The 124,946-nt window shown below is 36.0% G+C and overlaps 1 protein-coding gene across 2 annotated transcripts; it reads left to right on the top strand.

Moving 5' to 3' along the window:
• The first annotated feature begins 15,714 nt into the window (after positions 1–15,714).
• LOC106643289 (growth arrest-specific protein 2) lies at positions 15,715–106,928 on the top strand. Of its 2 annotated transcripts, XM_014358375.2 has the most exons (9): positions 15,715–16,240; positions 56,600–56,882; positions 90,869–90,993; positions 93,931–94,072; positions 96,272–96,515; positions 100,548–100,821; positions 101,879–102,004; positions 102,911–102,997; positions 105,780–106,928. In XM_014358375.2, exons 2-9 carry the CDS (start codon positions 56,666–56,668, stop codon positions 105,849–105,851), a joined length of 1,287 nt encoding a protein of 428 aa, XP_014213861.2. In that variant the 5' UTR covers positions 15,715–16,240; positions 56,600–56,665; the 3' UTR covers positions 105,852–106,928. The 2 variants fall into 2 exon arrangements, with proteins under 2 accessions (XP_014213861.2, XP_014213860.2); XM_014358374.2 differs by lacking the exon at positions 105,780–106,928 and having other exon boundaries at positions 102,911–105,011.
• Positions 106,929–124,946: the final 18,018 nt, after the last annotated feature.

The raw sequence follows: 124,946 nt of genomic DNA, 5'->3' as shown, positions 1-124,946 counted from the left end.
AGGATGCAAACAATCAAGATGAATACTTACAAAAAAAATATTCAATTAAATCAAGTAATAAGTTTTTTATTGTTTAGTCAAAGTAAATAAATATTTATTTTGACCAACTAAATATGCGGATCTTTTCAAAACCAGTACTTATTTGATCGAACTAAAAAATTTCTTTGTTTGTATTCTTTCAAACGATGTGTTTGAATCAAATAATTATTTATTTGGATCCATACAAATAAATATTTCATCAGTTCGAATACACCCTTAGTTGACTAAATAAATTATTTATTAAGGATGCAAACAATCAAGATGAATACTTACAAAAAAAATATTCAATCAAATCAAGTAATAAGTTTTTTAGTGTTTAGTCAAAGTAAATAAATATTTATTTTGACCAACTAAATATGCGGATCTTTTCAATACCAGTACTTATTTGATCGAACTAAAAAATTTCTTTGTTTGTATTCTTCAAAATGATGTGTTTGAATTAAATAATTATTTATTTGGATCCATACAAATAAATATTTCATCAGTTCGAATACACCCTTAGCGAATACACCCTTAGTTGACTAAATAAATTGTTTATTAAGGATGCAAACAATCAAGATGAATACTTACAAAAAAAATATTCAATCAAATCAAGTAATAAGTTTTTTAGTGTTTAGTCAAAGTAAATAAATATTTATTTTGACCAACTAAATATGCGGATCTTTTCAATACCAGTACTTATTTGATTGAACTAAAAAATTTCTTTGTTTGTATTCTTTAAAATGATGTGTTTGAATCAAATAATTATTTATTTGGATCCATACAAATAAATATTTCATCAGTTCGAATACACCCTTAGTTGACTAAATAAATTGTTTATTAAGGATGCAAACAATCAAGATGAATACTTACAAAAAAAATATTCAATCAAATCAAGTAATAAGTTTTTTAGTGTTTAGTCAAAGTAAATAAATATTTATTTTGACCAACTAAATATGCGGATCTTTTCAATACCAGTACTTATTTGATCGAACTAAAAAATTTCTTTGTTTGTATTCTTCAAAATGATGTGTTTGAATCAAATAATTATTTATTCGGATCCACACAAATAAATATTTCATCAGTTCGAATACACCCTTAGTTAACTAAATAAATTGTTTATTAAGGATGCAAACAATCAAGATGAATACTTACAAAAAAAATATTTAATCAAATCAAGTAATAAGTTTTTTAGTGTTTAGTCAAAGTAAATAAATATTTATTTTGACCAACTAAATATGCGGATCTTTTCAATACCAGTACTTATTTGATCGAACTAAAAAATTTCTTTGTTTGTATTCTTCAAAATGATGTGTTTGAATCAAATAATTATTTATTTGGATCTATACAAATAAATATTTCATCAGTTCGAATACACCCTTAGTTGACTAAATAAATTGTTTATTAAGGATGCAAACAATCAAGATGAATACTTACAAAAAAAATATTTAATCAAATCAAGTAATAAGTTTTTTAGTGTTTAGTCAAAGTAAATAAATGTTTTCTTATTTTAAATATGAAATTATTTCACTTAAATATTTGACTATGTAATAAATCGTATTGTCTCACCAATTATTTATTTAATTAATGCTAATAAATAAAATGTAATTCAAATAAACATTTATTCGATTCAAATAATTTGAATTCGAATAAATACATTTATTTCAATTGACGAAATTTTTTTTTCAGTGTAGCAATATGGAGAGAGTTTGAGTTCTATTCAAAAATCATAGCATTAGCTCCAAGGATTTCAGAGAACCTTAGATACCTCTAATATTACACAGTTCTACATTAAAATGTAAATCTATTTTTAGGGTTTAAAACACTTTTAAGCAAAAACCTCGAACAAATCTGATATTTCAGTGTGCTCTTCGGTTCTTCCTTATTCTCACATTTACTCAGCACACCAAAAATGTCTTGAAAAAATTCAAACACTGTTTAATGTATACTATAGATACTATGAAGAAATACATTCCTAATAAATCATTAAAAATATAATTCAAGTTAGAAGAATCATGTGATATATGAAATATGTTTTTGCATATATTTCTGGTTTTTGCTAGTACTGTCATTTTCAGGTTTCTCTGACCTTCATTTTTCCATCTTGTTCTGCTTTCTCTTTGTTCCACTAACACTATTGTGCCACGTAAGTGTATAACATAGTCCTTACAAAAAATCACATCTGAATCCATGACTGTTCTTAAATAAATTTTCGTCCTTTTACAAAGTCATTTAAAAAGAAATAATGGAAAAATGGTGGAGACAAACCTTTGTTAGTTACACATTAGTTTATATAAGTTAATAGTAGACTTGTCTAACAAACACGTGTCTGATGATTTTTCTGCCTTATGAGTAATGCCGGAATTATTGAAGTTAGGTGATCCAAATAAAATTATTATAAGCAAACAAATATAGACTAAGTTATGATAAATAACAATTTCATGCCCACTTTTGTAAAATTGTATTATCAAAAAAATAATTACAAAGTAGCCTGATATCTTAAATCTACATTTCTAGTTAAAAGTGAAAACAATCTTTTTATAATTTGCACTAGGTATAACAATGTTTTCACACTTGTCACCGAAATTAAAACATATTTTATACAAACATTTTTATTAGATAAAGTAATTTTCGAAGTGCAATCGTCTCACTTTTTAAGTTTTATTACATTAAAAAATATCATAATAATACGCATCCTACATAAAGATTAAGATAACGATCCAGAATTTCAAAAATAGATTGTTAGAAGTTACCACAGTGCATCAATTTTTTGTTTGTATCACTTTTCTGTTAATTTTAATGTGTATGCGGCTGATATAAGTCTTATTTATCTATTTTGTGCAAGAACGCTTCTTATGAAGTATAATACTACAATGGGCGTGGCTGCGGCTCCCTGTATTGAGAATAAACTGAAAACTTCGTTCCATTGTTGTATAATTTATTAGTTTTCTTAGTTTTTCTAATTTTTTTTATTTTCTTCCATGGTCTCCTTACTAAATATAATTTTTAGCACCTGTAATACTTTTTGAATAAAAATATAATCAAGCTAATGAAAAATACATTAATTAAAAATATGAGCAGTAGAGTGACCTCAGCAACACTCAATTGTGTAACTAAAATTCCTTTCATAGTATTTTTTAGAACATAAATGCTATGATTCATTTGATTTCCCTCACTAAAAAAAATAAACTTACAGAAAAACGATAGTAGCGAGGAAATTGTATTCTGCAAACGCATGTTTAAATCAATGTATATTCAATTGGATGACGACCAGAAAGATATTTTCAAAACTATTTGTGAAAAGAAAAAAAAATTATTTTATGGAGGATCAGGGAAGACCTTTTCATATAAAACAATTATACATTATTTTATTTCTCAGAATGAAAAAATTTTATCAACGGCTTAGACTGGTATTGCCTCTATTTTACGTTCAAAAAAAAATGACTAGTCATAAAACTTTTCATTCACCATTAGAATTGAACAATGTTGGAAGTATTTTCTTGGAATCAAAATCAGAAAATAGAAAATTAAGAGAAGTTGATTTAACTGTTTAGGATGAGGCTTTTGGAACAAAATAATAATTTGAGGAGGAGATTTTCATCAAATTTGGCAGCCATAAAAAATGGTTTAGAAGTACGGTTTTTTATGTAAACTATTAAATCATCGATTCCTTAGTCTTATTTTCGTGTACTAAAATTAAGTGATTTTCAGAAGATTAAGAATTTTCAAAATTATTATTGAAAATTAGAGAAGAAACAATCTAGAAATTTAACGTCCTTTTAAAATAAATAACAAAAAAGGTTTTTAAAAACATTTTTATTGAAAATAATTATTGTTTAATAAACAGTGTAACACTGGCGTATCATAAAGAACATGCTTATTTTTTAAACAATAAAATACTAAATCAAATAAAGGGATACACAAACATGTATTTCAACATAGATTACGTAACGCATAAAGGTGTTGATTAATCTGATGGTAATATTTATAATTCAATACGTCCAATAGGTATACAAGCGAACGTCGATACACTTTAATCATTGCATCAATAGGCGCATATGTATAGATGGCGGTACTCTTCATACAAGCACTCTCTATTAATTGAAAACGAGAACTTATCTAAACTTACGGTGCGAGTGAATGCACAGCTCCTCGGTAGCTCAAGTGGTTGAGCAACTGTCTAGTAAACAGGAGGTTGTGTGTTCGATCCGCACCCGGGGAGGATTTTTTCTCGTTCTGAATTATTTTCTCCAAAGGAAAATTTCTTGAAAAAGAAATTATGTGGATTTGTATTGTCAAGTTATTTCTATATCTTATATATTGAGAAAGGGCATGTATGGATGCCCGAATAGAAATGTGCCGTAGCTTGCCTGACTGCCTGTGCAGGTCCTGCGCAGGCAAGATAGTCATTTTATGCATAAGTGAGGTCAGGCTGTGCACAGTTCCTGAACAGGTCCGGTGCTCTTGCCTGAACTGACATCAACTGTCTGCTACTACAGTATAGTTTTAACCCTTTTCTCAATTAATCTAAATTGGAGCAAAATCATTATTCTCGACGAAAGACGCGAAATAAATATAGAATGTGAATTATTCGTAAAAGAAAAATTTCGGAAAAAAGAAAACCATACAGATTTAATGGAAATAATGAAAAAAAAGCTAAACTTACAGATAATATTAGTGAAAACTCAGCTCTACAGTTTGATAAGCAAGAAATTTAGAGCGATATTCAGCAAGAAATTTTAGAAGAATTAAACACAACTAATGACAGTGTAAGAAAAAAAAAAAAATCAACTGTCTGCTACTACAGTATATGTATATATAGTCTTAACCTTTTTTTCAATAATGTAAAATGGAGCAAAACCATTGCTCTCGACAAAAGACGCGAAATAAATATAGAATGTAAATTATTCGTAAAAGAATAATTTCGAAAAAAAGAAAACCATACAGATTTAATGAAAATAATGAAAAAAAAGCTAAACTTACAGATAATATTAGTGAAAACTCAGCTCTACAGTTTGATAAGCAAGAAATTTAGAGCGATATTCAGCTAGAAATTTTTGAAGAATTAAAGACAACTAATGACAGTGTAAGAAAAAAAAACAAACAAGTGTCAATATTGATGAAGTTCGTGATTTGAATGTACAACTTCGGAAATGGAAAAGAGAGTGTTCCATTGCAAATAGCCACATGGATAAACTTTTAAAAATATTGAAATATCACATTTCTAGCTTACCTGTATCCCATAAAACTTTACTAAAATCAACTTCTCTGTTTAATAACATTTTTTTACGTAACATAACCTTACTATTTAATTGTGTAAAAGTCAGTTCAGGACTAGATTATATTTGTCCAGGTTGCCTGAGCTAAGGCTCCCTGTGCAGGGGCCTGAGCAGGTCCTGTGTACATCGTTGGATAAAATTCCATTAATGCCTGAGCAGGTCCTGCGCAGGCAGCTCAGGCACCTGTCTAGGACCTGTTCAGTGCCTGAACTCAATTTCTGTTCGGGTGGTAATAGAGAGTGCTTGTATGAAGAGTACCGCCATCTATACATATGCGCCTATTGATGCAATGATTAAAGTGTATCGACGTTCGCTTGTATACCTATTGGACGTATTGAATTCTAATTTACCAACAAGCATTAGAGTCACATGCCTACGGTAATATTTATATTAACTTTACAATTGAGGTATTGTATAGTTTTCGTAAAAGCCTAGCACTCTATGAACTTCGTTTAAAAATTGGAGCAATGGTTATGTTGATCAGAAATTTAAGCATAGGTGACGGATTATGCAATGGTGCAAGATTAAAAACCATTCAATTAGTAAAGCATAATATTGAAGCAGAAATAATAATTGGAAATTAAATAGGTAACAGAGTTTTTAAAACCAAAAATAACATTCAATTCTAGAAATACGTCTTTATTAGAATTTATTTTGTTCAGAAAGTAATTTTCTTTAACTTTAGCATTTGCTATCACAATCAATAAGTCTCGAAGTCAAAGTTTTAACAGCATAGGTTTATACTTGAAAAATCTTTATTTTTGAATGGACATTATATGTTGCAATGTCAAGATGCAACAATAAAAAGTTAATTTTAATGCAAATTAAATGTGAAAACGACACGAACAAAGAAAATATAGTTTTTTTTAAAAAAAATTTCGATGACAAAAAAATTACAAATAAAAATGCAGGGTTACGAATGAAATTTTTAAATATGTTCAAAGTAGACATTATTATCTATAGAAAATAAATATATGCTTTTTAAAGTAAATTTTGATTTGGGATAAATTATAAATGAGGCTTAATTTTTAGTGCACTTACATCTTTTGAATCAAAATGACGATTCACTGCATATAAGTCTTAAAATAGTTAAATAATGGACATAATTAAATTTTTTTAATTTCTTGGCAATACCAACATCAGAAGTAGATTTCAGCCAAGAGATAGTTGAATATTACTGCATAACACGATGTATCAATACTGTGTAATGATGTAGTTTTGTTAAGAAATACTTGTATTATGAATATTGTTCGATTAATATTTTGAAAGAGTTTTTCAGTTGTATTTTCTCAAAAGTACTGATTCCTATTAGATGTTTTTTTTTCATACGTATTAAAAAACTGTTACAAAAATGTGTATGTTTATTACGCATTTTTCAAGTACACCCCAGCTATTATCAAGTTTAATGGAAAGATATTTTTCCAATTACAATCTAACTCGCTATACCGACCTTTTTATAACCAATTTCGCAAAGGAAGCCCCTGAAGGTCCAGACATCACCAGAAAAAATCCACTATTCGTTTTAAAATTCGGATAAGTGGTGTTTTGGCATCCAGGATACTCATCCCATTGGAAAAGCCCAAGGAAAATATCTCAACAATTTTCGATAGGACTCAATCCCATGACCCCTCGATTATCTCCGGCTAACCACTAAGCCATCGAAGCTCTAATTGTCTTCATATAATAATACTTACAATTATTTTTTTTAAATTGGGAATAAGAATAATTGTCACTTCGTAAATGCGTTGGGCTACTGGCGATGACTAGCATGGTTCTTATTATTTTCTTGTAATGTTAAGTAGTAATTTTGAAGTGTTCTCTGTCACATGACATGTAATTACATTTATTTGTTTAATAATTTAACATCGAAATAAATTCAATAATAACAAAAAAATGTCATCGTGTTTAAACCTTATACTCATAAAAATTATATAAAAAAGTCCTTAAATTACTGATTAAAACAGTAATAAAAAGAATAATGTATCAATTTATTCTAAATTCATGAGTATAAATTAAATATAATTTTCTCCAGGTCGGTGTAAAAGAATATATGAAATTTAAATTGTTATACAACTAAAAGGGATTATTCTAGAAATGAAAAAAAACCTAGACCTATATTTACTTAAGTCAATTAAATAAAAAATTTTAAATACTGAGCATGAGGCGTAAGAGGTAAAGAAGTAGAAGAAAATTGCAGATTCGTAATAACAGAAGGTGTGGAGGATAGAGGAGTTGCAGCTGGCTCCTAAAAATTGGCAGGGGGATGGGGGTTTTAAAAACAAGGTTAATAAAGTCTGTACAAGTAAGGAAGAAAACAAAAGAATTTGGCATTATTTTAACATATATAAATCAACCGCACAGTTTTAGGCAAAAAATTATTAGTTTATTTATTTACCAAACAAATTGAAGGATTCCAGATTAAAATATAATTTGATATATCCACCGTACATAACTGTGGAATATAAATTAGAGCAAATTGTAAAAAAACATTGTAACTAATGAAAACGTGTTTTTTGTCTTTAGAAGAATTATGAAAGAGCTTCGCAAAAAAAGAGACCTGACATATTATTTTTTAAAGTTATTGGAAAAAAAGTGATTATGAATTTTACCAACAATATTTATAAATACATTGTATCTAACAATAGACAGTTTTTGAATTTATAAGTAAACTATCGGCCATCCTGTCTCGGCTTCGCCCGACAGAATAGAATACCGCAGTGTGTTAAAATCTAAAGTAAGTTGTTCAACCATGAGAGAACAGTGTCGTCGGTAGCCAGGATACCAAAGTGCACGACTCCTAACTCTATGCTTCATGCACTGCTGGGGTACGACTGCAATTTTTGGAAATCTTCTTGGGCGTATTATAACTAGACTTACTCACTTCAATTGCAGGTAGCTTTCAATTTACTTCTACGCTACCTAGCGGATGTTACTAAACTAAAGTAACAAGCAAGCTTATTTTTGCGAATCTTTAAGCTTCTTTATTGCTATTGTTGCTAATTTTTTCAACATAAGAACTATACTTAAACCATCTAGGAAGTATCATGAATCGGTATGCAAAATTTCAGCATAATCAGTTCAGTGGTTTTCGTGGTTAGCGATTACAACGGTTTTAGCGACTTTGCTCTATGTATGAGTAAGATAAGATAAGATTTTAGGTATCTTATTATTATCTCTCTATTTACACATTAGTTTTACCACAGCAAATAGCTTCTTATTTCAACGAAAGTATTATCATGATGTTTTTCTCTATTCTTAAAGCGCTCTGAAACCGAACAACTAACTTTTAAATTTGAAGACGTTTTTCTCAACTAATTTGAATTCAAAGATGGATCCAACAAAGAATTCTACATGTAAACCTCAAAAATATTCTAAATCAGATTATGGTAGCAAACAGAACTGCTATTATAATAAAGGGCATCAAGCAGTAGGAGAAAACTTCAGCGAATGGAATCGAGAATAGTAATGTTCATCGGATAAGTGCCGTCGTCTCCGAGGCTATTTTGCGACCCGAGGGATGCAAGGTAGCCGTGGTGCGATGGCACATACTCACTGTGCCCAGTAATCTAAAACAGCGCCACCTGCATGGCAAGAAGGAGGCGATACTGGATAACGCAATTACATAGCCTGTTATGGACTGTAAACTTTGTTAATGGTTTTTTGTAGTTTCAATACGCTATGCTACTTAAAGTGTGAATTTTCAGTGTTTAGAATTGATATTAAACAAAAGAAACAATTTTTTGGTTCATTATTTTATTTTTATTTTTTTTCACTATAAAATAATAGTTATAATCTGTTTAAAACAAATTCTTGACAATAAAAACCGTTACTTCAAGTATCAAAAATGCATTAGAACTACAAAAAATAATTGACAAAGTTTACAGCCCATTACAAACTACGTAATCGTGTTATTTAGCATCGCATCCTTCTTGCCATGCAGGTGGCACTTTATCAGATTACTGCACGTAGCGAATGTGGCGAATCCTATTTTTCTTACCAAGGGCACACTAGCCTCTCAAAAACGCTCGAGGTAGGAAAACATATTTCTGTGTTATGTGAAGAGTAACTATTATGTTTGTTGTTATTCTGAATCGAGTGGTTTTATGAATGCTATCGTAATAAGTTTGAAAAATTCATTTATTTGTTATCTGCAGGGCATAGAGTCCTCAAAAGTCCCGCACTTCGCAGCTTCCCACTGCTGTGCTAATAGATTGCAATAATGTACTTGTATAAAACAACTTGTACACTTTGAACAATCAGTTTTACATACGTAACTAACACAACTTTTAAAATAATGTACTGATCTGGGGGTAAAATCACAGATTTACAATTTGTAAGATTATAATATTTAAATAACACAGAGTATTCAATAAAAGTAAAGATAGGAGTAAGAGACGATTACAGTTTTAGTGACAACTTGTGCCAATTAAAGAACTTAAAACAGAGAAAAACGACGGGCTATCTCCGTTCCTAGTTGAAGTATTATTGCTGAAATTATCATCCCCATAAATATACCTTTTAACAAAAAAAAAAAAAACATTAAGTAAGTTTGATTTGATGTGTTTAGTTAATATTTTGTAAGAAATTTCTGAAGACTTTATACACTAGCAATGATTAGTATTTTTTCTAATAAATATGTAGCCTTGAAAAGTTCTAAGACCCAAACCTAAAAACGGTAGAGTTTTTTTATGCAACATACATTTTGTATGATACTCATATTACAATACTGTTTAGTACTCGTACTTTAACAAAATCAAACTAAATAATATTGACTTTTGACTGGTACTTCATGCAAATTATGACGGAGTCATTTTTCTCTGACCTTATGGCATTAAGCGCCGAAACGCGTCATCAAGGTGGAATCTATTTTGATTTACAAGAAGCTAATAAAGGTCCGGGTCTGTGAGTTTCATGTTCTACGTAAGAGTAATCGGATACAAGGAGTAGCGCCAAGGAGAGAAAAGAAGACATAGCGCCGAAGAAAAGCCCAAGAATGTGTAGTTCTAGTATATAAGGGTCTACCTGTGTAAGGGCGTATTATAAAATATTTGTAATTACCGCGCCATTGTGCTAATCCAGTATTGCGTCATCGACGAAGATTGTATGTATACCTATGTATCTGTATTAAGCGTATGTACTATAAATTGCGTCGCGTTCGAGTGTGTGTGAATGATGTCCTGGCGGTAAGATTCAGAAGTGTGTATGTAAATATAGTGTGATAATGCGCGAGGCTGCACTAATTGGTGGACCTAACGCGACACTCTTGTAGTAGCATCCGAGCGAACCAGAGCTTCCAGGTTTTTCACGTTTTTCGGGAGGAATCGAGAGAATCGAGAGAGAGAGAGAGAAAGAGACGAGCGGAATCAGCTTTCCCATCCAGCCGGGAACGACCTTGCGACCGACGACCGAGGAGACGAGAACCATCGTCACCCCCAGCTGTCATCTGCGAGACCAGGTCATCGGCAGGCCAATAGTTGATTTGACACGGAACATGGTGAACCCGGAGGTAAGGGTAAAGTAGAGTGTGCGAGCGCGTGTGTATTTACGTGTGTGTCAGGGGATCGGGTAGTGCGGGACGCTCCCAGGAAGCGTGGAGTGCGAGAACGGGAGAGTCCGGGGGAAAGCGTGATTGTCACGGATTGTTGCGATAGCGCCGGATTGCGCCAAGATTCGGGCCTAAAAGCCTACGTGTGAAAGTTCGCCAAAAATAAAGTGAAGTGTTCTTAAAAATCATTTAACTCGTCTATTGTCGTGCGTGTGTTTTTCCTTCCTTCCGAATTTACAGGTCGCGCCTCGTTTCTCCTTGGGAGAGTAGTCCGATCCCAACGGACTAACGCCAGCAGAACCTCCTCAGAGACGAGTCTCCTGGGCCAAGCAGCGGACATCGTGAGCGTGGGGACAGGGGTTTTTCGCGTTTCAGGGTACGGCGGACTTTGGCGAGAGGATCTGTGTAAGTGTCTTTGGACGTTGTCTCGGGACCGCCCTGGCTGCGACACCCTATAGTGTCTTAGGGCGCGAAAGTGCAACGTCACAAAATCTCACATTATATACAATAATGCCTTGCTAAGTCGCAAGTATATGGAAATATTAGGGCATAATTTTAATCCATTAAAAAAAAAGTTTACATACAGTACCAGTCAAAAGTCAATATTATTTAGTTTGATTTTGTTAAAGTACGAGTACTAAACAGTATTATAATACGAGTGTCATACAAAATGTATGTTGTGCAAAAAAAAGACTACTGTTTTTATGTTAGGATTTTAGAACTTTTCAAGGTTACAGATTCATTAGAATGAATACGATTTATTGCTAGTGTATAAAGTTTTCAGAAATTCCTTATAAAATATTAACGAAATACATCAAACTTACCTAACCTTTTTGTTTTGTTAAAAGGTATTTTTATGGTAATTGAATAAACTTTACTTTTAATCTTTGGATAATAATGTGTGTATATATCATGATAGTGTTTCTGACGTTTAACTTAAATGTACACATAATGTAGATGTGTTGTGTTTTGATGTTTCGATTTTTGAGCACTTTTTGGCTCAGAGAACGTTTGGGTAACACCCTAGACGAAAATTTTAAGTACAAAAAAAGTTGTATTTCAAGTATATCTACAACTTTGTCTTTCACAGCAAACCTTAAAAATATCACGTTGTAAAGTTATAATCAAAAAAAACTATTTATTTTCACTGAAAGTACCATCTTAAAACGACTGCCATTTTTTTCTAAAAGAGGAAACCTTACAGATTTTAAACCATCACGTAAGACATAAAAAACGAAGCTATTTGTCAAATTTCAGCCCAATCCGACAAAAACTGCATGAGTTAATCAAAAAACTTGCATACACACACCCCTGACGCTGAGGTCTACGATCGCTATTTTTTTTGTACCAAAACTTTTTTTACACAAAAACAATTAGTTTTAAAGGTACTTACACTTTTTGCTCTGGCAAAAATATAAGGCACTCCTGAGTATCAGTCGTGCCTATAAAGGAATAAAAATAAAAATAATAAATTTCATTCTTTAGTCGGTCTTATTCGGTTTTCAACGTATTTCGTGTATATTTCAGATAAAGAATTTCCTTAACTGCTTTTAATCAAATATACAAACAATTTTCAAGCCTACAACATAAGAAAACAATAGAATTTTTGTTGTCAACCCCTTAGTTTTTCAGACGTAGAGACATATTTTCCATAGCCTTATAACTTTTATGCTTAAAAACTAATAGCATATGAATAAAATGTTTTAATATAAATAAGAGAATAACTGAAAGGAGGCATTTACGTGAAATGAGACAAAAAAGTTTTAAAGAATTCGTATTCTATAGAAGTTGAAAAAAAGGCAAAAAAACGTCATCCTTCCTTTTAATGTTATGTTTATAAACTTTTCCATATTCTATAAGTGGAGTAAGTTAAATAAACTTACCTATTTTTTATCACTTGAGTACCTATTTCCGATAAGACTTCAAATAGTTTGTTGCTCAAGACCATCATATGTTAATCAATATTGAAATGTGCTGGAAACTAAAAATATTTTTATAGTAGAAAACATAGTACATTTGAATTGAAAAAATTCATTTATTGTTGTGTAAATTAAAAGAATGAGCAGAAATAGAGATTAGATCAAAAATTGATCTAATACTGTACATTTCAGTCAATTTCTTTACTTTTGGAAGATTTAATATACAAAACTCAATTAAAAAATTTTTTTTTAATTTTACGTAACTATATTTTTTTGCTAAAAATTTCATGATCTTTAAGGGTATCTAACATAGAATATCCTAAAACGCAAAAAATCGATTTTTCAAAGCTGATATCGTCGAAATCAAAAAGCAATGGTGAATTTAACCAAAATTTCGTTTCTTAGCGGTGGTAGGTATCCAATAATAAAAGATCAATACATAGCTTCATCATAATCTATCAATGCAATTCTGAAGTATAACTGAATGTCTTTATATATTTCTTATTGCATTCTCGCTCACTCACATATTTAAATTCTTCATATCTATGTTACGAAGTATGTTGTCTTGTAGAAAATTTCTCAATATTTTAGATTTTTATCGTAAAATATCCCTAAACAACAATTAAAAACTGAAATATCGATTTTTTATGTACTAGTTATTACTTTTATACTTAATTTTATGTTATTTGAAGAATATTCCTCACTACAAGAGAGGAACGCCATTTTAGTTATTTTTTACTCTAAATCTTATCTTTGCAACATTTATTTTGCCACTGATTACACAAATCTGGTTTTAAAGATTAGTTTCAGTTCAAATACAATATTGTTACATAAATCATAAAGTACTAATTAAAAAAAAAATTTTTTTATCTATGCAACATGGTATAATTAATATTAGAAATATTGGAAAATTACGTGTAATATTATCTTGTCCTAACTTTGATCAAATAACGTTGTTTGTCTAAACATTTTTTTTAAAGATTAAATAAATCGAGTAGAATTACTCTTGATTATATATACGTAATAAGTTTATTTCATTTTAATTTTTCCCGCAATTTAATGAAATTGGTCTTTGAAAAATCCCGCCAAACAATACACTTGGCCTGTTTCAACAAATCACATAACGAATAAAAAGGCTTCAGTCACATGACAATCAATCTTTTAGTATGGGATAAGAGAAAAATACCTTTTTTCTAATCTTTAACGAATTAATTTAAATAACAGTTACTCCATCGTAGCTCAAATGAAAACTCGTATCTTATCTGAAATATATTGGTTTCAATTCGATCTGTTCTCCCCGTTCATTTTAACAATAAAATAACATACGTACACAACTACATTCGATGAAAGATTGTTTCTTGTGCTGCACTGCTTATAATGTTGAGTATTTATAATAATAGAAATATTTAAAAAAATTAAATACTTATCCACAAAATGAGTTTACAGTTTCGGAGTATCTCTCGGCCTATACCAACGTCAATAGCTTGAATTTTTATAACCTCTGGGTAATGAAGAATAAATAGTAAGCGGTAAATCCTATATATCTCCAAGAATACGCTGGCTTTGGGCCAGTTGGCGTGCGCCCCATGCTGGACATCAAAATATGTCTCCCATGGGTGAGGATAAAAGGGGTCCATTCGTATATACTGCTTTATCCTTATCCTAATCCTCATCGACTTTTCTCGTTTCTAACAAGTATTCTAGCTGCTACTGTAGGGCGTCAGCAAGACCCCCATGTGGTCGATGAGGTGCCAGAGTTGAACCAAAGCATTTTCTTTCATCGTTTATAAATAGTTTTTTTATACAGTTAAAATTAAAACCACGGGGAGATAAAATTTAACATTTCAATTACAATATTTTGAAACAATTGTTTCAACTCATTGCCAAACAATAATCAAAATTTTTTTAAATTGTGTAACGCGAATATTCTAGGCCAAACAAGTTTATGCGTAAAAAAATGTGTTCCTCATAATTTTTTATGGTATACTAAACAACTGCTATGAAATATAAATTGTGTTTGAAAATTATTTTTCTCTCAATCGTAACAATCAAAACGACTTACTTGGATAACCTTTTCAATTTTCACGCTACAAACTTCAATCATTGTTCGGTATAATTTTATGAGTATGCAATAAAAAGTATAAAAACGATTCGCAGATGTCAGAGATTACTCTGTAAAAAAAAAAAAAAAAAAAAATGTACCGTACCCAAAATATTTCTCCACCCCTTCGGGTAGAAATACTGGTTTGTCCATATTGAATTTGTTGTATTATTTTCGATTTTTCAACGTCAAAGTGTGCTTAAAATTTGACAGGAGATCGATCGATGTTCATGAGAAATAACATAGGTGTTGTCAGTGCACACGTGTTGCTTTTTTATTTAGATCTGAAACCGGCTGGCCATGTGTCAGTAATCCATCTGATGATTACTTCTGCAGACCTTATTATGTCCCTGTGGCATGTACTTATTATGTATCCATACTGCTCGGTAAACACTCGACGCAACCAACGCATCAGACAATTATAAATGTTTAGCATTCATTTTAGATGGCAGTGTAAAAATCTTGCCAACTTAGCCTTGGCAAAGAAAGCGTCAGGAAAGCAACCGCATATATTTATATATCTTACGGAAGCATCAGATCACAGTGTACAGAGAGAAAGGGGAGAAAAATTTTGCAGGAGGGGCGAATCGCTCGCCGGGACCAGAAGAGGGGGTAGCTCACAAGCACGATCATAGTCGGCTCGCGCTCGTGTGCGTGCTCCTCTGTCTGTTGTATATGTATACATGTATACGTGTAGCGGGTGATGCGATATATACTTACCCTCCCTACCATGCAGTGTATATGCCAACTGGACTGCGGAACGGAACGTGTGTGAGAGAAAGAGAGCCGGAGAAGCCGGCGGCTGGAGAGTTTGGAACTTGGAAGCGGCAGTAAGTACACTGGCGTCGGGTCGGGAGACTCGGGAGCTCGGTAGTGGGAAGCGTTATTAAAGAGCGAGTAGTGCTCGTAGACCCGTCACCGCGCGCTCGCGTGATGCAGGCTTGGATGTACAATTTCACCGGCTTTTCTGTGTTTTTGTTGTTGTTAATCGTGGAGCATTTCAGTTGATTATTGTTAATATTCGCCAGTGCCGTGTACTACAAACATTTGTGTGATTAGTAACATTTCCTCTTTTCCACCGCATACGCTGCGGGCCGGGATTGACTCTGTACATTTTTCGTTCAAGTATACTTACCTATAGCTGTTTAGTTTGGGAAGCCGGTTCTTCCCTTCGATTGCAGTCGCGCCGGCTAGTAATATAGGCGTGTGGCGTGTATGGGAGCATACAGCAGACACACACCTGTCGCCAGAGAGAATTCGAGGGAGGGAGCCCTGTACCTTTACCCGTGTATTATTGTAATATATTGTTTTGAGAGAGGAGGCAGTAGTGGACCATCCTAGCCGAGGGGACGAGATACTATAGACGTGCACGCAGTCGGTGAGTATATCCAACACATTTATTTACATTTATGACAGTAATACCGTTTGATCCCTATGTACCTTATACTTACCGTCCACTTCAACCGTGACAATTAAGTATTGTATAGGCGTAAAGGGCAAATATATGCTCCATTTCCGTGTATTTCGAATGCTTGTGTGCCTCTACATTTACACATCTGCCACCACATTTCAGCACATTTTTAATTTTTTTTTTTTTTTGTTCAACGCTGATCTGCTCGTTTTGGTGTCCGTATGATATTTAACTCAATCAAGAACACGTATCGCCATGTGACGGTTAATTTGTTGTATTAATGTTGCAACTAAATTTCCTACCTGTAAATAGCTTTTGTTTTCATTGGTCAACGATACTTGGTGGTGTTGATGGATTTTGAGTTGTGTGTATCCGTGTCTTGTGTTTATGTTGGGTAGGCCTTTTGTCTAATCGTGTTGAAATTTATTTATATATAGAAGAAAGCATTTCGGCAAACAAAGCAATTTAATAAGCGGCTCTATCGAACATCCGAAAGAATTTGTGTACAATTGTTCAAAGGCGACTTACATTAGTTTAATAGCCTCTAACGGTCTCGTTTGGTTTGAAAATACAGCCGTTTGTTGAAACGATTTAAATTTAAAATGCCGTAAATAACGGCTTATTCGAGGGTTCATTCTCTTTTTAAATAATTTTCCCTTTTTTAAACGCATTACTGATATGCATTACATGAATATTTTTGTAAGTACATGTAATTAATTAAAAAGTTTTTACATTCGATGCACAAAATCGTCGATTTTCACGTCCTATCGTAATAAGTCTCGCAGCTAAGACGCAGAATCTCTTTTTTTATTAACTTTATTCATTAATTATTTTCTATGTTAATTAATTCTTAACAAAAAAAATCCTTACAAAGACAATATTTAATGGTATAAATTCTATTTAACGTTTTGGTGGTGCGTTTGAATATTAAAACAAAATCTAGCGTTGTGATGTAGTTTCTTAACAGTATTATTTAATTTTCGAATGAAAAAAAAAATAATAATTACTTACTACTGTAGTACAAAAACTGAGAACGAAAAAATTCATGAACTACAAAAAAAGTTAGTGATTGAATTTATGAAAACCACTGTACGTAAAACGTAAAAGTATAAGGCACGACATTTTTACACTGCTTTTATCAGTTTTTATCTTAAAAACATTTTTTCAATGCTTTGCCCGAACTGTTCTCTATCTATAATGTTATCTGAGAGTTTTTAATTTGACTATTTCTTAAAAAGGTAAAAATGCAAAAGCAAATCATAAAACATAAGTTTATGTGCTGTCAAATGATTCTTCAAATGATTCAGTTAGTTTTATCGTCTAGAATGTTTGGATGGTATTACAAAGGAAAATGTCGAATTTACATGAATTTTACTTTTTTTCTGCTGTAAAATTTTTGCGTTAACTTATTTTTTTGTGCTAAAATATGCAAATTTTCTTACTTTAGGTGTTCGAATATACGATAGAAAAAAACGTTCGGAAGAAAAAGGTTGCACTTTTATGATGTTCAATTTTAGTATTTAATCATTTGTTGTAAGCTGTCGATTTATTTTTAAAATGGGCTAAGATTTGGGCATTGGATAGCCTGCGTATAACATCCTTCAGTAAAAACTACAATAAAATTTTTTTTTCTAAATTTGACCCTATCACTAGTATAACAAACAATTTCTGGTGTACTATATGTTTTTATAAAATTAGGCTCATATTTAAATAGATGGAGGTACAGTCTCAACCCATGTATGTCTTTTTTCAATAAGAAATAAGTTTTTTAAGATTCAATTAAAAAAAAACGAAAATTATACGTTTGAAGAAATTTCAAACTATTTACATGAATGAAAAAAATCTTCCTACGGTGTGAATAGGGAGGATCTTCAATTTTTTAATTTTTTACGTTGTAAAACATCGATGATATCTCAGTGTTAAAGGCAGAAAATCGATTTTTTAACGTTTTGATTTTTTCAAGTAATTTTTTCAATTTGAATCGATCAATTGACATCTGAAATATACGTTATGTATTAAAAAAATTGTACTTCGTCAAAATCTTATACTTTTTCTTCGGATATACTTGTGTAAAATGTAGATTAGCAAAGTAGCAAAAAAACCCATAACTCTGATTAAAAATCATTACAATGAGAGGCAAAAAAGTTGTTTACCGAGTTCAAGCCTCATCAGATGAGAACTTGAGTTAGTCTGAAAACTTGACTATTGGTGCATACTCGCAGAAAAAGAACTGTCATAATGAAATTATACAAATACGAGAATCTAATGTATCCTGAAGGAAATTACTACGAAATATCACTAGTAAATAAGTTCTGGAAAAAAAATTGAATGAGTAGTTTTTAGTATTTATACTACAAAAGTATTGAAATTTTAGAAGGACTAGTGGTACAGTTTTTGAGAAGTAAAATTTTTTTCGACAATTTTATTAGTAATTATTTTACAAAATGTTGTACTATCCTTGATCATAATTTATTATAATATTATTTTAATATTTAACATAGTCTTACAGTGACTTCTCAACGTATAATAATTCAAAGTTTGAACGTAGTAGAATATATAGGTTGAATACTATCAGAATATCCATGTTTTGAATATTTTAAAAACTGTTAGAGTATCTGTATTTAGAAAAAAACAGGTAACACTTATTTCATTTTAGAGCATTATTCCTTGATTTTCTAAGAAGTTTGCAATATCTTACAATATGAAATACTTGACGTGATTTTCTAAAAATAGTCACATTAGAAAAATTTGTTCACAAATCTCAATTTTTTTTACAACGATACAGAAATGGACTGTACAATAATAACCCTCTTAAATTACAATTACTTAAAAAAAAAAAAAAAAAAAAAAAAGCATAGTAACGACTGATGTATAAACTACAGTATATTTTCTCGGTAAACATAACTGCAGTGCTTTTTTTAGTAATTTTCATAATTTCTTCGTTTTAATCTACTCTACATTAGTATTTGCCTAGACGATTAGAGTATCTTTCTAGGCCTACAATTAAAAAAAAAAAAAAAAAAACAGAAATGACATTTTTTCAAATATATTTTCATAAGCACCTAACGCAAAAATGTTTAAATTATAAGCCAGCATTCAAACAAAAATTCTCATGACATTAAAAAACAGATATAAACCCAGAAAGCTATACGTTTGATATCACCAAATGCCCACTGAATACAAACAGCGATCATGTCATCAAGAACGAGTGAAATGTCATCCTCTCGTGGAGCTTTTGTAAAAACAAACACGCGCGCAACAAAATAACTCAAATTTCATCTCCCTTTGTCCTACCCCTACTTTTTTTCTTTCTCTACACCGCCAAACAACCATCGCCAATAACACGCTCGACCGCCGAGGCACTCGAGTAAAAAAAATTTTTTTTTTTTCACCGCGAAAAATGGAGCGCGGTATTATGATTTACGATGCTAGGTCTACTTTTAGTTTCACTTTTAGATCAGAAGCCATTTGAAATATTGCACTTATCTAGGGCGTATACATCACTCGCCTATCCATACGCATCTTATTTAAATCAGTAGAAAGCGCGCTCACTACAGGTATACAGGTATACGTCTTGTGCAGACTACCGCCACACATGTAATACACAGACTCGTTTTAATCATCGATGACACTAATGACACGACGAGGAGTAGGTGTGCGACTCGATAAGCGGTCCTGCACTCGCGGAAACGCAGAGTTCCCGAGTAAGTACACGTTGATGTGTGTATACTTTAAAAAAACGAGGCTCGCACCCTCCCGAGTACCGCTACCATACTTATTCGTGTTTCGCCACGCGTTCCGTGCGAGGAGGCAATTGCACGCGGGACGACGTTGTTTTTCCGCGATTTCACGCGTGCCGTCCTTTTTATCGTGCGCCGCCTACTTGCATGCATGATTTCAAAAACGCCAACAGGCCTCGTAACCCGTTTGGGCACATCACTTATTTTTTTCGTGGTGCTTTGGCTCAACTGTATGGTCTGGTGAAAGCCCCAAGTTGGCGTGAGTATAAATTATCCTATTGATGAGTTGGAATAAGTCAGGTTTTTTTTTTCCTTTTTTTTTCGTCAGTCAAAATACGCCGTGTGAGCATAAACATTTCCAAATGCATTAGAGATTACTTTCTACTTGAATTGCACGTACCTGCGCCAGCACACATTTCAGACCGGAATTCTGGATTTATTTACTTTCTGACACACGATACGACCAGTAAGTTTGTATATTTTTTTTGTGTGCATCACAAATTTAATTATAAATTCAGCATCGAAACGGAAAGCACAGCCACTTCAAATTTCGACTGAAAAGAGCGTGCTAGCTAAGTGTCAGCACACTTTTATCGGCGTTGAAAGATATAAGGAGATTGTTCTCTCCGGCTAACTGATGGAGCAGTCAAGAAGTAGGTTGTTGGTATTCCACGCGATTAATTTACGACAAGTTGTAATATCCACCGATTGGTATAGCTGCCGCGGTCGCTTATAAGTACAATCCCACCTTGAAAGATACGTGAAAACAAATTATAAAAATTACGATGCATGCACCGGAAATTCATTACATTACAGTGTTGTCCAGAAATTTTTTACATTTGACAAACTAATTTGTATAAAAAGTAAAAATAACTGGAACTCCAATAAAAATTAGCTTATGTACGACAAGTCCTTACACTGTGGAATTTCACTAGTTTACAGTGGCTACGAGTATTTTTTATTATTAATTAATTTATATTTGTAAAAAAGCACGTATCTGCGCATTGAGTTGGAATCTTGTGTGAAAAAATGTATTAGATCGATTAAAATAGTATACTTTTTTTACGTAAAAAAAAACAGAGATATATTACTATATAATTAGAGACGTGTGACATTTCACTTGAAGAGTACAAATTGTATTTTTTATGTCATACCCGGACTGTAAAATCCATCAAAACATATATTAAGAGCCAATCGTGCGTTACGGGTACCAAGAACACCATAAATCTCGGAAGTGCGCATTTAAGGATGGTTTAGAGTCTCACGAATCTAATCACACGTGACAAAGTGAAAAAAGGATAACCTTATCGCTTTATCGCAGCCTATGTACTCGATGTTTTGTTTACGTTTTACATTGATTTTCTTAGAAATGAACTAAAAATTCCCACAAAATTTCAGTCACATAATCTACGCCAATCCAGTGATGAAAGTGATGAAACTTTGTCTCTACTGTCGATTTCCTTACTTCGACAACTTGTATTCGCTGTGTGAGTTTGTTTACAGGGGATAAGAAAATCGATCGAAGCGCCCATGATGGCGAAAATATTGTTAGCTCTCGTTACACTGAAGCCTAAATTCTATGTACGATTAACTTTTTTCTTCTGGATCTTAAAACGTGACACTATTTTGACCTGTTACATACGTCAAAGTTGAATCGATATAACTGTATTTGATGAAAATATTTGCAATAATACATCCTTGTCAAATATAACTGTATAAATTCTTTTTTTATCTTATCTTCAACTATTACCAGTACTCTTTTAGTCAAAATTATGCTTTGACTTTAAGATTTTAGCGAAATGAGTTGTACGGTTTTTGGCTACTTTACATCCAAAGCTACATGATTTTTCCGAGAGCTCCATCCTGTTTGGAACCTCCAGAGGTGGCTAGCAACAATTTACACAGCGATTATGAATAAGTGTCTCCGCTTGTTTCATACTTGAAGCCAGAAGCTGCACACCCAAAGGTTATGAATTCTTTCCGTAAGTGTGTCAGCATAACATGAATATAATGATATAGATTTTTGAACTCAACTATCTTTCAGCGTCGGTTATGTTACCTTATTGATTATTCATTACATTCATGAAAGAATTTTCGTCCCTTGGATGTACGGGTTGCTTGACTTTTTGTGTATTTACGCCACGATACTCATGTACAGGCACAAATGTTTTTTCAATTTTTTTTTTAAAGATAATGCTTTAGTTTTTTTTAATATATTTTTTTTGTGTAACCACTAATTCACGGGGTGCTTAACAAATTTTTTTCCAACACAAATAATGCATAACAACTTTAATCAATTTTATTTTAAAGCTGAATGTATTTAATGTATTGCACTTATTTAGCACAAATTTTTCTTTAACATTGTATTGTCATTAGTTATAAAAAAAATTTTTATAGCAAAACAAATGCACTTTAATGACAAAAAAAACTTGTTCTTGTGTGTCCGACTACTAATACTTTTGTTGCAGGATCTTTAACAATCGAATGTGAGTTTCTCGTACATTTTATGGTATTTCACATGAAGACGACCAATTTTTACGTAGTTCAGGTTAAAGCTTGTACGTGCATTAAAAAAAAAACACGCTGATCGAGTCTGTCGTAGTTTAATTATTTAGTTTGTGAACAAAATCCATTCAAACTCTTTTCGTCATATCGAATCGTAAGAAAAGTATTCTCACGAGTCTCATGCCAAATCCACTTAATTTTTATACCGATTTGCACACGCATTCGTATACACTTACAGTTGAGATATCTCGATTGATGGCTTTTCTTCAATGTTTTACTTTTTCTCTCGACTTTATAGTTTGTACGCGTGGAGTAACTCAGCTGGAACAAGTTCCAGACGCCGATCTCAAAATAACGACAGCATATCATTTACTTTACTACTCGATCAGATTCTTAGATGGCATATTAAATCATCCATAAAGATCATATTCGAGCTCTGTCGTCGTCATCGCAACTATTTGTACAGTTTACATATTGAGATCCAAGTACACGGATAAATTGAGTAAAAACTGTAAGATCATTTTTATCAGAAAATCACAATCGTCCTAGACGTGCAAAATCGAAATTCCCTCTCTTTGCGACAAGGGGCAAAAAACTCGAGTGAGTCCACACACGCCACTTGGCTCGTGAACTTTTCTTCTTTATCAAGGGACGCAACAGCAGACTCGTCCTCCTTCCTCTCCCTCTGCGCGCGCGTGCCCTTCGAAAAACCTCAGAAGGCGCCGGTCACGATGTAAAAGAAAAATATCCGCAGAGTCACTCGAGCATTAATTAAAGGAAACCCAAAGCTCCCTCTCCCCCTGCCGTTATCATCGTTATGATTCCCACGCAACGCTGGAGATTGCGGCAGCTGAAAATAACGAGGAGAAAAGAGAGAACGGATCGCTACGATGTCTCTGTATGGGTGTACTTGTAAACGTGTACGCCCTTTACGGTGAGCCTAGATGGTATATAAAAAGAGGAGGTACTTGCGAAAGAATAAAGGGGATTCGGCAGTATTTGCCGAGGGAAAAACTATCCGAGTATATACGTACACGTATACTTTTGGTCTGGCGGTTCGATCCGCTTTCCGTCTGCCTCTCGGTCACTTGTATTCGCTCGAGCGTATACGCGTGGAAAGGGAGATTCTTACGGGATTCGAATTTCGCTGGCGAGACTTTGCTCTGTTTGCTTTTACAACTTACTGTGAGAATGAAACTCTTTTTTTTTTTTTTTTTTTTTTTTTTTCTTTGGACCGTTTTTTTTTCTTTACTGTCATGGGTGAGAATATCGCGGGAGGATTGTTGAGTGCTAGCGTTTTTAATTTCTCTCAAAAGTCATGTTCGAATAAGTGGTAAAATGTTTTTCGGATGATTTCCAAGTTTTCCCCTCAGAATTCGACATGTAAGGGTTACAAACAAAAGTTCTCATGCTACATTTTAGATTCTAGATACCTTTATACTATCTTTTTCTCAACTTGGATAGCTTTTCAAAGTATACAAAAATTTTTAGAGGTGTTTTTTTTGTGTGAAACACGCTCAAACTTTTTCTGTAACGTATGTTTAGTTAAACAATTCTTTTTGTAAGGTAAAATATTTTTAGAGAAGAATCATAATAGATATACCTGTCTGCTTTAGCAAGAAATTATAAAAAAAAAAAAAATCATAAATATAAAAATGTAAATTTCATTTTTTGTTTGATGTCAATTAAAAGTTGCTCATCTATTTTTAATACAGATGAGAATAAAAACTTTGTTTATTGAGGACGCAAACATTATCATACATCAAACATTCCTGTGTCTTATTTTATGAAACTGGCCATTCTAAGTTAAGTGTACAAAATCTTTCAGTTGCTCTTGGTTTAAATGTGCTAAACTAAAAGTTATACAATCAAACAACCTGATACCTCGACAGATACTTTAAGTCACAATTTAGACATTGAGTAAAATAATTAATTTGATTAATTAAAATAAGTAAGCTTACAGTCCATTTTTAACCAGATCTATATAAATATTTCCTATAAAAAACATGATGTTGATGAATGTCCAGGTACATAATTGAATCTTATTTCATCTGCCAACTTACGTATATTATTGTAACTTTTTTGAATTATTAGCATTAATAATAATTACATGCAAGGAGTATTACTTTTCATTTATTTTGAAAAATGAAATATCTTACTTTTATAATATAGATATGTCAGTAAAGGAAATGCTAAAATCTGCCACCCGCCACAACATACCCCTCAATATCCCCAGCATGTGCTCCATAGCCCTTAACAAAATAAGACACTATTTGTTTCATTATTCTGTTGTTTGAACCCAATAAAATTGTGGTCGAGCTCTCCCCACAGTACCCCCAATTTCCCTCACAGCCCCACTACCCAACTTTGAGAGGCCCCCCAAAGCCCCTCACAATTTGTTTGCCTCTTTTACTATTCAATACGTCGCATTAGTGATGAAAATGACTCCTATTTTTCTATGCTTTCTATTAGACAAATGAAATCACTTTAAACTCATGAATAATAAGAATGAATGATTTGTGATTTAATTTATTAGTTTTGTATTTAATTAAATTTGTTTTTTAGCGTGTTAGCATTTCAGGAAAACCAAAATTTTGATTTTCACACAAGCCGAAAAAATTTTCCAAGTTGAAGTTAAGTGTTCCGGAAGCGAAGAAGTCTTGGCAGGAGGACAAATCAGGAAATTACATGGCATAAAAGCACCTTTTTATCGTACAAACGAGAGCCGAAAATCGAGATTTTTTAATTTTTACAAACAAAGTCGAATCTCAACACATCTAAAGCCTTTTATTTCCTGTGCTTGTTCAAAATAACGTTACACCTCTTACTTTAACCGTTCACAACTTTCACTGAAAAATGCAACAGAGCAAAAAACAAAGCCACTTTGCGAAAAATATCTCCCGTTATGATGCAAAAAGCAAGTCTTTCATCTCCAACCCTCTAACGGAGAGAGACAGCTATAATTACGGAACCAAGACAAATGTCAACTTGTTATTTTATTACGTCCAATTTCTTTTCTCTAAACAGTTCAATTACCGTGGTCTCCCTTGGCACCCGACGGCTCGTTGAAAAAAAGCAATTCATTTAATTAGGTATCGTCCTCCTACCACCTCGTAAATTACTTTTACGTAAGAGCAATCCCTTTGACACGTCCAGCCATCCTACATCGATATACGCACATATGAACGTAAAACTATACGTATACATCCATTCGTTTATAGGATAGTAGAAAGTACACACATGGGAGGAAAGGGGGTCCTATACGCAAGACGTTCATTGCACGCAATCGAGGCATATACTATACAAAATACCGCGGGGGTCGTATGTGCTAAAAAACTACTCCACATGCATACGTGCTCTAGAATCGACAACTCACGTTTTCCCTTTTCTATCGCGAATGTGAGTGTTTCCAAGTAACGATACGAAGTATGGAAATACAACAATGAGCTTTCACCCGTATACGCGGCTGATGTAGTACACACAGTGGTTCGTTGTAGATAACTAGCAGGCAGAACTATACTCTCCTCCCCTCTCTTACCTTCGTGTGTGTCACTTGGCTGCAGCTTCACACAAAAATTCGCCGCCTAAAAGTAAAGAAAATCGCCACATTAGGTACAACATATGATAATTTTGACAAACCAAGAGTCACATCGTCCACGGGAGCAATAGGGTCATCGTGCATGAAATGCCCTTTTTCTTGTGTAGTTGCTCGTTTACCTACATTGATTATTACACGTAACATTCGCAAAAGAGATCGCTTCATTGAGACCAGCCTTTCAACAAAGTGCATGCATAGAAAGCTTGAACCGAATGATTCTAATGCTACGCGTTTGTGTTGTACAGGGACGAGGGGGTGGGGGGGGGCTAGAATTGGGGCTGTGAGGGAGGGGCGAATCCCCCTCGTATGGTAAAGTATTTGTCTGCTGCCTCTTGTGCTCCGCTTATACTTCTTCCTTCTCAACTCTCCGCGTCCTCCCGCATAATGGATCGTCTCTCTGTCTCTCTCTCTCTTTTGTTTTTGTCTTGTCGATCGGTAACCGCGAAGTGCCACTGCTGCTGGCCCCCTTTGTTTGCTCGTTGTCTTGTTTTGACGTGTTTCTTTGCTCGTATGGGCTACTTGCTGCGGTTATGTGTTGTTCTATCGATGTTAGCTCGATGGGTGTAGGGGTTTTTTTTTCTCAAATTGCCGTACCAATCAAGATTGATTAAACGACCAGTGTGTGTTTCAATGGATCTTACGAGTTTTAAGTTCACGGGTGATATGATGGCTTATTTTGTTTTTATTGGAATTCGTTCTGTGCGTCACCGTATTAATTATAACATTAACTTTCATACGATCAACAATGCGTAATGTATTGATTAAGAAAAAAAAAGTATCGGTTTGATCTAGTTGTTGTCGAGGTTGTTATATAATTTATTCGAGTGTAACATCAATGGGCATAAATTTCGTTGATCCGAGACGAGGAAGTTACGCAGTTTTATTTCCTCGAGGAAGATTATAGATTGATGATATGATTTATTTCGATGTTTGCATGAAATTCAGCTGACGTTGGTGGTCCTACCTGTTTCCCTTGACACGCGTGTGTAGATACTGCTATCGGTAACAAGATGTATTTGTCGATTTTCAACTTTGTGCAAATGGCAAATGGACGATAATATATGACCCGGAAAATACATCTCTAAGGGTATAGCTTTGTCGAGCATTTTGTTTACCAATTCGATGGTCAAGGTATCGGTTTCGAACGAGAATACCCTTCATTCCAACGAAAACATTATTTTTCGTTTCCGCTTGATTTCTTCATCAATTTCTTAAGCTTAATGTTGAATATCAAAATTTATACCTCGTTATCTAAATTACATGGAATATTTATTATTTACGAGTGTAAGATCGAACGATAAGATTGGAAAAAAACAAGTATTACATAAATTCTTACCGGGAATATTTACTGAAAAGTAGTTATCATTTTTAAGTACACTAATTAGTTTTTTTTTTTAATGATTTTGTTGTCACAATCGCTTCTTTTTTTTTTGTACAATAATTTGGTTTGTGCAACTATTTTTAGCTCAATCAATCTTGCATTAGTACCACAGTAAAATATAGTCAATGAAAATGGCACATTACGCAAAATGCTCTTTGACCAGTTACCATGAATCTAAAACTTAAATGACTTCTTCCTATTACGATAGTTTTTTTTTTTATTTACGAAAACGTATACACAAGTAGTGAAGCTTTGATATGATCATCAAGCCAAATTCCAACACGTATTTTAAAAAAAATATGCCAAGAAATCAGTACACTCACAGTTGTTATCAAACCTCTTCAATTTAACATTGGATTGTTGATGTCTCGAATAAGCATCGTTAATTATCATTGGTCGATACACCAATATATTTTGAAAGACATTATTTACGTAACAGAATTTACAAAAACATTCGAAAATTGTAATACACGTAATACCGGAAATTGAAAACTACTTCATCATTAAACGATGTACCAAAAACTTGACATAAATATTATTTCAATCAGAATATCCTCTAAGCCGGCACGTGATATGTTTCTTATCTTTGATACATGAAATAATGTAATGATTTTAACGGTTTCTAATATAATGTTTGCGTAAAAAAAAAATTTTTTGTATAGTAACTAACAAAAAAAAAGTATTTTTAAGTTAAATACGTTGACAATGGCTCGCGATTAGTTTTCATAAAGCTTTAGCCAGTTGTATACTTAAAGTACTTTTTTTACATGTTCTGGTGCAAGTTTTGGATTTTTCTTCCACAATCTAAAGTAAACACTTAATAAATGTCGTGCTACTTTTGTAAACTTTACTTTTTTCGTGATGCTGTATAACTAATGGCTGAAACAAAATTTATGGACGAGAGAAAGTGTTGATTGCTCTCCGTCTCTTATTACATTGGAGTTATGTATAGATTTTGCTGTCGTCAGCCTTATATCCTATAATCTCTTTAGAAATTGATGGATATCCGCATTTGAAAAATATAAAGACAAAAAGAACGCTATCATATCATGCGTAGATTATTCAAACATCACGTTTTTTTTTTTTTTTTAATGAAAGTTCGAAAATAAAACTGTCTGCTCAGCAATTCCTTTAATCAATCCAAGGCTTCCACCCATGTTTTCTTCTTCACTTGCTGTCTTTACTTGTGCTTTCATCTTTCTGAGTCCCTTCATTTTTTTTTGTTTTTTTTTTTTCCGGCCAATGGTCACTAATTAACTCTGACGCGACGTTCATTGCCGCTTTTTCTTTGAAGTTCTTTCGTTTCACCGAGGCGCGCTGTGATCATCATTTTCGAATGAATGCTTTTGTTGTTTTCCACTCGGATGAGTCTGCGATTTTCGGACAAGCTCTCGTGGAGTCTCCTGAAGTCCTGGGACGCATTGATTATCCTTATGCCGATGACACTCGTGTGATCATTTCAGGTGGACCATATCTCATCTGTAACAAAAATTGTTTAAAGACAAATATAGAGCTGAACTTTTAACAATGTATAAATATTATAATTTATAAAACATCCTGCATTTGCCTTTTTCGTGCTCATATTTTAATACATTTTTTGAATAACAACTAGTGTTACGTTCTATCGGTAAAATTGGTTTATGCACTGAGAGAAAAAAATAAAATAAAATTCATAAAGAAATTCGAGCAAATATTACCATTCCGCTCAGTAAATCAAACGCAAGCTGGCGAAAAAAGAAAACAATTATTATTTTTAACAGTAACAGTTATTGTTTAAGCAGTTAAAATTGTGATTCAAAAAGTAAAAAATATGGTTAGAACAGTAAAAATTTCTAAGTGGGAAAGTAAAATTTTAATAACCGGTCCTTTTAAGGGTTACTGTTCCGGTATGGTAATTTTTACTGTTCTAACCATAATTTTAACTATTAAACGTGTAATTGTAACTATTACAAAAATAATCTTTACTGTTAAAAATGATAATTTTTTTCCTTTTTGCCATTTTTCATCCGATTTATTGAGCGGAACAGCAGTTTTTGTTGTAACTTCTCTATAATTATTATTTTTTTCCCTCCATGTATTGAATACTCGTAATACATAGTATGTCTATCATAAATATGCCTATGATCAACAAAAAAAGATACAAAAGCCCCCTTGGCTCGGCTCCCAAAACTGTATCTTATCGCTCAAAGGTATAAATATATTTATACGAGCAAGTTACAACTTGAAACCCCGCGTGACAAGCTTTTGTCAACAAACAATTTTACACGCTTACATCGGAAAATTATAGTCGCAAGCACAGCCACAAATCATCGGCTCTTTTTTAGGTTTCTAAGCTAGTGTACTCGTTGCGAGTAAGCGACTATACGTCCAAAAAAAAACCTGCCATACGCAGCCACGTGCCCATGGCGAGCTGGACGCATCAATCCGGTTACTGTGCAGTAAAAAAACGCCTCCTAAGAGGAGCTTAACCCGATTTTCAATTTCCAGTTTGTAGACTCTCGGTACGTATAGGTACGGCAAAGAGAAAAGAGCTTCTTTCTCGATGGGTCGCACTCGGCAACTCACCAGCTGATACGCCTGCTGAAAAGTTTTGCGCTCTCAAAATCGGATTGGCTCGTCAACGACGAGCGATTGCTCGAGCGCCTTCATGCGTGTATAAAGTCATTAGAAGCGAATTTGTACGGCGTCGGGCAACGGCCTCTTGCGCGCTCGCTTCGGCGTATCGATGATTGAGACGCCTGTGTATACCACAGCGCATGTACCCATACGTCAAAGTATATATATAGGTACAGCAATTGCCTTTTTTTTCCTTCTCCTGTTTTCGCACGCGAACTACAGTTAAACGCCTCCTCTTCCTCCTCGCCACGCGTGTGCAGTGCAGTCGTTAAAGCCGCGCTAGGAAACCGTACACCTACTTGGGCAGTCCCTTACGGTGGCTTATCGCTTCCTGGTCATCGCCGCGAGTTGCTTAGCTCGTGTATGCGCATGCTGCTGTTGACAATTGTCAGCGGGACGAGGATGCGACGACGGCGGGCGAGAGGAACGCGGAGAGGAGTGACTCTCATCGAGAGTAAGAGTGAAGAGGCTCCCGCTATACCGCCGAGATGTGTCTGTAGGTCGCCGTTCCTTCCGCGTATTTTAATTTTATGGTTTCTCCATTTAGTGGGATGGCCTCATGTTTACGGAAATTACCTGCTGATGTTTTGAATTCAATGAGTGTATTTAAATGATGTGGTTTAATTATCAAACACCTTTTGAATATTAATTTTTAATATACTCTTTGATCTTTCCAGGTAAAGCTACTGTGGTTATCTAATTATTAGTTCACTAATTTGTCTATTTATCTATTCATTTATTCATTACGTAGAATCGTAATGAATTTTGATAATCTAATAATGTATATATGATGCAACACGTTAGGGCAATTCTTATGGTTTTGTCACGAACCCATTGATGCTTCTTTAAAAAATGCTATACTCATAGTTTAATTTAAAAAATTCATGTTTCAAATGTAATTATAACGTATTTTGCACTGAAAATCAATTTCTAATATCTCTTAAAATTAATCTCGTTCAAAGAAATTGTATTTTATTTATAAAAATAATAAATTCAAACAAGAAAATATTTTTGATTTATTTCAAATGAATATCTACTTTGTGGTACTATTCTAGGAAATAGTTATTTTCTTGGTTCTGAAAATTTTTTTTTCCTCAGTATGCATTAATCTGCTTGTACATTTTACAAATATGCAGTAATTTCATGATATTATTTACATCTGATTTAACCTCTTAATAAGAATGACAGAATTAATGGTAATTAGATTTTTAGTGATTTTCCGATTCATTAACAAAGTTACAACTTTTAAAATGGGATCTTCTAGAAAATCCTTTACTTTTTTTATTCGTTTTACACAGAACTTTCAGATGAACAAAAGTTTTTTTCGACTCTAGACCAAGGCTTTAAAAATGGATAAATTGAGGAATTTATTTGTTTTTCCAGTAATTTTTTATGAATTCATATCTCAACACTAATATAACTTGAGGATGTTTTAGTCTGGTTGAATTAAAATAATATTGCTCGATGATAATTCCTTAACGATTTGGTGGATAAAAAATTGTACTGCTTTGCATAGGAAAAAAAACGAATAAAATCCAAAAAAAGCAAAATATCAGTGTATTTATCTAGAAACTTTATGTGAAGCATTTCTGAAAAACTCTCTTTGAAAATTTTGTCCTCATAGTACATTCGATCGGTAAACCGCATATACTCCAACTGTAAGCTCAAATTGTCACTGTTTTGAAAAATGTACAATAAAGTACATGTTCGTATAGTATGCATACTCTGCCTGTATTCTTCGAAACCCGACTTTTACAACATCAATTCAAAAACTCGACGAGACACGCAAAATCGACACTCGTGTGAACGAAATAAAAAAAAAACGAATAAATAAACCCGAAGCCAAAAAAGAGTAACAGTGAATTGGATAATCGGCCCACTCGACTTACAGTGTATACGTCTGATTGATAAATCGCATGTACTTATCTCGTTGATACCCAGCCGTGCGAGCTTTGCCATTTGTGCCTTGAACCCGCAAGAAAAAAAACAAAAAAAATTATAAAAATCCGAAGTAGTACCTAACACACAACAGAATAATAGATCGAGTTGACGCAGCCACCCGCGCGAACAATAACAAAGCGTCCACACACGTGCACTTTGGCCTGTATAAATGTGAACTCACATATGTGTATCATGTGCTCTCCCCCCCTCCGCCGTTTTATTGATGCAATCAGGTAACTACATTCGAGGTTGTATTTAGATATACGCGGATATCTATACTCTGACGATCGAGTTTACATTTCCACAGCCGTGAGATTTGATCTACACTGACCACTTGTATGGCTAAGTATATGTTTGGATAAGTACGTGTACGTATAATTTGTAGTGCGAGTCATTGGATCGATGGAACGACAATAGTGATATATAGCACAAGCACGCGGACAATGTGAGATGATTGGAGATTCGTAGCTGGGGCAGTCGTTTCAGAATACTCGACTAATTGATTTAATTGGATGAGAAAAAGTATTGTCATTTGTAAAATTGTTGGTTTCTCACAAGAATGATGCTTTGTTACGTGTGGGTTATTCGCCGAAGAAAAAATGATCAAAATTGGACAAGTATAGTTCACATGTCTTTTTAATTTTGGGATCATAGTTCAGTGTTCCTTATGATGATTAAAATTTTGTAATTATTGTTAAAGCTTACTTTTTTTATGTATGACTTAGTGTGAGACGCAAAATAATTATTAACGTCTTAATGTATGAAACAAAAATTTCAAAGTAAGATTAGTTCCAGGATGTAGACTTATATGAACCTAAAGATTCTTTGAGTAATACATCGTGTATAATGTACAAGCAATACATTAGTCATTTGTAAATATTAAATTTACAACAGCAACACCACACAAAAACCTTTATGAATATGAATTTAGTTCATGATATAACACACAGAATCCAGATAGCAAAATCTTGATCAATTTATTACTTAAATGTTAATGAAAAAGAACTATAAATTTTTCTGGAACTTAACGACTTCTCTTTCATTAATACTATTCTTACGATTAATCACGCTAACATATATCTATTCTACATGTTTATTCTAATGCCTTTTTTCATGTTGTTTCTCTGGCTTATATTTTAACATCCTTTCGCCAAACTGATATTTGTTGTTGTTTACATATTTTGAAGTTACAGAATCCACAATAATTGTTCTTTTGTATTCGTAGATTCATACCGAAAGGTGTAATCATATCATAAAAAAATTTCTGTTATGAAGAAAAAAACTTTGCAATTTAATAATATCAGTTTAAAAAAAGATGGTTTTAAAACTGTTCCAAATATAATTAAAAAAAAGATTTAGCAACGTAACGAAATTTAGTAAGGACTCTACACCAACCCTCAAAAATACATGAGAGTTGCTTACTAATTTATTGAAAATGTTAGGACAGTAAAAGCCATCAGTTTGAATATGAAATTGTTAAAATATTAGACAAAAAAAAATAACAAATTTATTCTGCAATTATACGTATCAACATGACTTGAAATAATATTAATAAGAAAAAAGACATCCAAAGTTTCAGTAAAATTTACAATTAAATTATCCTACAATCTAACTGAAATTCCCATTAAGATTTCGCTGTCTGTTAATTATGCATGTATATTCAGACGAATGTACAAATGTCTTGTGAGAGAGTAGTAAGCTTTTATCTAGAGGTTCCAATCCTTTTAATAAAAAGTCAATGTTCCCAGAAGGTTCTAAAGGGCACCTTTTTGCCAGCTGAAATATATTTTTTAATTAGCATAGCTGTTAATTATTATAATTTTTTTTTTTTTTTTGTTTTTTTTTTTTTTTTTTTAACCCCTTCATATAAAAACCTTAATCAATACAATGATCTCGTAAAATTCATCAGTCATTAATTAAGAATTATTTTTATTAATCATTATTGCTTGATATTTGTTATACAAATACATCTTGGAATCGTTTAAACTTGCATGAAACATTCTCCCGAGTTCTCATTTAATTTGTTTTAGAAAAATATAAATAAATACTTTCATCCACAGAATCACTTTGGGAGAAATATATACGTTAACATATTTATATACATACTTCAATATTGCCATCATGCGGAAACTACAAAAAGAGTACAATTGAAAAAGTTTTATCAGCGAGAAAAAAAAATGAAATCAAACGATGCCTGCAAACATAAAATAACGATCAAAGGCAATTTTCAATAGCTAGTTTTAAACTGAAATTATCACCCCAAGTTATATCAAGTCCGCACGAAAGCTCTGTAGCTTCTACTTGTATTACATGTAGCGCATTTCTTGAAAAATATAACTTCCGTTTAAGCTCCGTTTATAGAATCGCCGGTGTAGTAAACCGGCTGCTTCCTCGGCACGTCATAAAATTTAATTACGCTGCAGTTCTGTGTGATGTACACGCAAATAAGCGCCTTTTTCGATGCCAAAACGTGTAGGGTACACTGATGTTGTTCAGGTATGTAATATGGCACGTCGATTTTTTTCGTTTCCAAAACTCGCGTAAGTGCGTCCTTCCGCGTGAAACTCGTCAATTTGATCAAAATCCTTGAGAAAAAGGGAAAAAGCGGGAAAAAGTATGAAAAAAATGTAATATCGGCCATTAGTAATAGTATATCTCGACAACTAAGGTACACCGTGTAAGACAAAACTAATAAACTCGCACGCAGAACTTACACAGGAACAGGAGGCGGAAAATTGTGTACAACATGGTATAAGGATGCTCACAAGTGCCGAGGCATGCGAGCCCGCGCTTTGATGGTCACGCTCCAAAACTGTCTTATTACATCAATCTGATTACCGCTACCGGCGGCACACACTGCACCGCGCATCATAAACTCTTTTCTCCTCCTTTGCTCGCCACATACAGTATACAGTGCTCGTACGCCGTAATACGCTTGTCCGTAATACTTACTCTCTCGCGCGATGTACCTATACACCGAAGTGCAGTGCAAGTGCGCATCGGAAGGAAACTCTCTCTCTCTCTCCCCACCGTGTGCATAAATACATGTACTTACATATTGTTGCTGTACGTGTGTTGTATAACTTGCACCACGCACCAGTACGTAGTATATCGTTTTCGCTTTAGAAATCGCGTCTATGCACACACATGATTTATACTCACCTTATATAGCGAAGCTGCCTCCGCAAGTGTACGTATATATTATATGCTCGATTATCAGCAGCTGTGTAAAAGGGTATGCGTGTAATTTGCTCTCGAGGAAATTAAATGGACATACATTTCTATTCTCCGTTATCCTTCTTTCACTAGCTTCGTGTATACATACTTACCAAATGTCTATAAGATACGCCACTTATACACTTTGGGTGCGCGTAATTCCAGCTGGTGCTTTTTTTCAAACTGGGCTAATTGGAGTGTCGGCTCGAATTAACGACGGCTTCTTGCGAGAGCCCTGCAATAATAATAGTGATACTGATGTGAGGATGGGTGGGCTTTTCTTTTCGCTAATTTGCTCGTTTGCCCCGACTTTGACGCCAAGTGGTTTTCAAACGAGAGGCATGGAAGTATTATAGGTATATCATTGTTTGCCATCTGATAATTTCAACAAATCGTTCCCCTCTCGTTACGTCAAGCTTTCATTCTGGATGCGATTTTCCTAACGCGTAACTCTCGCTATGCTTGTTGTATACTGTCGTTTTTTTTCTGCTTTCGACGTCACGAAGCTGAATTGGCGAAGGAGGAGAACAAGGGAGGAAGAAGTCGTTGAAAGAGGAAAACAGTTGTTAAACTCCTCTTGCGGAAATGGGCGGTCGGCGATCACTCTGACCGTAAAAAGTGTAGCTTATACGTGTGCTAAGCCGCAGATTTCCAGATTCACTGAGATCTTTGGCACTCATTAAATGATCTTTCGTTTTCTTTTTGTTTCAACTCCATATGAGACGGCAATACTAATTGTAATGAGTCTAATGTACTATGTTCCAATATACATAGTAATAAACAGAACAATGGCTACTATACTCCATCATGATAAAAGTGTTTTTTTTTTCTTTGCATCACTTTCAATAAAAAGTTTCTCATTACAGCTGAAAACGTTCAATCATCATTTATGAGAGCAGTGATCAAAAATTAAAATTCTATTTCGAAAGCGCGAAAATTTCGTTTTTTAAAATTTCACTGCGCTCCGTACGTCGTAAACCTCGCAAGAAAAAAAGCACCGTGGAATAAAATGATCGGGCAGTGGATGCACGCTCTGTTTCTGCGTTTTAATTGGTTCGCCTTTCATTGATGCGTACGCCTACATGCATAGTGTCCGTACGTGTACAGGCACGTGTGTATTGAGTGAGGGGTGCACATAGCAAGTTTGTTACCCCAAAACTCTGGTTCGATACGACTTTTTTTGTAGTGAGGCTGAACTGGTTTTGGGTAATGTTAAAGGTTTTGGGTTTATGGACTCTCATCTAATGAAAAATTTCTACTTTACTTGAAAATGGAAAGTAACGTGCAACTAAATATATGCGTTATTCATGCCATCCACAGTATGTAAAACCTAACAAATACCATCTTACTAACATGTTGCATGAACACACAAAAGATTTTCAATTTGAAATGCATAAAAACGTCTTGAACTGATTAGTTTGATCTTAGCGTTCACCAAGCCCTAGTTTATAAGTAAGAGCACTATACAGACCATTGAATTTTGAAAAGAAGAAGTTGCCTGTTGACTCAGACCTGCACCATTTGATGCTTCGTTGTCAATTAAGGCAAGAAGATTATCTTTCCTTTTTTGCATTTTTCACGTATGTGCCATTCTTGTTTCTCATCTCTTTAACTAATTGTGAGATCAATTATTCGATTCAGTTTGTTTTTCAAGTGTTGAGAGGTAATATTCGATCAAATTCAAGGTGTCGTTAAGGATCTGCTAAAAGAGTTATTGATTTGCTTGTTCACTCGTGATGGAAAGCTTATGGAAAAATGTAATGTCTTCTATTTTGATGAATTATTTTAAGACATTTAATCGTGTAATAGAAGCCTTTTCATATGCTGTAGAAATATGTATATATATGAACGTAAGGATCTTCGATGGCTTAGTGGTTGGCAAGCTAGTCTCCTAGGGATTTTTCTCTCGAAATTCATCGATGGGATGGGTGTCCAAGAATTCGGAAAACCACTTATTCGATTTTTGAAACGAATAGTAGATTTTTTTGGATGAAGTCTGGGCCTCCAGGGACTTCTTTTACAAAGAGAAAGCAACACTTGGCTTGCCTGGGATTTAGGATCTGTAAAAAATCAGCAATCGGTATACGTAAAATTCGCATACTAGTATTACATCAATAACACAAATCTTGTTTTGTCATGTTTCAGTTTAAATAGGATTTATCCCTCCAAATAAAATTAATTCAACATGACTACTATTGATGTTTGTGTACACAGCTTGTTTGATATCTGCAATGACATCTCAACGGTTTTCTTACATAGAACAACCATAAAATCAATATTTTACTGTCAAGATACTAAATTTGTGACTTTTTTTTTAAACAATGTTTATAGTATCAATCTTTCTTTCTACGTGCTTATTAGCTACGTGCTACTTGCTAAATCTAAGTCTAATGCTGTAATAGTTTCAGAATTCAAAAATTATTCCAAAGAAAAGCTCAAAAACCTTAATTTTTATAACCTGAATCTCGTAACGCAATGTTTTTTACACTGTTACGGCCAAGCCAAGCACTTTCCGAATGCGGCGGTTTTTAAATAATTTGTTTGGAAAATTATGGCGAAAAACTGGCTTATAGAAGTAAACTTATAACTCAAAAGTTTTGAAAAGGTGTTAACTCGTCGCAGTTTGAGGCGTATGTGCTGTTGAGTCACTCACGAGTAGTGAATATACACGTTCTAACGTACACGCTTATACTCCAGAAAGTGTCCAAACTTATAAAAACATGTATACAAAGGTGACTATCTACAGGTGATTGAACTCCAAGAGTCTCAGTATGACAACAAGTATCGATACGAAGCAACCATCGAATTTAAAATACAGACTGGTTCGAACACAAAGATGATACATGTATATTTATATTATGTACAAGTAAATACAAAAGTAAAAGTGTTAATGTCTGATAAACTTATAAAATCTAAATAAAAGTATACAGAAAAAATAGAAATTTCAAGGCTCACGTTTTGCGCGGGGGAAAACATACACCTTAACACGTATAAGATCAATTGTTCAACCCCTTTCAAGCTCGTATAGGGACCGCCATCACCACATGTTTGATCGCTTCAAACATCATTCGTACGTTGTAGGCAGTTGACCCAAACTGACATTATAAATCATCTTTGATTGAGCTAGCCGCAACAGCAGCTTGCAACTCAATTTCTCGTTTCCTACCAGATGTCCCTCCACCTGTTCTCACCTTTCGTTACACACTTATCCGAACGCGCATATATTCCACATATTATCCAGGGATACAAAACTACAAGCCTCTCTAAGATCAATCTTTCCGCTAATGGCCGCAATCGCGCATCAAGAAAAAAAAGATAAAAAAAATGAGTTCGCACAATACGATTTCCTCTGGTATATCCTGGGTGCTTAACCTGCCGCAGGAGACATAATCGAGACATAATTACCTCGTTCGCTGCTACTATACACGAGACAAATCGTCGACGCCGACTGGCAAGCGATTGCACCGACGAGTGGCGGACGCTTGTCTTTCTATATCTGTTGAAGCTGCGCGAGAGAATCGAGCGAGGGACATCCGCTCGCGTGTCATAATTCACTTGAGTGGATGCACCGAGTATTCAAATAGCGCATACCCACATGCCCATATGTCATCAACATTAGAGACATACAGATATATTACGTACCAATGGGGTTGAAACCCACTGCTCTCTTCGCTTGTCAACTCCTTTCTTTTTTTTATAAAAGTTTACGGTGTAAGCCGTACATTCAGAAAATTCATGTCTACTAAGTCGAATGAACAATGTGTTTTTATTTCAATCTTCACTCTTTTTATTCAATTATACCAACATAACTGCTGTTTGGGTACACTGTACCGTCCTCAGATGTGAAGGGTTTAAAATTGAATGACATTTTACTTTACAGTATTACCACATACTATACATAAAGGTATACAGAATCAGTAGTAACAACTATTGTTTGAACACTACTACGGGCTCAATAGCTAAGTTTTAGCAATAAAAGCTTTTTTCTTCTATACATTTAAAAAATGATCGACGTGTTTAGTGTACAATTTATAGCACGAACCACATCTGCAAGCTACATTCACCTCATTTTTGAAATTTTTTATTTTACTTTTGTTACTTACAATAAATGTATGTAAATTTTGAGTTGTTGTTTCGAGTATTTTTACCATTCTACGTAAAATCTTTCCAAAAAACATACATAAATGATAATAATTTTTTTGCTATAAAAAAAAAGACTCCGACAAATGTCATTTTACACTTATAATTCTGCGCACTACTTAATTTATGAATTAGTGTCGTCATCGCCATTATTTTTAGTAATCTGTTTATTTATTTATTCATACAATTTACATAAGAGATTAGTGGTATTGTGTATTGTAAAATCTGGTTTTTGCAAAGTACTGGATTGTTAGCTTTTTTGTGCTCTCTTTGTAATAATGTTTGTTATGGTTGAAGAAAAACAAGGTTATTCGCATTACTTCGGACAGAAGTCAATCAAAATGATATAAATCTTATTTTCTTCATTCTGAAAATAATGGTTTTTATGTTACGTCCCAGTGTAGCTACCACAAATTTTCCGTTACAAGACACACGTTTCAAATTTTCATGCTTTACATTAAAACATATACCCGAACAAAATTTTGTTGTGCATAACAAGCAAACAACCTAATGTTTTGAATCAACTGTAAAACCAAGTTTAATAAAGTATTGCAAGTAAAAATTTGAAAGGCACATTGGAAAAATCTTCTTTAAATGGGATGCCCGACTACTTGTCCCATCGTGTCCTGGTCCATGATCGTTTCTGTCATTTTAAACAAAGGTAGGTATCTCGCTGCTGTAAAGAAAGAAATTCATCTTCAAAACTAAAAAGTTTCCAATCGATAACAAAAGCGCAAGCTACATTTTCAAACTGTTTTTTATTCATTATAACTCTGTTGTTCGATGTAAATTCGAAGCGAAGTATGTCCTGTACTGATTCTGTTCCAGTATAGGGTATTTCACCTTACGTATCCATACACATACATTTACATGCACGCGGGTGTACGTATATGCACGGTACTGCTCCCCTCGTTCGTTTTGCTCGTTTCTTCTCGCAAGCAGCAAGCTTCTTTTTTCTTCGCTACCTCGGCTTAATTAATTTGCAGCGAGGCTCTTGTCTGCATGTAATTCGTTGTTACCGGCGCATATATCGAGCCGATTCGCCTGCCGCTTCAGAGAGGATGTAGTTTGACTAATTTGTGCTTGTGTTGTTACGTTGGCATGACTCTCCCCTACGCCACTTCGCTCTCTCGTTAGGGTTTTGAGAGGCTTTCCTTTCCTCCCCTTCTTCACTCGCATCTTTTTCCATTGATTGGATCGAGCTTTTACATTTGAATCCGATGCTTGACAGTGATCTGGCTCATGAATATTTTAGTATATGAACATTTTGCAGTTGGACAATAAACAAAAGTACATGAAATAGCGATTAACGTAATATATTTTGCGTCAATAATATACGCACGTCAATTTGATTACCTCTGCAGACTGAAATTTTATAGTGGTTTACTAACTCAATCGATTGAATTAAAACAAAGTACTGATAAAACTTACGTGTTACGATTTTGCAAGTAGCCTGTATACTGTATTTTTGTATGTTAAAAATACAGAATTTCAATGTGGTAAGTGTGAGTTTATGAGGTGTCAAATTCATTTGTACAAGTGTTTAGGTAGTTTACACGTTTTCAAAATAGGGTGATAATTATCATGAAACAGTTGAGAGAATCATTTCTAAAATAGTTTGTTACGTGAAACCTGAATCCAAAATGTGCTTGAAAAATGGCATTTGAGTTGTATAAAAGACAACCAATTTTTTAATTATTTTTTCCAATATTTGTATTAGATGCTACTTCTCTTTCTCTTCAAAACAGAGTAGTTTAAAAAGTTCCTTGAGGCTTTTTAGTAAAATAGAAAATATAAGCTGTTAAATGCATTCGTTGCATTTAACGTAATTTGATCTAAAATTGGGCTTTTATAAATCGTGATTTTTGACAAATTTCTACGTGATTCTTGAATTCAAAATGCATTGCTTAATGTTTTGTGTGCGTGGGATTATCTTAACAATGCAAAAAAAAATGAATACAGTATCAAATAATTGTTCTGAATATACTTTAAGTATTTTTTTCAAGGTACAATACAAAATGGTACTTTGATTATAATCTGAACGGTGATGTCCCATCTCATGGTGGGTGCTACATAATAATTTTTTTAATCTCCTATTACTGTATTCTCATAGCTTTCACTTTTCATTCCTAAGAGTGTATCTAAAGATTCCATCTAGATAGATATAAAGATTACATGATAAATGACGGCAAGTCTACAAAAATTTTCTAAATAAATTAATGATAAACGAACGCTAAATATCATTACGCCAGTACTTAAAAAAACGGTAAAAAATATTTATAAGAGAAACGATACTTAAAAACTTGCTTGTCAAAATTAAACTAACTTTTGGATGAACTTTAAATTAATTAACGAAATAAAAATAAAAAGAGGTAAAACATATCAACAGCCACCTGTTGAACAATAACTTAGCACTGAAAGAACAAGCAAAGAAAGTTGGCCGGATTTTTTAAGCCTAATGGCATTCAGAAAGTCAAAGTTCTCTCGAAGAAAATCTTCTCTACAACGACTCACACTGCATGTCTCAGAGAACTAAGCTTTAGATGTGACCACAAAGTGTAGTACAGGTACACAGATACGTAAATAGCTACTGTCTCCCAGTTGACTTTACTTATGCGCTGCTCGCGCTATTTCCCATAATCGGTCTGTCCCGCACTGCTCGCTTCTACACATCCTTTTACAATATTGTTCCTTCTTTTTCTCTCTTTTCTTTCTCCATCCATGCACCTCGAAGTTGTTTGAAAATGAGCGCGTTGAAGTATGCGAGCGGCATTTATCACGCGTAGATGAGCACGTCGACGCTACAATGTATTACACAGTCGTGTGGGTGTGCTTTTTATGCATGGACTGAACACTAAAGAAAGGGATTGGTCGCGGAAAACAATGGTGCACATGATTGAGCTCACTTTGCTGTACGACTGCTGCTACTGCAGTCACTGATAACAAACTATATGGTGACGTTTCCAGGGCATGGCTCACTGATGAATGCATTGTGGATATCACATGTACGATGATCAAAGGCAATATAGCATTTTTTATTACTACAATTTTTTTTACGTTATTTTATGGTGTTGACAGAAATAGTGGCATTTTAATTTTTAAATGCAACCCCCCCCCCCAAATTCAATGGTTGCAGTAAAGAAAAATTAGCTCTTATGTATTACAATATAGATATGTTATGCACAGCTGCAGGAGAATGATTTAGTTAGCAAGATAAAATCCAATTTAATGGATCAGAGCACCTGGAAGATACGTCGGTGGAGGGGGGGGAGTACATTTTGAAGCGTTGGTGAAAATTACAAAGCCATTTAAAAAATCGTAAAAAATCCCAATTAACCTTAATTCTTTTAAAAACTTTCTATTGTCTTTAAGAATGTTGCATTTGTTTATAACGTAGTAGACGGTCACATAAAATTAAATTGTGTTATTCTTGACTACAGTTTTTAAATGTGTGTGCTGAATTAAAGATATTATTGGCCACGAAAACATAAAAAAACACTTTTTAAAGTAATTTTTACTCTTTGTACTGTAAAAGTTACTGTCCAACATGGTAAACACTGGTTTGCTATAAGTTAAAGCCCCCAATTAATGGAGCATACCGGATCACTATTTTAGCTCAGCAATTTTAATTATTTTTTTTCTCAGTGAATTTTTTTTTCAGCAAAATACTTTTTTTTTTTTTTTTTTTTTTTTATATCGGGTTACCGCGACAGCCTATTGGCCCAGTCGCCAGGGCCACCCACTCACCACCTATGTGTGGGGGTGTATTGCCACACCCATTAAAATCCTCTCTTTTTAATTTATACCATACAAATCATACCATGGGCACAGTGGAAGTATCTCCGGTGTAACACACCTTGTCAGTTAAGCTGACACTCTCTGCACCGGGGGGAAGTGCATCGGGTCAACTCGCCACTGTGTAGCCTGGGTCCGAAGCATCGGATCCAGGCTAATTAGCATCCCCGGAGAAGCCCCATGTTTCAGGGGCCACTCCTCGCCGGTAAGGCCGGCGATCCCTGCCTGGCATCGGGCCGGCTAATCCCTACCTATTAGGCCCTAACACTGTTTCGCATTCACCCAGGCCCGAAGACCTGTGGAGCAAGGAAAAAACCCTGGAATTACTCTGAAGGAAAATTCCACGGAAAAACCCGCCCCGAAACAGCCGGGGTTACATAGGAACTTTTTCCGGTGAAAACAGTTTTTTGAAAAAATCTGCACTCACCGGGAATCGAACCCACGACCCCTAGAACAGCGTTGTATCAGTAGCAAGCACGCTTACCACTGAGCCAACGCCGCTCTTTCAGCAAAATACTTATACCATGCTATTTTTTCTTTTGTTTTAACAGATTAATAAATGCAACCTTGTAAACATGAAAAAAATCAAAAATCGATTTTATGCTTAATGTTTAATTTTTTATATTGCATATTTTTTTAATCTTGCTCTCGCTTATCTAATGATTGTTATTGAATAGCCTCGAGTGAAACTTTCAGTGACATCCAATGTCTTTTATGTTTAACTAGTATAGTCATTTCATGATTTCAAACAAATTTAAGTTACTTTTCTTCAAACTTGTTTCACATGCATAAATTTTTTAGTTGTTTAACGTTTTGATACCATCTTAATAATTTACATTAAATTATGATGTGATTAAACTGTTAAAATATTCTAAAAAGATTGATCAAATTATTAATTAAATGCTTAAAGACCCGAAAAAATTTGTTAAAAATAAATATTTGATGAGAAATTAAAAATATGGTGACCTACTTGGTACGGTATAAAAGTAACCGTTTTAGGTGATCTTGGTATCAAATAAAATGTGTTGATACAGTCTGAATTCTACAACTAAGGTGTCAAAGATTTTATCACAATTTATGATTGAGTTTCAGTGGTGCGATTACCAAGTGTGTTTCTAAAAATAAAAAAAAATTCTTTTTATAACGACAATATGAAAAACACCAAAAGTGGATCATCACACAGATTGTAACACTAGCCTTCGAGTTTAGGGTACGATCAGTATAAAGTGCTGTCATGAAAGTCCCACAGCATTTCTCCAAAACGTTTTTCAAACGATACCATCTCGTAAAATCATTCAAGTGTTACGATATTTTTTGTACACCCTGTATAACTTTCTACGTGATTGTCACAATCAGTCATACGCGATCAATTGCAATGATACCTCGCCGCCTAAAAAACAAGCGTACAATATTACGAAAGACAATCACGCAAACCGATTGACCGGAATTGTTGGGGCGTGAAAAAAGATCAGCGAAACCGATAGTTGGTCCCACGTTTCCTGCTCATTCCAATGAACATCCACAAGGAGAAAAGACGCGCGCCGACGTTCTCGGTCTGAATATTTCTCGAAGGAACCTGGAGCAGCCCCTGCCAGACGCTTAATCCGCGGCAGTGAAATCCGTAGAAGAGAGCGAGTCAGTTTGGTATCTGTACGTAGATTCAAGCAATCGATACGTTTTTAAGTGAGTATTGCAGCTTCACTTTTTTTGGAAAAAGCATTGGGATTGATTTTATTTTAATTTTTTTTTTTTTTTTTTCATACGAAAAAATTAGGTAAATATAGGGTGACAGTTCTCAAAAACTTATCAAGTTTAAAACATGTCTGTAGAAGTACAATTTCATCGATAACAGTTCTTAATTCATTTAACTGTTTTACTATAGTCAGATTAGACGTTTGGTTTTATAGAGCAATTTTCAACAGTGATATAGTAGCTAATATGACTAATTATTGATGTTTCGTGTTGACAAACGTAATAACTAATTAGTTTTAATTTTGATATTTTTTTTCGTTGGCCGTGATAGTACAGTAGTTTCAAGTTAACGTTTTTGATGCTAAAGAATTAGATCGTCTCTAATAATTTGGAAGACATTGCGTGTAAAGTAATATATTTCTATCTGTATGTATGTAATTGGTTGACAATACATCTGAAAGCGGTTTTTCACCATGCCGATGTTGATGTAGACTATACATAGATTAACACAAAAATGTAGAGCCAAATAAAGTTGTTTATTAAAATATAGCTGTAAATTAAAAAAAAAAATGTTTTTTCAACTCAAGAGTCAGATGATAAGGACGAATGATAGACACCGAACAAGTTACTGTAGTATAACAATGAGCCGTAATTATTAATTTATGATTTTTTCACATCACTTTTGCTACTTTTATCCTACAGTAGGCATCTGCAATGCGGTATTTGTTTATCTCTTTTAAATGTACTTTAAAGTATTACAGAGTATTAAAAAATTGCCTGTATGCTCACAACACTTTTCTCCAACTTTCGTCTGGAGCTCAATCCGAAGGATGATGTTACATGTTATGTGACGTTCGTCTCTTGCCTAGTTGTCAAAGTTATCCAATAACGTTAGAGCGCCAGCCGTGCCCGGATCTCCCCCACATTTTTATTTAGGGTCCACTAGCGAGTTCAAGTGCGCGAGCAGTGGAAGAGGCACTCTCGCGTTATTCGATTCGCTGCTGCGGGCGCGTCAGCATCTCTCCAAAGACGACGACGCCCGAGTCGTCATGCCTCGGGTAACGTTTATGCGCGCCGGAAGTCTTTGAAAGGGCTCCCCCTTTTTTCCTCTTTCTCCTCCACGTTTCGCTTGTTTCAAAAATTTTAAAATATCACGTGCATGCTGTGTAAATTTTGAAGTTTAACTACAGTTATAATAGATACATGCATGGGCCTCGCGTGATCCAAATTATTACGACTGCTTTTACAATTACTTGTATAATATTTTATTTAACACACTGTACTCTACATTCAACAAAAACAAAATTTTTCTTATATTATTTCACTCATTGTACCGTTCTTATAGATGTACTTGTTATATCTTACCTATACAATCCATGTAAGTGTATTTCAAAAAGTAACTGTTAACGTAAACGCTAAAATATAAATGTCTTTAATAATATATAGATTTATATGAAGTGATTATTTTAAAAATCTTCTTACAATAAAACAAACAAAGTATCATGTTTCAAAGTCATTACAAAATAACTTAATGTAAGCACCAATTTTATATAGCTTGGTTTTTATTTACCATCAAATACAGTTATACTTTAAATAAAATTATTATACATCGTTACATTAAATATTGGATACAGTCTTTTGTGTTGTTACCAATATTATTATTTATTACAAATTAATATTATATATTACAAATATTAATGTTACATATTTTGTGTTATTCCTTTTCTCAACACAATTTTTGGCATACTAAAAAGATATGAGGTCAGTCAATCTTTCAAAAAAGAGGTACAATTATCTCTGTACAACATGAAAAAATTATAAGCTCTAAATCTCTACAACATAATTGTTTCTATCGGCCAAAGTGTGGTATATTACGAATAAATAAAGACTTAAAAATTGCACACAGGATTGTTTCATTCGTTTTTAAAAACATTTTTATTATGTTGAAAGTCAACATCACAATAAAAATTTTGGAAGCGGTTTTTTGGTCTCGTCTGTTTTTAAACTGTTTTTTTATAAAATTTTGAAGCCGCATAAAAATACACAAGTCCAGTTTGAAATTGCGAGGTTTTCATCTTGACTTTCGTTTGTTTGATTAAGTATTTTTATATGTAGAAACCAAGTTAGAAAATGTTGTGTGTATGAGGTCATACGAGGTATTTCTTCATAAGAAACGGAGATAAATTGGTATTTAAATGCTCAAAATATTGATCAACCAATATAACATTACAAAAATGCTAATAACGTACTAAAATGTGTAAAAATAAATGTAAATGTAATAAACTTTTTAAACCATGATTTTTTCTCTGTACCACCTACTTTTTACTTCGATAGTCACTATATGAATTGAAACCTTAAAATATTTTTTGTATTCTTCATTAGGTAGAACATGAGATAATTGCGAAGCAATCATTTTATTTTTTAAAGTGGAATGCTTCTTCTTAGAATAAAATATTCGATCACCATATTAACGAAAAAAAAAAAATTAAAGTCACAAATACCTCGACAAATACGAAATCACTTTTAATTACAATAAACAACGGATCCAGTTTCATAACCAATTGAAACGTGAGCCCCAAGCTCTTACTTGTATGTATTTGAATTTGGGTGGCTCAATGAAAAATATTTATTTTTATGAGCACGATTGTCAATAGTGTACCCATATGGTATATTGATTGAATTGATTATGATCTCTACGTAGTTTTTATATAAAATCATCATTTTAAATCCTATTTATATACTCCCCCTTAAACTATCAGTCGAAAAATATCTTCAATGGAAAAAAAAAAAAACTAAATAAAAAAAAAAAAAAAAAAAAATGAAGGGAAAAAAGAAAGAAAGAGGACGAAGCTAATGGAAAAGCCAGTAAATTTTCATTAGGGCTCTCGAAAACTCCGGCCGCTCTACACAGCACCCACGCGTCATCACCGCGGAACTTTGCCGGAGAGGAGAAAAACACGCGTACAACCTGTTGGGTACACGTGCCCCGCTCGATCGTCCGAAGACCCGCGCGAGCAGACTGCACTGCAACTAACAGCATCGAATAAATCCATTGCCGTGTGACGGTGAGCCGCCTAAGTATAACGGGGTGTCCTCCTCCTATAGGCTCGACTAGACGCCCATCGCGCGGTTTAAGGCGTCGTCCAGCAGTGCACGATCACTGACGCGTGTCACATGGTAAGTACTATATGGTATAGTGCATCGTGGTGTGGTCGATATATCAGTCGTCGCCGTAGGCTTTTGTAATGAGCGCCCTAGCAGCGTCCTCCCCCTCCTCTTCTTGTACTTACTTTGTGGTCTTGTTTTTCTCTTCCCGAGCTGTCTTCGGATGTTGTACGTGTGTCTACGACGATGGTGGCGTTGATCGCGCGCGCGTGTGGCTTCGCTTGAAAATCTTGGAATACGTATATATATATATATGTATAATGATACACGAGTCTGGGGCTCAAGGTGCATGACACTTGGCAGCGACGAGGATGCGTGTCTCGCGACGAATTAAAAGCTCGACTCGAAGACTGACGTGACTTTACTTTGGAGTCATATATATATATATATATATAACATTAAGTGCGAGCAATGGAGTTTAACTGTAGAAAATGCGTTCTAAAAATCTATATTTCAAGCTTATTTCTCTGAATTTTCGTATTCAACAATTTGTACTTACAATGTTTTGGTTATTTACACTTTTGATGCGTTATTTTAATGGAAGGGAGCGTATTGTTTTGTAATGGTGTAATAGATTTACAAAAGTAGGTAAATAATAAGAATTTCACCATTTCTCGAACGAATATCTTTACATTATCCTCTATTGAGTTGCTAATTTTACGTACATACTGATGCTACGTACGTTATAATAAACAAACATATTTTAGTGTGTGTACATTAATGAATGACAAACAGTTATGTGGATTAACATTTTTCTTCCTTTGTCTTATCAGTATTTATTCCGTTTTTTGTCATTGGACTCGGATTTAGATTTACTTTTGATAGTTTTCATATGTTCACTAGACCTCCATTCAGTGATTTTGATAGTTTCCTTCTTGCGAATCACATGTATAGCTAAAGCCATTCTACGCTTTCAATATTCAAGTTATTGCTTTGAACCTTTTCTTTCATTCTGCCTATGTTTTCACATTTCATGATGCACCATTGCTTTTTCAAACCACCTGATAAGATACAGATTACCTATCGAATTTAAAAAATTAAGTAGAAATTTTGTTTAGTAATAGAATATTACAAATAAATGGCTATTACGTATACTTTTTTATTACTTAAACAAACAAAAAATTTGACCTCTGGTGTTTTTTCTCACATTTTTTTGTAACTCACGATTGATTTAACGTTTGAGAAGTTACATAAAAAGTTAGAAATTTTTTGACGCTTACTGTTTATTTTTTTGATAGTTATAAATGTCATAGTTTTTAAGTCATTCCTTATGAAATACAATTTTTAATTCTCAATTAACATGTAATGATACATTTATTGATGAAAATTATCATGGTGATTCTTTCGTAAACGATTTATTGCCATAGACACAAAGTCGTTTATTCAATGAATGATATGTCAAGATAGATTGCGTGACTTGTTTTAAAACTGAGTTGCATTCAATTGCAGCTATAATCAAAATAAATTAAGTTTAAAAATCAAAAATAATCTGGAATGACACCATTTAATTAGTTTGTCCCCTTAAAAAACAATTAAATAGGAAACCATACTTGATTAAGGTTATAAAATAATTTTAAAGTGATTCACCTGATTAATTTGAAAAGTAAAAGAGCAATTCGAATTCATTTATTCATTTTGTCATGTAATACAATTATCAATGTATACAATCGTAAGTATATTATTTGACCGAAAAAACAATTTTTTATTCATTAAATAGAAGCGTATTTGTAATAAAATAAAGACTATACAAGTTTCGTGTGAATCACTTGAAAATCAGTGGTAATGTAAAAATGTCAATATTCCAGAACATTACCTTCCACTGACCATCTTCCAAGTCGATTCTACGACAAGTTCGAGATGCCCTCAGTGCCGAAGTACTTTACTACGACGTATAAATGGTTACGTTACGTTTGACCTTTCATAATCTAGTTCTAGAATTACTTACGTCGGGCGTTTCAGATTTTTAAAAAACATGATACGTTTCCACGAGGTCTTACTACACACCTATGTACCTAGCTCCATTACTCCAGTAAACATCTTTCAACACGACGTGCACTGTACAGCAACGATTTTCCGATAAAAAATATTATAAAAACCCGCTTCTCCAGCTATCGGTCATAAGGGAGTGGCGTCGAACTTTACACTTAGCATCCCGAGAATGTGGCTTTTCGCGCATAAAACCGCGGAAAGCCCCTCCGACCAAATAACGCGCGGTAAGAGAGCAAATTGAAATCAACGGTACGGTAAAGTTTTACTCGGCTCTCATCGGCAACTTAGCGCTCATTAGAGGAACATTTCGCGTATTGCGATTCCAACCGTCGAAAAAACCGGCCGGAATTCCATTCCGGGGATAACAGGACTCGCAGCGCCACTGACTCGTTAACGGATTCCTCCCGAACTGGGTTAAACGGAAATACGTGCGTAATTACACGCTCATCGTGTGATATCAACAACAACAACAACGACGACAATTTTCCAGATGAAAGCCACAAATTTTTCAAATGGGAGGTGTACAAAATCACTGGGCCTGCGAGCGATAGTGTGGCATTAGTTAGAGTTAAGGCACTTGCCTCCAGATCGGTACACTTATCCCTGCACCCGAGAAAGTCACAGCAAGAACCAACGTAATCTGTTTTCGGCCGGATGAACTATGTACGTGCGTTGGTGTCGTCTTCGAGGGGGTAAATCGGGACAAATTACCGGGGTGATGTATTTATTTTTCGCTCCGTTCTATCCATCCCATGGGAGGAGCGCCATCCAGCCTAACGCAACAGAGTTCGCACATTGGCGGTAAATCACACGCTCGTGCGAGAGGGATAATAAAAAAAGAAGCATCGGTGAGAGACGAGAGGAAAAAGGAAAGCAAAAGGGATGCACGAAGAAGAAGAAGAAGAGTGAGCTGCGTGTAATTGCCATCGGAGCCGCCAAAGCCACGCGCACTGGTATTTCGATGGGCGATTTGCGTAACTCTCGCTCGCACGCGAATTATAATATAATTACCCATCGCGAGGGGGCGGTGTGTGTGTGTTATGGGAGTTGCTCGTTTATCGGATATGGGATGCTGCTGCTGCTGCTGCTGCAGTGAGTTATGGTAAATATCTCTCGTGTGATAATAGCGTAATAGCGTCCGAATCCGGATTCAAATGCAACATGATGTTTTTTGATGTGTTTTTTGGGGCTCTTATTAGGCGTGCTGGTGTGTGTTTATTTGTGTACCGCTTTTAAATGGAATAGCCTTCGAACGCCTGTAGGACTCATTGTATTATTACAGAGAAATGGCCACGCTCATCTCGTTTTTGTTGAAAAATGTATTTTGTTTTTTCGTTTATATTTTAATGTGCTTGCTCCTTACAATTAATCACTGTTTTATGGTTAGATTTTGTCATTATTTTATTATTATTATTATTTTTTTTTTCAACTCTAGGCTTTTTAATTAGCTAGGAATGTTCAATCAAACAAAAGATTGATCATAAAGTGCTGATGATAACTTGGCGTTTGACAGGTTTACGTGAAAATAACTGTGATTTGTTGGTTTTTAAATTAACGGGGTCGATTTACGAGTCCCCCAACGATGATTTCCGAGATAATTTTATTGGGCAATTTCACTTGGGCCTGGCGTATGTGAAAATGAGTGCTCGCACGAAAGTAGCTATAAATTCGTAATAGCTCGCGATTAGTGGTAACTGGAATCAATCGATCGGTCGGAGTGAAGGATCGATTTTAATCTTTTTTTTTCTTTTTTATTCAACTTTCAAAAATAAGTAACATACCTACATGCTACGTTTTGAGCGGTATTGTAATCATGGCGTGGGAAAAAAAAGTATTCGGACGTGATTTTTCGGGCATTTTTATGAGGAAAAACCTAAGGTAGTGGTCCCAGTTTTAAGACAGCTTTAAAATCTGTCCTTGTTATGAGACAGTCAATAATTAAGCTAATTGTGTGACTTTGAAAAAAAAAAAAAAAACTTTATTTAGAAATTTTAATACCTTTTCTTTATTATTATTAAAAAATAATGTAATTTTTTAGTTCCATTCCCATGTAACAAAAGTTAGAGTACATCACTGTCTTATAAACACGTACAAATAGGAGTACAGTCTCAAAATTGAATCTACCAGATTATTGAACACCTGAATACGAATAAGTATTACATCTTCTAGTTAATGACATATATTATGTCCCAACTTTTAGGTTACATGTCTTATCAATAGGGATGTGCATAATTCCATTAATTATTTTAATTTAAAATTTATTGATAGGTTAAATTGAATAAGCAAATTTTCATTTACATTCAAAACAATCGTACATATCCATACTCGCACAAAATAGTTTAAAGATTCATTTGAATTTGAATTTAATGTTGAACATAGGAATAAATATTTTTTGGGCGTCTTGTTTTCAGAAAAACACCGTTTTTATATGAAAAAGAGGGGGATTACCATAGCTGGAAAATCCAACGACTTTATCAGGCATAACTTGGATGTGTAATTAAACTAAATGCAACCGATACTAAGTTAGTTCCGCCGCAAAAAGGGACTATGTATTGTTTTTCAATAACCCCCCTTCCCCCCTATGGTACAGAAATAGTAATTATGCACCAAAATCATATAAACAACTATAAAAACAGCCAATAAGGCAGCGCTCGTCATCTCGGTAAACACTATACATCTCGGCCCATCTAAACTCTTGACACGTATCAACGAAAGCGTACATGGGAAGGGTCGATCGACTTCTATCCCCCCGAGTATGTGCCTTGCGCCGACAACTACACGACGGCAAAGGAGCCGCCACTACCACCACCATCACCGCGATAATCTCTCCTCGAATTTCCAGGTCAGCAGCAGGCGCGCGTGTATACTCGCTCGAGATTTTCGCAATGCAAGCCGCTAATTGAAACTCCACCCCTCCTCCTCGTGCTGCAGGCGCGTGATCGTGTGGACACACTGGGACACCCGCACAATGGCTCCCTGCGATCATATACGGCAAGCCTCTGGCAGTGACCCGTGCATGGTTTTGCGCGCGAGCGAAGGTTGGGGTGTTGGTTTTTCCGTGTCACTCGCACTTTTCCCTCGGTCGTTGCTGCTGCGCCTTGCTCCTTTCAAGAAAGAGAGACACGGTGACACCACCAAGTCATCGCCACGCTTTGCGTGTATACTCTCTGACTCCGCTGTTATGCCGGAGTGCATTAAAAGGATAATGGGTACTTGCACGCGAACGGGGTCACGGGGCCGCTACTACCACTTTGCTTGTTTCTTTTTCTTTTTTTTTTTTTTTTTTTTTTTTTTTTTTTTTTTTTTTTTTTCTTTTCCTTTGCGTACTATAGACTCTCTTTCTTTGTCTTTCTCTCTCCTCGTGACCTCAGCGATTATGGGCGTTTGTTTTAATAGTGGTCTGCTTCTTATGATTTTGCACGAGCACTTCGCGATACATTGATTAGAAGCTTGGGTTTTCACTTTGTGGTCTTTTCGTTCGATTATTTATTCTTATAATATGGTGCTTTTTGTCAGAGCAAAAACTGCTGCTTTAGGTATCATATGAATACTTGGGTTAAGGACGAATTTCAGGCATGTACCATGTAAGTTTGTCGAAACTTTGTATGCCTGCATCTGAATTTAACTTGTGCCTACATAACTTCAATAATTATAGTCATACCTCATAATAATAGTTGTTTTCTTCGATTACACTTGGAATCAAAAAATTGCCATATTATTTGCTTTCAACGCTTTGTAACGAGATGTTTGATACACCGACACATATATTGGATAGATGTATTGAATAGATTGGATTCAATCTTAAAAAAAAAAAAAAAAAAAAATCTACACGGGCTTTTAGATGTAATGTTAGTTAGTTTTTGATATGACAGTGTTGAATTCTTTGCAACACAATGCATTATGTAGAATTGAATAAAAATAAAAATTATGTACGAATCCTTAGAAACTAATAAAATAAACAGCATTCAATAATAATAGTTTTTTACTAGAGTATTCGTTAATTTTATTTTATTGTGTCATTGTGTGCAATAAAATTTTAAGGTATCTTAATATCTGTACTAATGATAATTTTTACTTCACTTTTAATTGTTTTGAAAGGTTCTGAAGCTACCAGCACAAACGAAGAATAAATAGAAAATTTATTTCGCTCGATGAAGCAAGTTACTCTTACGACATTCGTTATTGACAAAGCTCGCCCCGGTTTGTCTAGTCCTCGATGAAAATCGGGTGTTTTCCACATCCAAGTGCAGGATGTTGTATCCACCAATACAAAATATTAGTTACCAAAAGCCTGTGAGATACTTGAAAAAAGTAGCTTAAACTCATTCGATGGCACAAAACAAATATCTCGTCTGTCGTCTTGTGCATGAAATAAAATCAAACGACTGGTTGGAAAAACAGTGGCCACAAATCATGCGCATCAGTAAACAGAGAACTCGAAAGTTGCCGCTATTCCCCAATACGTGTTATACGCCTACGAGCGTCAACACGAAATCCAAGTCGTAAGAAGATCACGGCGTGCATAGCGGGTTTGTATTGTCATGGCCGCCTTTGATTTTCGACGATTCACTGTCGATCGGATGATGTCTCTGTTATTCCCTTGTCTTCCTGGAGCACAACAAAAGACTAATCCGCCCACTCGCTTGTACATGAATAGATAAGACATGTGTTGCTGTTGTTTTTTTTTTTTTTTTTTTTTTTTTTTAATTTTCCGCTCGACTGAGTGGAGAATTTGTTAAGCGTAGCTTTTTTTCTTTACTGGGTAGGTGACGTTTATTGATAACTTTCTCTTAAACTTTTTTTCACTTTTTTTCTGATGTTACGTCTATTTTGTCAGTACTCAATTAAAAATACTTTGTAATACCCAAACTTTATTATTATTTCTCTTTGCTCGGTAAAATTGGTCCACGAAATGCTTAGATATTACCAAGTTTCTACAAACATAAATACAAGCTCACACGAGAGTTGTTTTATTTATATCCTAATACGTTTCTTCATAGGGAGTTTCTTTGTGTTTCACATTTTTGAACCTAAAATATTCTGGAATGGAGATAAAAAGGTACAAAGTCAACTTTTTCGAAGTAAATTTCTAAAAATTGTTCATAAAATTGATTAAAAAACAAAGACAAGACGGCAAAACTTGAATTTTTTTTCCAGAGGTAATGAGAATTGTAAAAGAAAACATAATGCATGTTCCACACACACGCACATAGACAAACATTTTTGTCGGGAAAATGTATTTCAATTTCAATGTTTGTATAGCATATTACGTATATGACAATGCTTTCACTATAAAGATACAAAAGTACATTTACATTGCAACGTTCCTACTTGCAACTAAAAGTATATAATGTTGCTACTTCTTGTCATATTTATTTAGTTTCTTACAGTTAACTCAGACTACTCAATTTTTTTTACTCATTTGGTTTTAGGATACAAAATTATACAAACTTTTTAATATCTCAGATAAATTGTTCTCACAGCGAGGTATTTTAACCAAAAACGCCGGTGTCTGAATAAATATTAATTACGATTGTCAAAATTAAGTTAAAAACCCCTTGTTTGAAAAAAAAAGTAATTGAGGTTTGAAAAACACGCTACATCGATCAACTGTCTTTTATAAAAGTATCTACTCCACTTTGTACACCAATGATCGACGAAAACGAGAATAAAAGCATAGACACATGGTGTATAATTTCAATTAAGTGCTTCGAAGTTGTCCAATCTGTGGGACACTAAGTTTCGAAATTTCAGTCATCAATTTAATAGCCGAGATTGAAAGCGCAATTTTCACCCATCCAACATTTTGTCGAATAGACACCCATCAATTCCAACACGAAAGCACGATCAACTCGAGGAGGTGTGAAAGTTGCGTCTAATTGGCATGTCGAACGGTCAGCAGGTGTACAAAAAGTATAATCCAATATTTAACCCACTAAGCTAATGTACGTATTATGCATATGCGATTCGATCGAGTATCTCGAACGAATTCGTACTTTAACGCATTGGTCAAGAGTACCATACTTTCACGAAGAATTTTTCAATCCTCCATTCGCAATGCTGTACCTCACTCGTCAGTATTATTTTTCGAACTCGCCAAAGAAATCCAAGAAACATCGCGCAAAAGCAAAAAAAGGACACCGAAACCGGAGGAATCGGAAAAACGGGACTTTGCACGGCTTTCACCCTTTCGCGTCTTATCCACCGTTTGGCGCTGAAAAAAAAAAAAAAAAAAAAAAAAAAAAGAAACCCGTCGCGCAGAGGACGTACACGTAAAATCTGAAAACCTTCAACACTCCCGAGAAATAAGCGGCGGCGTCAATCGTCAACAAAACACGTTGCCCGAGAGTGCCACTTCTCTCTTACACTTCCTTGGACGCGTACAGCTGGGCATTAACATGCGACGGCCAGCCTTGCTTTCTCCCGCGAGCGCACTCCTTGCACGGAAATAGCGAGCGCATAATATATCATAACTGATAATGTATATACGGCTGTGCGTCCATACGTGAGATCTCTAATCGAGCGTCTCCTATGTTTTTTTTTTCCAGGTGACGCCCTGCAGGCTCACAAGACGTCGTATACAGTATAGGAGGTAAGCGGAGCAGTGGGGCAGCATGTCGTACGCGAACCGCTTCCCGCCGAGCAAGACCACGCGCTTCCGCAGCAGCTGGGGCCCGTCCTCGGTGTCCGTTTTCCAGAGGGCCGACGTGCCCAGGTCCTCGCTCGAGGACGACGACTACGCGGACTACCACGAGCGGCTGCACTCGGCCCAGAGCCGGCAGCTCATACCGCTCCAGGAGGACCTGGCCGACTGGATCAACAAGACAATTAGTGAGTTACTGTTTTTTCTCTCTCTCTCTCTCTCTCTCTCTTCCATGCATGGGCTTGGGTGCGAGGTTTTTCTTGCGTAACAAACGCTTCCTACACTGTTCTAAATCTGATGTTCAATTTCAAGCAGCAGAATTATGTGTTACATTGAACAGGTTACACTGAGAGGAAAATATAATAAAAATTACTGGGCTGGAATGGTAACCTGCTGGTACTGTTCGGTCGTCTAGAGACTTTTTACTATTGGAACAATAATTTTTAGTGTTTAGAACAGTAGCTTTTTTTGTAAGTATAGTGATTTTTACTGTTTGTACAATAGAAATTACTGTCCACAATGGGTAAAAATTGGGTTGGCCAAAGTAAAAAGTCCCTAGACGCCGGAATGGCACCAGATTACCATTCCAGCACAATAGTTTTCGAGATAGTTTTTATTATATTTTTCTCTCAGAGTACATGCGGCTTGTTTTAGTTAGTATTTCAAACAAATGTCATGTTAAACGTGCACAAATCTTGTGTATTTTAACCTTATACGGAATATTGGCATACACTAATTGTGTGTATTGATAAATATTGTTTAAGTAAAATGATGCACAATTTTACGTCATTTTCACATTTACTTTGTGTAATTTAGTAAATAACATGAATTTTTTAACTGTGTACCTTTTTTTCTACTTGCGTTCTCATTTTCATCCTTACCAGAAAATTGTTATTTTTTTTAAACGGAAAGAGTATTATAAATTATATTTTAAATTACTTTTGATTAATAACCACCCGAATCTTTTATCATTTTTTTTTTTGCAATACTTATGGGTATGGAAATCTACGACATTCTTTTCTTTCGTGCTTTAAACCGACGTTTGAGGATTGATTCGTGCAAATAAGAAAAATAATGATGAACGATAAAAATTACTGTTCTAGAACTACTAAAGTTACATAGAAGTAAAATTGCAAAATGGTGTATTGTTTAAATTACAACTTGGAGCAGTAAAAATCAGTGCGTATTAAAAACAAAAATTACGATACTGCACTTAAAAAAATAGTTTCGTATTTTACGAACATTTAACGAGTTTATGGCTTCAAAACAGTAATTTTTTGTTCTCGTGTCTCTTAACGTCAGTGCACCTGTAGATTACGTTATTTAAAAATCGTTATCTCAGTTGCGATTACGTATCATTTGAAACATATGTCTAACTAGGTAAAATACATGAATTATTAGAGTAATTGGTCTTTTTAACATTGAATATGCCTTTTTTTTATTTGAAATTCAAGTAGCCACTCGCCGACTTGTTTACCTGCCCAGTAAAAAAAGTGAGTCACATTCTGTCTGCCAGGCATTTACTTGCTCTCGGGTGCGAATAAAAATTTTTTTCTGGTGATCATTTTTACTCCATTATTATTTCAAACCAAAAAGCAATACAAAGTTTCGACAGCACAATAAAATGTAGAGGGGTCTTTACAATCGATTAGCACAAAAAAAAACTCAATTTCGACAAAAAATGTCACTTTTCCGTGGGATGGCCGTAGCGTGTTCGTGATGCATGTCGAGCATCGATTACAAAAATTGTCAAAGCAGCATTCGGAGATAACAACTTCTGCCGCAGACACGAGTGAAGGCTTCGTGACCCGAACGTAAGACGATTTCTCCGCATGAAACGTAACGACCAACGCTGTAGGTATACCCACACAACAACCAAGTGCACGTCTAGAAATTGCTATTCTTGATTTACGAGCCACACCGTAGGGATAGAGCGCCCTATTTGCCAAAATTATCTGGTTCTTGGTTTACCCCTGCCCGTACACGTATACATGTATACATGGATTGCCCGCAGCGCATCCTTCGTCAAACAACACTGCCTCCCATACGACCGTGTCTGGCCGCTGACCTCTCGCAGACGTATTTTCGGGAAGCGCCGATCGATAGCTCTACGTGCGTTCGAGATGAGCGAGTCGAACGGATGAACCCCGGTGTTTTATAATTGTACGAGCTGTTGGAAAAACTCATCATCGATGTTGCAGTGAATGATTTTACAATTCATAGGTATACTGAGGTACAATTGCGTTATTCAAGTTTCTATTTCTTAGTTGTGACAATAATATCTGTCTTTTTATCGGCTACAATTATTATACCAACTCTGGCTACGGAAAGTGTTATTCCATCCCTAAACGCATCGTTTGATTTCTTGTGACTGCTTTATCTGATGGTAGTATAGGTGTAGAATTAGGTTATTTATGTAGAAAAAAAACTTATCAACACTGTTGTAGTGCATTTTTTGTAAATAATGATGTAAAATATCTTTTACTTGATCAACTTTTTCTAACTGTAAATGTATTTGCTTCGCGGAAGTCCTTGCAAGGATTGGGACAATGAGCTTGTAATAATAAAATGTACTAGCTTGTTCTATTATTTTAAACTTAGTACAAATTATTATTAAAAAGAGCAAAAACATGCATGCTAATAGAAAAGTGCTCTACACTGTAAGTCCAAGCGTGTTAAAGAACTCGTTTGAGGTGGCTTCAGCGATTTTTATCGGATTGATCAAAACCTCTGAAATTCTGGAATTATGTAAATAAAGTATGCCAAATTCATTTGCGATAAGAAAATACTGGGGTCAATGACTTAATTTTTTCGCAAATTGCTACTGAAAATTCACCAATTTAACACCTACTCTTATGGACAGTGGTCACAAAATTGACTATATCTTCAGAAATCTTTGATTAACCTAAAAAATTTTAAATAGATCTTTTGTGTTTTTTACAAAGAATCTATTAAATTCTTAAAAATATAGGGTCAACGACTTAACTTAAGAGAAAATCAGTATAGGAAAGTATTAAATATTAATCTGGCTTGCCTCGCAACATCTCCCAATTTTCACAACTATAATTTCACGGCACTTTCCTGGTAATCTATTGATCTTGTCCTGTGGTTTTATCGAGTTAATTATATTTATTGAAAAATTTACCGTCAAAAAGTATTGATTTTTTAGGGGCCCTTATGGCACACTACCCTAGGTACAATACCAACCGCCCAAACCACCTTAAAGTGTGTAGTTACAATTTTTGTTTTTTATAAGATACATCGCGGTGACATAAATAAGAATTTTAAGAACAATTAAATCTATGGTACACCTGGTGTGGTTAATCAGTCCTATTAAACTGGACACTTTTGATAGGGAAAAATCAATGTAGAGGTGTGGAGTGAAAAAAATAAACTGTTACAGATTTCACTCATCCACAAGTGCGTAAAAGCTGTAACAAAAATGCTTTACTTTCTACAACCTTCTCATGTCAATTATTGAAAAAAAAAAAAAAAAAAAAAATAGTTAAATATTACAGGTGGAATAGTTAACGAACCATCAATTTGGTTGTTTTAAAAAAATTTATCAAGACTATTATAATGCATTTTATAGAAAGCACACTTGGATTTTACAGTGTAATCAGCGATCGTTAGCTGGTTAACTTTGTTACACATGCAAGTATGGAAATACGAAATTCAGGTAGTAGGGATAAGGTTAGTTTTTGGAACTAATGTCAGATAAAGAAAGAATAAGGGTGAAGAAAGAGATCTTTGTTTTGATTTGAGTGTCGGTCTATTAATGGCTGATTGGAGAGTATAAGTCCAACCAGAATATTTTTCATTATTTTATCTTGTTAATTTTTAGAAATGTATTGTGTGTTTTGTGTACAAATGGACGAATCGTGTTGAACCAATTTTTAACCCATTGAAAAATAAAGGAGTATTCATTCCAAAGTATAATAAATGGCCCCCTTTATTCAGAGTTGTATTTACCCCCTTTCAGCCCGTATAGTAGAGCCCCATGTTTTTCATTTTGCTTCATCAAGGGCAAGACTGAATTTGAATGTAAGTGATTTACGGTCTTAAAAGCCTTTGTACATGATGATTTGTGTACCAAATTAACTGTATAAGTTATGGTATTGTCACCATCACGAATTACTCTCCCTTCAATTTTACATTTGTTACAAAAATTTCATATTTTTTAAAAACTGTTCATAATTTATTCTGTAGTGGCATTAAAATTTTTTGGTTGATTCAAAATGATTTTTGTCTGGTTTAAAGCGTTGAGATGTCTCTGTAAATGTTCAATACAAAAAACAAATTATTTTTTTTAGATCTATAACTAGTGTATTTCTCACTTTGTTGTACAACGTAAACTTCATTTTTGTATGGACAAAAATAATTTTTTCACTATTTTTATTACTATCATTAAAAATCTAAAGCATATTATATTCGACTTTTTAATAAGAAAAACTAACCATACGAAAAATGTATGTTTTAAGGATTTCAACTTTTATTTGTTTAATGGATTTTTCTTTCCTTGTAACTCAGCCGTCAAAATTTTGGGAATTGTATTTCTTGCGACAAAATGCCTGCAAACTATCATATAGAATTTCAGTGAAAAAACCGAGTTATTTTACCAAATTGTGAGGCTTAACCAAAAATTACTCAAGTTAATGTAGAAATACGAGCATGTTTGTTCGTAAAAAGTTAGTTCCAGAATGCAAAAAAGAGTATTTTTCAAAACAAAAGCACACATTTGACATCATACCAATAAGAATATTGAAGCGATTTCCTTAGCCTCGTGGAACAAATCTGTGGTTAGAAAGAGATACAAGTTAATGCTGACAATTGCTTAAACACATTTTTTTCTTACACTGTAAATCCACTTTTATTTCATAGAGACTTATATCAAACAATTTGGTAAGAGCCATGATGACAATAACGAGAGTTTGACTACAGTTTTTTGTTGTTAATTAACATAAAAATTACATTTAAGAAAATCATGGAAACAAAAGTCAAACAAGTGTTTACGTTACCATGAAGTTTTTTTAAAATTTAATAAATATCAATTTGAATTTGTAGGTTCAACAACTTTTAGGATTGTGTGATCTAAAAAAAGGGAATCGTTTGATTTTTTGAAATAATCAAAAGCATGTAATGCGTTAAAATTACGCGTAACGTCACATCAGGGTGTGAACATTTTCTACGGAAGTGACGCTACAAACTTTTAAAAAACTTTGACAAACTCGGCCTCTGTAACTTTTTCATGTAAAAGAAAAAAAGAAAAAAAAGTGTGTCCAACGTTTTTCGATGATTTATTCGATACACTAATAGGTAAGGTTTGGTGTTGCAAGGGAAATGACATTTTTCGCAATGTTTACCTAATCAATCGATCGTGTAATAGAAAATTGAGATTTAGCACCATTGAAATTTTGTGTTACACGGCTAACAACGTTGACGTCCTTTACGAGAATCGCAGGAGCGTAAGTAACCCGGCACTTGCGATAAAACAGAAAGAAACTTTGCCCCTAGAAAAAAAATGCTTGCTCGCCAGACGTAGGTATGCCAAAACAAAAAATCAGACCCACAACATAACTGGCGCATCCGCGAAACAAACTCGGTGACAAAAAAAGCACTCCCGATGAGCGAGTGGAAGAAACCCGCGTCCTCCCTCGCCCCCGTATCCGATGATCAATCGGGCATTAAGCAGCGTCCATATCGCGGATGAGCCCCGCACTCTACAAACAACTCGCTCACGTGTAATAACGTTGGATGGCTGCCGCAAAAGAGAAGGCATCTCTCGTTCATGCGTCCATACGAGAGCCTAGTGGCTCTTTCTTTAACCCTTTTTTTCCCCACGTACACGCAAAGGGCTCGCCCTCCTATGCCTCGTTTTATTTCGTATGGTACATGTTCTCGCAAAGTCCTAGTGTTGCACATGTATACGTGGGGGCCTTTATTCAGTCGATATATCCATACATAAATGAATGTGCATGCACACGTGTAGGCATACATACGTGCTCTCCATTGAGGGCTTACATAGCTATGGCTCTATCACTTTCACTACTCCCGCATTCGCTCGAGCATATTATGTATAAACGCGAGCATCCGTTCCCTGTAACTAACTTCCTCTCTCTGCAGTTCGTTTCGTACATTTCTTCTCTTTTGCCCTTTACATTTACCCTCTACTGTAAAGTGACGCGACGGTTGTTTATCATCTTCAAGATTAGATGTCGTCGATTCGTTGATTCATGAGTCGATTTTAAGAAATTGTCATTCGATTTTGGGGGAATTTTTTCATCGTGTTCGTTAAGTATTTTCTACAGTTTGATTTTTTCTTATGCGTACGTGTATGTGTACCGAGGTTTTTTTAACTTTTACTTAAACTGTTCACGTTTCCCCTCGTATTTTTATCGAGATTTTTGTTAAATTGAAAACGCCCACTTAATATTTTTATAGTTTTCTAAAAATTTTTTACAAAAACACTATTAGACACTATTTCTTGAATTATAAAAATCTATTCAATACTAATAACTTGTATGACAATCATTTTACACGAGCGAATGAATATATGAATTGCACATAAATGTACACGGATGTTTTTTGTGATTTCTTTCGCACACGCAAGTACAATTATGTAATTGTTTTTATTAAATTCCCAATGAGTAAAATATTCTTTGTTGATTATAAAAACCCCGTATTAACTCGACATGATTGATAAACTATTTTAATGTCATTGTTGTTTTTATTATCTCAAAACAATCAAAGATGAAACGTTCAAAAAAAAGAAAAAATTAAGTATAGATACAATGAAATTCCGTTGCAATAAAAATTTACATCAAAACGTGATTATCTATAAATACCATGAGCGCACGAAAAATCAATAGGATGTAGGTACTGATAACGTAAAAATCATTTACCATTTGAGTTGAGTTGATTAGCAAACTGCCATGCAACGTTCGAGACAGTTGTGTGACGCTGATTTTTCAAATCCATGAAAAATTTGGACCCCAGCTTTATTGCACTCAAAGACCATGTACTATGATTGATTTTACTACATCACAAGAACTTATTATTTTGGTGTACGTATGAGCTATTTTATCATTATCATTCGTAAAGCCACTCAGATAAGTAGCTGATGGTATGAAATTTGATAAAAAATATCAACTGGTATAAACATGGAAGCGTGTAAAAACCAGTTTAATGACCCTTTAGCTTCTGGGCATCAATGTCGCTTATGCTGTGACGATCTCAAACAAAGGTTTCATTGAAACATCCCTCCCGCACAGTGGAAATAGAGGCTCACGCACTCGCAAGACTTGCTATACGAGTCGCTTCCTCGTTAGCTCCCCTCTTAACATCTTCAAAATTATCTTCTCAAACGCCAGCCGCTCGTGCGAATCAATACTCCGTACCTTCCCCCGCGGCGGCCTATGCACCATGTCCGCTTCCCTTCCTCGTGACGTTTCTCTTCTTTGCACTCCCGTGACGACTGTCCCTCTTTCGTCATATCCACGCTCCTTCCCCGTCAAATCCCATGCAGCAGAGTACATAGAATCACCGAATCGGCGATGTAAAACTCCCAGAGCTGACACGGCGGAAGAGTCGCGCACGAGCGTCTCGATTACGTGCGCGTCCAAATTCGCCGTTTCCCCGGCACGAGCCGCTCGTGACTCTCTTTTTTCCCCCGGTCTCGCTGTGCAGCTTGGGAATCGACGTGGTCATCATCCCCCTCGGGTGTATACGTGCACGTCTACCCGGTGAAAGTTTATTTCCAATGCAAAAGCCCCCGCTCGCGGCCCTCTTCTAATTTAATCCGGGGCCTAATTGGGGCCCCGCTTGCTTGGTTGCCCGGCCGGCTTTGGAGAAACTTATTGGCTTTCGCGTGCTCGCCGATCTTCGCTGGTTTATCTGCGCACGAGCCGAGTGAGCTTTTGCGTGGCTTTTTTTTCGTTTTTCACTATACGTCAGTGCACTGCAGTTTGGAATGTGCTTCTCAAACCCGACGTGCCGAGCGGGTCGTGTGTACCGAAATCTGTTGGAATTGGTTGGGGGGCTAAGAAGATATAGCTGATCAAGCGTCAGAGCTTCGCAGTTGGTTTCGAATTCGGGAGGTAGAGGAGAGTCGAAAGGAAAGCAGTTCTCAGTTGTTACAATTTTATTTCTCAAGAAAAACATATTATTCCAGCTGTCTATAGCCCATTTTTTTTTTTTTTTAGGAATCTTACATGTATTGAAATATCACGGGTTTCAAATATTTTTAGTTGGAATGTTTCTTTTACACATGGTCTAGTTGGCCCTTAACCGTAATTTTGTAAAAATTTGACTTTAAATTCTATTAAAATGGTCAAGTTGAAGAGTTAGTCGGTTCTCATAAGAACTCATGCAAAGTTAACGATATTTGTATCATTAATTTTTCTTTCCAGAAAAACCCCGGGTTTTTAAACCTTGTATGAATATTTTTTATGTATTTTTGACTTTTTGTTAAAAATTGACGGCTAATTCCATAAAGTAGTCAAGTCAACCTTTTTAGTAAAATAAGTTGACAATGTACAAGTAACAATGTTAATCCTCTAAAAAGAAACAAGGGGACAAAAAACTGTAATGTTAAACTAAATTATACGTTATTTATAGTTATATTGAGTAGTTTGATAATGCCGTTCATATTATTATACGTCTTTATTAATACTAAAGGTCGCATAATTGATAGCATGGTAATATGGTTATTAATCAATAAGTAATTAAAAATGTGATGACAGTAATTTAAATCGCGCTAAATCCATTTAAAATGGATAGTCCTATTAACTTTTAAAGAGATATTGTCCCTTGACAAAGTTTTTTTATTCTATATTTAATTATTAAGTTGCAGCAAACGTGATATCAAAATTATCCAAATTATCCTCGTAATTAACCGAATAAATTTTTTCTTTGAGGGACAAGCAACATGCAACTAAAAAAATTCGTAAAGTGTCATGATGGTTGTCATGATTTTGACGAGTTTACTTCCACCAGCGTACGTTTAGAAATTTTCTGTCGAAAATTTTCGGATTACGTGTACCCCATCGAGTCATCATTCGATCCAATTCGAAATTTTACTTAAACATTTATACTTCAACGTATATACAATATGAATGGGAGCGGTATTTGGGCAAGCTTCCGTTTTGCGGTTTTGTGGAGGCACGGAACTCCTCCTCTTTTTTTTCATTCGCCCTTCGTTGCAGTTCTTCATGCATACATTTTTCTCTTCCGCTTTCAGCAAGTCTAATGGCCTGCCAACATATACCGTACTTGATTTTTTTTGTACAACAGGGTTCGGCTTTTAGATTAGCTTATACATCTTTCTGCGAAATATAGAATGGTTGGGGGACTTTTTTACGAACCACTTACTTACCATCCAGTTAGTACGACAGTGATGAATGAGAACGAGATTTGGAGTTTTCGTTGGAAAAAAATTGATACCTCGAAATACGTGAATAACCGTTGAAAAATGTTGTGACCATTGTGACGAGGGGCTGTCCACGGGATTCAAAGATTCAAGAAATAATAACAATTCAATTAGGATTTGAATCTTGAATCACAAAAAAAAAATTAAATTTAATTAAATAACCTTTTAAGCAATCAAGCATCGGCGATAAGAAACCCAATAGTTTATCAGTATATTTATTAACAATATCTGCCTTGGTGAGTAAGCAGCGGTAATTAAAAACCCAACTGTTTTTTTGGAATTAAATATTAAAATAATCTTTGAGGCGAGTAAGCATCGGCGATTAGAAACCCAACTGTTTTTCACTAGATTTATTAATAAAATAATCTTTTAAACAAGTAAGCATCGGCGATTATAAAACCCAACTATTTATTTGACAATTAATTAAAAAAATAATCTTTGAGGCGCGTAAGCATCGGCGATTAGAAACCCAACTGTTTTTCACTGGATTAATTAATAACTTTTAAACGAGTAAGCATAGGCGATTAGAAACCCAATTGTTTTTCACTGGATTTATTTATAAAATAATCTTTTAAAAGAGTAAGCATCGGCGATTAGAAACCCAACTGTTTTTCACTAGATTTATTAATAAAATAATCTTTTAAACAAGTAAGCATCGGCGATTAGAAACCCAACTATTTATTTGACAATTAATTGAAAAAAAAATCTTTGAGGCGCGTAAGCATCGGCGATTAGAAACCCAACTGTTTTTCACTGGATTTATTTATAAAATAATCTTTTAAAAGAGTAAGCATCGGCGATTAGAAACCCAACTGTTTTTCACTAGATTTATTAATAAAATAATCTTTTAAACGAGTAAGCATAGGCGATTAGAAACCCAATTGTTTTTCACTGGATTTATTTATAAAATAATCTTTTAAAAGAGTAAGCATCGGCGATTAGAAACCCAACTGTTTTTCACTAGATTTATTAATAAAATAATCTTTTAAACGAGTAAGCATAGGCGATTAGAAACCCAATTGTTTTTCACTGGATTTATTTATAAAATAATCTTTTAAAAGAGTAAGCATCGGCGATAAGAAACCCAACTGTTTTTCTCTAGATTTATTAATAAAATAATCTTTTAAAAGAGTAAGCATCGGCGATTAGAAACCCAACTGTTTTTCTCTAGATTTATTAATAAAATAATCTTTTAAAAGAGTAAGCATCGGCGATTAGAAACCCAACTGTTTTTCACTGGATTAATTAATAAAATAATCTTTTAAACGAGTAAGCATAGGCGATTAGAAACCCAATTGTTTTTCACTGGATTTATTTATAAAATAATCTTTTAAAAGAGTAAGCATCGGCGATAAGAAACCCAACTGTTTTTCTCTAGATTTATTAATAAAATAATCTTTTAAACGAGTAAGCGTCGGCGATTAGAAACCCAATTGTTTTTCACTGGATTTATGAATAAAATAATCTTTTAAAAGAGTAAGCATCGGCAATAAAAAACCTAACTGTTTTTCACTGGATTAATTAATAAAATAATCTTTTAAACGAGTAAGCGTCGGCGATTAGAAACCCAATTGTTTTTCACTGGATTTATGAATAAAATAATCTTTTAAAAGAGTAAGCATCGGCAATAAAAAACCTAACTGTTTTTCACTGGATTAATTAATAAAATAATCTTTTAAACGAGTAAGCATAGGCGATTAGAAACCCAATTGTTTTTCACTGGATTTATTTATAAAATAATCATTTAAACGAGTAAGCATCGTCGATTAGAAACCCAACTAATTATTTGACAATTAATTAAAAAATTAATTTTTGAGGCGAGTGAGCATCGGCGATAAGAAACCCAACTGTTTTTCACTGGATTAATTAATAAAATAATCTTTTATTGATTTAATTATTTAATTTAATTTTATTGATTTAATTATTTTATTGATTTAATTATTCGTGCACTCCGATAGGGTACCTCATTTGATAAACGTCAAACTAAAATTATTTTTCCAACAAATAATAAGATATTGTGTTTAATAAATTAAAACTGCAGTTTCAATTGACAAATATATACTGACAAGCAATTCGTGTTTTTCTGAAAATTGTCCAGTACTGCTCGTAAAAAGATATTCCGTATGGTTATCCTGCCAGTGGAATCGGTATCTATTTCAAGAATGTGTGGAATCTGCAACAAAGTCAAACAGATAGTTTGTATACTCGCTGAAGACTCTATCGCTCGGACAACGAAAAATTTATTCGTGACAAGAAAAGACAATTAGGATTCTTTCATGACAAGCTTATCTCCAGGTATTTACTAATAACACGCATAAATGGGAGAACAAGATAAACAGCATGTCTAGATCTCTATATTACTGTTGTATAACTCTTTCATATTGTAATTATTTATTTGCGTTGAAGTACAGTATTAATTGTATAAATTATACCAATTTAATCAACATTGCATATAAAATATAACTCCAATTCTGTTGAAAATTGTCCAAATTAAATTATTCTTATATTTCAACTACTCGCTGTTACATTTAATCATATTTAAAGGTGTAAAAAATAAAATGCATAATTCCACAACAAGGTCAAACACACATTTATTGATATCGACAATAACTTGTATACTAAAGAATTTCTCGTCAAACAATACATTTCATTATTTTCTACCTCTTTATGATGGTAAAATACCTTGAAGCAACCAACTCGGATTATTTGTCCTTGAAGATCATTTCTGCACTGATCAAAAGCCAGATTAGTTGCCCTTAATCCTTTCTTTTCATCCCAAGTTCCAAAATGACTTTTAATCAATTCTCGATCCCTTGCAATTTCGTAAACTTCGCTAAGCTCTCGAGCATTTATACCCGTAATTTTCTGCACTACGAGAAATAGGCAGTTGAAAGGAATGTAGTTGTTGGAGAAAAATTCATCAGCTTTTGTTTTTTCACTCAAAAAAATCATCCATTGAATGTTGTCCGTTACAAACCACAAGGATATTTCCTAAAAGCGTATCGCACACTCAATTACTGTGATTACAAAAGTAGTATAAAAACGTATACAAATAAATAAAAACTGCTTAGCAAAAACTATCTTCAGATCGTGAAATCTGAAAAATGCTTCTTGTTTCTTTAATCAAGTTCACGACTACAAACATTTTTTATCAAAACAAAACAACCAACATTAACATAATGCTAACTTTAAGAAACTGTTTCATCTCTTCGGAGTCATTCATCAGCACGATCAAGGTATTCTGCAAATCAGGAGTATCAATTTTCATCTAGAAAAAGAAGTATCAGAGAACGTTAGTGGCATATAAATATTTTAATTAATGATCAGTGATTATTACGAAAATAATTAAATAATTCTAGTATGATTGTCTGTCAAATCATGCATGTATTAGATGAACTGAATGCATAAAAATGATGGTTCTTCCTCGAGTATAAATTTTTATGTTTTACCGAAATGTTAAAGTCATATATAATAAATTATAAGGCCATCATCACACGTAACAGCGCAATGTATAAAATATTTTTATGCTTGCAGAGCCCAAAGATTTTTATTCAAGGACTATCTTGTGTACAAATATACAAATAAAGCTGTTTTTCTTCTTATGGACCAAATGATCAAGTATATAATCACTTTCATACGCAGCACAAGACAAACTTGACTTTTTATGCTAATAATTATTTTTACCCCGTCAAATAGTAATGTAATGCGTCTAACTACTTTTATTTTTAAATAAAAGCCACTGTGTACTGATAATGCCTGAAAACGATCTCGGTGATCCTTTTTAAAATGTACAATTAAATAATATTAAATGTTTTGTTCAGAGATTTTTTTAAAGTCAAAAAAATGTATCCAGTTGCTAACTAAAAGTTTTGTTTCATTACCCTTGATTTAAAGACTTCTATCTGATTAAAACATATTTTTACCATCGCCAAATAGATTTTCATGGTATCAATAAGTTTATTAAGCACGTGGTATGGATTGAAAAAAAAAAAATTGAAAAAATTTGGGTGCGCACAACAGCGCTTGAGCCAGGTATTAGCTGACCTGTCATCCCTAGTAGTTGTTATTACAATCTTCTAACACCCTAGTAAGGCTCCTGGCTCAGTTTCCCTATCCTATTTTCTATCTGACCCTACAACCCCTCAATGTGCTGCTTATGATTCTACCTTAGATCTAGGATTAACTCTACCTTATTTCTATTTTTCTTATTCTATCTTACACCTATTTTTTTATTCTACGTTATTTCTAATTATTATTCTAATTATTCTACCTTAAGATCTACTCTTATTGTTCTACCTTACATCTAGTCTTACTACTCTACCTTACATCTACGATTTTTAATTCTACATTAAAATCTATTTGCTTACTGACTAAGGCTTATAGATTAATTAATTTCTACCCAACACCGCTTAAAACTACGTCGAAGGTTGGGTCTCGAACCCGGACCTCCTGGCAACTCAATATCTGATAGCTAAAGCTTTCATACGCATTTAACCACGCAGCTACTGAGCTCTTGCTGCCCGGCTTGTTTAATAGTAAATTTCAATCATTAGTTTGGTATAGATAAAAAAATGCCTGTAAGTGAGATACTTGTGTATGTGTTGATTGCTTGGCGTATCGGTAAGTATATCTATATGCCCGACCAACTTAACTGTAATCGGTTATACAGATATACTGATATCATGCTAGGCCCACATAGTTATCAAATTTCTCGTTGGAGGGCGCCGTTTTTGCAACGCGATTGAGGCCCAGCTGACACATAATGATGTGCAAACGTAGCCGTGGGTGTTTGCTTAAAATAATTACAACGTATCATCTTATAATCAATCAAAAAATTGTAATGTAAAATAATACTAAAAAAACTTTTTGTAAACAAAAATTTATGATAAAAATTTTAATATGTTTCGGTTAAAAACATTGTAAATCTATAAAAAAAATTTAAATATTTTTTTCAGTCAAAAAGTAAAACAGATTTTGAAGGAGCTTCGTATCAATTTATTGACAGCGATTTTTAATAGTTTTCAAATGACTAAAAAAAGTAATAGCTTCCAATTTCATCAGAATGACTTAAAAATTGGTTACAATAACCGACGCTTAAGGTTATTATTAACGACGCTTAATTTATTTGTAGTACTTGTAGTAATAGAAATCTACTCAATCAATTTTGATATAAACGATGACACTGAAAAGGATGTACATGAAACTCAGTTAGTGGTGTTTGATTACTCGTTTAATCAATAGAAAACTTTTCGGTGAAATCTTGCTTCTAAATTGTACTTTCGTGAGATTATAAGACTTACCTTTTATAACCATCATGCCGTTAAAGGTATTATTAAAACATTGATTAAAAATATGATTAATAAAAATAAAAAACAAAGATGTAAAAAATCGTTAAAAAAATATTCTTGGTCTTAAGTATAAGGGCACAAGAAAAATTTTTAGTTCATCATACCAGCTATTGCTAACTACGTTCTTCAGCTAATCAAAAACCTCTCAAACTAATCGAAAACTACGACCTTACATAAAAAATTATTTAAAATGTACGTTTCTCCCTTGTAATTTATGTATTTGTTAAAAGTATATGCCATAAAATTGATTAAACACTCGAGTGATTTTGTTGCACTCATTTCTATTTATTAGTTTATTTTTCTTCATTTAGCCTAACTCAAACTTGGCTTTACCAAAAAAAATGTGTGTTATTATTACTAATCAAGAGTCTAGCATACCAAATGTTAAAATAGGACAAATCAAAGGACGCGAAACGCTCATCTTTTAAGTAGGTGATGAAATGTTCATCGAACCACTAGACTACGTTCGTGCGGCCACAAACTAAGATAGAATGAAGAACACGACGCAACGACAACTGCATGATTCAGGCATTCCGAGAACTCGGTCTCCGAAATCAGGTTGGCCATAAAAAGTTTTTTTCCACTTTCAACACCGCTCGGCGAAGCCAAAGCCAATCAATGCACTAGTTACCTGCTCATCACGGCTCTGATTACTCCGGAATCAGCCCTTATTCATCGCGACTTGGATTCTTTTTCGCTTTCATCTATACTTACGTAACTGTCGACTGGTTTTATTTTTCCCGACCTCGAGATACTTTTGATCGACGGAGCGCTTTGTTCGATTTACTGAACATTGCACTGCGATAATAGTTCATGCATCGATACAAACAGTTGCGCGATTTCACATCAAAAAACTCTAGTTAAGAGTCTCCCATGTACAGAAAATGTTTCTCTATACCTACCTTCTGTACAAGGACATTTTTTAGTATACCAAACAAATCTGAGCTCTTTTGGTGATAGTCTTATAACCAATTTTATATCATATGAACTTTAGATCGTGATAAATTGTTCTTTTAAAAAATACTTGGAAATTTTTACAAGTACTATACGATAAAACAAAGATATACTTGAACAAATAAAAATATAAACAACTATTGCCAATTTTTCTGCAACGTATTATCTCACAATTCGTATACGCATACGACAAACGCTATACAGTATCAAAGATGCAAAACTTCATTTGTGGGATTAAAGTACATTAAAAGTATTATCTTTCCATCAAAAGTATTACGAGTCACATAATATATCGTGATGGTAACGTGTTGTACTTTTGCACAATAAGAAAAAAAGTCGGTGCACCGCCCACGTGAACTTCCTCGCTGATCTTGTAATACGGCAGTTCGAGCACGTTCGACAAAAAGCCGGACGTACGTATTTATACACAAAGACAGCCCATACATATGTACGGCCACATGAGGCCAGAGAGACACAAAGGTCCGGAGATCATAGGTAACGTCGTGACGTGCTAAAAAATGTGAAACGTCGTCACCTTCGTCTTTGAAATTGTATAAAAAATGTATTTTTGGATACAATTTGGTCAGCCCCGAACACTGGTATGTTTTCCAATGTAGGCGTCGAATTTCATCTTCTCTCATGGTCCTCTGCTGAGTTTTTATTTATTTGCAGCATAAAACAAGCGAAAATACAGCAAAAAAAGTCACAACGACCAATAGACACGTGAAAAAAGTAAAATCCGCCTACTAGACCTACCGTCCCCAAGCCCTCCGTGCGAGAGAACAGTTCTCCCTCCTAGCGTGGATCTTCACTGCAAATACACGTGCACAAGCCCCGCGGGATACTATAAGTAAATAAACCAAAAAAAGGCACGGGGGTAGCAGTAGGCGCGCGTTTTATCGCTGCTCGGGCAAGACAGATACACACACACGTAAGTACGTGTAATATCCCGCGATCTCCGAGATCGTGCCCATTATGTGCAGCAGATAAGTAGAGGCTCCCTGACGGGTGTACCGAACACGGATCTCGCGTGTGCGGACTCTCATCCGCCCTCCCCCTCCCTCCGGATCATATTGCGACTGCGAATGCACCTCTGGCACTGTTGGGCTGCATGTTGAGGGTAAGTACGTGTGTTGTGTGTGTATATAAGCCGCGGCGACGTGAGACAATTGCTGTTCCCGCGGCATCGCCATAAGAAATTCAAACGTGCGCTCTTCTTTTTTCGTTGGTGGCTCTCTTTTTTTTCCTTCCCCTTCGGTTTGACTCTCGGTTTTTGCTGCTTATAGCCCACCCTGTGAGCAATGCTGCTTCAAGTAAGCTTTTTTCCATCAGTTTCCCGATGTTTCGTTTATTTCGGTAAACTTTCTTTTTACCGGTTGACGGGCAATTGCTACTTGTCATACTCGAATTACGCGTATCCAACGAAGAGTATATGTGACTTGTCGGAGAAAAATAACAAGTATTCTAAATTTTTTTTCTTTTTCTTACTGTTACTTTGGGTCTATAAGTGTGTGGTTTTATTTGTAATGGTCTTTGAAGTACTATATTTGGATTCCGAGGAAATAAGGATGATTATTGATTTCAGTACAGCGACTCATTATTCATAAGAAATCAGTGAGAAAGAAGGAAAGTATTTCAGGCAATCATGAGCTATACATTTTTTTCAAATTTTCTAACTTGAATACCTGCTCCATTGACCCTTTATGAAAATCGATGGCTTTGTTTTTTTAATAAAAACTTAAGCACTCAATTAGCATTAATCCTTCAACGAAGAAAATATGTCTCCATCTTTCGATGGAAAAGTTCAACAAAAAAATGTTTGAGATGTACCTAAGAAAACTCTCTGAAACTCGAAAAAGCATGAATCAGTTTATTAAAAAACAAGGACATTTCTTGAAAATCTTACTATTTCTTAATGTCTCAAGAATACAAGTATTAATTTTTCGATGGAAATATTTCATTGGTAGAAAAATCTTAAGACCCCACTTTGTAAAAATGCCTTGAACGGGGAAAACGATGAGTTAACAGCGGACAACACTCCTTATGTTTTGATTATATTATGTAGTACAGTAAGTTACTAGTTTAACTTTATAATGTTGGACAACTAATACTTTAGAATCGTAAAGTTTTCTCTTGCTGGTTTTTGGTTTGGATTGTTCCATTTGGCATAAAAGTTTCCTCGCAAACTAGGCCTAAAACTCTCTATTCTCTACAAGAGCCACTTGAAAAACTCAAAGTTTAATTTCTACGTAAATTCAAATATTTTTTTGGGAAATTTGAAATGCAGGTGTTCAGCACATTGTAATTTCTTATGTGCCTTAGTCTGTACACTGTAGTTCTAGTTACAAAAAGTTGCATAGCGTCTTGGAAGATAAAAAAAAAAAGTCGAGCTGAAAAATTATTTACACGACTTCTTCTTCAACAACCCCATTATCATGAGAAATTTCACGTAATGGTCCTCAAATTAAACATATTTCAGTCCAAGGGTGATTATGCGCCTAATCTGTTTACGATATTTACGAGAAGATTGCCCGTCAGCTCGCAATCCATTCTGCGAGAAAAAGTCACATTATACAAAGGGAAAAGAAAGCGAGACAAGAAAAACAAGGTAAGAGGGAGGAGGAGGAGGAGGAAAAGAGTAGGTCTTGACGTGACTCGAACTCCCAGCGAAAATATGAAGTATCGATTTAACAGATTTAAATATAGCCTGATGCCACAGCAGCAGTAGCTCCCGGCACACACGAGCATCGTCTCAAATTTACGGCGTCTCTTCGATTGCTGGGAAGAAAAGGACGCTTCGTTTTTTTATACCTATACACGCATATTTGCGCGACGTGTATAACTAACGCGTATGGCACCGCTCCGCGGATCCCCCGTTTGAGCGTAAAAGATGCACGCGTGCCACCAACTTGTTCGACGAAGATGGATTTGTTGTTTTTTTTTTTCTTTTTCTTTGCGAAGAAAAATTGACTCAACTCACGACATATTTCTTCAAGGCAAGCTCTCAGAAGCGCCCAAGTTTTAAGAGGATCAAAAATTGGCTGATTTTATTTTTTGAGTCCAGTACTACGCCATTATTAATTGAATTGCTGTTGATTGGTATCAACTTGTTTTCAATCATCAGGATTTCTAAATTAATTATCCACTACTAAGGATCAAATAAGATTCTTCACAGCATTAAAATTGTAGGACGTACTCGTATTATTTTACTGCTGTTGCTATTTATATATTTTAACATCATTTGATGGACTGTGATAGTGCCCCAAAATGTTGCAATTTAAGGTAGCTCCCTTGTCTACTGATCTAGTCAAGTAGGAGAGTTTCACTTTTATATGTATGTGTATATACGTACATCAGTGCTGGTATTCTGCTACCGTCTATCATTCATAACCATGAAGCTGATTTTTACGTCTTTCTTGGCAAATATCTTTTAAAAGAGACCGATTACCAGCATTTTCCAAAGTAGAATTAAAAAGAACGGAATTCTTTCCACATGTACATCAAGAAATGTCTGTTCAGGTTTTTGATTTTGAGTCGGAAAGCACGCTTGTAGATACAGCTGTTTTGTTAATGCTCTGTGTTAAACGGTTCAACTTTGAGCTAGAATTTTTCGAGATTTTGTTCAATTTGAAGTATAAACAGAGTTACTCTTGGATTCAGCAAATTTTAATCTACCAAATTAAAGATATTTTATTTCTCAGATTTTCGCAAGGGAGCTACCTTAAGACAAAATATATGTACTTGTAACCTGATATGATTTAAAGATATAAAAGTAACTGCTATATACCCCATAGCATGGAAAATTCGCAGTAAAACGCTTTACTAATCCGTTTTTTCTGGAAATTAAAAAATCAAGCTTCATTCAGGGCTGTGACTACTCACAAGAAATTTGACAGGTTAATAATAATTTCACATACATTATAGGGTAACAAGATTTAATTTTATCTTTGACATATCGGAAGTAGCCGTGGCTCAGTTGACCGAGGCGCATTTCTTGGTCAGCTTTAAATTCACTTTGTGGTCATATTTCTGCGAGCTGTCCTTATTGGCATCGTCTACGTTAAAAAGAAAAGCCTATTCATTTTTTTTTTAAATTTATATTAGAATCTTAACAAAAAAATAACTGATGAAAATAATTAATGAAAAATAATTAATAATCAATGTTGAAATTTCGAAAAGAGAAAATTTATTTGACTTTTTAAAAATTTCTAAACCATCAAACAATGTTATTCTTCCGCAGGCTTAAACTGTACCAATTACGAATAATCTTCTGACCATACTTGACGTAATAGTTTTAACGGATTTTCTTCCTATATACATAAGGCGAGCGCGTTATTATCTGTACTCTCGATCGGCTCCATGTGAAAGGTTACGGTTGCTGCTGTATACCTCGCGCACAAAGTTTGACTGTTTCAGGCTGTTGTTGAGGGAACTGTGAGAGGTGATTTTTAATGAATGCCGTCACTGAGGGATCTGTCTTTCATTTTACGGCGCTGATGCTGTGCGCGGGAACTTATACTAACCGGCTTGGGAGTAACGATTGCCTCCCCTTCTCATCCACCTTCTTTGTCGCTCTTTTGCTGTATCTTTGGCGAGCCGACAAAAGAGCTTCTTTCGCAACTAGATTACTTTTTTTTCTCATTTGTTTTCTGGGAGCGACTTACACCCATTGGAAAAATCTTTCATGACTTTTTAAATATATACTTTATTTGTTATTCCTAATGCTTTCTTCACTTCCAATTTCTCTTACCAAGTTAGTATTATTCTATATTCTTGGTATATTTTTTACTTTTCACCTTTCGTCTTTTCATTCATAAACGACGTTGCAATCGTTTTTGGCTTGGTTTCCACGAAATATCTTGATGGTACTTGAATCATCTGCCCTAGTACTTTATAAATCTAGTATTATTAACAACAAAGTCAACTTATTTCAATCCAGTTGTAGAGTGAAATTGAACAAACAAAGTTTATAAATGAAATTCTGTTTTAGACAACAACTTTTTAATATTCTTTCACCTTAATTTAGAAATAAGCATGAAAAAAAGGTTTGTTAAAATGTTAAAAATACGAATATTAACAACAGTTTAGAAATTTCGTCGTTACACAAGCCATTTATTTCGTAATAAGAATCATCTCCATATACTCGAAAAATGAAATTAGTTCAAGTGTTTTAATAAATTGTCATAATCTAAAAATTCAATTGATAGTTTTATTAAATGACTCTCTCTCTCTTTTTCTCTATTTAGCACACACAAGGCCACGCACACACACAAAAATGTTGTTTGTGCAACACATTTCGATTTTTACACGTGTAAAGTATATTCATAACATGTGGTAAAACTTTGCAAGCTTGAAATGAAAATTTTTCAGTGTACCTAAACAGCGTCCCCATCAATGTAAATGTGCCCAAAGGGTATAATAAGCCTAATAGCGTCTCTGGTTACCCTCGTACAGTGCCCCTGGACATATCGAAAGTATTTAGCCGTGCATGAAGAGGTCGAAGGGAGGGTATCACGACTGCGTCTGTAAAGCCACTGTGACAGCATCGATTCATATCTGTATCTATTTGGTGCACATACGTATACCCTCGTACGTACCTACATACATATGTATACATACATGTATATATAGAGCGGACAAGTCTGACTCACCGGAAGTATATACAGCCCTGCCCTTTTCCCAGCTCTGTTATTGCTACCACGACTACTTCCCTTTTTCGCGTCCTCTGTTTGTGCATATCCAAGCTGTGCCATAAAATTTTTCCTCTTTTTTCTTTTGAAATGTTGATGAAACTTGATGAAGCAGACCATGTGGACCTTTTGGAAGCAGGCTGCTTTTAAACATAATTTTTTTTTTTTTTGCAATTCGTTGAGCATGCTCTTGTATTATTACTTTCTTTATGATGATGAAAATGAGGGTAAAGCGATGAGTTGGTATTTTTCTGTAAAAAGAAAGCCAAGGCTGAAGATCATGAAGTGACTGCAAGTCTATTTGAAAGAGTGTGTTTTTAGTATTTTTTGATTATGCACGTGCTGAGAAGGTTTGCTTGATCACATCCAACCATTGGTTTATCCCTGCTTATGCAGTGTTATCGGGTACGATTGATAATATTTACTTCAAAAAAATAATGTATCTTCCTCGAAGAAGGAGAACAGTTCAAGAATTGTTCGTATCCATACAACTCTTTTTTTTCTGTTCTCAAAACAGCAGTGGAGGTAGCGTTTTTTTCCTAAAAATGTAAGATACTTTGTGCTTTCTTGATGCTGTTTCTTTCACTGGTAAATATCAAATTAAAAAGTGATATACTTCGTCTTGTTGCCTGGTCACGTGCTGTAACCACCCTATGCGAAGGCATCGCAATGGTTTTCATCATTGTCGATTAATCTTTCCCACACGTTTCGTTGGACAGTTGGTGTTTTCACAAACTTTTTCACACTTTAAAAAAATCGTTTCACGTCCCAAAGTGATGAGTACTTTGCCCTTTTTTATTAATTTCGATAGAAATTTTTTAATTGTTTACTTCTTTCTGTAAGTTTCTTTAAAATATTTTTTTTTTCTCTGTTTGTTTTGAAGAAAAATTTTGGGCGTCTGGAAAATTATAATGGAATGAAATATTGTTTCTGATCACAATTAAAAAATCTAAAGTTCTAGGTTTCATGAAGTGCTTGTGAATGGGATAAAATACTGCCCATCGACGAAACTATGTGTTTATCAACTCTCAGAAGCTTATCGAAACAGTATAGTCAAGCACTTGCCGCAACTTCATCAAAGCCAGCACGGTTTTTTGCTTAACTCGGTAAAACAGAACACGAGACCCTTTAAAAAAAGGAACCCCGTGAAATTTCTTGCTGTCTGTCAGTTGTTCAACGACAAAGGCGTGCGCTCACTCGCAGGACTATGCACACCCATAGTAGATACGTTCACATGAAATCAACTGTACAGAGAGAGGATTTATGTGAGTCTCGTGGTTTTTCGCGATTGCGTCACGTACACGTTTTCACTCTCTCTCTCTCTCTCTTAGTCTTTCTTTCTCTTTTAAGTGTATTGGCTGCAGCGTCTCCCGTTCATAAATAAAACTCTTCTGTTCTTGGATGTGCGCCCGGTCGTTCGTGTGTGCACGGGGCATTTGGTATAATGAATTTGATCGCTATATTATAAGCACGTCTGTTCCTCTTGAGATAAGAGTCGTATATATGTATGTTCATTTTGAGCTCATTACAACAAGATTTATTTTGTGGCCCCTGAAAAACATATCTACGATCCCTTGTGTTTTAATAGAAATTAGCAACTTACTGTTATCGTATCTGTACATTGTTGTACCAAATTGATGTGAAATTTTTGTTTTTCTGTCATTTTACGTGAAGCTATAAAAATTATTTAAAAAAAGATATTGGAAATTATTTTTTTTAATTTATCATGTGGTCTTGAACTATAATATCAAGTAGGCCTTGACGAAGCGCCTCCGATAAGGAATGACTTTTGTTACCGAGACAGGTTAGCAGAGTAGGAACGTGCTTGGAATGATTCATACAAACAGATGTTATATTAGTAACAACGGATCTATCGTGTTACATATACACACTTCTTGTGTATTATCTGTCCCATTGTCCGAGGCTAATTCTCATGTAAGATAATATTAAAGTCAGTGTTTTAATTTCACAAGCTATTTATAGCGAGCGACCTTTATTTTCTCGCTTACACGTAAGTGAGACATGAATATTTGTATACTTTCAAGTGCATATCAGTAATAACAAAAAAATTTTTTTACGTTGAAAGAAAAAATATGTTTGTTTCTAATGCACGTAGTCCCACGAATCTTGTGTACTTTTGAATTTATTAGACATTTTTGTATATTACAGGTTATTAGTACTTTTTATTAATAGGTTTTTATCAATAGGTACCTCTCAAGGTATATTTTCAAGTGAAAGTATCAAAATTACATTATCATAATCCATTGTTTTATGAGAAAAGCATACAAAGTTAAATAAAAACATCACATTTTTTGATGCATGATTATTATAAAACTCGATGTATTTGAAAATTTCCATAATTAGCATTATTTTCAGTTTAAAACTTTTTCAAAATCAACTAATAGTAAACTAATAAAAATTCAAGTTAACTACGTTAACTGCAATAACGTAGTAGTTCATGTGCTGATTTTAATACTGAATTCCGTGGTTTTTGAGTATTTTTTTTTTTTTTTTTTGTCACGCACGTAACTTTTTTGATACAAACTGTTTACTATCATTGTGCAGTGATGCATTAAGATAAAGGATTCCTTTAAACAGATAAAACAATAACAATTATTAGTTTTTAAACCATTTATCAACTATAACGTTAACTGATTAACACATTTTGTTGTATGATACAACAGTGTATGAAATATTTAATTTTTCAAAACAAATCGCAGTAGTTTGGGGGTAGTCCCAATATTTGTGATTCTCTAACAGTACTACGATTTTGCATTTTTTTTGTGAAGTTTACAAATATTTAGTATTTACTGGAATTAGCTCTAAGATTATAATATTAAGTACTGAATAAAATTCAAGTGTGCTTTCAAATTCCATGGGTAAAGTATTTTTTTTATTTTATTTCCAAACGTATATATATATTTAATTTTTCTTTTTTTTTAATTTCCATTTGTAAGGATATACTCTTCATCCATTATATCTACAGCTCTATTCAAAGCAATTTGGAACTGTAGGTTATACAGTCTTGTTAACTTATACTTCTATCTCCAATTATTCACTAATTTTTCTACATTTCGTTGAGTGAACGAAATAAAGCAACGTCAAGGAGTTGAATCATGTGAGTCGAATTGTGGTATAGTTCAATGATTTTAATATTAAGTATGTTCTCGACGAAAATTTGACAAAGGCATTGCCATGTAGGAGGAATGACCATCTACAAACAACACAATTGGAAATGGAATTTCCTATTTTTTTTTAACTAAGGATGAAATCATTCGTTATGTACTAGTAAAAAGTTTCGGTGGTCATCCAGCTTGTATCTGAGTTTCCAATTCCCCATTCCGATGGACAATTCTCAAAAACGTTTTTTTGGGATACCTTCAGCATACTTATAAAATATTACGGGAGATGCTTGAGCACCACTAGCACTACATGTAAATACAGTTGTGACAATTTCTTTCTCAATGGCATTCACAAGTTTGTAAACAGTATAAGAGCCTTCCATAGTGAGTAAGGAATCAATTTCAGGACACAAGTGATTATTCGTTTCATCACAATTAAAATATTGTGAAGGAGTAAGATTTAACCAATTCTTACTAAGCAAATAATCCAATATCGATGTTCTCATTAATTTTTGTAGTTACCTTTGCAGATTTGCTATTTGGATGACTAATGTTATTAAGAATTAGGGACATGTTTCTATACTTATTTATTGGGTATATTTTAAATATCAATTTAATGAATTGCCAGTGATTATATACGACTAAGTAATATCAGCAGCCAATAATTTAAACTTGTTATAGTACATTGAGATGTGTCTTATCCCTTTACTTACACATGATTCCTCCGTTAATTTAACGTCATTTTTCATCGGTGCATGTATCTTAGTAACTGTTGGTCTTTTTGATTATATTTAGCTATTAATTTTTGCTTGAAAATTTGTTACTTGGTTATAAAAAAAGTATCTAAGCAGTGAACAGAGATCTTTATTACTGATAATGTCCTGTAGAATTAGTAGTTTTCGTCGTTTTCGTCACAGAAGTGTTATTGCCTCCGAGGCTATTTTGCGGCTAAGGGTCCTTTGAAGCAGAAAATGTAAGATAGCCCCAGATAGATGGCACTTACGTGCTGAACACTATTTTTTGTACCAACGGCAAACCTGACCCTCAAAGACGTTCAAGGTAGCAAAAAACAATTTAAAAAGGTATCAAAACTACAGTTATACTAGGGTTTGAGAGTATAGTTTAACATGTTAGATTCTAAAATTAAGAAGGTTCTTTTTAAATAACTATATAGTTTTCAATGTTTTTTACACAACTCAAAGGTATACAAAAAATTGATTTTTATTTTACTATTTTTTGGAACCATAAGATAGATGGGACTTGAGGCATGTGAAATCGCTTGTGTCTACGTCAATCAGAAAGCATTAGGGTTATGGTACTTTTTAGTTAGAATACAGAAAACAATTCATTGAATCCTTAGTACTACGAGAAAACTTTCATAAAAATTCCAAATCTTCTCAAGTTGACACCCTTCAGAACCACAAAATTATTTAATATACGATCTCCACTTAAAAAAAACGTATTTTAAGTGTGTACTGAGATAATTATTAATAATCTTTTTCTCTTAAAATAAAAACAAAAATATCTAATTAGAAAAAAAAAAAATTACTTTTAACAAGAAAATATTCTCAATATTAAAAAAATTGATTTCTCTAGGAAAAACATTTTCTTGGATATGGGTCTTGGCATCAATTTTTCTCCGTGAAAAATAAAATTAGTCCTCGGTGAATTATAGTGCAGGATATATCTATAAAGTTAACGGATGTACTCTCATTGCTTTGTAAATAGTGCAGTCGGATTATACAAGTATCCCGAAACAATAGCAACAACGGCAGCAGCCGAGCTTCAACCGCAGGAGCAGGGGGAAGCAAAGGGAGAGTCGGCAAGTAAGTTCCGGGTGACCGAGATCACGATTCCCTCTTTTCCAAGCTAAGTGTGTATACATTATACACACACATGAAATAAAATCTCAAGTCCTCGTATTATATGTAGACCAAAGGGAGACACACTGCTGTCCATAAAGACGATTTATGCATTTATATATGTATATATGCGAGCCTATGGGACACATTTCGCATACAGAATGAAAAGAGCGAAAAAGAGAGAAAGAGAGTGCCTTATCAGAGGGCTTTTGCCACAAACATACAACCTATATACCAACCAGATGGACTCACATTTAGTTTTATCTGTTTCGCATTGATTTTAACAGGCATTATTACGTTTTTTTCGAGCTCTAGTCAGATGATGATGATACGATTAGTACCTTGTGTGGATACAATTGTTTGTGCACTCCATGAAAACTAGCTCATGTGTAGAAATTCAGCTCATAGACTTGTTTGCTCAATATTTCAAGGTTTCAATTTTTTAGCTATTGAACAATAGCGAAAATCGCTCTGTCACCAAAAAAAATACAGACCATAATACGTATAGGGCTTCTTCGCTGTACTATGTAGATCTACGTTCGTAATGCACGTATTTTTTTATATGCACAATAAAAGAAAACGAAAGAGCATTTGACGATGAATATAAGACATACGTTTACTCTGGGTATACAGTGGTATACAGCAATATTCATCATTGTTTCAGACCTTTGACTATTGATTATTGCGATATGCGTACAACGTAGGTTGACAGATACAGTAAGTGAATTAAAACATCAAAACAACTGTGTTTGTTGTAGTACTAATCGATAGTATTTCGTAATATACGAGGACATTTTACAGTTTGTATGCTCATTTTCATTCTTTAAAACAGTCATATTTGTCATAGCAGTGATTGTTACCGCCCACACAGAAAAATTAGTCTCATTCCAAAGAGTAAAAATTAAATTATTAACAATAAAAAGTCCTTGGACTACCGAATCATGAGCCTAAAATGCTAACACAGTAAGTTAACAGCTATTTTCCGTCTCATCATTGTAGGTGATTCACAAAAAAAGTGTTAATAGAAGTGTTGTCTTTTAATGATATGTTGAAAATCTCACTTTTTTTCGAAAAAAATTTATGGGTTGATTTAATTCTCGTATCTTTACAGTATTAAGATCTCAAAATGTCATGTGACTTTCACGATGTATATATTTATATTTATATATAACCGAGTCGGAGGAAATTAACACAGGCCCTACGGGGATGAATCTCAGATTTTTTTCTATGCCTACAACAATTGTAATACTATAAAATCTTGCAATTGACATAATTAAATTGGATAATGGTATGTAAATAGGCATAATTCTATGAAAACAAGGATCGTACTATTTCGATTGTAACTTATCTCTCTTAACTAATCGTATACTTTCCGAAGATGCCAACGAATGCAAGACAGATAGATTGTCCCTCTTGCGTGAGAAACGACGTATTAAATGCCAGTATTACAGGTTCTGTGCCCCGTGATCGATTGTATATCTCATACAGTCTCGTTTAGTGCTGATTTGTTTACACTCCGATCAATAGTGCATGTAATCGCCCGCAAATGGCTTGTTTTCACCGAGTTTGTACACGTCGAGCGCGAGATGCATGTAATGAGCGGTCGTTTTATAAGGTAATAAGCATAAATTAGCCCGACAGATAAACACGGAATACAATATACGCGTAAGCGTGTGCAAGCGTTTTCCGATGACAATGGGAGCTGTACGTTGCGTTCACTTGGGCTAACAATCAACTGCATATACGTAAAACGGACTGCGTGATATGTCACCGTACATTGTTTCGAGTTGAACACGGTGTTTAGAGCGATGGAAATCTCTTATGTATTGTCGTGTTTGCTGGCTTTTGATGGGTATTTTGTTTTGCATCACTGTCTTCAATCTTGCATTCAGCCCATTTTTGGTGTCAGAGTTTTTTTTTCTTATACGATTTTTTAAATTTGGATAATAGACGCATTTTTCTTGCAACGAATGATTCAACTGAGAGAGAAGTATTGAGTATGTAACATTTTTCATCAACGGTTGCAATTAACGTTTGATTCATCTTGGTACATACATAATTAATAATTATACTTCATACATTAGAACATCTGCAGGAAAGGAGAAAACTTTTTTAAGGATTACCCCTCGGTTAGCTAATCAAAAATTGCACACAATCAATTTTTTCTCTATTCACTCACATGATATCTACGTAACAAATAAAGTTTGTGATTACTGAGTCCATACGTTGAGGTTCCATGTTATTGTGATTCAAATGTTGGAAAGTTTGTTTTAACAAACATTCGATATTTTCTTTGCTGAAAAAAATCAAGATTTTTAATAGCTTTGACACTGTAGAAAATTATAATAGGTATAGAGCAACTACATGAAAAAAAAATTAAATGATGAAGCGTTCAGATGATAATTTACAATATACTAAGGAAGTAGGCTCTTACATTGTCGTTTTAATTGACATTATCATTGCATTCGAATTATAAAAGAACTCGTAAAAGAATGACTGATACGCAAAATGCAAATTGTGATCATTAGGCCTTTTCAGATCGATTAAATCGTTATTTTTCATGATAGTTTTCTGTGATATCAAAAAGTCACTATCTTGTTACTCTAAATCTGTATAAGTAAATCTCCGCCAATTTACTAGTTGAAATGGATAATTACTGTTTCACCGACATTTTATAGGTATTTGTATTGATAGATAGATATTTTATAGGTGAATTAAGGTGATTTTACCGAAAACATGTAGTTTTTAATTCTTTTTTCACTGACCAGTTACTAATTTATTTCCACAGCGTTTTTCACTCTAAAACAGTTATTTCAACTATTAAGATATGTACTGAAACCAAAGGCAAATATCCGTATTTTTTAAAGTTTTCAATCAACTTCGTTTCATGTCCACCCCTACGTCACTTTTCTGATAAAATTTGATAAAACATCTGCTAAATCCATCAAATACCATACCTCGTAATAAAACAAGTACCTACGCAGCAATTCATTCAACCCTGCCTGGCAGGCACCACTCGAACGAAATTCCCTTAACTTTATAACGATAAGTGCACGTAATAGGTATACAACGAGTTATACAAGTACCTCCTTCTGCCCCCGCTCACATGAAGAGGGCCGTGCCTCGAGTGCCCAAGCCTTTTCCTGCCGTTTTGCACTCGCACAGTAGCCGCACATATATAAGCCTATATACCTATAGGTACATGCACTTTCGCTCCTTTCATCGCTGACAGCGTTAGAAGGGCAGCGTCCTGCGTACTGCAGTTACATTACCTAGTCGCACACAAAAAAAAAAAAAATGAAAAAAAGAAAAAAAATTCCTCACCACAGCACGTGCATAATAAAGTCCCGACCAACGGCAACAACCCCCGTAGCTATATACTTACTCTCCGGAAAAATCCGCCGTCGGCGAGCCCATACAGCTTCTCGTATCTCGCGCACAGAGTTTGACTTCGTTAGAGACAGCCATTATTTTACGAGAGGTTGCCACCACCGCCGGTGCTTTTACTAGCAAACTAACTTTGCCCCGAGCCCGGTGTGTACATGTATAGGCACGTGATGGTGTAGTTGAAGAAACCTTGCGACAAAAACACAGCCGCAACGCCACCGGCGGCGAGATTATATTCCCGTAGGCGAAGCGGCAGCAGCAACCCCTCCATTGTTGTCGCTCGTCGAGTCACGAGTGCGGGAGGCAGAAAAAGAGAGAGAGAGTTCTGGGGCTTCTCATTACCATTCGTATCTGAGCTGCTCTATCGAAAGAGAGTCCGAGAGAGCCGAGCCTAGTTCCTATTTCCCATCACGTTATTTATACGCCGTATAGGTATTGCGTTCCTACTTAGGTGCACCACCCCCTCGTCCTCTGGTGTAACACACTCCGTTTTATTCACTGAATATGAGCTTGAAAGTGGGTTTCTGTATCCCTTCCAGCTTTCCTAATGTTTATAAACAGCACCAGGTGTATCTTAATTTTTTTTTGTCTTTTTGGCAACAGTTGCAGTTACCGGTTTGCCTCCTTTTTTGTACCGGCGATCTCGTTTTTCTCTGTATCCTCTGTAAATATACATTTTACGGTAAACAGTGTTAGGTGTAGTGGTTAGATATAGTAACGAATGGCGGCACTGCTAATGCAGGATGACAACCGGTTTGATACAGCTCGTGATTTGTTTGGATTTTAAGCAACTTGAGCCGTAAATGCTATTAGTCTCTCTTTTTGATTTATCATTATCTCTTGATTTCCCACTGTATTTTTTTCTCTCTTCTTCCCACCATCAATAAAACGTTGCTCGGAAGCCTCGAAAGAATAATTACTCAAAGTAGACCGACCGAATTAAATTACGTAACAAATGCATTGCCCTGTTGTGGTGCAGCTAGTTTCCTGTCAATCTTCTCAATCCTCTGCTGTAACGGTCTTTGCCATTGTGCTGATCAGTCATTAATTTTTCAGTACTGTACATTTTTATTAATTCCAGATTAGTGACTTCAACTATTGCACCAAAATTAGATTCATTAAAAATCAATTACCCAATTTTTACTGATTCAGTTTGAAAGAGGAGATTACATAAGTTTTTGCTGAGTTGAATGCCATATTATTTCAAAGTTATCCCGCGAAAAAATTGTATTGAAGTTTTTTGTAATCTGGTAAATTATATCCAACTATAGCATTTTTAAGATTATCTATGCTCGATCTGTGCGTTACCCGATGGAAAACCCCCGAAGATCTAGAAAAGCAACGCGAACTGCGTAAAATTCGAGTATGTATGGAATTCATACAAGTCCACCTATTCCCATCGTTTTTCATGGATTCTCATCACTTTCTTCTTTGCTACGGTTCTTTTAAAACCTGAATTTTCGACAAATGCTCATGCAATCTATCATCCCAGTCGCAAATTTTTCAATTTTCTCACGCTCGCCGACCGCGGAGTCATCGCTTAGGAGATAACGGCAATTCGTGTCTAATTGCGCACAAAAGCGACGAGAATACTATCGTGCCACGGGTACATATAGCAACAGGCTATTGCACTACCTATCATTTTTCGCTTTCGCGGCGTATGATCGACCACGTACGCGCGGTATGCGCGCTTTTTTCCACTATTATCGCTGTATATACATATATATTCAACAGCGGTAGTAATGCTTAACGGAACTTTAATTCGGCACTCGGTACAAGTGTACAAAGAAAAGCCATACAGCGCACTACTAGTCGTCTCTCACGCTTGAGCGCGCAAGGCTTGCCATTAATTGCAGAACTCAACACCGTGATATGTGTGTGTGTCTGTACAGGCTTGGTCGATCGTTGGCACATGTAGCTCTGTGTTCGCGTGTGCGTGCCGACTTGAGTGGCCACGTGTAGCCCGTTGTAAACGTGAAGTGGAGCGGTACGTACTCCCTTTGAGCGGCTTTTTTTTCATCTCTTCCAATCTAATCGTACCTACGATACACCCAATAATAGCCGATCCGTACTGGACATCCTTGTCTTTGTCACCGGACTAGTTTGCCTGTCCATCGATCTTTAACCGTATGGTGCATATACGGATTGCGTTCTTGGGAGTTGCGCGAGAACTCGGGCTATTATATTCGTACTGTAGTTCGTGCAGCTTTGGCACACAGAGAGTCCTGATCATTGGCATCCTCGCTAGGATAAACAGGAAATATTTCTCATCGCAGAGGCACGGCCTACTTTTTCCGGGGGACAATATTAAAACCTCTGCCTGGGTGCGCTGCGCTGCAATTTTTGTTGCGATATGCGCTGTAGGTAACGGGTGAGCGTGCACTGGGTAATTGGAGCTTGAAATCGCAATACGAAAGGTTTATGGTTGGATAAAGGGCCACTTCTGGTCTCGTCGTATTGCAATTCTGCTTCTACATATTGTGCAAGAAATGCTTCGCCTCTTTCATTGCGAGATGAACGCTTGTGAATGGACTTTTTTCCTGAATGCGGAACTTGATTGTTGCTTTGCATCAGTCAGACGTTGCTGGAAAAAATCGTTGTCTTCCAATACCTACTTGTTAAGGTGCTTTGTCTGAATTTTCACTTACATCCTTCGATCACACTGTGATTTTGTATCTTTAGTGATTCTTATGGTATGGATGAAGCTCATAGATGAAGCATGTTTCCAAATATTGATACCTTGTACTGTTAAATTATGGGAATATTTTTCCAATCGAAAGTACTTTATTGTAAAAAGTACAATGTGCAGTGTCTTGCGTTATCAAGTCTATTGTTATAAAATTACAAGTCTTGTTGAAGAATAAAAAAAGTACATAATATTCTGGATCATTTTTCTCTTTGTAATGATGTTATCGTTAATACTACGGTGAAGACATGAACGCAAAGATTTGTACAATGGTCCAATGATAAAAAGAGCATCACTGGTCGTTTCAGTTGAATGCCTGGCTCTCGTCTGAGAGGCACTCGACAGAACGCCAAGTTCGATTCAATCTTTGGGAACCACTCGACCAAATCGGCACTTCTGATATCACCAAGTGTTAGTTTGTATGTCACATCGTAACTCAATAGATTGAACGTGCGAGACATATCTAAAAGATTAGGATGCTCCATATTGCTTGAGCGAAAATACAGTATAGTGCTATTAGAGACTATAGAACTTTCGTATTTATAAGATAAAAACTAACAATAGCTGTTTTATAATGGGTAAAATTGTTCAAATCTTCGACTAAAACTGATAGTTGACATCTTATTTGTGTGGTTAGATAATAATTTTTTGTTGTGCTTATGCTTACTATAATATAATATAAGCCCATCAATATTAAATACGCTCGAACGTTAATGACCAAAAGTTGAACCCAAGGTACAATATGTATGATTACTAATTTTTTAATCTCAGCTTCCGTCAAACTTTTTATGCTCACGTAGAAAGTCCATTGTCCGAAAAGGTTAAAAATATTCAAATCTCATATTTCGAGCGTTCCCGCTGTAACTCTGCCGCCCTACTGAAAAAAAATCGTAAGTGATATTTTTGACATAATTGAGTTCACACTAATCGATTGAGCAGAAACTTCTACAGCTGATGGCGTTTTCAAAAATGTCATATTTTATTTGAGGAATTAATAATAACTAAATGAAGATAAAAAAAATTTTTTTTCTTATTAAGTGCTAAAAACTTGGAAAATGTCGCGAAATAGGCAACCGTAACAGTACTTACATATTTCTTACTAAATACAGTCAGTGAGATCACCCTTGAATTATAAAGCAAAAAAATTGTACGTTCTTACGCTTTGTTTCGACTAAAAAAAAGCGCGAGCCATAGATTCATATGTACAAAAAAAATCATAGCTGCAGAAACAACGTGAGGCACTAATTCTTTTTTTTTTATTTGTAATGTAAGGAAAAGCTCTCACTATGAAGTAAAAAAGATGTAAGTACACAGTAGCTTCTTTCTCTCTTGCAAATTTTCCTTTTGCGAAAATTGATATAAGATCATGATTCGATTACTACGGAAATAGAATTTTCATGGTAGAAAAATACAATCATTATCAATTTTTGAACATGTATAGTTTTTCTTAATTTCTTTGACTGGGCAGCTTAGTTAGACGAGGTTCTTTTTTTCAATGGTTTCCATACTTCAAATAATGAGTACAACTATTTAAAAAATTTAATTATTAGAAAAACTCATTTTCTAAAAATAAAAATTTAAATTTGTCAGCCACTCGCACCTGGTTCGCTGCATGTATGAAACATTTATGCCACACTAATACCAATCTTCGCAGTTGATCTTTATGTGTTAACATGCTTTCTCTGAAACTCATTACAGATGTCGACCACATATCGGGAGATAACTTCTTCGATGTTCTTGACAATGGCGCAGTGCTGTGTCGTTTGGCAAGAGTCATACAAGAGAAGGCCCGGTTAGCCGTAGAAGCTGGCAAGGCGAAAGGGGTAAGTTGGATTCTTATTTGCATGTAACTATGTAGTCACTTTCACGAACATCGATCTCAATTATACGGTATGATTATGCCGTGATCATGCGATCCCGTTAGCTTTTCAGACCTTTTAGACATCTTTGTTTATCGTGTAATATGAGCAATTCCACGAAAAGAATTTAGTTCTGTTAATGGTCACTTGAAATAATAGTAGTTTTCGTCGGATAAGTGCCATCTGAGGTGCCATCGTCTCCGGGGCTATTTTGCGGCCCAAGGGACCTGCGAGAACCGGGTCGGTTGGTTCTTGAATTAAATTTGATTCTGAACGCGTGTTTTTCATGATTTTGGTCTCAGAACCGGCCAAACTGAACCGAAAGGGTATTTGATTGAACCTATTAGCTGCCAAGGTGCTCATATTGCTTCAACATGCATACAAACTGTTAAGAATTTAATTTCAAATACTTACATGTATTTACATAATTTTCCACGTCATTCGCATGAGTTGTATTCTATTCTGCAGAAGCTTCATAATCGTATATAAACTGTTCGTGGTGTGTATCAACATTGACTATTTTCGGTGTTTGACCGTTATTCGTTGTGTTCAAAGGAACAGTGCTCGATAGAGACTGCAATGTTTGACCATTGTTCTTTATGTTTAAAAGAATAATACTTGATAGAGACTGCAGTGATTGATGGAATACCGCTGCTTGCTCTATGCTATATTAAGAGCTTCGTGGTGTAACCAGTATCTACAAAAAACGATTTAGACGTGTATGTTTTCACACTGTCTTCGGGGTTGAAATGTTTTTTACTCACCGTTGTAAACACTCTCAAAAGTGCTGACGATTATTGTATTATTACTTGAACACACGTAACTTAAATTGCTCATTTGAAAAATTATGATTAAGACGAATATTACAAATTTTTTAAAAAAGTAGATTAACAATAAACTATATTGAGGTGGATTCAATTATTATATTAATGTGGGTCACATATGATTTGAACATTACATAAAAAATATTGTTTTTTGTAAATTCTTTATTTCAACTCATACATTTTTTTGTTGTTTCCCATCCAAAATGTCTTGTAAGATAAAGAGAAATTTTTTGTTTCAATAAATAATTTTTTTAACACTATATTTGATGCTGTCCCGATTTACCTTAAAAATTTTCCGTGTTCCAATACACCTCAATTTACTTTACTCATGTAATTAATGACAAAAGTGTATGTGTCCAATATGTGCTAGCAATTACATACAATGTAACTTTTGCACCTTTTAAACTGTTCATGATAAATGAGATATTCATATTCTACTTGAACAGCCAGGGTTGGGAACTTGAGAGTATCATATCCGGGGATATGACTCTACGAATTGCGTTATTGTACTAAATCGTGCTTTGGATATGATTCTCGTGCCCTTATGTAGTATTTTTAGATTAAGACGTTTAAAATGATCGTATCATTTTTAACCCGATCTGACAGCTTCTGTAATAGCGACACATGAACATTTTCACCCGTGTTTGATCTCGGTTTGCATCAACAATAATTTTAGGAACTTTGTCAACACTTGCCATTGCACAGGTGTAAGAATTAGATGTCGGATGTTGCACTCTCTAGGAAGATTGTTTTTCTTAGCGGAACACAGTGGCATTAGTTAAATAGCGCCACCGCCCACTCAGTGTTGCCATGGCTCACGAAACTTAAACTTGCAGCCTTTGTGGAACATAGCCTAGGTCAAAAAATGTAGTTTCTTGTTTTGACTACCTCCAATGTCACTCTTACCAAAACTGCATGTGTACTTACGCTGTTTCAATTGTACCGACAATGCACGTGGCAGTACTGCTGTTTTAGCAGTGCTCCATAGCTGAAATGGATTGAATTTTTTCTCAGAGTATTTAAAAAATGAGCTACTTTGATTAAAGCCAAGATAAAATGGCTCTAATTGGTTGGTTTGATAGCAAGATGCCGTTGGTAGGCATGACAAATATACTGAATTGAAGATGGTTTAAGTGCACGAAGCGCGCTTAGATTTATTTAGTTGTATTAAAATTAGGTCTAAATGGATGTACTAAAATAAAGTTTATACATCAGAGCTTTAATAAACGAAGATTTGGGTTAATAATAGTTGATATCGAATTGTAATGTCTCATCCATCTTAAGTCGTATCTAAGTAGGGTTAACGATATTTTTTTGGTTCCTTCGAGTATTTTATTTCTCTGAAAGCTTATATAATATGTAAAAGGCTTCTTAAAAAACTGTGGTATTCCAAATTGAAAAACATTGTTTTCCAAACACTTTTCGATAAAAATTTTTGATTTCTTAAAAAAAAAGTATTTTTTATTGGAATCAAACTTTGGATTGCTTTAAAGTTTTCTGAAAAACGCAGTTGTTCCTTACTACTCTTCATGCTTCCGTGATTTGTACTGTAGCAAAAATGGTGATTCTTACCTTGCCAACAAATTATCTTTGTTTTCAGGGGCCATGCAAACAACTTATCTTTGTTTTATGAAAAAAAAAAAATAATAATAATAAAAATAGCATCACTAAAAGACATACTTTTTGACTTTTCGTTACTATTGAAGTAAAGTTAAAGTTATAGCAACTTGAATGTGAATTTTACATTCTTAATAAATCCTTCCCTACTATTGAAGTTTAAAAGCAAAAATAGCCCTCTACCAATGCATATGCTACGGATTTTCTGTTTCCGCATTTGATCAATACAATGAAACGGAATTCTGATAGGCCATTTATTTATACGTACATGTGCAAGTGTGCACAGTCCCTATTACGCCACATGTCTATTTGCCCAACTTCTGTTTGTCGTGAACTCGTGCTGGCTTCGCAAAGGCACACCCGAAGGGCTCAAAGAACAATAAGCTCCAACCTAATTGTGCTCTTGACGGAGGGGTGCTTCAAGCCTTTTTTTTTCATTTCTCTCTCGCTTTTGTTCCAGCCTGCACCAGTGCTTCGGGGTCGCTGTTGGGAGAATGCCGCGCGGCGCACGTTCTTCTCCAGAGACAATATGGAAAACTTCATACAGTTCTGCCGGCGGCTGGGCGTACACGAGAATCTACTCTTCGAAAGTGACGATTTGGGTGAGTTTTTGTCTTTTCCGTGGTTATTGTCTTTTTTTTTTCGTCTTAAATGACTTCCATTTTGAATGTTAACGCTGTACTTAGTTTATTCAAAGTTAGTTTAAAGCGAGCTCTTAGTCAAACTTGTAACGGTTTGGCAAAAAAATCCTTCAATGAGAAAAATAAAAAATTAACAACAAACCTAACTGTTTTTAAGGTTTTACTTGCAACTGCAAGTTCCCAAAACCAATAAAGTAAAGTGTAAAAGCGTCATCAATCCAAGCAGCAAGCAAGCAGCAAAAGTTGCTACTACGTGCTAAACAAGTGTTCAATAAATGTTAAAATAGAAACATAAACTTTTCAAGCAGCTTCATGAAAACTAATAACTCTCGAGTACGAGCTTCAATTAAACTTTTTATTCTTCCAACGAAGAGCAGAAAGAGACAAAGATTAAATCGCTTTGTTCCCTTTGTCTCAGGAGCAAGAGAGCAAGCCCCAAAAGCCCATTTAACGTTAAAATACGGCAATGGCTATCGAGGAGGACTTGCGACCCATCATAGTCCGTGGCCTCGAGCACAAAGACATACGGAGCTTGCTCAGCTGACTCGGTAGTCCTTAAAGCTCACGGCACTTGTGTACATGTGCCAAAGAGGTACATCTACAAGCACATGTAACAAATAAAGCAAGCCCATAACGAGCAGCTTGCGCGCGCGATGAAGAGACATATGTCCCGCGAGAGAGCTCCGGACCAAAGAGCCGCACCCCGTGCTACAGATCGCCTAGCGATTCTCGTCTCTTCTCTTGTCGTTTTTTTTTGTCTCCCTCGCGCGGGGATGAATAAAAGAGCTGCAGAGCCGACTCTTGCGCTGGTGGGTGTACGTATTCGGTGGCAGCGGCGTCGTCTAGCTGGGCAACCTACTTTGTGTCGTCAGCATTGTAGAGGTTTAAAGGGAGATGAGGGACGAGGAGCCGATCGATGAAATTTTATACATACGTGCGACCCATATCGCTCGAGGTGACGGCGGTGGTTGGGATTGAGTATCGAGCCGATTCTGCCAGTGGATTTTTTTACTTATTTTTTTTTTTTCTCTCTTTTAATTGATGTACTGGCTTTGCTTTGTTCTGTGTTCAAAGCCGATCGAGAATCCGGGAGTTGGAGGAATGATTTTTGTTGTCGATTCAAGTATACGGTATTCACGAGACGCGGAAAATGCATGTGTGGTAATTTTTAAGCGATGAAAAAAAAAGTGATGAACCGAAGTTTTATTGTTCTCTTCACCTCTAAGCGGAATTTCAATGAAAATTTCTTTAAATTACGTTGTACGTTTTCCAATCATTATTCATCAGTTATGAAGGAAATGTTGCACACTTCGCGTGAAAGTTTAAAATATAGTTTCCTTGGTAATAAAAAACTGCAATCATCGCGAAAAAGTTGGAAAATGTTGAACTCCCTGGAACTCCAGAGAATTCTCATTAGCATATTGTTAAAAAACTCAAAGCAATTTCCTAGATGTTTTAGTTTTCCATTAATCCTGTCCAAACAAGAATCGTTTTTCCTCATTCACCTAAAAAAAAAGATCCTCATTTAAAAGTTTAGAAATATCAAACGTCCTTCACCAGTAAAAAGTTTGTTTGGAATTTTCGAAAAGTTAAACTTATTTTGTCCTTTCATTACCCCCTATTTTTGAAACTCGTAGGGATTCTATAAAAACCAATGCAATCCCTTCCTCAAGGACAATGATAACAATACTGTGTCAAGAATGGCTGATTAAACAGTAAAACTTACTTCTTGATAAACTTTCACACAAACGCTTGCAAACGCTTCACACACTCATTTTCCACAGAATTGTCACAGCCAAAATGTGCTATTGACCACGAGGAAACGACAACAATTGAACTATAACAACAACAAAAATTAACTAATATGCTGGTAGAAAAGATTCTATTCTACGTAACCCACCGTCATTAGCTCTTAGTGAATATGGATTTAAGTCTAAGAAAGTCCTGAATCGTTAATAAATCAATTGTTCAACAAAAGAAAATGGTTATGACACAAAATACACGTTAATTAACTGTACCTAAGTCACGGCAACATAACTGTCAACAAACATTCATTTGTCATTAATCGTAAACTTTGAATGATGGTTGTTAAATGACTTGTTGACTGCAGGTAATCCTTCCAGTGAGTGTACTAATGTATAATTCCCTCAACCCTTGCAGTGCTACACGGACAGCCGCGCAACGTGGTGCTATGTTTGTTGGAGGTAGCCCGGATAGCGGCCCGGTACTCGCTCGACCCACCTGGCCTCGTCAAGCTGGAGCGCGAAATAGAAGAGGAGCAGGAGCGCGACCTCCAGTGCCTCTCGGACAGCGGCATCTCGCACAGTAGCCTCGTCTCGTCGTGGCAGCTGCAGTCGCCCTCTCCCGACTCGTCGCCCGCAGACAATAACATGAAGCACAGCAGGTACTGTATCTTAATTATAGGTGTATAGCGTGGTACTTGCAACCCTAAACTATAAACAGTACGTCGACTGATTGGTTAAAGAAGCAGCAAACTTTGAGAATACATTTTTTTCCTCTAACTTTTTTGTGGCAGTCCTATAGCTCCTTTGTCACTGGACCGCTGCTTCGCATTACTGTTTACTGTTTGTATCGCTCCTTGGACTTGATATCGGTAATTTGATGAAAAACAAAGACCATGTTTCTCTCTTAGCACCAAACTGTGCATATATAATCATTTGATAAATCCAACGCCTCATGACTTGTTGACATTATTCACTCAAGTTACTCAAAAATTAAAAAAAAAAAAAAATTCTTTGGCTTAACTATTTCTTTAACCTAAATATTGTTTTTTTCATTTCAATCGTGAGCTAGTTGTTACCTTTACTAAGGCATTGATTTTTTATGAGAGATAAAAAAAGGAACGGAGAGATAGAGCAGCGAGGGTTCATTGTATTACTTGAACTTTCTGATGAGTAGGAGAAAATTTCAGAGCACCAACGTCGTCTACAGACAAAAGCGCAAGCTCAGCGCCCTATTCTCTGTCAGTTTTCTTTACTTTTGTAGTTCGCAGCAGGTGTTCTTAATTTAGACTTAGACTGTGTGTTTTTTTTTTTTTTTTTTTTTTTTTTTTTCGTTGAGAAACAAATACTATAACACTTATATTATAGACGGAAAGCTCTCATCACCATAATATAAGCAGAATGTCTGTAATATCAGTATTTTTTGTTATTTATCACTTAAAATTATAGTCAATGCTAATCATCCATTTTAATATTTTTTCATTTTGACAATCGTGATTAGCAATCTTGGAAAATCTCGTACCGCACATGAATGAAAAAAAAAAATTTCTTTCAAACTATGTAGACGATCGAAAAATAGAAGTCTACCGTGTTCACTTTGCAATATTGGATAACTTGAAACTTGGAAACAGCAAAATGGAATCATCTAAGTAGAACTTGAAAGACAAAAAGGTACAAAGATCGATGACGCAGATGTAATTTCAATTAGTTTAAACAGTCTCAAAAATCAGAATTTTCTTATAGTGATTTGTAGGGTTAAAACTTGAATACATTAATTTTGACTAGGCAATTCAGAAAAGTGATATCAAAAACATTTATCTTTATTCTTGCTACACATAGCATCGACACCTTATATTTATAAGATACTAATTGATTTTTAAAAATAATGCTTATGTATAAAGAAAAATTCAATATTCTATTTCTTAATTCTTCGCAATAATACAGTTTTCTTTTTCTTAGAGTAAGCAACATAGTGTCGTACAAGCACAAATCTGATTTTTAAATTTAAATTGTGTATCATAGTAAACTGCCCTCAAGACTAATAAGGGAGTCACGTACATTGCACATTTAGATGCGGCCCCCTTAGCTCATTAGAATACTTTCTTTTCAGGTGGTCCTGCTTTATCTTTGAATTGCAAATAAAGGTCTGTGAGGCCAACAATTAAATTTTTGTGTATGTCGTGCATGTAACTGCACGGACATTGCGTCATTGCAAATGAGGCGTGACACCTGGCGAATTTCCGTTTTGCACTTATTAGTGGGCAGGAAATGCACCGTCTTGTACAAATAAAAGAAAAGACGACTTACGCAATCCGCAAGTCAACAAGTACTCGATGCTTCGTATGTTTTATTACGGATGGAGAAAACTTTGTCTTTGCATTATCTACATTTCTGTAGGGGGTAATGTATGGTACATTAGCAATGAGTCGCTGTAAAAAATCGTATATGATAAAATATATCGAGATCACTATTTTTTCCTCATCACTGTAAATCGAAGCGTGAGAAAGTACACGTTTAAAGTGTGTTGTTAAAGTTTTTGTTTTCTGTTATAGTATATTGCGTACAAGTTTGCAAAGGCTTCGATTTACGAACCGAGAGGTTTAAGGCACGAGCCGAAGGTGAGGTCCGTAACGAGGTTCGTAAAGGAGCCTTTTCAAACGAGTTTCGTAAACTATTTTTCCGCCTGAGAACCTAAAATCAAGCGGCGAAGGTGCTATTTTGAGATTAGAAGGCGGAAAAGTACATTGTGGTGGCGTTCATAACAATTCGAAAGACAACCAAATCAAGGTGCACCAAGTGTGGTTAATCAGTTCTTCTAAGCTGGATACTTTTGATAGGGAAAAACCGATTTGAGTGAAAAAACGTGCCTGTCGCAGATTTAACATGCTAACAAGTGCATAAAATACGTGAGCAAAGTTTTTACTTTCTACAGTCTTGTTACAATTATTGAAGAAAAAAAGGGCATTCAGTATATCGGCCGGAGTTTCTACTTTACCATCTTCCCTATTTTGATGAATTATTGTTAATAACTAATTATCTAGCTGTTTAAACTCAAAATAACGAGAAGAGCCGTCAAGCTGGTACTTTGAGGATTCAATAGAGCCCAAATTCAATGCAATCCGTTGCGTATTGAGAGAGAAAAGTTACATTTTCTGATCACGAAAGAGTGTTTCAATGTGCATAATCTGAAATGTAACTTTTTTTCAAAAAGTAATACATTGAATTATCTGAAATTTTGACAGAGCCTCTAAAATAATAAGACAAACACCGGTCCTTTTATGGTTTTGGAAAATATACAGTTCAAATTATGAACTTGCTCAGTGTACGCAGATTTATAGGTTATGGAATGCCGTTTACGATAAATACCCATGCCCAACAATGGCAAAACTACGAGAAGAGCCGCGTTTACTTTTTTACTTTAGAGGCCCAGTTCAACTTTTAGATAATTCAATGCATAACTTTTTGAAAAAAGTTACATTTCAGATTATGCACATTGAAACACTATTTCGTGATCATGAAATGTAACTTTTCTCTCTCAATACGCAACGGATTGCATTGAATTTGGGCTCTATTGAATCCTCAAAGTACCAGCTTAACGGCTCTTCTCGTTATTTTGGGTTTAAACAGCTAGATAATTAGTCATCAACAATAATTCATCAAAATAGGGAAGTTGGTAAAGTAGAAACTCCGGCCGATATACTGAATGCCCTTAGGAGGTTTGGGAGTATCACTCAAGGAGAGTCCCCCTGCCCACACAGCTTGGCCCCCTTTACCACGCACTCCCTCTTGCACCCAACTAACCTTGCAACTAACTCAATATTTTATTTACGTTTGATGTTGGCATTGTTTAAAATGCACTATAACGTACTTCAAAATGTTTCCTACTGAATTACTAAGCAACTAACTTATAAGTGGATTTTTTTTCATTATCTTTGCATTCTCCAAAAATTTTTGTTCATGTAAATATCAAAATTGAGATTACGTTCCATAAGAGCCTATGTTTATCGCATGATTTTCATTTAAATAATTTTTTTTTAAATGACCTATACCAAATATTGAAAAAATTCATATAAGTTCTACTTATTCTATACTATCCATAGAAAACTGAATATCATTGTGATCTCTGCATTTTATTATTACCCTCGAACCCCCTTAATAGGATATAAGTGAAATATTTTACGAAGCATCAATTTAGTTTTTCTAAAAAAATTTCTCAATATTACTGCAATGCATTTTATAAACAGCAGGAATTTAAATTACAGGCTTTAAACATGTATATTAACACACTTGGATTTTACGGTACATAGGTATACTCATTCCTCTCATAAGTAAGGCGCATTCGAACATGATCGTTTTTTACTTTGTAATTTGTTCGCTATTTAATGTACATTCGAAACTAAATACGGAACCAAATCAACATAGAGCCTAACGTTCACATGGAATCAAACTTCACTCAACATCAACGCAAATACGAAAGTAAACAGTTAACAAATTCTATGATTTATAACGATGTGTACCCTTTTTCACAATTTTTGACTGTTCACTTCTGTGTTTGGCATCGAGGCAAAAGACGCACAGTACCAGCACACAATTGTCCTCGCAATTGTCACGACTGCTGTCTTAAAATACAATATACAATCATTTTGACTTTTGATGATGAAACAAACTCAACAACTGTCTCTCTCGTCTGACAGCTCGGCAGTAGAAATGTCGACAACAGACTCGCGTTGGCTGGACCCAGACACGACGCCGGAAACGCGGGAGCCAGAAATGCGACGTTCGATCAGCGACAACGGGCCCACCAGTGGCGGCGGCAGCGATGGCGTGCACAGCGACACGACGGAGGACGACTGGTCGCGCGGTAGCGCCGAGGACCCCGACGAGGCCATCTCGCTCGCGAGCTCTCCCTCGCCCTCCTCGGCCGAGCCACCCGAGCACCACGGACCCATCACGGAGCTCGATCGGAAGGTTGCCAAAGATTCATTTTTTCATTTTCTTTTCATTATTTCATACATCCGCACAAAAATACACCGCGGTGGGGCTGATTGTACTTACGCCAAGATGGCAAATCGTGTATGCTCCCACTCTTCTCCCAAAACACTTTTTTTTAGGCACACCTTAGAAATAGGGCTCATTTTACTCGTAATGTCATGTACTATGAGGAAAAAATTTTTAGCACTGAATTCAGTGAGAGTGAGACCCTTTTACCGCGATTTTCATGTTAAAATTACATCCAAATATATATGAAACGTACAAATATAATGTTAACCCATAAATGGCAAAAAAGGATGTCACCTTCACTGACAACCGTGTTCACGATGTTTTCCTTATATTACATGACATTACGAATAAAATAAGCTCAGTTTGAAGGGTGAATCAAGGTGAAAGACAAAAACGGGATATTTTTTGTGGATTTCCTCACATCTCTCTTACGTAGAACTCGAACGAGTGCTTTCTCTCTGTATTTTTTACCCTTTAGCTTTGAAAAATGAAAAATATAAAAAATACCTACGTACTCGCTTCAGCGAAGGTATATAGGTATTACCACGTCCGAAGTGAACAACACGGTAACGCGGCATCATGAATGGTGGAGTTATTCCTTCCACTCGTCGTGATACTCCACATTGTCGTACGGATCTCTCGGCGCGCGTAGCACTTATAACCGACGAATAAAATATTAGTTATGCCCTGCCGGCGTGGGGACGTAAACCCTGTACTTCTCTGCATGCACTTGGCGTCCCACGAACGAACGAACGCGGGGCCTTACGCATAACCAAGTAGGTACAAAGACAAGAGGAAAAGACTGTACGACGTACATGCATGTTGTCATATACGTGCACCCACTATGATGCAGTCCCTCGTTTCTCTAGCATGAATACAGCTCGCTTGAAAAATTCGCGTCTCGGTGAACTACGTTTTCCATCTTCGTGAATCTTTTTTTTTTTTCGCTCCACGATAATACCAAGTGTTTGCCCAACGCGCTCGTTTAGCCCTTGCGATGTTTGTACAAATCTTGTCTCTGCAGGTGAAGAGGGCTACCGAAGCTGTACAAAAGTTCTGCCAGTGCCCGTCCAGCAAGTGCATCAGGCTCAAAGTCAGGAAAGTGGGGGAGGGCCGCTACAACATTGCTGGCCGCGGCGTTTTCATAAGGGTGAGTCTTATATTCCATTACTCCACTGTGTCTTGTACATCGTTGCCATCGTACTGTTAATCCGATGACATAATTGTTATCAGAAAACGAAGAATACGTTGATTCAAAGGAAAACAATCCAAGAAACAAAGTTTTTTATTTTTACGGCAAATCGGTGCAAAAGTTTACCTAATCAATTCGGAATTGTCGAAAACAGAAAATACAAAGTTGATCTCGAATGCAAAGCAGTTAAATAACAAAGTTGTACATCTTAAAAAATTTATGGATTTTCGTCCGGAAAATTGAATTCGAATGCGTTGGCACTTCAGAGAAAACTTGAAAAATCAGCAAAAATAGTTGTTTTTTTATTTGTTAATGACATTTTCTTTCGTGAATTTCAAGATTATACGTAGTGAAATTATGAGTTACATGTTTACAAACCTCCAGTAATTTTTTCAGCAAAAAACATTAAAAACATTTTGAAATATCGTGTTTTTCGAACAAAAAAAAAAAAAACTTTTCATAAAAACTTTCCTCTAAACCGAGAAATTATCGTAGAACGAGTTTTTAAAGCTCAACCTCTTTGTCTGGACTTCTTTTATCATGAAACTTTTTATTTACAAGTAAAATTTTTTAATCGTTAATACATTTCAAATCGGACACCGAAAAAAGTGCTTTTTATAATGGTTTTCGCAATTATTTTTGATTGAGTTTGATGATAACACTTATTAAGCTAACCGCAATGGATAGTAAATATTTGTCCACGAATAAAAAAAAATCATAGTACAACCATCTGGTGCAAAGTAAACTTTGTTCACCTCATTAAGGTCTTTGTACTATAAGCAAAAAAAAAAAAAAAAACAAAAAAAAAAGAAAAAAAAAATAGAAAAAAAGTGCCCAAGGTGAATAACAACGATGCGTTCGCAGGTACTGAAGGACACGCACGTGATGGTGCGCGTGGGTGGCGGCTGGGACACCCTGGAGCACTTCCTGACGAGGCACGACCCCTGCCAGGTGAGGGTCCTGAGCCGCGAGAGCACCCCGACACCGTTCTCGCATCCGTTAACCAGCACCCCAGCCAAGCACCACAGCAGCGACTTTCTGCACATAAGGGCCAAGTACCGCAGCCCCTCGACACCCAAGTCACTCTCTGCTCGCTAGCTCCTCTCTCACTCCACCTTTCGTACCGCACACTGTGCTCTGTCTATCTCGAGCGCTCACTCGACTCTCTTGTCAACTCTTTTCTTCTCTCTCTCTTTTCTCACCTCACGACAATCTCGCCCACCCAGCCCACCGGCACTTGTTCCTTCTCTTCGCACTCGCATACACGTGTACGTAGGAAAGCAAAAGCGCTTAAGGATCCACGGATGGAGCACCCGGTGTCTCTCTCCCTCTCTCTCTCTCTTGGGTATCGATCGACTGACCGGTCGATCGGATGTAATCAAGTTGAAAAAACGAGCCAGCCGCTTTGCCTAGACGTTTGTTGAACTTTGTCATACACCCCCTCTCTGTTGCGAGCGCGTTACGTGTACTTGTGGATCACGCCTCGGATGTAGCGAAAGGAAGCTACTCGTTAACAATGAGGCATCGGTCGGCCGATCGCACGAGCAGGAAATTACGCTACTAGCTCCGAACGAATTAAAGTCGCGGTGTTGGGCTCGAGTTGCCATATAACTTGTACGTGAGCTCGCGCTTGCACCGTATAGATCGCTTGTTTCGAGCACATACACATCTCGAGTTACGTAAAACGTATAGGAACGCTCGACGGGCAGCTAAAGGGGAAAAAGGAGAGTTGGAAATCTTCACGGAATTTCGAAGGAGCGATGTTATGAAGGGGGAGGTTCACGTGGAACAGTAGCGTATCGGTACACGTTTATTGCCGCGTCATTTATTTCTCGATGACACAACTGCCATATAGAATTATGCCTCGTAGTATGCGTGTACGGACCATAAAATATTATTATTTAGCGTATGGTGTAGACGTAAGTTTGTACTCAGGTCCGGAAATATGTTGGAAAAGCGTCGAAAGCACACACCACTTCTCAGAGTTAACTAATCCTCGATCGATCGTTGTCTCCGTGTATACACGTACGCGGGGTACATGATAACATTTCTCGCTGCAGAGCATATACTTTGTTCGACATCCACAGCCCTGCCATTGTATTTCACGCGCGCGACTGGTACATACTTTTGTTCGCCGATCGACATGTGTGTATATATTACACGGTGTCCCCGGCCGGCGTAAAAATTTCCTATTTGCCATTCTACGACGTAGCTGGGCCGTGCAGTTGCGTAAGAGAATGCAAGAGAGAGGTAGGGAGGGTGGGAGATAAACGAAAAATTGGCTCTTTGTTCGAGGCAGGATAAGGCGGCCGTGGCTGTGAGAACTAAACGCTCTCGGGTGATGTCGCGCGGTGAAAGAAGATACCGACACTGCGCTTAGATTTTCGAGACTGGGCGTACAACGCCGCCGCACCACTATGCTCTTTTTCTTTTGTTTTTGTCACGAGGTGGAAGTTTGCGTTCGCGAGGTAAGATAATAAGATGCGAGGCGATGGTTTCCTCTGCTGGTTAAGGGAAAGCGCAGGAAGGGACGCGTCGATGGTTCCCTTCGAAGTTACGTACAGCACGCGCGTATTTACATGCAATTCACGATTGCACACACGCTATGAAGGGCACCTCATTTTATTTTGTTGTATACACACCGTAAATTTTAACTGAGCTTACTTGATCCGGCAATTCTCAAACCCATAGCTTAGCAGCTGTGGTTTTCTCAATTGTCGGACAACAACAACATAAGCACCGTAACACGTGATCGTAGATTTTAAGGTTGCAATGGCCAAGTTAGCGTTCGAAAATGACACCAAGAAGGGACACTTTTTGTATGCGCATCGAAATACATTAATTTCACTCGCCAAAAAACGATTGAAAGAAAGTGCAATTATAGTGTCACGCATTTGTGTGTCAGAACAATGTTCCCAGTACGTTGAGCGTGTCTTTTGAAAAAAAAAAAAAAAAAAAAAAGAAATTTTCAAAACAATGCTACATTTATTTTATGCATTACAAACCTGTATCTTGTACATCGCCTGATGGATATATGAATAAACTAAGCTTAGTAGACTGAAAATTTTTCTCGAAAGCAATCATATCAGTGTCGTGGTCTGCCGTAATTCTAGTTGAGGCATGAAAAAGCCCTTGTTAGTTGTGCTAAAGAAATATAACTTTTTAAAACGATATACACATCGCAAATGGTCATTGCTGCGCTCAAATTTTTTCACGAGTGACTTATCAGTGTAGACTGCACCGCCTATGCTAGCTGTAGTTGATGAGAAGTACGCCAGGAATCAGAATCGATTGAAAATTTTATGGCCTCACTATGTAATTAACTTCAATAAATCGCGTACAAAAGTGTCAAGACAAAGCTATCATTGGAGTTGAGGTACTTTGCTCGTTGATTCATGGACAATCAACATTGGCAAAAAAGTTTCTATTTTGTACTGATCGATTCTGAATTCGAAAGTCGCGCGATATAAGCAATTTTAACGATCCGCATTAAACTTCACGTAGTATAAAGTTTTTTAAAATTCGTAATAACTACAATACCTGTAAGAATATATAAAGATCCATATATCTTTTCTACTTTTATACCGTAAACTGTAGGTAACTAAGGAAAATAAAACGCGTTATTTATTTTGTCGAAGAATAACGTAATCACTCTTGCCGAGAGCAAACAAGAAGAGAGAGAATTATATCATTGTACCATTTACGGCGCTCACATGTATTTGATTTTTTCCAGAAATGCAAAGGCACGACGTGCAAAGGAATACCAAAGCAGAGAATCATCCGACAAGTATTGTCGGCGCGTTGAGGCTATTATATCATTTAAAAGCGTATCCGATTAATTTACGTTTTGAGACAAACAACAAAGGAAGGAAAAGCAATTGAAAAAGATACATTTCTACTTTTTTCTTTCTCATTTTACTTACTTATTTTTTTCTAATTTTTTTTTTTTTAAGGATAGAGAAGGCATCTCATTTGCAAAGTGCATTTGCATTTTTTGTTATTCGACAAGCCTAATTTTCAGTTTTTATAAAACAATATGCTTCTTTATTTGTTACGATTTATTTAACTTTTTTTTTTAAATATTGTTTTAAAAGCTACGCATGTAATATTTTGCAATCGTTGCCTTTTGCTACGCCCAGTTTTTTTTATATACTGATTGAAAGTGGATTGAAAGTGAAGATTTCAATCTGGATTAGCAGTAAAAATTTGTGCTTAGTAAACAAAAAATTCACAAATATATCGTTTTCAGGCAAAATGTTACATTTATAGAGAAGCGTTGAAGAAAAAGATGTACTTGTTAAAAAAAATACTTATTTTTCCATCATGTTATATTTTTCTCGTCAGTTATTAATATCTAGTTAAACGAGTAGTATCCACAAAGTATGTAAAATAATAGATCTCATCTAAAATTGTATTCAAACCTCTACATATATTTTGTGAAAAAAAAAAATTATTTTTAACTAATAAACTCACTGACTCAATAAAAAAAAAATAACAATAAAAATACACTAACAAAGTGAAATGTAAGGGCAGTGGAACATTTTTCCGAAATGTGCGTTTATTATACTTTCCATCTTAGTTTTTTAAAATTAATTAATAATTAAGCTTCGAAGTAGTAGCTGTAGTGCATATCTAATACTTTTTTGCCATATTCTCAATTTACTCTATTAATCGATCGCAGATCGTATGTAAGTAATGTAACGTACCTGCTTCTTATACATAATTTTGTTTATACTATTTATCACTTTGATAATAAGTTGTAATTACTTTATACATATTTTAAGTATGTATTGTATCAAAGCGTTTCAAATAATTTCGAAGTTATTGTAGTAGGTTCTTACTGTTATTTTTTGTTGAGAAATAAAATGTTTAATTCCGAAAACTCGTACATTACTTTTCCTAAATGCACTTTCTCATTTTTACATTATGCATTACACATGTATTACTATTTTATATAATGTCTTGATACAAAATTTAGTCAGCAGCCGCATTGGGATACCACCTGCACCCCGCATATTTTCAACGATTCCTTAGCCCCCATCCAGATGGCTTGAATTCTATTTATTTAAATTAAATAATCAGTTCTAATGATCTATTACAAATCTTATAACTGTCCGTGAATGATTTTTTTTATCAGTAAAAACTTTGTGTGAGAGAAACTATTAATTAAAAATAATAAGGAACTATCAATAAGAAAATATATAATTTATTTGAAACAGTAGACCAGTATAGTTGATTTATAATTTCTTCTTATAAAATATATTATTTGTTAAAATACAAGCATGTAATTGTTGTACTTAATTTAAATTATTCATTGTTTTATAAAAGAAAAACTATAAAGTTGAATCAAAACAATACTTACTTACATCAATAAATATAATGAATGGTGTAAAAAATGTATTTCGAATATTATGTGTTTCGAATGTATAATGAATATTCAATCAGAAAATCAATAACTTTTATGGAATACTTATAATACTTATAATATCTCGTTTGGTCAAATAAGTAACTTTCAAGACCAAATCAATTATTTGTGAAAATTCATAAAAACAAATTATTTATTCTTTTAAATAAGTAACGTATTCAGATGTAAACGATGAACTATTTTATTTCATTAAAGTAAGACTTTTTTTTAAAATAAGAAAACTTATATTTAACCAAACAAATAGTTCATAACATCAATGAATCTAACAATAACCATAGAAAATTTTTATTTAAGTTGCATGAATATTTATTTCATTGGAAAAGAAGCAGTTTAAAATAAATACTATGTAATATCTCATAAAAAAAATAGTGAACAGATAACTAATTTAATCATTTAAATGAATGATGTATTCATCTTAAATATTTCATTCATATATTTTGAGTTAAAATGTTTATTTCACTTAAACAAAAAACTCTTTGTATCGTAACAGCATTGACTTAAATATTTTTTACGGGAGTATTCCATTCGCACAAATAAATAAAATATGAAACTAATTGGCGTCTTCTCGTACCGAATCCCGTGATAATTTGTTCATTCGAACACAAACAAATACACAATTAATGAGCATACTTCAGATGATTTTTTTTTTTTAATAATTTGAAAGTATCTTATCCATTCTTTATACATTTTTAACCAAGTGACTTCGATACTCTGACACTAATTTAAAATTTCGTAATCTTTATTTTTATCTCTATTTTTAAAACTTTTGATGCGCTATTTAATTACGTAAAATAAAAAAAGAAATTGTTTTAGCCAGTTATACATTATCTACTCTCGATCCATGGGCTCCCCATTTGTACAAGAATGTACCACTGTAAGTAATTTAAACGGGTTACTGTACAGTTTTTCCATATTAACGGTTAAAACCGGAGATGTCAAATTAGTTCTCAGGCAAGAATTTCACTGATAGGCAGGGTCAAAATGTCAAATTGATTCCCGAGTCATTGAAGCACATGGTCAGTTTGGTTCCCGGCATTCAATAATTATATGTGTACCGCTCACAGTGACTTCAGTAGTAGAGTGCTTGCCTTCCGTCTGGAGGGCTCGGGTTCAAGACCCCGCTACGTCACTTTTTCGCGGGTACCTCTGTGGTTTTTTTCATATGTCCCAAACGCTGTTGAGCTCCTCGTCAGTATGGTGTAATGCTACCGTGCCAACTGAGAGTAAGGGAAACGGTGTCTGGCTCTGCGGTGTAATGCAATACCGTGCCGTCGGAGCAGCAAGAATCAACGGTTCCTTGAATTATTAGTTCTCGAGTATACAGATTTAAAAACATATAAAAACAATTTCATAATATGGCAAACCGTTGTCACAGTAAGTGACACAAGGCCAACCACAATGACCAAGACCAATTGTATGTATTGTTACGGGGTATACAACGCGGATCAACGAGGCGGAGTCTCTCCACTTCGACCGGGCCTGTGTTGCCCGGATACCCAACGTTGTGGTACTCCCTGTAAAATATCTCGCGGGTCTCGTGCGCTGAGACACCGCTGTGGAATCAGGTATCGCGGCTGTAAAGTGTGATTCGTCGCTTTTCGCGACGATCGCTTGCAACTATAAATAAAGGGGGAAGTTGAGGCACAACAAAAGAATTATCACTCGCGGGTATTTTTAAATTAAAAATATATATTCAGTGAATATAAAATAATTATACAAAAGAGGTATTCGCGGGTGTGTAGTGTGTGTGTGTGCGTGTGAGATCACGCTCGTCGAGCGCGATTGCTCGACGAGCTCGCGGCGCGAAAACGCAGACCGGGCAGACTTACGCGGGCTAAACGAGGGCCGCTGCCCTTACAATAAAGCGGTCGTCTAAGGACCGGTACTCACGGTCGCAGGGTGGACGACTCTCTCTCGGTCTCCAAGGAGCTGCCGTGCCAACGCTGGGGCCAGTAGGCGTCCCTACTGGTAGCGTCTGGAGGTCGAGGTCGCTGACGCTAGCCTCGCGTTACCCTCTGGCTGGGGAAATCTTCCGCCTCTTCTGGTACTCGAAACTTATCGTGCAGAACGAAAACAAACCGATCGCAAGAGAACTCCAAAGATTCTCCGCTTCTCGCGCGCTCGCTTGCCCAAGCTAATCTGATCCCTTTTCGGCCTTTTCTTCCCTTTCCATCCTTTCCTAACTGTCCTCTCCGTTTTTCCCTTTTCCTTCTTTCCCTATCGGTCCTAGCCTACCGATGATGGCTCGACGGTATCTCACCGTCACACCCCCCGACTAGACGTTGGATACCGGAGGTATCCAACTCTACCTCCTAGGCGCCATTCAGGAAGGCTCTAGGGACGATTACTGGGAGAGAGGAGAGAGAGAAAAAAAAGGATCGGTTTGGGTGGAGGCGCTTACAAAATCAATTTTTTTTCTATTCTACGGGGCCGCAGCCATCGCATATCGCTCGGCGATTGACCCGTCGTTGGGTCGCATGTTCGGACGTCGTCGCGTGGTCTGCCTTCAATCGCAGGCGTCTTAGCCGCGGCGGATGGCTTCGACGCCACGGTCGTTTTTCGCGGGCGGCCTCGCTTTGGCCTGACTGATCCGGCAGCCTCGCTTACATCGGATGGATTCGCTAAAGGCGGGTCGCGCTCCGCCTGTTCGCCGCTTTCCAACGGTGGTTGAGGAGTGCTAGCCACTTCTTCTTCTTCGGACCCCGAATCTTCAGGAGGATCTTCTCCCGCCGTCGCTGAGGGTCTGCTCACGTAGGGCTTCAGCTGCCTCACGTGAATAGGGCCTGATTGCGTGCCTTCCTCGGATTCCAACTCGTACGTGTTAGAACCCAATGCCCTCCGAACGGTAAAGGGGCCGGCGTACCTTGGGGCTAATTTCGCTGCCACGCCTTGCGTTGCCGAGGACAAGACATGGTTCTCCCGCCATACCTGGTCGCCAGGAGCGTAGACCACGTCGCGATGCTTGGCATTGTAATGCCGAGTGGCATTGGCCTGTGCCTTATCGTTTCGCTGATTTGCTTCTACGTGCAGCATCGGCAGACGCTCCATACGCTGCTTCCAGCTCTCTATTGCCTCATCCTCTAGGCGTTGCTGGGCCGTCGAATCGACCTGTCGGCGCATTGTACCTGGGGCGTACGGTTCTCTACCGCTGTTAAGCATCGCGGGGGAGAAGCCTGTGGAAGCGTGCCTCTCTGTGTTGTAAGCGAACACATGTTCGGGCAGCTTCTCGTCCCATGACCTATGATTGGCTTCGACAAAAGCTCGAATCATGGTCTTGATGGTACGGTTCAAACGTTCAACCGGGTTCGCCTGCGGGTGGTACGGCGGCGTAAACATGTGCCGTATGCCCAGGCTCTCCAAAAACCCATCGACGTCTTTGTTCCGGAACTCGGTGCCATTATCCGTCAACAACGCTTCCGGGGTACCATGTCGACAGATGACGCGCTCTCTCAGTGCGCTCACAACAGCCTTCCCATTGGCTCGCCGTAGCGGTACGACTTCGGCCCACCTCGTAAATAGATCCTCGATCACGAGGATGTATTCGTGGCCGTGCGTTGTCTTCGGTAGGGGGCCCATCATGTCAGCGGCCACTACTTGCCATGGAGCGGTGATGATCCTACGCCCCATAAGTCCTGGGGGTAACCGCTGGTCTACCTTGGTTTGTTGGCAAACCAAGCAGCTCCGCACATAACGGGCAACATCCTGGTAGTATCCCGGCCAGTAGTACAACCGGGAGACACGCGCGAACGTCTTCTCGCGGCCAAGATGGCTGGCAGATGGTGTATCATGACACTCCTGAAGCACTTGGTCGTGCTGGCTTTTAGGTACCACCAGCTTCCAGGCTTTCAGGTCACCGAGAGTTTCATCAACCGTGGAATCGGGACGATATGCATACAGGTATCCCCCGACGATTTTCCATCGCAGTTGATCCCATCGGTCGTCCCGTACCTTCTGTACCATCTCCTGGTACCAAGGATCTCCAGCCGGGGGTTCCCACATGAGCGCTGCCACAGCGCCACTCTCATCATCCTCATACAGTCGTGACAGGGCATCGGGTACGCAATTTTGCGTCCCTTTCCGGTGTTCAACCTCGAAGCCATGGCTTTGAAGTTCCATGGCCCATCTTGACAGTCTTCCAGTCGGGTTGTTAATACTAACCAGCCACCGGAGACTGCTGTGATCGGTCACAACCTTAAAGCGTGTCCCTTCGATATAAGGGCGGAACTTTCGCGTCGCCCATAAGACCGCGAGGCATTCTCGCTCTGTCACACTATAATTGCGCTCAGCCGGAGTCATCGAACGGCTTGCAAACTCCAGTACTCTTTCCTGACCGTTGACTATCTGGGATAATACGGCGCCTAGTCCGGAGTCGCTGGCGTCCGTTTGCACCACGTACGGACTCTTGGGATCGGGTCGTTGTAACACTACCGAAGACGTCAGCAAAGCCTTTGTCTGTTCGAAGGATCGTTGCTGTTCATCTTTCCAGTCGAACGGCTGATCCTTACGCAACAGCCTGTTGATCGGTTCTACTACCGTCGAATAGTTTGGCAGGAACTTCCGGTACCATGAAACCATGCCTAGGAACCGCCTAAGTTGTTTCAGATTCTTCGGAGCCGGAAACGCCGTAATTGGTTCCAATTTAGCCGGATCTGGTCGTAAGCCATCTCGGTTTACGAGGACGCCAAGGTATCTCACCTCGGGTTGACAGAACTCACTCTTTCCTCGGTTGAGGGTGAGTCCCGCTTCGCGCACGCGTTTCAGCACATGCTCTAGCCACTTGAGATGCTCCTCGAATGTCTCTGTGACAATTATTATGTCATCGAGGTAGGCATAGGCATAGGGCTCGAGCTCCGGCCCAATGACGCTGTCGATTAGCCGCTGAAACGTCGCCGGCGCATTACTCAGGCCAAACGGTAGCCGTTGGAACTGAAAGAGCCCCTTGCCTGGTACGGTGAATGCTGTCAGCGGCTTAGCTTTCTCGGCTAGCGGTATCTGGTGGTACGCGCTGCTGAGATCAAGGGTCGAAATAAAACGTGCTTTCCTCAGCTTGCGCAGGATGGTATCCATATGTGGCAGTGGATACGCGTCGGGTGCTGTCACCGCGTTTACCTTCCGGTAATCGACGCAAAACCGATACTTGCCATCCTTCTTGCGTATCATGACCACAGGGCTGGCCCATCCACTATTGGATGGCTCAATCACGCCACTTTCGAGCATCTCGCTCACGTGGGCATGGATGACCTCCTGGATCTTATCCGATACCGGGTAGCACTTCTGCTTGATGGGTCGCGAGCTCGTGACCTCAATCTCGTGCTCGACCCACGTAGTGCAACCTAAAGGAGCTTCACACTCCACGTAGCGGTCCAGGAGGGTCTGTAATTCCTCTTGTTGGGTGGACGAGATTTCGTCCAGCCCGACGGCAGCGAGTCGGACCTCACTGGTCGTCGTCACGCCCGCCACCTCTAGAGGAACCTTGGTACCTGGTCCTTTCAACACCAGGACTCTATCAACAGGATCATGGACGGTCCCAAAAGCGTTGATAAAGTTAGCCCCGACGTAGCAGTCAGCGTCTAACTCGGGCAATACTATGACGTCTACGTCCCGTTTCACCCCTCCCAACTCGAAGGGTAGGGTGACGAAGCCTAAGGTGCGTGACGGTCGCCCGTCGGCCATAGCCGCGCTTCCTAGCGTGGGGCGTAGTTGCCGACGACAGGAATTGGCTATCTGGAGCCCGACTGCTCGCATGACCGTATGCGTAGCGCCAGGGTCGTATAGCGCTCGCAGCTTGTACCCGGCTACTTCCAGCTGTAGCCACCACCGGCGCGCGTCCTCCGATGTAACCGCGGCCTGTGAGGGTTCGGGAGAGGGAGGCGGCGTAATACCCTCGCTTACGACTGCCTCCTCTCGTTTCCCTGCCTCTTATTAGGGCAGTCCCGCGAATAGTGGCCTAGGTGATTACACCCGTAGCAACGTGGCTGTGACTCCTGTGAGGGAGACCTGTCTCTCCGGGTGCCAGACTTTTTCGTGCCTGACCCCTTGTTCGGGTTTCGCCTCGGTGAGCGTGAGCCCGAATCTCGGCGTCTATTTTCCTTGGGCGAAGGAGGCGTGGGTGATCGTCGCCCCTGTTGACGGGGCCCGTTTGAAGCGCGAGAACTCTGCTTTGGCTCATTAGCATATTTAGCCAGGCCTGTTCGACGCTTCTCGACGTAGAGAAGGTCAAGCAGCAGCTTCAGCATGTTTTCGTCCAATTCCGGTTTTCTGACCTTTTTCTTGGTCAGCTCATCGACTATTTCTGCCGAGTATTCATCCATCACGTCGAACCCCGCAATTTTTGGAGGATTAGCCAGCTTCTTTGGCAGCTCCTCAATTGCCTTTCGAAGGGCAGCTTGCTCGTTCCGGATGGCCGCTATTTCCTGTACGCTAGCGCTCAAAGGCTGGGCTTCGCTTATACCCGCAACCCTGGGCTGTTTCTTGGCCTCAGTAGCCTTAGCCTTGGGCTTGTATGCCGGTTCTGGCAAGTAGAAATGTTCCGGTGGGGGTGGCTCACGGAACGCACTCCTGAGTTCCAAGAGGCGTTCAGCCTCAGTGGCCCTTCGCAGCAGATCTGCCATGCTGTGAACCTCGTCTCGTCGGACTCGATCCTGTAACTCAGGACGCATATTCCTGTGGAATAGGTCCAACTGACGTTCTACCGGCCATGGAGGTTGAATCCGCCGCACGATATTCTTAATCTGCGTTAAGAAATTTCGTATGGGCTCACCAGCGTACTGGGTACGCATTTGCGCATCCGAAATCAGGCGGCGTTGCACTTCTTCGCCTGAGCCATACCACTCCTGTCCTGCGGCTACAAAATCAGCCCAGCTGATCCACTGGTCGCATTCGTTGCGAAACCACGTCGCTGCGATGCCAGTCATAAGCTCTGGCAGAGCTTGGAAAAGCTCTGCTTCCGTAAGCCCCGAAGTTGTGCGGCATTCCGTAATGCGCGTGAGGAAGGAGTCAAAGTTGTCATGACTTTCCCCCGTGAACTTTACGTTCCACCGACGGACAATTTGTCCTAAGTCACGGCATCCGGGGTCGGCGTATGACCTACCTAACCCCGACTGTCTTTCCGCCACGGGCGGGAGACTCCCCCCCGACCAGGCTGAACGTGTGGGGTCAACCGGTGCAGCCGTATGTGGGGGTAGGTATGGGTACGTCGGGCGTGTTGACGAGCTTACCTGGTATGTGTGGGGCCACGTCGTAAACGCTTGTGACTGCGTTGTACAAGCAGGTGGTGCTGTTGAGTATCCACTCCTTTGCGGATAGCTTACCGAAGGCGTATATGCGCTAGTTGCTGCGCATGATGGGCATATCGCTTGTATCCAGCTGACTGTATTTGCTGGCCATACATGTCCCATTGTCGAGGATGGCGGTGGCGCTATGGTGTGTGCCGACGCCGACGCTAAGTCAACGCTGTAACGGCCGTTTCCGAATGGTATGGCCGGTGAACCTGCGAGATTTGCAAACGCTTGTTCGCCAAATATAGTTTCGCGCCTTTTCGCCGGCGCGTTTTCGTTTGGGGCTGTCACATTTCTCCTTTGTGGCTGATTCTGGTTCGATGTGATAGCCGAACTTGTTCGCGTTAAGTTCGCGATCTTTTCATTGGCTTTTAATAGCCTATCCTGCAGCCATCTATTCTCCCTTTCGAGAGCTTGCTCTGACTGAATTGCTCTAATTTCGTCTGAGTCCCTGACAAGCGAGGACGTATTGATGAGGAGCTCATCTTTATTTGTCCCCAATGTCTGGATATCCAGGGTTTCGACCTGCGTGGCTGTCATTGCCGCCGTCGTTGTGATTTTTAGGAGGTTATTCACCTCCTCACTGTCCCGCACTATTTGTAGCGGGTGCACGGCTTCGACGTCAATTTCGTCATCGTTTGCTTTTGCAAACTCCTCGCAGGCCTGTGTGACCATGAGGTGACGCGCTTTTACACGTCGCTCAATGGCTGCGTCGACGTCTTCCGCCGGTTCAAAATTCTCGGGGACGTATCTCCCCGTCAGCCACTGGTAAAGGCGGTGTGATCTGGCTGCTTTACTACCAGTCGTTAGCAGCTCGAGATTTTCTAGAAAATCGATTCCTAGGTCTTCTTTTATTAACGACCTGCAGAAATCGCTCAATTTATCCTCTTGATCCTGTGGTATCGGTGCCATGATCTTAAGACCGCACTATACAAAAAAAAAAAACTACTGGCAGTAAGTGCACTGTGCCGCAGCGCAGAGATTAGCTTGGGAGGAGAGAGTTGACGGTTAGGGAGAATTTGCGCCAAGGCGTTAGCTGGACGCAATTTTTCTACCTAGAGTGCCTTGAGGCTTTAAATTAAAATTTTAATTTTTGTAGCTTATGTTTAAAGCTATCAGCTGTAGGGAGTCAATTCCCTCAACTCTCTCTTTTGCGTGTGTATATGTGTGTTGTACAAATGTAAATACAGTTATGTATAGTGTACTTGCACACGTACACTACTGCTTCGCGCACTACAAGCCGCGAGAAGCCAACAGCCGTGTATATATGTATACCGGTGTATACTATGCTGTATATGCGCTGTGTATCAGCGTACGCCGCCTGTGAAAATCCGATTTCACAGGCAAGGCTCGTTAGCTATTGAAAATAATATTTCGTCTCGAAATATTATTTTCTTTCTCGCTCGCACTTGTGGACAAAAAATTTTGAGTGCTGGAAGTCAGCAACGACTCAAAATTGTCACGTAAACAAAGCCGCTGCTTTGTTTACACGCGCGACCTATACGAGTCTGCCGGTGTCTCTCGTATGTGTTATAAGCGTTCTCCGCGTTATACCCGCGATCTGTTTTGTTTTTGTTTTGCTGTAGCTACTGCTACAGCTCCTACTTTACTATTATTATAGGAATAATAATAGTGAAGGTCGTCTACCTTGTAGACGACGTCGCGCGATACCTATCCGTGGGTTTTTTGTGTCGGGCGCCAATGTTACGGGGTATACAACGCGGATCAACGAGGCGGAGTCTCTCCACTTCGACCGGGCCTGTGTTGCCCGGATACCCAACGTTGTGGTACTCCCTGTAAAATATCTCGCGGGTCTCGTGCGCTGAGACACCGCTGTGGAATCAGGTATCGCGGCTGTAAAGTGTGATTCGTCGCTTTTCGCGACGATCGCTTGCAACTATAAATAAAGGGGGAAGTTGAGGCACAACAAAAGAATTATCACTCGCGGGTATTTTTAAATTAAAAATATATATTCAGTGAATATAAAATAATTATACAAAAGAGGTATTCGCGGGTGTGTAGTGTGTGTGTGTGCGTGTGAGATCACGCTCGTCGAGCGCGATTGCTCGACGAGCTCGCGGCGCGAAAACGCAGACCGGGCAGACTTACGCGGGCTAAACGAGGGCCGCTGCCCTTACAATAAAGCGGTCGTCTAAGGACCGGTACTCACGGTCGCAGGGTGGACGACTCTCTCTCGGTCTCCAAGGAGCTGCCGTGCCAACGCTGGGGCCAGTAGGCGTCCCTACTGGTAGCGTCTGGAGGTCGAGGTCGCTGACGCTAGCCTCGCGTTACCCTCTGGCTGGGGAAATCTTCCGCCTCTTCTGGTACTCGAAACTTATCGTGCAGAACGAAAACAAACCGATCGCAAGAGAACTCCAAAGATTCTCCGCTTCTCGCGCGCTCGCTTGCCCAAGCTAATCTGATCCCTTTTCGGCCTTTTCTTCCCTTTCCATCCTTTCCTAACTGTCCTCTCCGTTTTTCCCTTTTCCTTCTTTCCCTATCGGTCCTAGCCTACCGATGATGGCTCGACGGTATCTCACCGTCACAGTATAGATACTATATTTCTTCCGTCACACTTTTCCAGACTGGCAGCCATTTAAATGCTGGAGTGTTTAAAAAATGTAGACCACTGTTTAAAAAAATTAAAAGTTTGAAAAACTGGTAAAAATTTTTTTGAGACTATATGAATAAATTCAAAGCGAGTTGCGGAACCTGTTTAATACAATAATGTTTGGCTTGGATGTACGAAACATTTCATTTAGATTCGCATGAAAGGATTCACAATTATTTGTAGTGCGGCAGATCCAACATGAAAATTGAGCTCAAATCGTTGGAGGAAATAAGGAATCACTTGCTATACGTAATTTTCTAATATGTAGTCGCAAAATTTAGTCACTCAAGCATCACTAGGCATTATAGTCATCAAATCTTCAGTAAAACATTCATCCTCCATTTCAGGGTTTGCAAAAGGCAAGCAAAAAAAGCTTTTTTAAAAAATGCCTATATTTCAGAACCTTTATAATTGTAATCTCTGATCAATCCAAGTTCCTGAATTTTTTCATACTAACTCTGAACTAAACGAAACCTGCACCCTTTGATATGCGTTTTAGGTAGCACTTTTTCAAGAAGAAACGGTTCCTCAGTGTTCGTACGAGGTTGAAATTTATCCAAAGCAAGGTGTAAATCTGATAAGGACTTTGGTAGAGGTGATAGGATACTACGACGAGCTATTCTCATGTTCCAGCGAATTTTTTTTACATCGTCTACAGTTATTGTGTCAATCTTTGAAGTTTTTAATTCATTCCAAAATATTTTTAAGGGTCAAACAGAGATATCTTCAACAGCCTTACGTTCAAGAACGCCACACAATTTTCGCCGATCTTTGACGGCCTCGTCAACTGGTTTGTGTTCATGTTTGGGACTTGATTTTTTCACAATGTTATTCGACGAGTTAATCTTTGTGTAACATTTGCACGATCGACCCGTGCACATCCAACATTAAAGATTATGTTTCAGATTTTTTTGAAATCCAAAAGTATAGTTATCAACGTACAGCAGAGTTTTACCCCTTTCACTGGACAATCACTAGAACGAGTATGAAAAAATACAATGATAAAAACACGACTGATACATACAATATGTTATAACTTAATACATAGACGGCCAACTTACGATGAAATTATTCGTATATATAAACACTTGTTGATACTTAGTCGATCGAGAATCGAGTGTGATCGGCCGCTCTCAAGTTCAATGACTTGTTTTTCTGAATGGCATAGGTGTAAAATTCTCCTTTACGTTACGATGATTCTAATTTTAAGGAAGCGAATTCAAGCTTCAACAAAGTGCTGTACTACTCGATATTCTACTGCAATATATATGTTAGGTGTATGGGAACCAATTCGATCATGAGACCTAATGACTCAATGAACAGACGGAACCGATTTGACTTTTTTTTTTTTTTTATAAAATTGTGAGCTAATTTGTCAACGCCCGTTAAAATTTCGTCTCTAGCTTGATAATCAATATGACTTCTCCAAAAATAGGTAGATAACAATTGTAGCAACGAAGGTGGATCTAACGGCAAATAAGACACAACAGGTACGTACTAAGCATCTGACGTCAATTCAATCTCACATGGCAGTTTTGTCAAAGTACTTCTCTGCTCTAGGGTGCAAAGTGTGCCTATGGGCATAGAGTACAACTTTGCGTCCTCAGAAAGACAAACGTCATTCACATTTTTCGCACGACGATGATTACAAATACCTGAACAGTATTATGGATAAGAACAATGAATTTTTCGAACAATATGGTTATAAAATGTGTGCTTCTCAATTCTCAAAAAAAGTATTACTGAAGGTGACTACTAATAAATTTATTATTTCAACTTTTATCATTCGTCATACTTTGTTTTAAAAAATGAGGCATCAATTTAAATATTCTCGTACAGTTTTTTTTAGTGATTTCCTTTCGGCTTTTGTTGCTCGTGATGGATGAGTAGTAATAGTTATAATTTTTTAATGACATCGTTTTCGTCTTTGACTTATTGAGTCATACATTGCTCTGTCCCCTCCAAGTTGACTGACTGTATAAAAGCTGGTGCTTGGTGATTTTCCAGTAAGTGCGTTGGCTTTCTTCATCTCGTAAAGAATCTCCTAACTTTTCAACACTTTTTACTTTTTGTGAATTCTTTCGAATTAAAAACAAGTATAGTTTGAAACGTCTATCAACAAAATCAAAATGGCTATCATAAAGCCCCACAACTTTTCAATCATTGTATTGACAGCTACTCTTTTTATCGGGATACTTTGCCAAATCTCGAGTGTAACCTCGGATCAGTGTCTCTTTAAGGAATCAGACATTAAAAATGAAAGGAAGGAATTTATATGGAAAATCAATCACTTCAGCATTTGGACGAAAATAAGATCAAAAAGTGTTGGCTCAGTTTGTTGGAATACTACATACGATTCTATTCCGTTAAGTATTACGTTGTACCTCAGAGAAGACTACGACAGTGATTACTTCTCTTTACGAATCAAAGTTTCAGAAAACGCATGTGATGTCCCTCAAAATTCAGGAGCTACCTATACGAGGAATCCAAGGTATTTGCCAAAATTTGCAGCTGTAGCTTCAACAGTCAATAGAAATTATGAATTTGTCAAGTCGGACATCGATAAAAACAACAAGTGGAACAATTTGATAAAAAGAAGTGAAATATTCGATCCGAAAAATATGCTTCTTCAAGACGATCACTTTATTATACATCTGCAAGTTACCTTTTATGACAACGGTGATGGATACAAGAATAGTTCTCAACGAGAATGTAAAGTTGTTCCTCGATTCGCATAAAGTTTTCGAAAAAAATAGAAGGAATCTGTGACACTAATATAAATTATTATCAAAATTCGTTCGATTTTAAGAACCAAAAATGAATGTGGCATCATAAAATAAATTATATTATTACCCAATTTAAGTTATATAAAACTATACAAATACGTAACATATGTATAACTGAGAAAAAAAAATTGTTCTTAATAATATTTCAGTTTTTTGAAGATTAAGCATTGGAGCTTAAAATGTCAAACTCATCAGTATCTTAAATTAACCAATGTATTCACTCTAATGACTATGACTATTTGAAATTTTTCAAATATTTAACACAGTAGTCAGTACTAGCGTTTTGAACACTTACTTAAGTATGTTTGAGTTAGAAGTTAAATTTGGAAAACGAATGCAAAGATGAATATTGAGCTACAAGATTTTTATAATATGAAGACTTTTTCGAATCCATTAATCTCGCTACTAAATGTACAATCAAAATTTTTAATAATTAAATTTTTTAAAGTATTATCATCTTATACACGAATGATCATACAAGCGTAACTGGAGGACTTTTAATAAATCTGCTGAATAAAAAAAAACTTTATTTTGCTTAACTGAAATTTGTTGAGACAAATGTATTGACTCTGCAGTTCTTGCGCTGAAAACTATATCGGCCGGAGGTTTCGTGCCCTGCTCCTTTTATTAACTTATACCCGTGAGTTTTACGATTAAAATTAGCTTTGTATGGATTAAATAATGATTCGAAAAATATGTTATCCTCATTGTATCTTGGTAAAGACAGAATAAAAGTTAAAAATGTAATGTTTCATAGAGATTTTATTAAAAACTTCAGATGCATACATTGTTATAGTTGTTGTTCTCTAATTCTCTAATAATTCCAAAATTTATTAAGTACAATTTAACTGTTGTATATATATTTCTTAATAAACAAATTTTTAACTTAAATGTATATGTTACTTATTTCTAATTATTCTCTGGTAGGTTGACTATTAGAGATAGCTTTTATGGGGCTTATTTAACTACCTGTGACTTTTAGATTTTACAATATTAAATAGGTGGTGATTAACAAGTGGTGTATATTTTATTATGCCTGTAGCAGGCTCTTTGTTCAAGTAAATTACATTTCAGAAAAAAAGTAGCACTTGGCGACTCAACGAATTTCGTTTGCTACGTACGCCAAACTATGGTGCGTGAAACATAAATCTAGTGTACAACCAACAGCATGCAATTACAGTAATTTTTTTTTAATGAAAAAAGGACAGTTCTTATAAAAATGTTCTAAAACTGTATGATTTGAATATTTAATGGAGCAGTCAGGCTACTACAAATATAATGAAGAAGACTCACACGTACATGTCAAGCTTGCTTCTGTGAGTTGAAAAAGTATCGAGTTGGATTCCTAGTCATTTAGACGCATACTTGAATTTTTTCCAGACTATTAGGATAGACGGTCAAAATCACCCCCGCGTCATTAATATAACTTGTCGAGTTGGCCTCTGGCTTATCAGGATTCATAAAAAAAGTTGACGTAAACTTTTGTTAGAACTGTCTTAAATGCTTGGATAAACGGGAATAAGTTTGGGTTTGACGTACAAAACATGAACACTCATTTTTGAACACAAGAATCTCATTTTTTGTACTCGTTTGTTAGGCATACGTACTAAATTTTCCTCTACCACCTTTGGTTGCAGTGGAATCGACTGAGGGTTATTAATGAAATAGTTTAGACACTCATAAATCGACAGTTTGAAAACGACGAAAATCTTGTGAGGTTCAAACTCCACATCAATTTTTGTACGTTCAAATTTAAAAAATGAAAAAGTTATGATAAACTTATAAACTATAAAAATGATAAACTGTCTTCTGTGGGAGTAAACAGACAACTATTGGAAAGTAAAAGATTTAGATAAAAAGATTTACTTACTATACAATATAATAACAGACGTCTGCTTTTTGCTCATAAGCACAATTTTTTCGTTACTGTTTGTAAATAAAGCAAGTTTTTTTACCACGTGAAATAAAAATATAACACCTATATTAATGTATGAAACAATAAATTAAATCATAATTATAACACGTGAAAATATGTTCGTTGTGGAAAGTACGTGAGTTTTCTAAAAATACTCTCATTACTGGGTTGTTGTAGTCAAGTTTAAGATAGCTTTCGAAACTCCTTAAAGTATATTTCCAACACTGAACATCATTTCTCAACATTTTATGAAAATTAAATGTGCAACCATTTAAAAATAGCAGTGCACACTCAGCTAACTGTAGGTTTCTGTTTTACTCAACTCTAAGCCAGTGTTCTGAAATCCACTTGTCAAAATCAATTCATTATCATCATTTCTAACACTTTCATATTTTAAAATGAAGATTTGTTGTCAATCAGAAAAATTTTGCAGTGCTAATCAAGGTGCTAATGTATAGTTTATACAAGCAAGTTTTAACAAACATATATTTACAGCATTGTAATACTTCTATACCTAATAGTTCCGACTCAAATTTTTTTAAGGACGAGATCCAAAACGTATACATTTTAATTACTCAGGATCCAACTCGACCATACGTACTAATGATCCTTGATCACTCTGGAGCAAACTCGATCACAAACCTTAATGACCCGTAATGGCCCAGAAATGAACTCAAGCATCAAAAGAAAATCAATATTTCCCAGAAGTGAGTTCGATAATGGCCAACTCACACGTTACTCTCCAGTTGATTGTATCGATGAAATCATGATTAACTTACTATTGCACTGAAAATTACTGGTGAAATAATTTCTATAAATATTCCTCAATATGTTTTGTTTTTCGGATATTCAATTAAAAGCCAGAGTATTTACTATTTATTCGGAAACAGATTTAACTATAACTCGGATCAAATTTTGTAATAAAAATATTAAGCAATCTGAATTTTGTGAAATTTTCCAATATGTACGCACAACCTCGAAATGCGGTAGCAGATTTGAAGATAAATTTATAAAGTAGAAAATATACTACAAGCGATTTTATGAAAATGTTTCATTATGTACACGAGCTTAAAGTTCTCAAGCAACATACGATGCTCCTTTATTTTTATGCATTACATGTGGGACAATTAATCATTCAATTCTATTTTGATAAGTATCTTTTTATACAGTTCAGTATTTAGTATTTTTTAGTATTTTTTTATGTACTCGTATGCTTGGAACCACGTGCGATTATTTAATTAAGTTTTTTGTAGATATAGTAGTAATTTTATGTTATTTTACAATAAGGTAAGTCGGAACTAAATAAAAATAGCGGGATGTATGCAATTTTCCTTATTGATGGCACAGTCAACGCCCAAATTAAAAACAAATTTCATTTTCTTATTTAATAAAAATGTTTAATATTCACTGCATGTTAAAAAAAAAATTGAAGTGATAAAAAATTTTCAAGATTAAACTTATAGGTAACCTGATCATATTACTGTCAGATTGTTGTTCTAAAAAAAAATGTTGCCTAATTTTATTATAAACTTGTCCTGTAAAAATACTGTGCTTCAAAATTCTTGGACAAAAAAAATATAAAGAAAGCTGAAAACCAATGTGCTTATCTTCTAAAGTTTTATCTTCAAGTCACTTTTTATTTTAAACATACCACGAACAAGTGTTTTGGCATTCACTACTTGTGATGCGTACATTTTAAAAGTTACAATCCATTACTGGATTTATAAGTTCGTCATTGCCTTTTTCAATCAGACATTATTGCTCTATCCCCTCCAACTTGACTAGTTCGTTTTTTAAAAGTTGATGAGCTGTGCTTTATAAGACGGCATGATCGCTTTGTACATGTTAGAAGGTGTGCTATTATTGTCATCGTTGAACGTATTAAGATAGTTTTTGTACAATATTTTACGTTAAAAACCCAAGTTAAGTTTAATTTCTATCTTAGTTTCTGTCGAAATGGCAATCAATAAACCTTACAATCCGTCTGTTCTCGCGTTAATTACAGGAGCACTTGTTGTTACGATGTATTTTCGAATGTCCTGTGCAGCATCACAAGAATGCCTTTTCCGCGAAACAGACATACATAGTGTAGAAAAAACATTTATATGGAAAATTAACCATTACAGTGTTTGGACAAAAATACAAGCTAAACAAATGGGCTCAATTTCGTGGGACATCAAAAACTTACCCGTTTCACTGAAAATCACATTGTACCTTACAGAAGATTATGACAGTGATTACTCTACTTTACAAATGAATATTTCAAACTTTTGTAATTCTTCCCGGATTTCAATTGATACATGTAAAGAATATTCAAGGTATTTACCTCAATACACAGCAGTAGCTTCAATAATCAATAGAAATTATGAATTTGTCAAGTTAGACTTCGATAAGAACAACAAGTGGGACAGTTTTATAAAAAGAAGTGAAGTATTCGATCCAAAAAATAAGCTGCTTCAAGATGACTGCTTATTCATACTTGTAAAAGTTACATTTTATTACAATAAATATAATTACAAGTACAAGAATAAACCTCAACAAGATTGTAAAGTTGTTCCTCGATTCACATAAAGTTTCATCGGAAAACAAAAGGTAGCAGAAATGCTAGATGTAGCACATTATTAGTATTTATATTTTAATCTTGTTAATTGTGTAATAATGTTGATTGGTATGAAAAATAAAGAAAATAAAGATATATTCACTGGAAATATTACAAGTAACGTTCATAAATGTCTTCCCCTTAGACAGACTCTTATGAGAATGTAGAGAACTTTTGTTGATGACGGTCGGTTCAACTATTTTGACGTATAAGATTCAACACAGTAGATTATTTAATGGTAACGAGGGCAGCACCGTATAAGTGTATACTGTGCATAGCGAATACAA

Source organism: Copidosoma floridanum, unplaced genomic scaffold (genome assembly GCF_036245765.1).
Source record: "Copidosoma floridanum isolate Cflo_tuat_1 unplaced genomic scaffold, Cflo_Japanese_pri ptg000030l, whole genome shotgun sequence".
Taxonomy (NCBI): Eukaryota; Metazoa; Arthropoda; class Insecta; order Hymenoptera; family Encyrtidae; genus Copidosoma; species Copidosoma floridanum.
This window is presented reverse-complemented; position numbering and strand designations above follow the sequence as displayed.

What these genes read in the sequence shown, in the direction of transcription:
- LOC106643289 (XM_014358374.2), top strand. Translation starts at nt 56,666, where the DNA reads ATGTCGTACGCGAACCGCTTCCCGCCGAGCAAGACCACGCGCTTCCGC. An exon ending in CTTCGAAAGTGACGATTTGG is followed by an intron (nt 94,073 to 96,271) that starts GTGAGTTTTTGT and finishes CAACCCTTGCAG; the next exon opens with TGCTACACGGACAGCCGCGC. An exon ending in AATAACATGAAGCACAGCAG is followed by an intron (nt 96,516 to 100,547) that starts GTACTGTATCTT and finishes CTCGTCTGACAG; the next exon opens with CTCGGCAGTAGAAATGTCGA.